The sequence below is a fragment of the Bufo gargarizans genome, chromosome 6, assembly GCF_014858855.1.
Source record: "Bufo gargarizans isolate SCDJY-AF-19 chromosome 6, ASM1485885v1, whole genome shotgun sequence".
NCBI classification, from domain to species: Eukaryota; Metazoa; Chordata; class Amphibia; order Anura; family Bufonidae; genus Bufo; species Bufo gargarizans.
Window position 1 is genome coordinate 242,355,823 of NC_058085.1, and position 120,729 is coordinate 242,476,551.

At 44.1% G+C, this 120,729-nt stretch overlaps 1 protein-coding gene across 3 annotated transcripts; it reads left to right on the top strand.

Moving 5' to 3' along the window:
• Positions 1–32,034: 32,034 nt before the first annotated feature.
• LOC122941323 (zinc finger protein 883-like) lies at positions 32,035–88,523 on the top strand. 3 transcript variants are annotated; one of them, XM_044298452.1, is made up of 5 exons: positions 32,035–32,164; positions 32,313–32,398; positions 35,830–36,003; positions 36,081–36,204; positions 86,484–88,523. In XM_044298452.1, exons 2-5 carry the CDS (start codon positions 32,321–32,323, stop codon positions 88,478–88,480), a joined length of 2,373 nt encoding a protein of 790 aa, XP_044154387.1. In that variant the 5' UTR covers positions 32,035–32,164; positions 32,313–32,320; the 3' UTR covers positions 88,481–88,523. The 3 variants fall into 3 exon arrangements, with proteins under 3 accessions (XP_044154387.1, XP_044154388.1, XP_044154386.1); XM_044298453.1 differs by having other exon boundaries at positions 32,137–32,164; positions 35,891–36,003; XM_044298451.1 differs by lacking the exon at positions 32,035–32,164 and having other exon boundaries at positions 32,176–32,398.
• The last annotated feature ends 32,206 nt before the right edge of the window (positions 88,524–120,729 follow it).

A 120,729-nucleotide genomic window follows, 5' to 3' on the forward strand; every position in this document is an offset into this window, starting at 1 on the left:
CACAGTTTTATTTTATATTTTTAAAGCATTCATTATGAGGCAAGATTTAAAGCGAACCTTTCACATCAATTTCACTTAATAAACTAGCAACAGTACCTTTATAGATCATCTTCAGTGTGTTCTTATACATCCTTGTGCCGCTTTCATGCGCTGTATATGCCTGAAAAAAAGTCTTATAAAGTAATCATTTCCTGCTCCAACAGTTACGCTAGAAGTCAAGGGGGTAGCCCTTCCATCACTTCAGGCTGTACCTCCCCTGCCCTAACCCCGCCTCTATGCACTGTAATTGACACCCGGCTCAGTCGCCGGGACTGCGCTTGTACAGACTGCGCATGCGCCGTCCTCCTCATTCGCCACACAATCCCGTCTATTGCGCGGACTCAAGCGCGATCCTGTAATTCAGGCATATACAGCAAATGAAAGCGGCACAAGGATGTATAAGAACACACTGAAGATGATCTATAAGGTACTGTTGCTAGTTTATTAAGGGAAATTGAGGTGAAAGGTTCGCTTTAATTGTGCTCTTAATGCTAGAGGTCTGTATGAATCCGACAATACCAATATGTATAGTTTTTTTTTGCGTTTTAATACTGAAAAAAACTAAACAAAAAAAAAAGGTGATTTTTTTTTTTTCTCTATTCAACGCCATAACTTTTTTTATATTTCTGTCTACAGAGATGCGTGGGGGCTCATTTTCTGTAGTTTTTGGTAATACCTATTTGGGGTGTCTGACTTTTTGAACCCCTTCTATTCGTGAAAAAACAACAAATCAGCCATTTTTTTTTTAATTCTTACGCCATTCACTGTTTGGGCAAATTTTTTTATATTTGAATAATATTGCCGTTTTTGCATGCGGCGATGCCCACAGTATTTTTTTGTTTATTTTGATTTTAGGGAAAGGGGAATGATTAGACTTTTTATTTTTTTCAAAACTTTTCACCTTTTCTTTTATACATTTTTTGTTAGGATCCCAAGTGGACCACAACTTGCAATCATCAGATTGCAACTTGTACAGAATAATGTAAAATGGTCCATTATTCTGTACTGAGCCTGGAAGCCTAGTACAGACTGCAACTCATTATTACAAGAGGGCACTTTCCTCAATCTTTGCCGGAGAAAGCATGCCTGAATCAGAAGCGCGCACTTCAGTTGTTTTTTTTTTATCACTCTCAGATGCCATGGAGACTTTTGACCACAGCATCTGTGGGGTTAAATGTCTGCATTACCGCTGATTGTGGGCATTAGCCACGGGTACCTCCTGTATGAAACAGCAGGCACTCAGTTGCTACGGCGCCATATTTAAAGACCCGACATGTGCCGTGCATGTATGGCAGATGTCAGGAAGGGGTTAAATTTGAACTATATACACTCGCATAGGTATATACCTGTTATTAAATGTGCATTATCATTAGTAGCAAAAAGAAAAGTGTTACACTTGAGCTATTTTCACACCTAACCCCCAGAATATTTCCAGATTATCAGGTCCAGAGATTTACTGCAGTTGGCCTTTCACGCATTTAGCCATCACCCTGGAGATGTTCCATATCGGGTGCATTTTCACTACAGAGGAAAGGTTCAAGGTGCGTAGGCAAGGGGCAAAAACTTTAGGCTTGAGCTACTGTGCTTTTGCCGAACATTTACTGCAGTTTTCAAACATGTGCTTCCACAGACAAAACATGGATTCAGTACTTGGGATCTGGAGAGAAAGTCTCGGACAGTTATTGCAGATAAGGTTGTTTCGGGTATCGAATTTCCAATACTTTTGTCCGGTATCGACCTCGATACCAGGATTTGACATTTTTCGATCCTAGGATGCGCTACTGCACAGCCTAGTATCACAGAGCATGGAGAGCGCTCCATGTTCCCTCAGCAGCACAGGGGAGAAGGAGTCACTCTCTCCCTCCACCTGTACCGCCGCTGCCACCAATGAGGAGAGAGAGGGGCGGAGGAGGGGATGGCGCACTGTGCCACCAATGAAAGTTAATGTTTAATACAAATACAGGAGGCTGGGTGCAGAATAATATAGCCGTCACCCAGCCTCTATGACCGGAAGCTGCAATCAGCGGCAGTTAACCCCAGGAGTTAACTGCCGCTGATCGCAGCTTCCTGTAATAGAGGCTGGGTGACGGCTATGTGATTCTGCTGCAGGCACCCAGGCTCCTGTAGTAAACGTTAATTATCATTGGTGGCGCAGTGCGCCCTCCCTAGTATTAAATCATTGGTGGCGCAGTGCGCCCCCCCAAGCCCCCAGTATTAAAGTCATTGGTGGGAGTGGCCACAGGGTCCCCTCCTCCTCATTGGTGGTGCAGTGGCAGCTTCTGATCGAAGCCCCAGCAGTGTAATCCTGGGGCTCCGATCGGTTACCATGGCAGCCAGGATGCTACTGAAGCCCTGGCTGCCCTGGTAATCTTCCTGCTGCTGTGGGTACTATGCATAGGGCAGCAGGGAGAGTGTGAAGGACTATTCACTCACCCTAATAGAGCTCTATCAGGGTGAATAGGACAAGTGATCAAAAGATCCCAGGCTCTAGCCCTTAAGAGGGGAAATAGTTATTAAATAAACAGTAAAAAAAATAATAAAGTAAAAAAAAAACATCAAAATATTAAGTATAAATCACTCCCTTTCCCAAATTTACATATAAAATATATAAACAATAAATAAACCTATTACATATTGCCACGGCCGAAAAGTCCAAACTATTAAAATATATTAAAAAAAACTGAAAAAAAAAAAAGCATGATTTGCCATTTTTTTTTGTCGTCTTTTCCCCCCAAAAAATAGGATAGGACTGTTCGATTATGGGTCGGACGTTCCATAAAATGCAGAACGCACACGTCCTTTTCTGGTGTTTTTATTTTATTTGCGTGGTGTCAAGTATCGCAATACTTTTTGATAGTATTGAAACCGAATCAAAATTTTGGTATCGAAACAACCCTAATTGCAGATGTTTTGCTTTCACACATACAGCCTCTTCGGAAAAACTATGAAAATGTCTGGATTCTGGCACGGGTATATTTATTCTATTTCATTTTATATTTCTGTGTGTTGTAAAAAGATATCGACAGTTTCCCCCATAACAGTGACCTCTACAATACCCGTCCCTTTACCAATGTCCTCCACAGTGACCGCCCCTTTAGCATTGACCACCTCTTTAACAGTGACTATCACAGTGACTGCCCCTTTAACAGTGACCGCCCCTTTAACCCCTTAGGGACCGGGCTCATTTTCACCTTAAGGACCAGGCCATTTTTTGCAAATCTGAACAGGGTCACTTTATGTGGCGATAACTTTAAAACGCTTTGACTTATCCAGGCCATTCTGAGATTGTTTTTTCGTCACGTATTGTACTCCATGACACTGGTAAAATGAAGTAAAAAAAAAAAATCATTTTTATTTATAGAAAAATTAGCAAATTTCCAAGTTTCAATTTCTCTACTTCTATAATATATAGTAATACCTACAAAAATAGTTATTACTTTACATTCCCCATATGTCTACTTCATGTTTGGATAATTTTGGGAATGACATTTTATTTTTGGGGGACGTTACAAGGCTTAGAAGTTTAGAAGAAAATCTTGAAATTTCTCCGAAATTTTCAAAAACCAACTTTATAAGGACCAGTTCAGGTCTGAAGTCACTTTGTGAGGCTTACATAATAGAAATAAAAACAAAAAAAAACATGTTTTAGCGTCTCCATATTCTGAGAGCCATAGTTTTTTCAGTTTTTGGGAGATTATCTTAGGTAGGGTCTCATTTTTTGCAGGTTGAGATGACGGTTGATTGGCACTATTTTAGGGTGCATGTGACTTTTTGATCGCTTGCTATTACACTTTTTGTGATGTAAGGTGACAAATAATGGAATTTTTTACACCGTTTTTATTTTTTTACGGTGTTTACCTGAGGGGAAAGGTCATGTGATATTTTTAAAGAGCAGGTTATTACGGATTCAGCGATACCTAATATGTATACTTTTTTTAAATTTACTTAAGTTTTACACAATAACAGCTTTTTTAAAACAAGAAGAAAGTTGTTTTAGTGTCTCCATATTCTGAGCCATAGTTTTTTTTATTTTTTGGGTGATTGTCTTAGGTAGGGGCTCATTATTTGCGGCATGAGGTGACGGTTAGATTGGTACTATTTTGGTGGCCCTTTTTGATCGCATGCTGTTGTACCTTTTGTGATGTAAGGTAATAAAAAAATTGTTTGGCACAGTTTTAATTTTTTTACGGTGTTCATCTGAGGGGTTAGGTCATGTGATATGTTTATAGAGCCGGTTGATACGGAAAATGATGTTTTTGTTTATTTTTACTTGAAACTTTTAATTTTGTGGGGGAAACTTTATTTTTCAACTTTTTTTCACATTTTTTGTCCCACTTTGGGACTTCAACTTTTGGGGGGCTAACCCCCTTTACAATGCATCGCGCTGCCTTCCATGCCATCGGGTGCCCCCTACAGCCGCACGGGGACCAGATTGCACCGCCACCCATCACAGGACCCCCCCCGTGCATTGTCCCCGGAGCAGGCACCTTGTTCCGATCACCGCCCGCCGGGCGGCGGTGATCGAAACTACACATGACGTTCCGGTACATCATGTGTCCGGACCAGTTTAACAGTGACTTTCACAGTGATCGCCCCTTTAACAGAGACGTTCACAGTGACTGGCCCTTTAACAGTGACCGCCCCTTTAACAGTAACTGCCCCTTTAACAGTGACTTTCATAGTGCCCGCCCCTTTTAACACAGACCTTCATAGCGCCCGCCCCTTTAATAACAGTGACCTCCACAGTGCCCGCCCCTTTAAACAGGAAAGAAAAATGGCTGGGTTGTTATGGAAACCTGGAGTAAAACTGTGTTTATGGCAGTTGGGATTTGAAAAGAAAGACTTGCAGGCTTATATTGGCTAATGGTTATTTTTGGGGAATATCTCAGGAACGGTACGTTCCCGGACACCTGATGTACCTGTGCGGCAAATTTGGTGAAGATCGGTCCAGTCGTTTGGTCGCGTATAAAGAACGTCTAGACAGACAAAAATTAATATATATATATATATATATATATATATATATAATGTGTTCCATTTTTCTGTAGAACGGCCATGTGTTCATACGGACACAGAATGCACACAAAGTCATTTCCGTTTTTTTGCGGCCCCATTTAGGATAATGATTCTGTATATGGGCCCCAGAAAGAACAGACACGGACAAAAAATGTGTTCATGTGCATGAGCCCTAAGTGTTATTGGGGCTCTTATCTGTATAACCATCAGTATTCTGGTGCATCTCAATAAATTAGAATATCATTAAAAAGTTCATTTATTTCAGTAATTCATTTAAAAAAGTGAAACTCATATATTATATAGATTCATTACACACAGAGTAATTTATTTCAAGCGTTTATTTATTTTAATGTTGATGATTACGGCTTACAACTAATTAAAACCCAAAAGTCAGCATCTTGAAAAATTTGATTATAAAAAGACCAATAATTTTTTTTTATTTTGAATACAGAAATTTTGGCCTACTGAAAAGTATGTACAATATATGTAATTGAATATGTGACGCACCGGAGTGGTGAAGCCTGGAGAAGGTGCTCTCAGTAAAGAGGATTCGCCCTTCCTCTAAACAAAAATACAATCAAATAAGAAAATACTGGGCACTCTAGTTCATGGAATACCATATTTTTTATTGAATAATTTAGGTATAATACCTTAAAATAATTAATAAAAAATAGTAATAAAAGGACAGTACACAGTTCTAAGATAAATGACCATATACAGTACTAAAACATCATGGTGTTAATCCTAACTAAAATCACTGGAAATCTCATGTATAATAAAAAGTAATAAAATAACACAAGTAAAATGCACAGTCTATATGTCCGTTGTTGTAGAGATAAATTAGATGATTCCTAAATACAGGGATAGTTGATCTTAAATAGTATTCCTTAGGTGAGTGTTAGTGCGGCTTCCCGCTTTACTCACTTAATTCAGCGCTGTCCCGTTGAGTCCTTGCAAGGTCAGCTTGTTTGCAGCTGCTTTTCCGGTGCAGTGTGTTGGTGCTGCTGCACAGTAGAAGAAAGTGACTCTGCCGTTCGTAATAGCCGCTCTGGACACCGCTCCGCTAAGTAATAAAGCCGGTATCCTACGAGCTTAGTGTACCTTCTCCCACGCTCATACAGCTAGACGCTTATGTGATCTCAGCTGTGTTTCTGTTGATTAGTTGTAATCAGCGTGTCAGGTCCTATATCTCCGGCATAATCGTCATCAGAGTCTTTTTCAATTACTATTTTTTATTAATTATTTTAAGGTATTATACCAAAATTATTCAATAAAACATATGGTATTCCATGAACTAGAGTGCCCAGTATTTTCTTATTTGATTGTATTTTTGTTTAGAGGAAGGGCGAATCCTCTTTACTGAGAGCACCTTCTCCAGGCTTCACCACTCCGGTGAGTCACATATTTAATTACATTAATTTCTTGAACTCGCCCTTGTGAGAGCACGGATGGTTGAAGCCATGGATATATGGAACCATATGGAAACTAAAAATTCGAAAGTAGCCAATTTCATGTTTGAGGATATAATAGATGGGGATAACACAGAAGAAATATGTATATATCAAGTATTCAGGGAGTTAGAGGGGTTATTGATCCAAGAATTAAAACAAGGATGGGAGATCAAAACCCTCAATAGATGTATAGAGATTGATCGGATCCCAAAGGGCCTAACACACAATAAAATCCCTGCTCAAGACTTGTGCAGTGCAGATTTTGATCAAGAATGGGCTAATCTATTACATGAACAATCCATAGCATTAACTAGCCTGATCATAAAGAGGCGCAGCACAATTCTAGAAGAAACCTCTAAGAAAATTGCAGAGATGAAAATAACTATAGATAAACTCCCAAAAAATGAAGAATTCAGTATACTCCAAACTAGGGTATGTAACAATATAGATAAAGCTGAACGGGAAATAATGGATAAAAAAATTAAAAAATTACTTTTTCATAGAAAAGAAAGAAAGGATAGGAGAGAACAAACTACACAGCGAGATAAGGTAGAGGGCATTAGTGAAGGGCAACAAGTTAATACTAATAGCAATGTAGTGGACAATCAGAGTAAGGACACGAATAGACACACTAGTTACAACATACCAATTCACAATAGGTTTGAGATTTTTGAAGAAAGAGAGTCTTTTTTAGACCGGACACCGCCTCATCACCGCATACGAACGAGGCAAACATCACCCATGAAGGAAGCACAAAGAGCATGTCACAATCAACCAGTAGATCACCATTACAATTTGAGAGACAGACCACAATCACACAGAGCACAACAGGATTTCAGAACACCGAGAACAGGGACATATCATCACCAATACAATCAACACAACCGCAACACACAACACAACAAAAGATTTCACGAAGAAAGGGGAAGACAAGAAGAGGAAGGAGGAAGGGAACGTCACTATCACAGATGACTGAATCACAAGTAACGAATGATTCAGTTATAAACCTGAGTTCAACCACATTGACAGAGACCCAAAATAAATTATTGAATAAAGGCTTGAAATTTGCCCCTACTGATAGGAGTTGAGAAATTTATACGAAGATTATGCCTTAAAAAATATTTTGCTAAAAATCCAATTATTAGAGAACTTGAAGGGGATACCCAAGTTGAGAAATATATACACACAAATGTAAAGAATCGTTAAAAAAAATATCCAAGAAACGAAATAAGTCAGGAGATGGCTACATTTAAAGAAAGTGTAGAGAATGACGTACGCAAGATAAAGGATACCAATAAATATAGACGCCAAAATTTAACTAAAAAAGAAATTGAGATTTTAAAACAATTACAACAAGATAACAGTATTATCATCCGCCCAGCAGACAAGGGAGGGTCGATAGTCATACAGGATGTAGAGAAATATAATCAGGAATATTATAGACAATTGACAGATGCAAATACATATCGGAAATTACTTAAAGACCCAACTGGGGATTTTTTTTCTGAATTAGTTAATCTTTGTGAAGAAGGTAAATTAAAAGGAATTTTAAAAGAGGATGAATATAATTTCATAATTAATAAATACCCTAGAATACCGGTATTCTATTGTGTACCGAAGGTTCACAAAGACAGCAAGACTCCACCAGGAAGACCTATTGTCTCTGGGATTGACTCATTGACCTGTAACCTGTCGAAATATATTGATTTATTATTACAACCAAGGGTAAAAGAGACGAAATCATACATAAAGGACTCCACACAGATAATAAAGAATATAGAAAATATGAAATTTGAGGAAGACTGGTGGATGGGTACGATAGACGTCCAATCTTTATATACCATTATCAACCATGAGCAAGGGAAACAGGCAGTGGAGGTCCAATTAAAACAAGAAGGCGTCTTAGCAAATGAACAGATAGAATTTTTAATTAAAAGTATAGATTTTATATTAACACATAACTATTTTAATTTTGAGGAGGAATTTTATGTACAGACCCAGGGCACGGTGATGGGCACCAGGTTCGCCCCCAGTTACGCCAATTTATTTATGGCTAATTGGGAAGAACAAACTATTGTCCCTCGACTGGGGGTGGACCTGATGCTCTGGAGGAGATATATAGATGACGTGTTTTTTATCTGGAAATCGGGTAGGGATAATTTGGATAACTTTTTACGAGACATTAATTTTAACAATTTTAATCTTAAATCTACCCACAATATTAGTAAAGAGCAAGTAGAATTTTTAGATTTACAAATTTATGTGGAAGAACAAATAATAAAAAGCCGAACATACATTAAACCCACTACGAGAAACAGTTATATTTTATATAATAGTTGTCACTTACCAAGTTGGCTGATAAATATTCCGCAAGGTCAATTCCAAAGATTAAAACGTAACTGTACAATTGAAGAGCGATTTGAAGAAGAAGCAAGTAGGATGAAGGAGGCTTTTTTAGAAAAAAACTACCCTAAAGAATTAATAGACGAATCCCTAAACAAAGTGAGAAGGATGAAAAGGGAGGAATTTTTTATAGATCGAACAAAGGATAGAGAAGGAGATAAAGAGGAGATAAGAATTATATTACCCTTTAATAATGAATACAGGAAGATCCAAAAAATAATACGCAATCATTGGCATCTTTTAAAAAAAGACAAAACTATAGGTCCTTTGATCACAATAATGCCTCGTATCACGTTCACCAAAGCACAATGGAAATACGCAAAGACAATGCGGGAACTCCAAGATCACTAAGTTCCCACGCAAGACAGTAGAAATTATATCAAAAACAAACCAATATAAACATAAGATTAGAGACTTTTTGTCATGTAACTCAGAAAATGTGATATATATAATAGAGTGCCCATGCGGCAAGCAATATGTAGGGAGAACAAAGAGGACCCTGAAAAAGCGCATTTCTGAACATGTGGCGAACATTAAAAAAGGTTTAGATACACATGCTCTCTCTAAACACTTCAAGACAACACACGATAAAAACCCAGTTGGTATGGTGTTTGCAGCAATTGATAAAGTGAATAAAGAATGGAGGGGGGGGGGGAACCACATAGGCAAAATGTCAAGGTTGGAGACTCAAAGGATTTATGAATTGAACACACTGGTTCCGGGTGGATTGAACACGGAATTCGAACTATTCGGATTCCTATAAGTAGGGGGACGCCCCCCACAGATGTCAAAACCCCGTCCAGGTTATTTACCACTGGCGGGGTTCGACCTTTTGTGGAGGGCCTCCCCCAGACCATCTTATCCACGGATCCTTTTTGTTCAATTTTTGGAATATATATCCACCATATAGAATCAAGGAAAAATGCCAATATATAAAAATACAGTGTGAAAGATTAATGGAAGGCCCTTGGAGTTATATAATTATACCAGAATGTAAAAAGTATAACTAATTATTAATAAATGATAGTTTGGGGATTTATGTATGAATACATAGTCATTAGACATCAGTGGGGTGTTGAAGATAATATGCAGGATTGCAAGTCACTTACGATATTTGTGTCATGTCTTGGATAGATGTTAAGATAGTAAATTTCGTTCCATCTCGGACGGCAGTAGAAAATAAAAAAATTATATTAAGATTGAAAAAAATCGCATGGATACCGCAGAGTGGTCATATGCGGTATATTGCCCTCTGGAATGAAACAAATGAAATATATGTAATTCTGTTTAGGAATTGAATAATATGGCTCTGTGGATGAAAATGCATGTGTCTATTATAAACAGAAAACAGTATCACTGCTAGCATACCAGGCAGTAAGGAAATCCATATCGGGTTTTGTGGGAAAAACAATAGCCCACACCTGATTTACGAATTTGGACCTGGAAGTGTTATATAAAGGGGGAACTTATGAGGGTTGGGGTACCACTGAGGCAGAGTCACTTTCTTCTACTGTGCAGCAGCACCAACACACTGCACTGGAAAAGCAGCTGCAAACAAGCTGATCTTGCAAGGACTCAACGGGACAGCGCTGAATTAAGTGAGTAAAGCGGGACGCCGCACTAACGCTCACCTAAGGAATACTATTTAAGATCAACTATCCCTGTATTTAGGAATCATCTAATTTATCTCTACAACAACGGACATATAGACTGTGCATTTTACTTGTGTTATTTTAATTACTTTTTATTATACATGAGATTTCCAGTGATTTTAGTTAGGATTAACACCATGATGTTTTAGTACTGTATATGGTCATTTATCTTAGAACTGTGTACTGTCCTTTTATTACTATTTTTTATTAATTATTTTAAGGTATTATACCAAAATGATTCAATAAAACATATGGTATTCCATGAACTAGAGTGCCCAGTATTTTCTTATTTGATATGTACAATATATGCATTCAATACTTGGTAGGCATGGCATAGAGACGATGAGCCTGTGGCACTGTTAAGGTGTTATGGAAGCTCAGGTTGCTGATAACGGCCTTCAGCTAGTCTGCATTGTTGGGTCTAGTGTCTTATCTTCTTGACAATACCCCATAGATTCTTTATGGGGTTTAGGTCTGGTGAGTTTGCTGGCCAATCAGTGATACTGTTGTTATTAAAGCAGGTATTGGTACCTTTGGTACTGTGGGCAGGTCCTGCTGGAAATTGAAATCAGCATCTCTATAAAGCTTGTCAGCAAGAGGGAGGCATAAAGTGACCTAGATTTTCTTGGTAGACAGCTGTGCTGACTTTGGACTTGATATAAGAAAAAGTGGACCAAAACCAGCAGATGTCATGGCTCCCAAACCATCACTGACTGTGGAAACTTCACACTGGACCTCAAGCAACTTGGATTGTGTGCCTCTCCACTCTTCCACCAGACTCTGGTATCTTGATTTCTAAATGAAATGCAAAATTGACTTTCATCTTGTAATACAATAGAGTGGTATTACCATTTCTTCATCCTGCTACTGTCTTTAACGGCTAACCACAATGTCATCTATGTACTTATTTCAGGTCCTGTCACTGTGCATTCCTAATGTTGTTATGAAACAGTTTTAGACATGTAATGTGCCTGGTTCACCAGCAGATGGCAGACATTCTTAGATAGAATGGAACTTACAATTCCATTCTCCCCCTTTTAGGCATAAGTGGGCCAGTCCTGTTTCCTACCAAAGGGAGGGGTTTCAGTTCTAGTTTATTCCAGTCTAGATAGTGGAGCAGAAAAGACGTGCCAAGATGTAGCAGCGAAGAGAAAGTTCCACCTCCTAATCAGAATATCATGTGAACTATCTTAAAACATAACTTTTACTATGTAGTTTTTAAAATGGGTTTTGAGTGAACCACATTGTGAGACAAGACACAAATAAATGAGAACGCCACCTACACATTCCATAAGATAAAATGGAGAAAAAGGGTGGATCTTACCAAATTCAGTAGAGAGATCCACACCTGATGGCATGGATGACAGAAGGACAGTTGTGACCAGCACTTAGGTGGTAAACGGCAGTGATTGAATCTCCTGTTATGCCCTGAAATAACGGCCCTACCTAGATGGAGGGTTAGATACTAAACAGTACACCTCCACTGTCTAGACCGGACTACCAAACACAGAGCACCCGCCCCGATAGGGGCAACCCCATACGGAACCTGTCATTGTATTGGGGCCTATCCCCTATCGTACAAAGCCGTACATGCCATGTTTTGTCCCGAATTACCAGAACTCATAAGGGGACTTCAATGAACTTAAGGGAATGCTAAAGAAATGGAAACAAAAAGTACACAAAACAATGGTCACTATTAGTCCTATGTGACGGACTATATATAGAACTAGCTAATAGATCATAAATGTCAGGATCTACTTACTATAAATCGACTAAGGCAGGTTCCCCGTCGTATTAGCTGTATGGACTTTTAATAGCAAACGTCCAAATGCAGGTGTAGGGAAGTGTCCCCTGTCCAGCTGTGTCTAACCTCAAATTGTGGTAGTTTGGGAAAGTGCTGGGTTGCACTAACTCCCCCATTTAAATGCACTAGGTGTCCGGCTAATCTAACCCCTAATTGCCCGCCTCACCTGGCTTTCAAAATGCAACACTTGCGTTCCACGGCACTGGAAGCAAGCATCACGTGATCGCGGGTTGAAGGAAATGGGGTGGGAGCCAGTGTGTGAGCGTCGCCCGCAGTTTAGCAACCAAGCGACGCACACATCACCCACAAGTGCTGCCAATGATGTATGACAACTGGCAAGCGCTAGCAGAATCGCCATTTCTTTTGTTATAATGCATTTAAAAGGCAGAATCGCTGAGTACATTACAAGATACCGGTATTACATATTACAAAAAGGGAGATGGTAACTTAGTGTCCTAAAATAAAGGACAAAAGGTACATGCAGTGCATTACAATGAAGCAGACGCACATGATCTTAGATGAAGCTACTGAAGTTTAACTGCTCATTGAGACCTAGGGGGTGGGTGGCCTTTAAGTAAAAGATCCATTTAGCCTCACACTGGAGGATTCTTTTCTCACATGGCGCGGGACAGAGGTGTCGGTGACGTGAAAAATGCCAGGGACACCTCTGTCTCGCGCCATGTAAGAACTGAGCATGGTGGGAGGACAGATTGCTGTCACACCGGTGACAGGTTTGAGAAGGTCTGAGAGATTATCTGCTCATTAGTGTTCTGACAGCATCTTTTGGTTTCACTTTGTCTGTGTGTTGCTGGTATGTCCACACCTCCTTTTCAGGTGTGGATCATGTGACCTTTACCTCCCCCTATTTAGTTTGACTTCACCCATCACTCCTTGCTCTGGATAGCTTAATTTGGTGTTGGAAGAGCTGGAGTGTGGTTCTAGTTGAAGTCCTCATCATCCATCATTCTTAGAAGTTAAGTGTTCCGCTTGTTGTGTTTTGTATTCCCCCCCTCCCCCCTCTGTTGTTTACTAGGCCTCAGTGAGATGCTGGTTCCTTCACCAGGGAAGAGGCGGGTTGTCTCTGCCCTGTCATTAAGTCTAGGGCATCTGAGGGCCATCAGGGTTTTCTAGGTTCCTGTGTATGGGCATCTCTACCATCAAGAGGCGCCCATACAGATAGGAGTTAGGGCCAGGAGCAGGGTTTCATAGGTTGAACCCTTTTCCTTCCCTAGCGGTGAGGCCTAGTGTCTTTTCCCTTCCGTCTTGTTGTCTTTTGGTGTTCTCCCCTACTACATCCGTGACATTATCCAGAGCCAATACATAGAAAAGGATTCTTTACGGTAAGAGCAGTGAGAATATGGAACTCTCTGCCTGAGGAGGTGGTGATGGTGAGTACAATAAAGGAATTCAAGAGGGGCCTGGACGTATTTCTGGAGCTTAATAATATTACAGGCTATAGCTACTAGAGAGGGGTCTTCCTCTGGATCAACTTGCGGGATAACAGGCCGAACTGGATGGACAAATGTCTTTTTTCGGCCTTATGTACTATGTTACTATGTTACTATGTTACAATACTGCAATTTTTTGTTCTGATCTGTGCAGCTATGGATGCTATGACTGCACTGGTCGAACAGATGCAGAATCTGACTTTGGAGGTAGCAGACCTCCGTGCGATGGTTTTGCAGATTCAGAGCCCACAGGCTGCTGGTTCTGTTGGTGGGTTTCAGGCCTGCCCTGAACCGAAGGTAGCTCTCACGGACAGGTTTTCCGGGGGTAGTTACAATTTCATCTGGTTCAGGGAGTCATGTAAATTATACTTTAGGCTTCGTCCATACTCTTTTGGTGATGAGTGTCAACGTGTGGGTATGATTATTTCATTACTTAACCACTTAGTGACCAGGCCCTTTTTTACAAATCTTCACAACTTCAACAGTTTATTGCTCGGTCATGCAACTTGGCACCCAAATGAATTTTACCTCCTTTTCTTCTCACAAATACAGCTTTCTTTTGGTGGTATTTGATTGCTGCTGAGATTTTTCATTTTTCTCAAAAAATTTTCTCAAACAAAGTGTATTTTTAACTTTCTCTGGTTAAATTGTTCAAACATAATTACATTTCTATACAAGTTTGTGTCAGAATTTATTGTGCTACGTCTTTGATTAAAAAAAATCCAATAAGTGTATATTTATTGGTTTGCGCAAAAGTTATAGCGTTTACAAACTATGGTACAAAAATGTGAATTTCCGCATTTTTAAGCAGCTCTGACTTTCTGTGCACCTGTCATGTTTCTTGAGGTGCTAGAATGCCAGGATAGTATAAATACCCCCCAAATGATCCCATTTTAGAAAGAAGACACCCCAAAGTATTCGCAGAGGGGCATGGTGAGTTTATGTAAGATTTAATATTTTTTCACAAGTTAGCGGAAAATGACACTTTCTGAGGAAAAAATAAAATAAAATATATATATAAAGTTTCCATTTCTGCTAACTTCTGGCAAAAAAACAAAAATCTCGCACAGACTCACTATGCCCCTCAGTAAATACCTTTGGGTGTCTACTTTCCAAAATGGGGTCATTTGTGGGGTGTGTTTACTGTTCTGGCATTTTGGGCGGGGCTAAATTGTGAGCAACCCTGTAAAGCCTAAAGGTACTCGTTGGACTTTCGGCCCCTTTACGCACCTAGGCTGCAAAAAAGTGTCACACATGTGGTATCGCCGTACTCAGAAGTAGGGCAATGTGTTTTGGGGTGTATTTTTACATATACCCATGCTGGGTGAAAGAAATGTCTCAGTAAATTGACAACTTTGTATAAAAAAAAAAAAAAATGTAAAAAGTTGTCATTTACAGAGATATTTCTCACACTAGTATGGGTATATGTAAAAATACACCCCAAAACACATTTCCCTACTTCTTCTGAGTACGGCCATACCACATGTGTGACACTTTTTTGCAGCCTAGGTGCACAAAGGGGCCCAAATTCCAATGAGTACCTTTTTAGGAGGGCATTTTTAGACATTTGGATTCCAGACTTCTCATGCTTTAGGGCCCCTAAAATGCCAGGGCAGTATAAATACCCCACATGTGACCCCATTTTGGAAAGAAGACACCCCAAGGTATTCCGTGAGGGGAATGGCGAGTTCATTTTAAGATTTATTTATTTTTTGGCACAAGTTAGCGGAAATTGATTTTTATTTTTTCTCACAAAGTCTCACTTTCCGCTAACTTGGGACAAAAAGTTAAATCTTTCATGGACTCAATATGCCCCTCAGCGAATACCTTGGGGTGTCCTCTTTCCAAAATGGGGTCATTTGTGGGGTGTTTGTGAAAAAATGAACGGCACAGATTTCTTCATTCACATCGATCAATGTGGATGAAAAAATCTCTGCCCAAAAAAAAAAAAGAGGGGAAAGGCGTCTGCCAGGACATAGGAGCTCCGCCCAACATCCAAACCCACTTCAGCTTGTATGCCTTGGCAAACCCGATTACTCCATTCAAATCAATTGTTTGCCAAAGCATATGAACACCGCCCCTCAGCTCATAAGCCTCGGCAAACGTATCTTTTTTTACTGCAGAGGAGAAATCTTGTCTTGCAGCGCCGCATACACCGACTGTGTAATCTGACAGCAGCGCAATGCTTCTGTCAGAATGCACATCAGTGCTGCAGCTGGTTGATCGCTTGGTCCAACTAGAAGCTAAAAAAAAAAAAAAAACACAGGCAGCAACGCAATAAATTTATTAACATCAACTTTTATAAACTTTAAATAACATTTGAAACAGAACATTTACTTTTTTGCTTACCTGTGATTTATTTTTATTTTTTACCTTTAGAGAACAAACCTCTCCTTCCCCATGGGACAATGTGCAAAGCGCAAATTGCCCAGAGATGTGGCGAAGTACATTATGCACTTTGACCCAGGTGAAAGGAGAGGTTTGTAGCAGCTCTGTGTGAAAGGGCCCTAAGACCCCTGTGTGCCTGTGTCATGCGATCCCTACACTAATAGTGTACCTGTGTGTGGTACTTGCGGAAACACTCCCCTATGCATAGGGCAGGCTGGTCAGGACAGTCCAAAAAAAACAAAACTGTGGTGTCACGCATCATTCCAGCCCTGCTACAGACACAACATCTTTTTCTTGGGGAACGCTGAGTTGGGGTACCAGGATAGACACTCGGGAAGTGTCTGTCATGGAGCCGGCTAACTACATCAGGGACTTAGGGCACGGATACAGGAGTTCCGAAATGATCTCTTCCTGGATTTTTAGGAAGGATCCTATTCTCCCAGCCTTACTGTAGAGAACAAAACTATTATAGACAGCCAATTGAATTAAATAAACAGAAACCTTCTTTCTTATACCAACGTCTGGTGCAGCGGGACACTAAATAGGGAGCCAACATCTGGTCATTGAAGTCCACCCCTCCCATGTGAAGGTTATAGTCGTGGACAGAGAGGGGTTTCTCAATGGCTCCAGTTGCCCTTTAAATTTGTACTGTCATGTCTGCGTGAATGGTGGACAGAAGGTAAACGTCCCTCTTGTCCCTCCATTTCACCACGAGCAGTTCTTGGTCACACAAGGCAGCCCTCTCCCCCTGTGCAAGTCGGGTATTAACGAGCCGTTGGGGGAAGCCCCGGCAACTAGGTCGCGCAGTGCCACAGCATTGAATTCCGACCTAGATTTAAGTGCGAAAGAGGGCCACACTTGTGTAAAAATTGTCCATGTATAAGTGGTATCCCTTGTGGAGTAAGGGTGACACCAAGTCCCAGACAACCTTGCCACTGCTCTCCAGGTAGTCAGGACATCCGACCCTAAAACGATATGTATAGCCTGTGGCCCTTTCACAGAGCTTATACAGTTTGACCCCATATGCTGGGTATGTACTGTTTGATGTCAAGGTCGCCCGGTAAAATGTACAAGGGACTCGTCTATACAGATGTTCTGATTGGGGCTATACACATCTGCAAACCTGGATGACAAACGGTCTATGAGGGGCCGAATTTTGTTGAGCCGGTCATGTGAAAGGAGTCTGCTTTTGTTGTGGCAAGAAGGGACATTTTGTGAATATTTGTCCGTACTTACAGCATCAAGGTGTAAACCAAAGGGGAAAAAAAAGTTGAATCCCCAAATTACTATTGGTAGTGTGGGTGGGCAGCAAGAAAACCTACTTTTGTCTTTTACTGGTAGTACCCGTTTTCTCCTGTCAGCCGAGGTGGTGCTAGAGTCCAAAACTGTGAAAATCAAAGCTTTTATCGACAGTGGGGCAGGAGTTAACTTGATTGATGGACAGTTTGTACGCATTTACGGGTTGACTACTAATGCATTAGAGAATAGTATTTCTGTCTTTGCAATTGACTCAGCACCTCTCGCCCAAAAATGCCTGTCGCAGGTAGTGAATGACATTAATTTAAGAGTGGGTGATTTGCATCAGGAATCGATCTCCTGTTATGTGTTGGAGGGTCTGACTGCTCAGTTGGTGTTGGGCTTACCATGGTTAAGCAAACATAACCCTAACATCGATTGGCAAGCGAGACAGATTCTCGAGTGGAGTGATTTTTGCATGGACAACTGTCTTAATGCATCGTTCTCTATGGTTACCACTAAAACTGTACCCTCGTTCATTTCTGAATTTTCTGATGTTTTCTGAGAGTGGTAATCAGGAGTTGCCTCCGCACCGGGAGTATAACTGTCCTGTCAACGTTATTCCCAGAGCTAAAGTGCCCATATCTCAGTTGTATAATCTTTCGGAACTCGAAAGAAAGGCTATGTGAGAGTATATCACCAAGAGTTTGGCAAGGGGACATATTAGACCATCCAAGTCCCCAGTGGCTGCTGGATTTTTCTTTGTAGAGAAAAAGGATGGTGCCCTGAGACCATGTCTGGACTTCCGTGAGCTCAATCGTATTACTGTCCGTGATCCTTACCCCCTTCCTTTGATTCCGGATTTGTTAAGTCAGATTGTTGGTGCCAAGGAGGTCTCTAAATAGGATCTGAGGGGGGCATATAATCTGGTAAGGATCAAGAAGGGGGATGAATGGAAGACCGCATTTAATAACCCTGAGGGTCATTTTGAAAACCTGATCATGCCCTTTGGGTTAACCAATGCTCCTGTGGTTTTTCAACACTTTGTCAATTACATCTTTCATCATCTGGTGGGGAGGTTTGTCGTGTTATACCTTGATGACATACTAATTTATTCGCCTAATATGGAGACTCATCAGGATCATGTGAAACAGTTGTTACAGATCCTAAGAGAGAATAAGTTGTATGCTAAGATGGAAAAGTGTGCATTTGCTGTACAGGAAGTGCAATTTCTGGGTTACCTGCTCTCATCCTCAGGTTTTTGTATGGATCCCGTGAAGGTCCGTGCCGTGTTGGACTGGGATCGACCCGAAAATCTGAATGTGGTTTTTGGGGTTTACCAACTACTACCGTAAATTTATCTTGAACTATTCATCGGTGGTTAAACCTTTACCAGACATGGCTAGGAAGGGTGCTGATATTTCTATCTGGTCTGATGCGGCATTACAGGCCTTTACTGCTGTGAAATAATGTTTTGCTTCGGCCCCTATTCCAGTGCAACTGGACGTGTCTCAGCCATTTATTGTTGAGGTTGACGCGTCAGAGGTTGGGGTAGGAGCAATATTGTCGCAGGGTCCTTCACCCAGTAAATGGCGTGCATGTGCATTTTCTCTAAAAAACTTTCGACTGCTGAAATGAATTATGTGCGGAATAGGGAATTGCTGGCCATTAAGTTGGCGTTGACGATTTAACTTCATCGTCAATTACCACTCTGGGGTTAAGAACGTCAAGGCGGATGCTTTCCTGGGGGGGGGGGGGGGGGTTGAGTCTAATGACCGTAGTCCCATTTTATCTGAAGGGGTAGTATATTGTCCTCAGGGGGAAATATTGTTTGTTCCCCCCGAATTACGTCACAAGGTGTTCGAGGAACATCACTGTACGGTGCTTGCTGGGCACCCTGGGAGCAGATCGACTATGGGGTTGCGTAAGTGTATTGAGGACTCTGCCTTCTGGATCTCTGCTTCTATTGCCCATCCCGTCCAGACCCTGGACCCATTTGTCCATGGATTTTATCACATATTTACCGAATTCTTCAGGAAAGACCCCGATTCTGGTGGTTGTCGATCGTTTTAGTAAAATGGCACACTTTATTGCATTACATAGTCTACCCAATGCTAAAACTCTTGCACAGGTGTTTGTCGACAACATTGTGAAACTACATGGCATTCCCTCTGATGTGGAGTCCGATAGAGGGACTCAGTTTGTTTCCATATTTGGCTTTTCATCCTCAGTCGAACGGACAGACGGAGCGCACTAATCAGAATCTGGAGACTTACTTGAGATGTTTTGTTTCAGAGAATCGGGAAGAGTGGTCTTAATTTTTGTCGTTATCTGAGTTTTCTATAAATAACCGTAGACAGGAATCCACTGATAAGTTGCCATTTTTGGGGGCATATGGGTTCCATCCACAGTTTGGTACATTTTCTGGTGCTCATAATTCTGGCATTCCTGAGGAGGAACGATTTTCCTCTTCTTTGTCTTCTATTTGGCGGAAAATCCTAAATAACCTGGAAAAGATGGGCAACAGGTATAAGCGTGCAGCTGACAGGAGACATATGAGTGGTCCGGACCTGAGAGTGGATGATTCTGTGTGGCTGTCTACAAGAAACTTTAAACTTAAGGTACCTTCTTGGAAGTTGGGACCAAGATTTATTGGTCCATATAAGATCACTGCCGTTGTTAACCCTGTAGCCTTCCGTCTTGAACTTCCTCAGGCAACATAAATCGTTGTTAAAGAAATGTGTTGAACCTGTTGAGTCGTCCTCCTTGCCTCCCGCTCCTGTCATGGTGGATGGCAATTTGGAATTTCAGATCAGCAGGATTGTGGACTCCCGAGTTCTCCGGAGATCCCTCCAGTATCTCATTCATTGGAGAGGGTACGGACCAGAGGAGAGGATGTGGGTTCCAGCGACCGATGTTAATGCTAATCGTCTGGTGAGGGTGAGAGCATTCCACAGAGCTCATCCTGATAAGGAGGTCACCTGTAGAGGGGGGGGGGGGGGGGGAGGGGGGTACTGTCACACCAGGTTTGAAAGATTATCTGCTCATTAGTGATCTGACAGCATCTTTTGGTTTCACTTTGTCTGTGTATTGCTGGTATGTCCACACCTCCTGTTCAGGTGTGGATCATGTGACCTTTACCTCCCGCTCTTTAGTTTGACTTCACCCATCACTCCTTGCTCTGGATAGCTTTATTTGGTGTTGAAAGAGCTGGAGTGTGGTTCTAGTTGAAGTCCTCATCATCCATCATCCTTAGAAGTTAAGTGTTCTGATGGTGTGTTTTGTATCCCCCCCCTCCCCCTGTTGTTTACTAGGCCTCAGTGAGATGCTGGTTCCTTCACCAGGGAAGGAGCGGGTTGTCTCTGCCCTGTCATTAAGTCTAGGGCATCTGAGGGCCACCAGGGTTTTCTAGGTTCCTGTGTATGGGCATCTCTACCATCGAGAGGTGCCCATACAGATAGGAGTTAGGGCCAGGAACAGGGTTTCATAGGTAAAATACAATTATATCGTGGCTCACCCGTGTCTGTTAATGTGGTCAAGGTGCTCTGTTTTTTGGATGTTTCACCTGTTCATCCAATGGAACAAATGTACCTCAATTGCGTGTAAAAGAATAAAAACAGGCACTCACCAGCTGGTACGTCTATAGTAGAATATTTATATAATAGAGTATATAAGAATATATAATAAAATCTCACATAAAATGTAAAATACAAAATAAAATACAATATATCATAAAAGTAATACACTGAGATTGGTCCATATGTGTCATGGTCTTACCTTCTTGCTGCTCTCCTTCGTTTGACATGTGCTGGCGGCCATCTTGGTTTCTGGGTTTCTTGTAGCCTTCCACCCTGCGGCTCCTCCTTCCCACTGGGAGGAGCTGGATGCCTAGCTCATATATATAGGAGGTCTGTGGCTTCAGTTCCTTGCTTGGTCCTCCTGTGTTCACATGCTTCTAAGACTGCTGCTGCTTCTGGTTCCTGATCCTGGCTTCGTCTGACTACCCTGCTGGTTCCTGATCCAGGCTTCGTCTGACTACCCTGCTGGTTCCTGATCCAGGCTTCGTCTGACTACCCTTCTGGTTCCTGACCTCTGGCTTCGCAAGACCCTGCTTCGGTTTAGCCATCCGTTTGGACTTTTGCCTTACAGCTTGATTTTCAATAAAGCCTTCTATTTCCACTTATCTCTTGTTGTACGTCTGGTTCATGGTTCCATGACAATATGTACTTCACTCCATCTATGGTTAACCAAATACATTATAGCGATATGGTTCAAGAAATAATTGCTTGCATCAATTAAACTGTGCAATATTAAATAAGGTGTCCTAAATACAAGATGATAATCTGTGAAAAAATATATACTATGAAAAGTTCATAAAAAGTGAAAAAAACTGTGAATAAAGTAAAGGAATCGATGTGACAAATGTGTCCATATGAGACTGATGTAGCAACTTAATAATTCTCCTGCATAGATGTTCTATCCAATATATTGTAGCGCTATTGTAGCAATGTGAAGCCGCAGATATTTATCAGCATGCAGAGTCTGCACTCCAGGTTCAAGGAAGCATATGTTAAAATGTAAGCGGTGATCGGATTTTAAGAATGGGGCGTCCCCCTATCTGTGAACCCTCTTACCTTGCCCTTTAGAATGCTTATCACTATTTCATTTCTGCTGCCGATGATAGTTGGGTCCTTTATAACACTCGATATGAGATCTGATGTTTTCGATTTCAAATTTCCCGCTTGTTGCTCTCCGGTCTCGGCGTTCCACGTGGTATCTGTGCGTGTCACCTTCCAGGAAGCAATATGCAGGGATCGCGTAATCTCGCGATAGGTCAAACCAGCTTCTCTTTCACTGGTATCCAGATACTTATGTTGACCGACAATGTATGGGTCTCTTTCCTCGGGTTAAGGTGGGTAGTATATCACTCGCAGGACCAGCCAGACGTGTTTCGAGGGGTCTCCCTCTTCCTCAGTGGCTATATTGCGAGTCCTGCTATCCTCTTCTTTATATACTCCAATTTCACAAAACCCCAGCAAATACCCGGCATGGATTGTTAATCTTCATATTTAGTATTTTGCCTTATCCTCAATGCATAATATTACATATATCTCTATAGAGAATTTTATCTTTATTAATAAAACTAACATTGATAAAAATTAAGATTAAGATACATTTAAATACATTTAAAACTCAAAAAATGTCTGTGGATTCCTTTTCCTTCTTTTAGATCTCTCTAGAATTCATTAGTAATATATTTTAGTCAATCCTTATTTTAACTTTTTCTTATTGATTTTCCCACTCCTAATATTAGATTTTTCAAATACATTATATAAATATAAATGTTCCAATATGTATCGAACAAAAAACGCATCGAACTTGAAAAAACGCATATGCGTTTTCGGTGCGTTTTTTTCGGTTTCTGCTTCCTTATGTTTTTTTTATATTGTCCCTTATCAATTGGAAGCAAAAACTGATAATTTTAGAGACAAAAACTGATAATTTCAAAAGAATCTTGTTGAATGTTTTACTCGGAATTCTGCAGAATGGATGTATGTGGGGAGGGGGCCCAACCCCGAGGGGAGATCCTGGTGCTGCTAAACAACCTGACTCAGGATGTCACCAACAGAGGAGGGCACCCATCCCCAATATCTACAGGAAACCGAACAACTCAAAGTCCGAGTTAAGCCCTCGTGGGAGGAGTGTTTCAAAATCGAAGATTCTTCTAGATTCCTGCCTTGACATCCTGGCGATATGGTCTCCTCCTCTCCAGTGCACATCCACTTTTTCGAAAGCCGCAAAGATCATACCCTCAGGATTTTTATTATGATATTCTTTATAATGTAATAAGAGAGAGTGCTTTTCATAGCCATTTCTTATATTTGTGATGTGTTCTGACAGTCTTTTTTTCAATGTACGTTTTGTCCTTCCAATGTATTGTTTTTTACACTGGCATTCTATCATGTACAAAATATTGGTTGAGCTACAGGTCAGAAATTCCTTTATTTTCCATGTAAAAGAGTTTACCCGTGATTGAATTTCAGTGGTCTTCTTAGGAAACAATGTTATTTAGCATATTCCACATTTCCCACATTTGTAGAAGCCACTCAAATTCAACCAACCCTGCATGGATAATTTATTCTTTTTATTTGAAACTGTTGGTGCTACCTTTAAGGATAAATTCTGAGCTCTTGTGTATGTTATTTGAGGACCATTACTAACCAAAGGGCCTATTAGTCTGTCACTCAATAGATAATGCCAATGTTTCCTCACAATTCCTTCTATTTGTCTATGTTGTTTATTAAAAGGTAGTATCATTCTCAAATGATCTTGTTCTTCTTTTTCTCTACCCTCTTTTATTTTTTCTATAAAGAAGGTCTCTCTGTGCATAGTTTTAACTTTTGTGAATGCCTTATCCAATACATTGCTCGGATAATTTCTCTCTAGAAAACGTTTCTTCATGGTTTCGGCCTCAATCTCAAAATCAGTTTCATCTGTACAGTTCCTTTTTATAAGTTTGAATTGACCTTTTGGTACTTCAAACAGCCATCTTGGTAGATGGCAGCTTGAAAACAATATGTAACTGTTTCGGGAGACCTCTTTTTGGTATGTACTGCAGATTAGCTGTTTATTCTGCACTCTGATTGATAGATCTAAAAATTAAATTCTCTCCATACTTATATTGGCAGAAAATTTTAGATTATATGCATTGGTGTCAATATTTGCAAGAAATGTATTAAGGTCATCTCTCGTACCTTTCCAGAAAAATAGGATATCATCGATGAACCTGTGCCAGAGTACCAGGTTTACCCCCAACATGGGCAGGATCTCCTCACATTCCCAATGTGCCATGAATAGATTTGCATAACTGGGGGCAAACCTGGTACCCATGGCGGTTCCCCTGGTCTGCAGATAATAATCCAGATTATAAGCAAAATAGTTATGGGTTAGAATGAATTTTACCCCCTCTGCTATAAAGTCTATTTGTTTCTCAGGGAGATCACTATGTATCTTTAATTGGCTCCTCAATGCTTGTATTCCCTGATTATGATTTATAACTGTATAGAGGGTGATATACTACCCACCTTAACCCAAGGAAAGAGACCCATACATTGTCGGTCAACATAAGTATCTGGATACCAGCGAAAGAGAAGCTGGTTTGACCTATCGCGAGATTACGCGATCCCTGCATATTGCTTCCTGGAAGGTGACACGCACAGATACCACGTGGAACGCCGAGACCGGAGAGCAACAAGCGGGAAATTTGAAATCGAAAACATCAGATCTCTTATTGAGTATTATAAAGGACCCAACTATCATCGGCAGCAGAAATTACATAGTGACAAGCATTCTAAAGGGCAAGGTAAGAGGGTTCACAGATAGGGGGACGCCCCATTCTTAAAACCCGATCACCGCTTACATTTTAACATATGCTTCCTTGAACCTGGACTCTGCATGCTGATAAATAGCTGCGGCTTCACATTGCTACAATAGCGCTACAATATATTGGATAGAACATCTATGCAGGAGAATTATTAAGTTGCTACATCAGACTCATATGGATACATTTGTCACATAAGAAGACAGTATTCATCGATTCCTTTACTTTATTCACAGTTTTTTTCACTTTTTATGAACTTTTCATAGGATATATTTTTTCACAGATTATCATCTTGTATTTAGGACACCTTATTTAATATTGCACAGTTTAATTGATGCAAGCAATTATTTCTTGAACCATATCGCTATAATGTATTTAGTTAACCATAGATGGAGTGAAGTACATATGGACCAATCTCAGTGTATTACTTTTATGATATATTGTATTTTATATTTTATGTGAGATTTTATTATATATTCTTATATACTCTATTATATAAATATTCTACTATAGACACACCAGCTGGTGAGTGCCTGTTTTTATTCCTTTACAGGGTTTCATAGGTGGTGACCCTTTTCCTTCTTAGCGGTGAGGCCTAGTGTCTTTTCCCTTCCGTCTTGTTGTCTTTTGGTGTTCTCCCCTACTACATCTGTGACAACTGCCTCTCATTTATGGGTATATAAAAAAATAATAATAATCTAACCAGGGGCAAGACGTGGCAACTTTGAGAAGAGAATCCTCTAGTGCCGTTAACCACCTGAGTGCCGGTCACAACTGTCCTTCTGTCATCCACGAAAGGACCATCATGCCATCAGGTGTGGTCACTCTACTGAATTTGGCATGGTCCATCCTTTTTCTCCTTTTCATCTTATGGAATGAGTAGGTGGCATTTTTATTTATTTGTGTCTTGTCTCACAATGTGGTTCACTCAAAACCTATTTTAAAAACTACATAGTAAAAGTTATGTTTTAAGATACCCAGTTCACATGATATTCTGATTATATGTTTGGGTTGTGATCATATACCTCTGCACGTCTATCTAGTGCAGAAGGTACCACTGACATAGTGTTCAAAAGTTCCACCTCCTACAGCAGAAGTCTCAAAAAGGAAGCAGCTCATGGAGCACCTTCTGACTCCTTTCAGTTTCACCTACAGGGGGTCAGCAGCCAAAAACAAAACATAAAACAGTCCTGAAGTCCAGCTACCAGACTAAAGCAGAGTTTAGCACGTCAGATAGAGAAAGCAGAGTTTATGCCAAAGCCTGCTGGAACCAAGAGAAAGCCTGAAGATTGTCTGGATGCAAGTTGAATTAAAGTAAAGCTGTTGAACTTTATAAAAGTCTAGCCTTGACTTATTCTCCACTACTACTTATCTCTTAAATTGCTTTGGAGCCAATCCCTGGGGAGCGACGGCGTCCAGGTAGGAGCACCGTGACACACATAGAGACTATTGGGGCCGCACCACATCACTCAGCATTCCTATTAACTTGGGACACGATCAGCCCTTTGGGAAAGAGGGAGGCACGTTGCAATCTGAAACAGGTTATTGGACCACTGAGCAACAGTCCAGTCCTTTCTCTCCATAGCCCAGGTAAGGCACTCCTGACATTGTCTCTGGGTCATAAGTGGCTTGACACAAGGAATGCGATAGTTATAGCCCATGTCCTGGATATGTCTGTGTGTGGTGGCTCTTGAAGCACTGACTCCAGCCACAGGCCACTCCTTGTGAATCGCCCTCCAATACTTGAATGTCCTTTTCTTGGCAATCTTTTTAAGGCTGCAGTTATCCCTGTTGCTTGTGCACCTTTTTCTACCACACTTTTTCCTTCCGCTCAACTCTCCATTTTTATGCTTGGATACAGCACTCTGAACATCCAGCTTATTTAGCAATGACATTGTGTCGCACACTCTTCTTAGGCGTCACTGACTGTCTTTTGAACAACTGTCAAGTCAACTATCTTCCCTATGATTGTGTAGTCTACTGAACCAGACAGAGGGACTATTTAACCCTTTCACTACCAGAGTTTTTTTTTCAGTTTTCATTTTTCCCCCCCCCCATTTTCCTTGAGCCATAACTTTTTTTTATATTTCAGTTCACATAGCTGTATGAGGGCTTATTTTTTTTGCGGGAAAAGTTGTACTTTCTAATGCCACCATTAATTATGGCATAAAATGTAACGGGAAGCGATAAAAAAATTCCAAATGGGGTGGAAGTGGAAACAATTTCTCAGTTTTACACATTTTGTTTGCGGCAAAACTGACCCATGCCCTTCATTCTCTGGGTCAGTACGATTACAACTATAGCCCATATGTATAGGTTTTTTATATCTAAATAGTGTACAAATAAATGTCAACTTTGATAAAAAATATTTTTTTACCATATTCTGACCCCCATAACTTTTTTTTATACTTATGTCTACTGAGCTGTTTAGGTCAATTTTTTGCGGGACAATGTTTTTATTGATACCATTTTGGAGTGTGCGTGACTTTTGATCACATTTTATTAAATTGGGTTAGAGAAGCATTGAAAAAATGGCAAATCGGGCAATTTGACCTTTTTATTGTTACACCATTCGCCATATTGGAATTTTTTATGTTTTAATAGTATGTCCGTTTTTGGTCGCGGTGATACCCGTAAAGGTTTATATTTATTTTTATTTAGGTATTTATTTTTTAATTATATGGAAAGGGGTGATTTAAACTTATTTCTTTTTTATATATTTAAAATTTGTGCAGATTTTGAAGCTCATATGAGCCTATACATTATGTTTTTACGTTTTCCGTTTAAAATGGGATTTGAAAAGAAGAATTTTGCTCATTTCTTATCCTGGCCTGCCATATGGTGGCCAAAATAATAATTGCAGCATGAACACCATCTGCCTCCTCAGTGAGGCCGATAGTGTCCAGCGCAACTAGCGTGCCCCCATTGGCCGCACAGGGCATCGGTAGGAAGCATGAGCTTCCGAGTTTTTGAGCATTTAGATGCAGTGATCTTACTTGATAACGGCATCTAAAGCCTTTAATTACCGCGATCGGCATTATTGCCGTTCACAGTAATTAGCCGTAGGTCTCTGCTGTTTGAAACAGCAGAGACTTGCCGGCCATGAAGCCCACTGCACGTGCGAGCGGGTGCCATGTTCGTATGGTGCTGGTAACGAAAGGGTTAAAGGCTTAGGAACCCTTTGAAAAGTGTTTTTTGATTAGAGCGTGACACCATTAGTCTACAATATTTCACAATATTCTAATTTTTTCAGCTATTGACTTTTGGGTTTTCATTAGCGGTAAGCCATAATTACCAACATTAAAATAAATAAAATGCTTAAAATATAATACTAACTTTTCAATGCCATTCTAATTTAGGCTAGGGCTACACTGTCGTACTGAGACATGCGGCGACTGCGAAACGACAGTAGCAAAAAATCCATTCATCGCAATGCGGCACCATAGACTTAATTATAAAAATTGTCGTGCGACATGTCGTCGTTGTGTAGCCCTAGCCTAATTGAGGTGCACTAGTATGTGGCTGGACAATCTTTTTAGTACACCTTTGGGGGCAATTTTTTTTTTATTATTGCCTTGTACTCATATTATTTAAAATTGGTAGTGAAGAGAACATGGCGCGTGCTGAGAGCGGCGCGTGCCATGTTCTCTGACACTAGGCTGCGCAGCCTAGTATCGGTAAATAATAAAAGGATGCCATGCAACCCTAACTGACAGACTCCTTATCTCTGCTCTCTGACTTCCTAAACACCGATAGTAACTCAGTTCTTATCTTACTGATAAGAATATGGCTTGAATAAGTGCTTGTGACCTCTCAGTAGTTCATAGATAAAGTTTATTAAAAGACAGGCACAAAGTAAAAGTACTAGTCACACAGCATTGTGCCCAATAAAGCCCCCACAGTACCTTCTAAATAAATAATGCCCCCATAGGGAATTAAGTCCACCCCTATAGTACCCCCAGCAGTAACAAGGCCCCCCTTCAGAGCCCTAAGAAGTAATTTAAAAAAATCCCCAGTGTCCCCAGAAGTTATGTCTCCTGTGATAGCCCTAGTATTTATAAAGACATGACTGTGTCCCTTTGGTTATAATGACCCCCTGTAGTGTACCCTGTATTATGCCCCCTGTAGTGCCAGTATATATAAGGCCCTTGTAGTGCTACGGCCTGTATTATAATGCCTCCCTGAAGTTCTGTCTGTATTATAATTATTCCTGTAGTTGTCTGTCCAGTATTACAATGCCTCCCCTACAGTGTAATGCCACTTCCTGTAGCGCTAGTATGTATAATGGTCTCACCCCCCCCCCCATATTCCCCTGCAGTAGTAGTATATAATGCTCTCCCTTTGTAGTATCATGCCCCTCTATATATAACGTTCCCTCTCTAGTATAATGATCTCCCCTGTAATGTAATGCTCCTGTATATATAATGTTGTCCCACAATAGTACAATGCGCTCCCCTCCATTATTATAATGGCCCGATTTAAAAAAAGCTCTTTATAAAATGCTCTCTAGTATAAGGGCCCAATATATAAAGCTCTCCCCCTCTAGTATAATGCCCCAATATATAAAGCTCTCCCCCTCTAGTATAATGCCCCAATATATAAAGCTCTCCCCCTCTAGTATAATGCCCCAATATATAAAGCTCTCCCCCTCTAGTATAATGCCCCAATATATAAAGCTCTCCCCCTCTAGTATAATGCCCCAATATATAAAGCTCTCCCCCTCTAGTATAATGCCCCAATATATAAAGCTCTCCCCCTCTAGTATAATGCCCCAATATATAAAGCTCTCCCCCTCTAGTATAATGCCCCAATATATAAAGCTCTCCCCCTCTAGTATAATGCCCCAATATATAAAGCTCTCCCCCTCTAGTATAATGCCCCAATATATAAAGCTCTCCCCCTCTAGTATAATGCCCCAATATATAAAGCTCTCCCCCTCTAGTATAATGCCCCAATATATAAAGCTCTCCCCCTCTAGTATAATGCCCCAATATATAAAGCTCTCCCCCTCTAGTATAATGCCCCAATATATAAAGCTCTCCCCCTCTAGTATAATGCCCCAATATATAAAGCTCTCCCCCTCTAGTATAATGCCCCAATATATAAAGCTCTCCCCCTCTAGTATAATGCCCCAATATATAAAGCTCTCCCCCTCTAGTACAATGCCCCAATATATAATGCTCTCCCCCTCTAGTACAATGCCCCAATATATAATGCTCTCCCCCTCTAGTACAATGCCCCAATATATAATGCTCTCCCCCTCTAGTACAATGCCCCAATATATAATGCTCTCCCCCTCTAGTACAATGCCCCAATATATAATGCTCTCCCCCTCTAGTACAATGCCCCAATATATAATGCTCTCCCCCTCTAGTACAATGCCCCAATATATAATGCTCTCCCCTCTAGTACAATGCCCCAATATATAATGCTCTCCCCCTCTAGTACAATGCCCCAATATATAATGCTCTCCCCCTCTAGTACAATGCCCCAATATATAATGCTCTCCCCCTCTAGTACAATGCCCCAATATATAATGCTCTCCCCCTCTAGTACAATGCCCCAATATATAATGCTCTCCCCCTCTAGTACAATGCCCCAATATATAATGCTCTCCCCCCTCTAGTACAATGCCCCAATATATAATGCTCTCCCCCTCTAGTACAATGCCCCAATATATAATGCTCTCCCCCTCTAGTATAATGCCCCATATACAATGCTCTCCCCTCTAGTATAATGCCCCAATATACAATGCTCTCCCCCTCTAGTATAATGCCCCAATATACAATGCTCTCCCCCTCTAGTACAATGCCCCAATATACAATGCTCTCCCCCTCTAGTATAATGCCCATATACAATGCTCTCCCCCTCTAGTATAATGCCCCATATACAATGCTCTCCCCCTCTAGTATAATGCCCCATATACAATGCTCTCCCCCTCTAGTACAATGCCCCATATACAATGCTCTCCCCCTCTAGTATAATGCCCCAATATACAATGCTCTCCCCCTCTAGTACAATGCCCCAATATACAATGCTCTCCCCCTCTAGTATAATGCCCCAATATACAATGCTCTCCCCCTCTAGTACAATGCCCAATATACAATGCTCTCCCCCTCTAGTACAATGCCCCATATACAATGCTCTCCCCCTCTAGTATAATGCCCCATATACAATGCTCTCCCCCTCTAGTACAATGCCCCATATACAATGCTCTCCCCCTCTAGTATAATGCCCCAATATACAATGCTCTCCCCCTCTAGTACAATGCCCCAATATACAATGCTCTCCCCCTCTAGTATAATGCCCCATATACAATGCTCTCCCCCTGTAGTATAATCCTCCACAGATATAATGCTCTCCCCCTCTAGTATAATGACCCCATATAATGATCTGCCCCTGTAGTATAATGCCCCCATAGATAATGCTATGCCCCTGTGGAGGAAGGCATAACAAAAACAAAAAAGTGAGGTTGGAGTCGGGAAGGGAAAAAAATTCCTTTCCGACTCCAGTCTGAATAACTCCCTGGATCAACGACCCCTCTCTAGTAGCTATAGCCTGTAATATTACTACACTCCAGAAATACATCCAGGCCCCTCTTGAGCTCTTTATTGCACTCACCATCACCACCTCCTCAGAGAGTTCCATAGTCTCCCTGCTCTTACCCATAGATAATGTTCCCTACACAAACATACTCACCTGTATCCGTCTGCGATGCAGGCGCTTCCTAGTGCAGGCGGTTGCAATGACATCACCCCAAGCTCCTGTGCCGGGTCACAGGCCGAGTATTGATGTATGCAAGCGACCGCGTTGTTCCACCGCCCATGACCTGGTGCAGGAGTTCATAATGATGTTATCACGACCACCAATGCATCATTTCCCCTGTCTTCAGTCCCTCCAACATACAGTCCCATGTAAAATACATAATTTCCCGTCTTCAGACCCTCCAACATACAGTCCCATGTAAAATACATCATTCTCCACTGTCTTCAGTCCCTCCAGCATACAGTAAAATGTTAATATCACCCCCTTCTTCTCAGACCCCTCGAACATACTCTCCAGTACAAAGATCATTCCTCCTCCTTTCAGCCACCGCTCCCATCCACACAGCGACCTGCAGCATCTGCTCCACTCTCCAACAACCCGCTCTGAAGATTCTCGGGCAAATCCTAAAGGCCCCGCCCCATGGATGACCAGACCCCGCCTCTTCCCATGACGTCACACCTACCAGGAGCGACTCCATTCTATTCGCTACAGTCCAGACTTGTTGGCCAGTTATACAGAACAGAAAGAAGAGAGAGGCTGGCGGGTTACAGCGGGAAAGACGCAAGCGGTTTGCTGATTTGGTGTGTACTGGAGCGGAGAAGTTTATGCATGTTATTAGGAAGCTATGAATTCTCAAGGAATGGCGGCGAATTTTTCAGTCTCAGTGAAAAGAATACAGCTGCAATATGTGTCCATATCCTGTACATATCGCCTATGTCTTCCCCATAGGTCTGAGCATGGCTGAAGACTGGAGACACATGACTAACCGAATGCTAAACCTTACCCTGGAAATTATCTACCTGCTGACTGGAGAGGTGAGAGATTCCTGGAATGATATCCCATGGGCTCAGTATACATGGCTGCAGAGATTCTGGGAATGATATCCCATGGGCTCAGTATACATGGCTGCAGAGATTCTGGGAATGATATCCCATGGGCTCAGTATACATGGCTGCAGAGATTCTGGGAATGATATCCCATGGGCTCAGTATACATGGCTGCAGAGATTCTGGGAATGATATCCCATGGGCTCAGTATACATGGATGCAGAGAGATTCTGGGAATGATGTCCCATGGGCTCAGTATACATGGCTGCAGAGATTCTGGGAATGATATCCCATGGGCTCAGTATACATGGCTGCAGAGATTCTGGGAATGATATCCCATGGGCTCAGTATACATGGATGCAGAGAGATTCTGGGAATGATGTCCCAATGGGCTCAGTATAATTGGCTGCAGAGAGATTCTGGGAATGATATCCCATGGGCTCAGTATACATGGCTGCAGAGAGATTCTGGGAATGATATCCAATGGGTTCAGTATACTACATGGCTGCAGAGAGATTCTGGAAATGATATCCAATGAGCCTTTTATACATGGCTGCAGAGAGATTCTGGGAATGATATCCCATGAGCCTCATATACATGGGTGCAGAGAGATTATGGGAATGATATCCCGTGAGCCTCATATACATGGCTGCAGAGAGATTATGGGAATGATATCCCATGAGCCTCATATACATGGCTGCAGAGAGATTATGGGAATGATATCCCATGAGCCTCATATACATGGCTGCAGAGAGATTATGGGAATGATATCCCATGAGCCTCATATACATGGGTGCAGAGAGATTATGGGAATGATATCCCATGAGCCTCATATACATGGCTGCAGAGAGATTCTGGGAATGATATCCCATGAGCCTCATATACATCGCTGCAGAGAGATTCTGGGAATGATATCCCATGAGCCTCATATACATCGCTGCAGAGAGATTCTGGGAATGATATCCCATGAGCCTCATATACATCGCTGCAGAGAGATTCTGGGAATGATATCCCATGAGCCTCATATACATGGCTGCAGAGAGATTATGGGAATGATATCCCATGAGCCTCATATACATGGCTGCAGAGAGATTATGGGAATGATATCCCATGGGCTCAGTATACATGGCTGCAGAGAGATTATGGGAATTATATCCCATGGGCTCAGTATACATGGCTGCAGAGAGATTCTGGGAATGATATCCCATGAGCCTCATATACAGGTCCTTCTAAAAAAATTAGCATATTGTGATAAAGTTCATTATTTTCTGTAATGTACTGATAAACATTAGACTTTCATATATTTTAGATTCATTACACACAACTGAAGTAGTTCAAGCCTTTTATTGTTTTAATATTGATGATTTTTGCATACAGCTCATGAAAACCCAAAATTCCTATCTAAAAAAATTAGCATATTTCATCCGACCAATAAAAGACAAGTGTTTTTAATACAAAAAAAGTCAACCTTCAAATAATTATGTTTAGTTATGCACTCAATACTCGGGAATCCTTTTGCAGAAATGACTGCTTCAATGCGGCGTGGCATGGAGGCAATCAGCCTGTGGCACTGCTGAGGTGTTATGGAGGCCCAGGATGCTTCGATAGCGGCCTTAAGCTCATCCAGAGTGTTGGGTCTTGCGTCTCTCAACTTTCTCTTCCCAATATCCCACAGATTCTCTATGGGGTTCAGGTCAGGAGAGTTGGCAGGCCAATTGAGCACAGTAATACCATAGGTCAGTAAACCATTTACCAGTGGTTTTGGCACTGTGAGCAGGTGCCAGGTCGTGCTGAAAAATGAAATCTTCATCTCCATAAAGCTTTTCAGCAGATGGAAGCATGAAGTGCTCCAAAATCTCCTGATAGCTAGCTGCATTGACCCTGCCCTTGATAAAACACAGTGGACCAACACCAGCAGCTGACATGGCACCCCAGACCATCACTGACTGTGGGTACTTGACACTGGACTTCAGGCATTTTGGCATTTCCCTCTCCCCAGTCTTCCTCCAGACTCTGGCACCTTGATTTCCGAATGACATGCAAAATTTGCTTTCATCCGAAAAAAGTACTTTGGACCACTGAGCAACAGTCCAGTGCTGCTTCTCTGTAGCCCAGGTCAGGCGCTTCTGCCGCTGTTTCTGGTTCAAAAGTGGCTTGACCTGGGGAATGCGGCACCTGTAGCCCATTTCCTGCACACGCCTGTACACGGTGGCTCTGGATGTTTCTACTCCAGACTCAGTCCACTGCTTCCGCAGGTCCCCCAGGGTCTGGAATCGGTCCTTCTCCACAATCTTCCTCAGGGTCCGGTCACCTCTTCTCGTTGTGCAGCGTTTTCTGCCACACTTTTTCCTTCCCACAGACTTCCCACTTAGGTGCCTTGATACAGCACTCTGGGAACAGCCTATTCGTTCAGAAATTTCTTTCTGTGTCTTACCCTCTTGCTTGAGGGTGTCAAGGATGGCCTTCTGGACAGCAGTCAGGTCGGCAGTCTTACCCATGATTGCGGTTTTGAGTAATGAACCAGGCTGGGAGTTTTTAAAAGCCTCAGGAATCTTTTGCAGGTGTTTAGAGTTATTTGTTGATTCAGATGATTAGGTTAATAGCTCGTTTAGAGAACCTTTTCATGATATGCAAATTTTTTTAGATAGGAATTTGGGGTTTTCATGAGCTGTATGCCAAAATCATCAATATTAAAACAATAAAAGGCTTGAACTACTTCAGTTGGTGTGTAATGAATCTAAAATATATGAAAGTCTAATGTTTATCAGTACATTACAGAAAATAATGAACTTTATCACAATATGCTAATTTTTTTTTTGAAGGACCTGTAGATGGCTGCAGAGAGATTCTGGGAATAAAGCAGGCTTCAGTGCATGTCAGATCTCCCAGGTGCCCTGTCCGTACAGCTGGTCCTTTCTCCACTCCCAGGTGCTACCACAAACAATGGTCTGATTCCAGTTATCACTGGGAGCAGAGGGGTGAGCTGGGATGGGCATAGCTGAGTTGCCAAATTTATGGAATAATGGTCTTGTTTGCTGTCTGTACAGGGGGATAGTGTAGCATGAGGGCTGTACGAAGGGCTGGGCGTATGTACTTGTATAAAGGGGTCTACTCTGTGGTCTGTATTTTTAGTTTGATGGCCTGGTATATGAATTGTTTTTGCCTAGGGAGCCTGGTTTTGTTTATCCATTTTGGGATGTCTGAAAAGGGATCATATGTACAGCTTGTGATTTACATGCCACCGGTCTGGGGCATGTTCTATATAAGGGGGTAGGGGGTGGGTATAGGTAAAAGAAAAATATGCACATTAGAGTTTCTTTGTTCCAGTATACTGGATGTCCTTTTCTAAAAGTTACCAAGTATGGAATTAAGTCACCCAGCATCTGGTATCATAAACCTTAGTCTTTCGTCTATTTTAGGAATATGGCCCTAAGTGTAGTGATCCTGTGAATCACAACAGGCTGCCTTGTTTATCAGAAGGTTGGAGCACTGAGACCCCCATTATAAATCCTCACTCCCAGATCCATGGGAGGAACAGTGGGCAGAAGATCCTTGAACTCGCCAAGAAGATCATTGAGCTGCTGACTGGAGAGGTGAGGAATTGATGGACATTATATGGCAACACCAAGAGTCAGTGTCTGGATAGTGATTATATGATTATCTTTGTCAGGTTTCTGTAAGGTGTCAGGATGTTACGGTCTATTTTTCCAAGGAGGAGTGGGAGTATGTAGAAGGTCACAAGGATCTATACAAGGATGCCATGAAGGATAACCACAAGCACTGCCTGTTATCAGGTGAGAGGTTTAAACAGCCATGTTTATGTAAAGTATTCTTTATTGTATATTTCCCTTTTTCATCTTCTATCTGAAGCCATATGGGATTGTAGATGTAGAGTCCATCAAATACACTTTACTTTCAGCAAAGATGGGTGGTTTGGCACTGCCAAATGACTAAAGACAAAAAGTTGTGTCCAAAAAATTGAGTCTCTAGGTAACTGAAATTATATAGCAGGTGACTATACCAGCAGGAAACCTCTAGTGAAGTGTTAACATGAATCCATGCATTCTTAGAGAAATCTAAGGAACAATAAAAAGAGATATGATAGCTATAAGTAATTAAAGAGGTTCTGAGGATTTTAATATTGATGACCTATACTCAGGAAAGGTCATCAATATCAGATCGGCGGGAGTCCGACACCCCGCTGATCAGCTGTATGAGGAGAGCGAAGTGCGCATGTGCCATCTATCTTGCTGCTGATGTCTATGGCAAAGCAGCAGCAAGCAGGAAGAGAGAAGGGAGACGGCTATGGTTGAGCAATATACCGGTGGCAACGATATACAGCAGTATTAACCACCTCAGCTCCCCTAGCTTAAACACCCTTAATGACCAGACCACTTTTTACAATTCTGCACTACACTACTTTCATGGTTTATTGCTCGTTCATGCAGTTTACCACCCAAATTAATTTTACCTCCCTTTTCTTCTCACTAATAGAGCTTTCATTTGGTGGTATTTCATTGCTGCTGACATTTTTACTTTTTTTGTTATTAATCGAAATTTACGTTTGTTTTTTTTTTTGTTTGTTTGTTTTGTGCAAAAAAATTGCATCTTTCAGTTGTAACATTTTTCAAATAAAACTACATTTCTATATAAATTTTTATCTAAATGTATTGTTCTACATGTCTTTGTTTGGATAAAAGTTATAGCGTTTACAAACTATGGTACAAAAATGTGAATTTCCGCATTTTTAAGCAGCTCTGACTTTCTGAGCACCTGTCATGTTTCCTGAGGTTCTACAATGCCCAGACAGTAGAAAAACCCCACAAATGACCCTATTTCGCAAAGTAGACCCCCTAAGGTATTCACTCATGGGCATAGTGAGTTCATAGAACTTTTTATTTTTTGTCACAAGTTAGCGGAAAATGATGATTTTTTATTTTTTTTCTTACCAAGTCTCATATTCCACTAACTTGTGACAAAAAATAAAAACTTCCATGAACTCACTATGCCCATCACAAAATACCTTGGGGTGTCTTCTTTCTAAAATGGGGTCACTTGTTGGGTAGTTATACTGCCCTGGCATTTTAGGGGCCCTAATGCGTGAGAAGTAGTTTGAACTCAAAATGTGTACAAAATGCCCTGTGAAATCCTAAAGGTGCTCTTTGGAATTTGTGACCCTTTGCCCACCTAGGCGGCAAAAAAGTGTCACACATGTGGTATCGCCGTACTCAGGAGAAGTTGGGCAATGTGTTTTGGGGTGTCTTTTTACATATACCCCTGCTGGGTGAGAGAAATCTCTCTCTAAAAGACAACTTTTCCATTTTTTTTTTTTTATACAAAGTTGGCATTTGACAGAGATATTTATCTCACCCAGCATGGGTATATATAAAAAGACACCCCAAAACACATTGCCCAACTTCTCCTGAGTAAGGCGATACCACATGTGTGACACTTTTTTGCACCCTAGGGGCGCAAATTCCTTTTAGGAGGGCATTTTTAGACATTTGGTTTCCAGACTTCTTCTCGCGCTTTAGGGCCCCTAAAATGCCAGGGCAGTATAAATACTATAAATGACATTTTGGAAAGAAGACACCCCCAAGGTATTCCATGAGGGGCATGGCGAGTTCATAGAAGATTTTTCTTTTTTTTGGCTCAAGTTAGCGGAAATTTATATATTTTATTTATTATTTTTTTTCTCACAAAGTCTCCCTTTCCGTTAACTTGGGACAAAAATTTCAATCTTTCATGGACTCAATATGCCCCTCAGTGAATACCTTGGGGTGTCTTCTTTCCAAAATGGGGTCATTTGTGGGGTGTTTGTACTGCCCTGGCATTTGGGGGTCTCCGCAATCATTACATGTATGGCCAGCATTAGGAGTTTCTGCTATTCTCCTTATATTGAGCATACGGGTAATGATATATATATTTTTTTCCGTTCAGCCTCTGGGTTGAAAGAAAAAAATGAACGGCACAGATTTCTTCATTCGCATCGATCAATGTGGATGAAAAAATCTCTGCCAAAAAAAAAGAGGGGAAAGGCGTCTGCCAGGACATAAGAGCTCCGCCCAACATCCAAACCCACTTAGCTCGTATGCCCTGGCAAACCCGATTTTCTCCATCGATGTGGATGAATAAATCATTGCCGAGATTTATAAAAAAAATTGATATACAAAGTGTTTGCCAAAGCATATGAACACCGCGCCTCAGCTCATAAGCCTTGGCAAACGTATCTTTTACTGCAGAGGAAAAATCTCGTCTTGCAGCGCCGCATACACCGACTTTTGTGTAATCTGACAGCAGCGCAATGCGTTTGTCAGAATGCACATCAGTGCTGCAGCTGGTTCATCGGTTGGTCCACCTAGAAGGTAAAAAAAAAAAAAAAAAAAACAGGCCGCAACGCATTAAATTTATTAACATTATAATAACATTTGAACGGAACATTAACTTTTATAAACTTTATTTAACTTTTTGAATAGAACATTAACTTTTTTGCTTACCGGTGTTTTTTTTTTTTTTTTACCTTTTTTTTTTTTTTACACCTTTTTTATAGGACAAACCTCTCCTTCCCCATGGGACAATGTGCAAATCGCCCAGAGATGTGGCAAAGTACATTATGCACTTTGTCCCATGTGAAAGGAGAGGTTTGCAGCAGCTCTGTGTGAAAGGGCCCTAATAGCCCTGTGTGCCTGTCCTGTGAGATGCAATCCCTATGCTAATAGTGTACCTGTGAGTGGTACTTCCGGAAACACTCCCCTAAGCATAGGGCAGAGTGGTCAGGGCAGAAATAGCGGGTGTCACGCCTTATTCCACTCCTGCTACAGACACAACATCTTTTTTGGGGTGACGCTTGGGTTGAGGTACCAGAAACGACATTGGGAAAATGTCGCTCGTGTAGACGGCTCACTACACTGGTGGATGGGGCCACGGAACCTCCTGGATACAGAAGGTTCTCGATGATCTCTTCCTGAAATTTGAGGAAGGATCTTGTTCTCCCAGCCTTACTGTAGAGAACAAAACTATTTTATATACAGCCAATTGAATCAAATATACAGACACCTTCTTATACCAGCGTCTGGTGCAGCGGGACACTAAATAAGGAGCCAACATCTGGTCATTGAAGTCCACCCCTCCCATGAGCGAATTTTAGTCGTGGACCGAGAGGGGCTTTTCAATGACTCTGGTTGCTGTTTCAATTTGTATTGTCGTGTCTGCGTGAATGGAGGAGAGCATGTAAACGTCACGATTGTCTCTCCATTTCACCGCAAGCAGTTCTTTGTTACACAAGGCAACCCTCTCCCCCCTTGCAAGACGGGTGGTAACGAGCTGTTGGGGGAAGCCCCGGCGATTGGCTGCTGTGGCACCGCTCAACCTAATCTGTTCTAGGAACAAATGCCCGAAGAGGGGCACACTTGTGTAAAAATTGTCCACATAAAGATGGTACCCTTTGCCAATTAAGGGTGACACCAAGTCCTAGACTGTCTTCCCACTGCTCCCCAGGTAGTCAGGGCAACCGACCGGCTCCAGGGTCTGATCTTTACCCTCATAGACTCTAAATTTGTGGGTATAGCCTGTGGCCCTTTCACAGAGCTTATACAATTTGACCCCATACCGGGCTCGCTTGCTTGGGATGTATTGTTTGAAGCCAAGGCGCCCGGTAAAATGTATAAGGGACTCATCTACGCAGATGTTTTGCTCAGGGTTATACAAATCTGCAAATTTGGTGTTAAGGTGGTCTATGAGGGGCCGAATTTTGTGGAGCCAGTCAAAAGCTGGGTGGCCTCTGGAACGGGAGGTGCTGTTGTCGCTAAAGTGCAGGAAACGCAGGGTGGCCTCAAATCGTGCCCTGGACATGGCAGCAGAGAACATGGGCATGTGATGAATTGGGTTCGTGGACCAATATGACCGCAATTCATGCTTTTTGGTTAGGTCCATGTTGAGGAGAAGGCCCAGAAAAGTTTTAATTTCGGAAACTTGGACGGGTTTCCACCGGAAAGACTGGGCATAAAAGCTTCCCGGATTGGCGGCTATAAATTGAGTGGCATACCGATTTGTTTCTGCCACGACTAAGTCCAAGAGCTCCGCAGTCAAGAACAGCTCAAAAAATCCCAGTGCCGAACCGATCTGAGCTGTCTCAACCCGAACTCCAGACTGGGCGGTGAAAGGGGGAACTACTGGTGCGGCTGAAGTTGGGGGCTGCCAATCAGGGTTTGCCAGCACCTCAGGGACTCTACGGGCCTGTCTGTGCGGTGGCTGCAACGGGGGAACTACTGCACGTGCCACCGTACCAGCTTCAACTGCCCTTCTGGTGCTCGCCACTTCACCATGTTCTACAGCAGTGCTGGTACTAGGTCCAGGATGGGCTGCGCTTCTGGTGTATGCCTCACCACGTAATCCGACAGCGCCAGCCCCACTCTGCTGCCCTTGAAGTGGATCCTGCGCAACCTGTGGTCTAGCAACATGGGCCGGGTACGCCTGGTGGTATCAGGGACCTCAACCTCCTCGTCCGAACTTTGGGTCAGACTGCCACTGCTTTCTACAGGTTCATATTCTGACCCGCTAGATTCGTCAGATGAGGGTTCCCATTCCTCATCCGACTGGGTCAGAAGCCTGTAGGCCTCTTCAGAAGAATACCCCTAATTTGCCATTTGGACTACTAAATTTAGGGGGTATTCCCTGAGACTACCCAAGAATAAAAGCAAGCCTATCTTTTTTTTTTTTTTTTTTTTTTTTTTTAATAATTCTCTTTTTATTAATACATTATCCACAAAATAAATCATACATTACAAATATTTAAGTACTTTTGAGAAAGAGGCGTACCAGACCAACTGGTCAGCAAAGTATTACATCGCATGTCACACATATAACCTGTCTCTTATTTAAGCAATGGTCTTCCAACCTGACTTATCACGTATTGTGAGACATACGGTACACATACACTGTTGATTCAAAAGTTCTGTAGTGGAAGTCTTTTCACGAGTAAGAAAACATAGAACACATAGAACACTGAATCGATGTATAAAAAATAAAATACATTGAAATGTTGAGTAGGTTCACTCTAATAGAAGCTATATCTTTATAGCTTTTGGACAAGAGCACTATATTATACTTTAGTCTGGATACCCAAACCTTTCACACAAACTTATATTTATCCCTTTAGATGATATGTTGTTTGACTTTCAACTCCACCCTCCCTTGTTAACCCCTAGAAGGTCTCCTAATTCCACCCCCCTAACCCCCTCACAAGGAGGGAAGAAGAGCAGTGGAAGAACGAGAGCCCAGTACACACAACCAGATTGTGTTCACTCACGTTGTTGAGCTTCCATGTGCAACTTCCATGGGCCCCAAGTGTCCAGAAAACCTTGTCTATTATGGTTTTCCCAGCTCGCTAGCTCCTCCATTCTACATATGTGATTCATTTTATCGTACCACATTGTTATACTAGGTGGATCAGGGTTTCTCCATAATGATGGAATGAGTAATTTGGCCGCTGCAATCATATGTGTCTGAAGGTTATTTTTATGGGGAATAAATTTGCCTTCTGGTTTCCATAGTAAAACTAGAGAAGCAGAGAGTGATAAATGTCCTGGGCAGATCTTATTGATGGTGTCCTCCACTAATTACCAGAATTGCTTAATTTTCGGGCAATACCACCATATGTGGGAAAGGCTACCCAGACCTTCTAAGCATCTCCAGCATTCACCCGAGTTACTGATGTGGATTTTATATAGAAATTCAGGTGTACGATACCATCTAGCGAGGGTTTTAAGTGAGTTCTCTTGCACTTTGACACATCTAGAGAATCCGTGCGAATGTGACATAATAAAGGATCTGCTCGAGTTATCTAAACTGATACCTAATTCTTTTTTAAGAAGGGGCCAGATCTCCTTTTTTTTCTAAAATCTGTCGGTAAATTAGTGATAGGCCCTTAGTTGGTGATTTTGGGAGCAGTACCATGGTCTCCAGCCAAGAGGGGTCAACCTTCTGCAGTCGATTAGAAGAAAGAAACTTCCTACATGTAACTTCAAAATCCCATCTCTGTATATCTGAACCAACACTCGGCGGTTCACCCCTGAGAGATTTATAGAAATCAGAGGTGGGAGTTAATTTCAATAGATCCCCCAATCTGAACTCAGACACTGAGTCCCAAACTGGGCTAGCTTCCATCACCTTGTCCGAGAGAGTATAGGGTAGTACATCAAGAGGCATAACCGGGGACAATCCCCCTCTACTAAGATTCAGTGCAGGTGACTTCTGGCATTCCTTAATAGTGCCTTTGGTAATGGCACTTATGAGTCCCAGTGTACCCAAAGAAGGAGCTTTGTGCCATAGCAGACATGCACCTTGTTTCCCTAGTATTTCTCTTTCCATACGCACATGCAGGGGAGGTTCTTTCTGTCTAGCTAAAGCTAACCATCTCTCTAGATGAATTGCCTGCACGTACGCATACATGTCAGGTAATGAGATCCCTCCATGTTTCTTTTTCCTGGTGAGCAGGGAGAATGGCAACCTAGCTTTCTTATTAGCCCATAAAAATTTACTAACGATAGACCTTATTTTGTCCAGAAAGGATCGAGGTATCTCTATTGGGAGGGAGCGTAACAGGTATAGCATTTGTGGCAGAACATATGTAGTTATAACATTTTTCCTGCCTATCCAGGAAATCCTGGGTTTCAAGGGTTTATTTAGAAACACTTGGATTTTAGCTAATGGTGGTGAGTAGTTCAGGTGAAACAGATGGGTAGGATTGGCTGGTATCATCACTCCCAAATACTTTAACGCTGTGGATGGCCACTTAAAAGGGGACATATCCTTCAACTTTCTCATTTGTGTGGGAGTCAAAGAAACCCCAATGGCTTCAGATTTTTCTAAATTAATTTTAAAATTAGAGATTTCCCCAAAGATACGGAAGGTCTCTAGTATATGTTTCATCGCCTCAATAGGATTGGTGACCATTAATAATAAGTCGTCAGCAAATGCTGCCATCTTATGTGAGTCACCTTTCAGTTGCATTCCCCTGATATCGGGGTTCTGCCTAAATTTCAATAGTAATGTTTCTAGGACTAATATAAACAAGGATGGTGACAGGGGGCATCCCTGTCTAGTACCGTTCCTGATAGCAAAGGGATCTGACATGGTGCCATTTACTAAAATACGGGCCGTGGGAGCTGAATATAGGGAGAAAATAGCATTGACAAATATCTCTGGGAAACCAAACGCTAATAATGCACTGCGCATGTATAGCCATCCAACTCTATCGAATGCCTTTTCGGCATCTGTCCCCAATAAGACCAGAGGCATATTTTTCTTTCTGGCATAACAAACAGCATTCACCACTCGGCTAACGTTGTGCCTACCTTCTCTGCCCTGTACAAATCCTACCTGTTCCTCCCCCACAAGCCCAGGCAGCAAACCAGCTACTCGATGGCTCAGCAGTTTAGCCCACCATTTCAAATCCGTATTAAGTAGCGAGATCGGGCGATAGCTACCACATGCTTCAGGATCCTTTCCTTCTTTGGGCATAATAGTGATGGTTGCCGCCTGGGCCTGCGGAGGAAGGACAGAACCACTGAGGAGAGAATTACACAGTTTAGTAAAGTGCGGAATCAGCACATCAGCAAATTTCTTGTAATATACGATGGGGAAGCCGTCCGGGCCTGGGCTTTTCCCGATAGGGATGCTTTGAAGGACTTTAGTCACTTCCTCCTCTGTAAAAGGTCTCAATAGGTCCGTCTTTTCATTGTCAGACAAGGTAGGCATCTTAATAGAAACCAAAAAATCATCAATTCTATTCTGCAGAGAGATATTATCGCTAGTTTCTGTCCTGTCTTCGCTCTCAATATTATATAGAGAAGTATAGAACCTGCAGAATTCCTTTGCTATTGCTGGGGTAGTAGTTAATCTATGCCCCTCTTTGGATTTGACTACTTGGATAAAGGACTTCTGCCTCTGGGATTTTAGCAGGTTTGTCATTAATTTGGATCCTTTGTCACCATGCGAGTAGTATTTGAAAGGCAGAGCTTGAAGTGTTTTTGCCGATTTTATGTTCAGTCTAGCTTTAAGTTGTGACCTTAAGGATTTCAGTTGTTTCAGCACATCCTCCGTCTGATCCGTTTTATGAATCTTTTCTAGTGTGGAAATCTGCAAGAGCAGGGAATTTATTATCTGTGTCCTCTGTTTTTTAACTCTGGCTCCTATGCTAATAAATTCCCCCCTTACTACAGTCTTATGGGCTTCCCATAAGATCGGGCACGTTATCTGCGGGGACTCATTTAGGCTAAAATAATCTATGAGTGTTTTATTGATCCTTTCCTTGTGTTCTTTTTCTTCTAACAAAGTTGAGTTAAGCCTCCATGTCCAGGTCTTTCCTGGCATATCTTTAATTTGCAGCTTCAACAGCACAGGGGCATGATCCGAAATCGTGATAGATCCTATGGAAGTCCCTTTAATTGCGGGTATAGCAATATTGGACAAAAATATGTAGTCCAGGCGCTGATAAGAGCCATGGACCTTAGAAAAGAATGTGTAGTCCCTGACTTCTGGGTGAAGCAATCTCCATGCGTCGGATAAATTCCCCTCCTTCAAAGCAATTTGTAATCTACGTTTTTGTTTTTCTGAAATATGGGGTGTGGCAGATGTGGAGTCCATCTCATGATCCAGTGTAAGATTAAAATCTCCACCCAATATCAAGAGCCCTTCTGTGAAGGTTTTCAAAGATTCTAGCATCTGAATAATCCATTTAACTTGCCCCTTATTAGGAGCATATATAGCAGCTATAGTGATCATTGAGTTAAGGACTTTCCCTTTTATAAATAGAAATCTTCCATTAGGATCTATCAACTTTGACACTTTAAATGGTAGGTTTTTGCCGAGGAGTGGGTGGCATGATGCCAATCTGGGAAGAGTCTACTGGACATATTGGGGACGTGGCCGTGTCTATAATGTGTTTCCTGTAAAAGCACGATATCAGGGTTTTCTTTCCTAAGGGTGTGGTAAACCTGACTGCGTTTCTGCGGGATGTTCATTCCATTCACATTTAGTGAGTAAATTGTGACGTGTGCCATATCAATGGGTTATAAGGCTTGCGTTACTGTTAAGACTGGTGCTCGTGAACCTTGAAGCTCGATTCAGAAAAAATAAAATAAAAGCAATAAAACAAATATCAACATAATAGAAGGGCTTAGGAGCCCCATAGGTGCTACAATGCGCAATTTATCAGTGACACAGTTAAGGTAAGAGAGTGGGGGAGGGGACATAGGTAGAAACTGCTAGAAAAATCTAGATGTACCACTCACCCGACCACTTAATTATTAGCAATCAAACTGACCGATAACTGAGACCTGGTAACCTTTGATTCCGACAGGCAGTTTAAAGAGATAGGGAAGATGTCATCACCCATCTCCTCAATATCCGCAATAAGCTCAAACAGCAAAACCACCCTTTCGGTCTCAAAGTAACATCAGATAGAATATATAAGTAGTGTGCTTGTAATAGCAATTATCAACACTATTAAACCTCAGAAACAACGAGTTTCAAGCACTATAGTGCCTACTTATAAAATAGGGAGAAAAAATGGCGCTCACTGAAACAACAACAGCGAGAGATAATAAACCTGAGTTCTTTAACAACAACGAGAAGCAGATCAGTCCCCTGTCAGTGTCTTCTTCTTGGTGTACTTTTGTTTGGACGTCGCTTGCCAGGGCGATGGTGCTACAAGCTTGGGCAACTTTTCCATGTTGGCAGACGGGAGCCAGGACGGTATGTCCAGAGGCGAAATCTCCAAAGCTTCCCATATCTTGGAGAGATCATCAGGATGACGGATTATTATCTGTCTGCCATTGATTGTGGTGCGAAGTCCAAAGGGGAAAAGCCACCTCATAGGCAGCTTCCTCTCCCTCAATGTAGCTGTGAGGGGCTTCAACGCCTTGCGTTTTGCTAGGGTGCTAGCTGCTAAGTCTTGAAACAACAGGATTTTGTTCCCCTCATAGATTATTTCTTCTCTCTCCCTTGCCGCTTTGAGAACTGCCGCTGTGTCAAGATAATTCAAGAGGGCACAAACTGTATCTCTTGGCGGGTCGCTTGCAGCAGGTTTAGGCCTAAGCGCCCTGTGCGCCCTTTCGATGGTGATAGTCTCAGCCCGCTCTTCTCCTACAAGCATGGCAAATATCTGTTTGACACTGTCCAATAGTGCTTCTGCCGCCACTGATTCGGGGATGCCCCTTAGTCTCACATTCTTCCTTCTCCCCCTATTCTCTTGGTCCTCTAAGTGGAGGTATACGTTATCCACCTGGGAGCTGAGAGACTTCATTTGATTTTGGAGGCCTTTGCTATGGTGTACTACCGCTATCTGGAAATCTTCCAGCGCTTCCACTCTTTGCCCCACGTGTGTTACCTCCATTCTAATGGCCGCCAGCTCCGTCAGCACTGGTGACAGCGCCTGAGCCAAAGATTGTTGTAGGGAGTGCTGTAAGAAGGCTCTGGTAATCGGAGCAGGATCCGAATCTTCCGGCAGGTCCGACGGGGCACATGAGCTAGCGTCATCCGACTCCATGTCCAGAGCCGCGGCAGCTTCCTCAGCCGCCGCCATCTTTCCCCGCACTGCTGGAGACGCAGTCTTCTTGTAGATATATTTATTCAAGTCTCCATGCGACTTTTTCACCTTGGTCGACTGGGTGACCTCCCCACCTCTCTCCTTGTTGAGTTTGCCCATTATCGATTCGGTCAGAGCTGTGAAAAAGGCTGTTGGTCGGGTGCTATGGAGAGGAGCTCAGAGCTCACAAGTCTTCCACCATGCTCAGTTGGCTCCGCCCCAAAAAAAGCAAGCCTATCTTACGAATGGGAGGCTAGCAAAGTATCGGAGGCCGCTGCGATTGATAAAAATATCAAAACTGATTTTCTATAGCATCATCACAACGGCATACAAGGAGATTGACCCCTACCTCTGTAGGGGCAGGAACAGAGAAAGGTTAAATACCCTCCTCCCACCACCAACACCAGTGTTTCCTGTCCCTACAGAGGACAGGGCAGAGAAAGGTCTCCCTGTATGCAGGGAGATGAAGCTAAGGAAATTGAATCTTTCTTTTTTTGTTTGTTTCACCTTGAAAAATCGCCGGCATCCTGCTTGGCGTCTCCTTGCCTTCCCGCGGTCCAGTACGAACGCTGGGCAGGGGGTGCGGGGTTCTATCTCGTCCCGGTAATTCTGGGGCCTGTTCCCTGGTGCAGACTCCCTCCTGGCCTACTGAGGCGGTAGCTGGGTTGCGCGCCGGCGCATGGGGCGCTTGCTTATGACGTCACGGCCGGCGACCTGGAAGTGACGTGGCGGCGGTCAGCGTGGGGCCTGGCTTAAAGCCGAGCCCTGATCTCTAGCAAAACGCTCCCAGGATCGGTCCCCACTGTTGCGGAACCCTTGCCTACAGAAGAGGACGACTATGTCGGCATCAGAGCGGTCCCCTAGAGCTGAACCTCCGGCGCTGCTTCCAACCGTGAGTCCCCTTCGGGGGTATTATATGAGTGGGTCAGGGAGTCTGCTTGATCCCCCTCTCCTGCTGTAGTAAGGTGGAAGGGGGGGGGAGAGTGAGGACACTTATTTCCCATGCTGTGAGCTGTCTGCTGAGGGGAGCTTGCTTCACTCCCCTCCATCTCTCTTGCTCTCGCTCTCCCTCTAGTAGCCATACCTTTATAGCTGCATTCTCCTTTCTTTTAGGTATTTAAAGAAGCCCCGAAAAAGATCAGGAAATCAAATGTATCTTTTGTAATAGCAGACTTCCTGACAACTACCCTAAAAAATTGTGCAGCTTTGTATATCAAATATTGTACGGGATGAAGCACCCTCTCTAAAAGAGGAATTAAAATCTATGATTCAGGAAGAGATTCTCTCGTCCCTGGCCCACCTGTCCACTAATCCCCCGATTTGCTGCAACCTAAGAGAAAGCGGGCTAGATCTCCATCCCCTTCTGACCTAGAAGTTATTGCGGATGAAAGTGCCCACTCCGTCAGGTCATGGGAAGAGGGGGAAAGAGTCTCTGACTCAGACTCAGTGGACGATGGTCGTAGATATTACTTTTCTACTGAAGAAATGTCCGACCTATTGAAGGCAGTGAGGTCAACCATGGGTGTGGAGGAGCTGCAACGTACCCACTCGGTACAAGAAGAAATGTTTGGGGGCCTGAGAGTTTAAAAAAAAAACTTGTGTGTTTCCCATCAATGAGAGTATTAGGGATATGGTCCTTGATGAGTGGGCAGACCCAGAAAGACGACTGGGAGTCTCGGCTGCGTTCAAAAATAGATTGCTATTTGATCCGGAGGAGTAAAAAAAATTTCAAAGAAATTCCCCAAATCAACGTACAGGTTGCTAAAGTGAACAAGAAAACATCCCTTCCATTTGAGGATGCCTCCCAACTTAAAGATTCGATGGATCGTAAAGCGGACAGTCTTCTCGGGAAATCCTGGGAGGCGTCCATGTTTAATATTAAAACCAGTATTGCGGCTACCTCAGTCGCCAGATCCATGTATCTTTGGTTGGGAGAATTAGAATATCATATTAAAGCATCTAGGGAGAAAATTCTTAATTCTCTCCCTCTTTTAAAATCCGCCACGGCCTTCCTGGCGGATGCCTCTGCCGAGTCAGTCCGATTCTCCGCCAGAGATGCGGCGCTTTCCAACGCAGCCAGAAGAGCCCTCTGGATGAAGTGCTGGTCGGGGGGACAAGACGTCTAAACTAAAACTCTGTTCTATACCCTTTTCTGGAGAATGTGTTTGGCCCGGTTCTAGATAAAATTCTAGAGAAGGCCACGGACAAGAAGAAGGGGTTTCCAGAAGATCGCCCCTCCAGACGCCGGTATCCTTTTCGCTCCTCCTCGAGTCAAGAGAAAAGCTACAGTGGGAAAGGGAAATCAGGGAGTTGGAGCTATCCAAGAGGGGGAAGAGGAAGAGGCCAATCCTCCTCTCAGTGGGGGGAAGACTCTCAAAATTCCTGGTCATGGGAATCTATCTCCCAGAACCCCTGGATTTCCAAGGTAGTCGGCGCAGGCTATCAAATAGAGTGGTCTTCAAGACCCCCAAACAAATTTTCACTGACACGGTTCCAAACAAACCTTTGGCAAGGAGTCCAGAAACCTAATCAAATGAATGTAATCTCACCAGTCCCGCCTCCAAAAAGAGGCAGGGGTTACTATTCAACTCTATTTCTAATCGGGGAAAAAAGAAGGCACTTTTCGGACTATCCATAAACCTGAAACCACTAAACAGGTTTATTCGTTATCAGAAATTCAGGATGGAGACCCTAGCATCTACAATTCCTCTGCTAAGCAAAGACGTCTTCATGTGCACAATAGACCTGCGAGATGCTTATTACCACATTCCCATTCACACCAACTCAGTTTTCTCCGATTTGCAATCCAGGATATATCAGGGAACGTCCATCACTACCAGTTCAGAGCCCTTCCCTTCGGGATTTCATCAGCCCCAAGAATATTTACCAAGGTAGTGGTAGAGATGGTCGCCTTCGCCCGGTGGAAGGGATGATGATCCCTTATTTGGACGATTTCCTTCTGATCAGCGAAAGTCTCAGCCAAATCAATTCAAATCTGAGGTTCTTTCTCTCCATCCTAGACGACCTGGGGTGGATCATGAACAAAGAAAAGTCCGTCCTTACCCCCTCAAGGGAAGTTCGATTCTTAGGTATGATTCTAGACTCCCGAAAGCAAGCGGTATTCCTACCTCGAGACAAAATATCGGTTCTCCAACAAAAGATCAGATCCTTTCAGAAAAGAGGGTCTTGCTCTATCAGAGAGGCGATGAGTATGCTAAGTCTGATAACACCTTGTATTCTGCCAGTTCCCTGGTGTCAAATACACTTCAGACCCCTTCAGTCCTGGATCCTGAGTGTCTGGAACAGGTGCCAATCCTCTGTAGATCATCAAGTAAGTCCACCAACTCGGATTCTGCAGTCCCTAAATTGGTGGAAAAACCACGGGAACTTATCCCGGGGAAATCCCTGGCAGAAGACTCGCCAGATTCAGGTAATAACAGACGCAAGTCTGTCCGGCTGGGGCGCAAAGGTGGGGGATCGTATGTTCCAGGGCACTTGGCCAAATTCAATCAGATCCCAGTCATCAAATTTCAGGGAACTGAGAGCAGTCTGGGAAGCGTTGAAGGTAGCAGAAAACGTTGTGTCATCATCACATAAAAGTGCTATCAGACAACACTACGGCCATTGCCTACCTTTCCCATCAAGGGGGAACACGGTCAGTAACCCTCCAAGCACTGACAACAAAAATCTTTGCATGGGCAGAACAGAAGGTGGCCTCTATATCGGCAGTTCATCTGAAAGGGATACTAAATCGGGAAGCGTATTTTCTCAGCCGCCACAGGATCGATCATACAGAATGGTCTCTAAGTCCAGAAATATTCAGGCTAGTGGTAAGGAAATGGGGGATGCCCGACGTGGATCTGTTTGCCACCAGGGCAAACTCAAAGGTGGAAATATTCTGTTCCCTAAACCCCAGGGACAGACCTCATGCCTTAGACGCCTTCGCCATCCGTTGGCATTGGAATCTGTGCTATGCCTTCCCTCCACTTCCTCTAATTCCGAAGGTGGTACAAAAAATTCTCCAGGACAAGGCCACAGTGATTGTGATCGCTCCTCTATGGCCAAAGAGAAGTTGGTTCTCATCTCTCCAGAAATTTTCCCTCCAGGATCCATGGCCCCTTCCTGTGCGGGGGGATCTACTCCAGCAGGGTCCAGTTCTGCACCCAAACCCGCAGTTTTTGAAATTGGCAGCTTGGATCCTGAGTCCCAAACCTTGAAAATTCAGGGCCTGTCAGACGAAGTTATTACTACTTTGAAAGCCTCCAGAAAGAATGTAACGTCAGCAATCTACCTTAAGATCTGGAAACGTTTTTGTTCCTGGAGTGGGGACGAATCGCCACATTTGCATAAACCCAACATCCAAAGAATACTGGATTTCCTACAGCAGGGTCTGGACCTGGGACTTAGACCCTCTACCTTGAAGGTCCAGAGCTCAGCCCTAGGTTGTTTCTTTGACCAAGATATAGCCAGCCATCGTTGGATCAAAAGATTCATTAGGGCAGCGACGAGGCTCCGCCCAACGATCACTGCCCGTGTCCCTTCCTGGGATTTGAACATCGTTCTTACAGGCCTTACTTTACCACCCTTTGAACCCATGTCTGACTGTCCAATAAAATTATGGTCCTTGAAGACGGCCTTCTTAATTGCAATAACTTCGGCCCGCAGAGTAGGAGAGTTACAAGCCCTATCAATCAGGAAACCCTACCTCCGTATTCTAGATGATAGAATTATTCTCCGTCTGGATCCTGGATTTCTCCCCAAAGTTGTATCCAATTTTCATCGGAGCCAGGAAGTTACCCTACCTTCTTTTTGCCAACACCCCTCTAATGACACAGAATCCGCATTTCACTCTCTGGACGTTAGACGGGCAGTCCTAAACTGTATCGCTGTGACAGAAAAGTTTAGAAAATCGGACAACTTACTAGTTCTTTTTGGAGGAAGATTTAAGGGCCAAAAAGCCTCCCGGTCCTCTATAGCTAGATGGCTCAAAGAAGCTATTAGTCTTTGTTACCAAATACAAAATCTTACATGTCCAGTCCACATTAGGGCCCATTCCACTCGGGCCATGTCTTCCTCTCAGGCAGAGAGAGCTGGGGCTTCTCTGGAGGAAATCTGTCGTGCTGCCACTTGGTCCAGCATTCATACCTTTTTATAAAGCACTATCGCCTGGATCTTTCCAGATCATCTGATCTGTCCTTCGGGCGGAAAGTCCTCCAGGCTGTAGCCCCCCCTTAACTGATATATTTTTTATATCTCCTTGTATGCCGTCGTGATGATGCTATGGAAAAACCGGAATTAGTCTTACCGGTAATTCTGTTTCCATGAGATCATCACGACAGCACGTTATTCCCTCCCTATGATTTAAAACGTTGACCTAGTGGGTCTCTAGAAGGTATGAAGTAATGCCTTTTTTCACTGTTTGCCACCACCGGGTTGCTCTGTGTGATTTTGGAAACGCTGGTGTTGGTGGTGGGAGGAGGGTATTTAACCTTTCTCTGTTCCTGCCCCTACAGAGGTCAGGGGTCCATCTCCTTGTTTGCCGTCGTGATGATCTCATGGAAACAGAATTACCGGTAAGACTAATTCCGTTTTTTTTTTTTTCATCGCCGCAGCGCTTGTAAAGTGATTGTGCAGTGATAAAAAAAAAGTACTTTTTTTTTTGTCACTGCGGGGCGGGCGTGGGTGAACGCACGTGTGGGCGACCGATCAGGCCTGATTGGGCAAACACTGCGTTTTGGGTGGAGGGCGAGCTAAGGTGACACTAATACTATTATAGATCTGACTGTGATCAGTTCTGATCACTTACAGATACTATAACAGTACAAATAACTGTTAAACGATCGCTTACTACCTAATTAAGGGGCCTAAACTATCCTAAAACCTAACAGTCAATACCAGTCAAAAAAAAGTGACAGTTTACACTGATCACTTTTTTCCCTTTCACTAGGTGATTGACAGGGGCGATCAAGGGGTGATCAAGGGGTTAATTGGGGTGATGGAGGGTGATCTGGGGGCTAAGTGTTGTGTTGGGTGTACTCACTGTGAACTGTGCTCCTCTGCTGGAACCAACCGACGAAAAGGACCAGCAGAGGAGCACAGCAGCCATTTAGCACATTATATTTATAAATATAATGTGTTAGATGGCTTCTGATTCGTTTTTTTGAAAATCATCAGCCTGCCAGCGACGATCATTGGCTGGCAGGCTGATGACGAACTTGTCCTGAAACTGCGCATGTGCGGGCCGGCTGTGAGCGACATCTCGCGAGATGGCGCATAGATGCGTGACTGTGCCTGAGTGAGCCGCCTCCGGAACGCGATCCTGTTAGGCGGTTAAGAAATAGCGATATGACGATATTTGATAGTCATAGGAGCGGTCACATGTGCATTGACCGCCTCTAAATCTGGGTCTGGCTGTCTGCATCGTGCATATGCATATCGTGCATAACCTATTACTTCCTGCAGCCGCTGCCCCTGGCTCCTCCTCAATCCTATATTCAAGTCTCCGCCCACCGACGTCTGATGTCTAAATCAGAAATTGGCCGAGCAACGGAGCGAGGCGGGCAAAGTCATTCAGCAGTTGGTGTCCAAGCCAAGGTGGGAGAAGAGGAGTGAGAGACCCTAACGGTCTGGGTGTCATAAATAAAGGTTGTACTGTCTGTCTGTCTTCTGCGGCCCTGGCCCTGCCTGCAAGCTGCACTGCACATGGTGATCTCTCATAGCAGGCATTAGGAAATAATATACAGGTCATCATGAGCCCCATCAGTATAATAGCCTCATACAATACAATGTCTCCCTGTTGCCCAAACAAGAGCAACAAGAAGTCTTTACTATACTGGCCAAAATACATTATTATACTGATGAGGAGGGGGGGGGGGGGGGGGCCCCCCCTTTACAAATTGTTGTCCCATAAAGTATGGGCAGTATAGTTCCTGAGTCCAGACTGTATGTATCCTGCTGGCCACATGCGGTATAGTGACTTTTGTGGCCCAGTGCCTGTCCAGCGGCCAGCCGATAAAGTATATTATGTAGGGGTGCACCGAAATTCCGGCGGCCGAAAATGGGCCTGATCCATTTCGGCCGATATTGGTACATAACGGCAGAAAATATGGTTGGCAGTGGCGTAACTACCAGGGAAGCAGGGGAAGCGGCTGCTTCGGGGCCCGGGCCCCGACAGCGTGCCCTGTCTATCCCTGCAGAGCTAAACATATGGGGATCCCTCAGCTCTGCACCCCCATTTCCCAGACATAGGGGCTCTGCGCCCTGCAGCTCAGTGTAGATGCCAGATCCTTCTAAGCTACAGGACCTTTGATGATGTCATGACCATGTGACCGGTCATGTGGGTGGCAGGAGCCAGGCTGTGGACTGGTAGCGCCTTTATGATCGTCATCTGCTCCTGACTTTGGCTTGAACTGTTGAACATATGAGGTTAGCACCCTAGCACTTACAATTCCGGGTACTTAGGGGTTAATGCAGGGATGATGTGTATGGCCTCATTCACACATTGCAGATTTAGTCAAATCTGCAAACAAGATGTACAGCGAGCTTGTAGCATAGCTGTGTGTGTCTGCCTACCCAGAGCAGCTGTGTGTGGGGTGCATGTAGCAGAGCTGAGGGTGCTTCATGTGTATAATGCAGCAAAGATAGGTGTATAGTGTGAATCCAGAACAGTAGTGTGTGTGGTGTATGTAGCAGAGCTGTGTGTGTCTGCCTTATATAATATGATTTATTAAATTCATGAAAAAGAATTATTAATAAAATCATTAAAAAAAAAGTATTTTAAAAGTATTTGGGCAAAAAGGCAGTTTCGGTTTTCGGTCAAGGGCATCCTGAAGTTTCGGTTTCGGACCAGAATTTTCATTTCGGTGCACCCCTAATATTATGTCTCCTTGTTCCCTGCCCATACAGTATATGATGTCTCCTGGTGGCCCGCTGTCTTAACCTGCTGGCGGTCGTGCTCTTCTGGGTGGACGCGCCAGTGCGTCCTCTCGTGAGACGCGAGATTTCCAGCGAAGCCGGCCCGCGCATGCGCATCGCGGGCCGGCAAAATTCAAAGGACAAGTTCGTCATCAACCTGCCAGCCACGATCATTGGCTGGCAGGTTGATGATTTAAAAAAAAACGAATCAGCAGCCAGATACCACATCATATTAGTAAATATGATGTGGTTATATGGCTGCTGTGCTCCTCTGCTCCTTCTTTTGGTCGGTTGGTTCCAGCAGAGGAGCACACATCACTGTGAGTACCCACCAACACCACACTTAGCCCCCAGATCACCTCCCAGCACCCAATTAACCCTTTGATCACCCCTTCTTGCCCCTGTCAATCACTAGTGAAAGGAAAAAAGTGATCAGTGCAAACTGTCACTTTTTTTCTTTTTCACTGGTATTGACCTTTTGGTTTTATAGTTTATATAGTTTAGGCCCCTTGGTTAGGTAGTTTAGCGATCAGTTAGCGCCCAGCCCACCGGACCGCAGTCCCTTATTCGCTGATTAGCGTATCGCTAATCAGCATTTGTACGTTTATAGTATCTGAAAGTGATCAAAACTGATCACGGTGAGATCTATAATTGTATTAGTGTCACTTTAGTTCACCCTCCACCCAAAACGCAGTGTTTGCCCGATCAGGCTTGATCGGTCGCCCACACGTGCGTTCGCCCACGCCCGCCCCACCGCAGTGACAAAAAAAAAATATGTTTTTTTGATCACTGCACATTCACTTTACACGCACTGCGGCGATAAAAAAAATCAGTTTTGATATTTATCAACCGCAGCGGCCTCCGGTACTTCGCTAGCCTCCCCTTTGTAAGACAGGCTTGCTTTTTTTTCTTGGGTAGTCTCAGGGAATACCTCTAGATTTAGTTGCCCAAATGTCCAACAGGGGGTATTCTTCTGAAGAGGCCTACAGGCTTCTGACCCAGTCTGATGAGGAATGGGAACCCTCATCTGACGAATCTAGCGGGTCAGAATACGAACCTGTAGAAAGCAGTGGCTCTCTGACCCAAAGTTCGGACGAGGAGGCTGAGGTCCCTGATAGCACTAGGCGTACCCGGCCCCGTGTCGCTAGACCGCAGGTTGCGCAGGATCTGCTTCAAGAGCAGCAGAGTGGGGCTGGTGCTGTCGGATTACGTGGTGAGGCATACACCAGCAGCCCAGCCCTTCCTGGACCTAGTACCAGCACTTTCGTACAACCTGGTGAAGTGGCGAGCACCAGAAGGGCAGTTGAAGCTGGTACGATGGCACGAGCAGTAGTGACCCCGTCGCAGCCACCGCAAAGACGTGCCCGTAGAGCCCCTAGAATCCATGAGGTGCTGGCAAACCCTGATTGGCAGTCCCCAACTTCAGCCGCACCTGTAGTTTTCCCTTTCACTGCCCAGTCTGGAGTTCGGGTTGAGACAGCTCAGATCGGTTCGGCCCTGGGATTTTTTGAGCTGTTCTTGACTGCGGAGCTCTTGGACTTCGTCGTGGCCGAAACAAATCGGTATGCCACACAATTTATATCCGCCAACCCGGGAAGCTCTTATGCCCAGTCTTTCCGGTGGAAACCAGTCCAAGTTTCCGAAATTAAAACTTTTCTGGGCCTCCTCCTCAACATGGGTCTAACTAAAAAGCATGAATTGCGGTCATATTGGTCCACGAACCCAATTCATCACATGCCCATGTTCTCTGCTGCTATGTCCAGGACACGATTTGAGACCATCCTGCGTTTCCTGCACTTTAGTGATAACAGCACCTCCCGTCCCAGAGGCCACCCTGCTTTTGACCGGCTCCACAAAATTCGGCCCCTCATAGACCATTTCAACCTGACATTTGCAGATTTGTATACCCCTGAGCAAAACATCTGCGTAGACGAGTCCCTGATACATTTTACCGGGCGCCTTGGCTTCAAACAATACATCCCAAGCAAGCGCGCCCGGTATGGGGTCAAATTGTATAAGCTCTGTGAAAGGGCCACAGGCTATACCCACAAATTTCGGATCTATGAGGGAAAAGATCAGACCTTGGAGCCGGTCGGTTGCCCTGACTACCTGGGGAGCAGTGGGAAGACAGTTTGGGACTTGGTGTCACCCTTATTCGGCAAGGTACCATCTTTATGTGGACAATTTTTACACAAGTGTGGCCCTCTTTAGGCATTTGTTTCTAGAACGGATTGGCGCCTGTGGCACCGCGTGAACTAGTCGCGCGGGCTTCCCCCAACGGCTCGTTACCACCCGTCTTGCAAGGGGGCAGAGGGCCGCACTGTGTAACGAAGAACTGCTCGCGGTGAAATGGAGAGACAAGCGTGACGTTTACATGCTCTCCTCCATTCACACAGACACGACAATCCAAATTGAGCGAGCAACCCGTGTCATTGAAAAGCCCCTCTCAGTCCACGACTATAACCTTCACATGGGAGGGGTGGACTTCAATGACCAGATGTTGGCTCCGTATTTAGTGTCCCGCAGAACCAGACGCTGGTATAAGAAGGTGTCTGTATATTTAATTCAATTGGCTCTGTATAATAGTTTTGTTCTCTACAGTAAGGCTGGGAGAACTGGATCCTTCCTCAAATTTCAGGAAGAGATCATCGCGAACCTCCTGTACCCAGGAGGTTCCGTGGCCCCATCCACCAGTGTAGTTAGCCGTCTACACAAGCGACATTTCCCCAGTGTCGTTCCTGGTACCTCAACCCAACCGTCACCCCGAAAAAGATGTCGTGTCTGTAGCAGGAGTGGAATAAGGCGTGACACCCGCTATTTCTGTCCTGACTGTCCTGACCACCCTGCCCTATGCTTTGGAGAGTGTTTCCGGAAGTACCACTCACAGGTACACTATTAGTATAGGGATCATCTCACCAGGACAGGCACACAGGGCTATTAGGGCCCATTCACTCACACAGCTGCTGCAAACGTCTCCTTTCACCTGGGACAAAGTGCATAACGCACTTCGCCACATCTTTGGGCGATTTGCGCTTTGCACATTGACCCATGGGGAAGGAGAGGTTTGTTCTAAAAAGGTTAATGTTTAGTTCAAAAAGTTAAAGTTTATGTATTCTGTTCCAAAGTTAATAAAATTATTGCGTTGTGGTCTGGTTTTTTCTTTTTTTTACCTTCCAGGTGGACCAACCGATCGACTAGCTGCAGCACTGATGTGCATTCTGACAGAAGCATTGCGCTGCTGTCAGATTACACACAAGTCAGTGTATGCAGCACTGCAAGACGAGATTTCTCCTCTGCAGTAACAGATACGTTTGCCGAGGCATACGAGCTGAGGAGGAGGCGGCGTTCCTATGCTTTGGCAAACACTTTGTATATAAAAAAATTTAAAAAAAATCCCGGCAATGATTTATTCATCCACATCGATTGATGTGAATGGAGAAATCTGGTTTGCCAGGGCATACGAGCTAAGTGGGTATGGATGTTGGGCGGAGCTCCTATGTCCTGGCAGACGCCTTTCCCCTCCTTTTTTTTTTTTGGTAGAGATTTTTTCATCCACATTGATCGATGCGAATGAAGAAATCTGTGCCGTTCATTTTTTTCTTTCAGCCCAGAGGCTGAACGGAAAAAAAAATCTCATTACCTGTATGCTCAATATAAGGAGAATAGCAGAAACTCCTAATGCTGGCCATACATGTAATGATTGCGGAGACCCTCAAATGCCAGGGCAGTACAAACACCCCACAACTGACCACATTTTGGAAAGAAGACACCCCAAGGTATTCGCTGAGGGGCATATTGAGTCCATGAAAGATTTAAATTTTTGTCCTAAGTTAGCAGAAAGTGAGACTTTGTGAGAAAAAACATAAAAAAAATCAATTTCCGCTAACTTATGCCAAAAAAATACATTTCTATGAACTCGCCATGCCCCTCATTGAATACCTTGGGGTGTCTTCTTTCCAAAGTGGGGTCACATGTGGGGTATTTATACTGCCCTGGCTTTTTAGGGGCCCTAAAGCGTGAGAAGAAGTCTGGGATCCAAATGTCTAAAAATGCCCTCCTAAAAGGAATTTGGGCACTTTTGCAGCCTAGATGCGCAAAAGTGTCACACATCTGGTATCGCCGTACTCAGGAGAAGCTGGGGAATGTGTTTTGGGGTGTCATTTTACATATACCCATGCTGGGTGAGAGAAATATCTTGGTCAAATGCCAACTATGTATAAAGAAAATCGAAAAGTTGTCTTTTGCCAAGATATTTCTCTCACCCAGCATGGTTATATGTAAAATGACACCCCAAAACACATTGCCCAACTTCTCCTGAGTACGGCGATACCAGATGTGTGACACTTTTTTGCAGCCTATGTGGGCAAAGGGACCCACATTCCAAAGTGCACCTTTCGGATTTCACCGGTCATTTTTTACAGATTTTGATTGCAAAGTACTTCTCACACATATGGGCCCCTAAATTGCCAGGGCAGTATAACTACGCCACAAGTGACCCCATTTTGGAAAGAAGACACCCCAAGGTATTCTGTGAGGAGCATGGCGAGTTCCTAGAATTTTTTATTTTTTGTCGCAAGTTAGTGGAATATGAGACTTTGTAAGGAAAAAAAAAAAAAAAGAAATCATCATTTTCCGCTAACAAAAAATAAAAAGTTCTATGAACTCACTTTCAGCGAATACCTTAGGGTGTCTACTTTCCGAAATGGGGTCATTTGTGGGGTGTTTGTACTGTCTGGGCATTGTAGAACCTTAGGAAACATGACAGGTGCTCAGAAAGTCAGAGCGGCTTCAAAAAGCGGAAATTCACATTTTTGTACCATAGTGTGTAAACGCTATACCTTTTACCCAAACCATTTTTTTTTTTTTTGCCCAAACATTTTTTTTATCAAAGAGATGTAGAACAATAAATTTGGTGAAAAATTTATATATGGATGTCGTTTTTTTTGCAAAATTTTACAGCTGAAAGTGAAAAATGTCATTTTTTTGCAAAAAAATCGGTACATTTTGATTAATAACAACAAAAGTAAAAATGTCAGCAGCAATAAAATACCACCAAATGAAAGCTCTATTAGTGAGAAGAAAAGGAGGTAAAATTCATTTGGGTGGTAAGTTGCATGACCGAGCAATAAACGGTGAAAGTAGTGTAGTGCAGAAGTGTAAAAAGTGGCCTAGTCATGAAGGGGGTTTCAGCTAGCGGGGTTGAAGTGGTTAATATCGTTATCGAATATTTTTGATATCGCCCAACCCTACAGACGGCGCAGTGCGCATGCCGTCTCCTTATACAGCTGATCGGCGGAGTTGGACCCCCCCACCAATCTGATATTGACAACCCCTTTAAATGTTTCAGTCCAATCTAAACCTTGCTCAGAGGTTAATCTATAATATAAAAAGTATATGTCAGTATCAAATATATAGTAGCTGGATAGGATAACCCAGAGTTTAACCCCTTCAGTCACAATGGCTGAATGCTTGTATGCAGGGGTGGACTGGGAACTTAAAGTGGCCCTGGAAAGAAACCTAAAAGTGGCCCCTTGTTGTAGGCAAGTCCAAATTGACAGAAGGTGGGCCAACAGAAGTATGTGGGGCCAGCAATACCGTAGTGCAGAACAAAATACTGTCCCAGCAGAACCAAATACCACAGTGCAGCACAAAATACTACCGCCTGCGCCATGGTATGAAACTGTATAGTCGCCCTGAGAATGGCAGTACAGTTGAATTCAGGAAGTCGGCTGCTGGTCAGGTGCATAAATACCTAATGCTCGTTCATTAGTTAATGCTGAAAGCATCAGATCGCTATGTACCTGGCTGGTGGCTGTGAGGAGGGCTTGGATGACCCACTGGGCATTGGCCCACTAGAAAATTTCCCTTAGGGCTCTTTCACACTTGCGTTCTTTTCTTCCGGCATATAGAGTTCCGTCGTCGGGGCTCTATGCCGGAAGAATCCTGATCAGTTTTATCCTAATGCATTCTGAATGGAGAGAAATCCGTTCAGGATGCATCAGGATGTCTTCAGTTCAGGACCGGAACGTTTTTTGGGCCGGAGAAAATACCGCAGCATGCTGCGCTTTTTGCTCCGGCCAAAAATCCTGAACACTTGCCGCAAGGCCGGATCCGGAATTAATGCCCATTGAGAGGCATTAATCCGGATCCGGCCTTAAGCTAAACGTCGTTTCGGCGCATAGCCGGATCCGACGTTTAGCTTTTTCTGAATGGTTACCATGGCTGCCAAGACGCTAAAGTCCTGGCAGCCATGGTAAAGTGTAGTGGGGAGCGGGGGAACAGTATACTTGCCGTCCGTGCGGCTCCCCGGGCGCTCCAGAGTGACGTCAGGGCGCCCTACGCGCATGGATGACGTGATCGCATGGCACGTCATCCATAAGCATGGGGCGCTCTGATGTCATTCTGGAGCGCCCCGGCAGCCGCATGGACTGCAAGTATACGGCTCCCCCCCCCCCCCCTCCTACTATGGCAACCAGGACTTTAATAGCGTCCTGGCTGCCATAGTAACACTGAACGCATTTTAAAGACGGATCCGTCTTCTTCAAATGCTTTCAGTTCACTTGCGTTTTTCCGGATCCGGCATGTAATTCCGGCAAATGGAGTACACGCCGGATCCGGACAACGCAAGTGTGAAAGAGCCCTAATCCTGAAAAAAAAAAATCCCCATATGGCTATACAAACAGAAAATAAAAAACTAGCTAATGGAACGTGGGGTGGAAAAAACAAAAATGCAGAAACGAAAAGGGGCCCAGTACTTAAGGGGTTAAATATGAGAGAAGTACATAATAGTTGATATTTATCTGACAGGTATGTGTACAGATTGGGGTGAAATGGTTGTTAAAGATAATAATGATCAATATTCCTAATATGCTAATTGATAGTACATTTTGCCTATCCACACAGTGTAGCTGTAAAGTATCTGAACTGAAGGGAATGGAATGCATCAGAATGCATTCTGTTCTGTTTAATTGCGTTCCCATACCGGACAGAAAACCACTGCAAGCATCATTTTTCTATTCGGCATGGTATGTGGAGCAAAACGAATCCAGTATGACACACAATGCAAGTCAATGGTGCCAGACAAAATTAAAAATGCAGCCGCTTATATTATCAATAACTGAAGCGTTTTTCCTGATCCCTGCCGGATCAAGCAAAAACGGATATGTGAAAGTAGCCTTAGCTTGGTAAGTAATAGACAGGGGTCAGATAACAACACAGATGTTTTGCAGCCTGCAGACCGGCATATTGCTAAAGTGACATATTTTGGTATACAGACAATTCCATACAGTTAGGCCTCATGCACATGACAGTGAATAATGGCCGTGTGACGGCCGTTTAACCACTTCAACCCCCCTAGCTGAAACCCCCTTAATGACCAGGCCACTTTTTACACTTCTGCACTACACTACTTTCACCGTTTATTGCTCGGTCATGCAACTTACCACCCAAATGAATTTTACCTCCTTTTCTTCTCACTAATAGAGCTTTCATTTGGAGGTATTTCATTGCTGCTGACATTTTTACTTTTTTTTGTTATTAATCGAAATTTAACGATTTTTTTGCAAAAAAATGACATTTTTCACTTTCAGTTGTAAAATTTTGCAAAAAAAAGACCTCCATATATAATTTTTTTGCAAAATGTATTGTTCTACATGTCTTTGATTTAAAAAAAAAAAAAATGTTTGGGTAAAAAAAAAAAAAAAATGGCTTGGGTAAAAGTTATAGCGTTTACAAACTATGGTACAAAAATGTGAATTTCCGCTTTTTGAAGCAGCTCTGACTTTCTGAGCACCTGTCATGATTCCTGAGGTTCTACAATGCCCAGACAGTACAAACACCCCACAAATGACCCCATTTCGGAAAGTAGACACCCTAAGGTATTCACTGATGGGCATAGTGAGTTCATAGAACTTTTTATTTTTTGTCACAAGTTAGCGGAAAATGATGATTTATTTATTTTTTTTCTTACAAAGTCTCATATTCCACTAACTTGTGACAAAAAATAAAAACTTCCATGAACTCACTATGCCCATCACAGAATACCTTGGGAAGTCTTCTTTCCAAAATGGGGTCACTTGTGGGGTAGTTATACTGCCCTGGCATTTTAGGGGCCCAGATGCGTAAGAAGTAGTTTGAAATCAAAATCTGTAAAAAAAGTTGGCATTTGACCAAGATATATAAAATGGGAAAAGTTGTCTTTTGCCGAGATATTTATCTCACCCAGCATGGGTATATGTAAAATGACACCCCAAAACACGTAGGTGGGCAAAGGGGCACACATTCCAAAGAGCACCTTTAGGATTTCACGGGCCATTCTTTACAGATTTTGATTTCAAACTACTTCGCACACATTAGGGCCCCTAAATTGCCAGGGCAGTATAACTACGCCACAAGTGACCCCATTTTGGAAAGAAGACACCCCAAGGTATTCCGTGAGGGGCATGGCGAGTTCCTAGAATTCTTTTATTTTTTGTCACAAGTTAGTGGAATATGAGACTTTGTAAGAAAAAAAAAATAAATCATCATTTTCCGCTAACTTGTGACAAAAAATAAAAAATTCTAGGAACTCCCCAACTTCTCCTGAGTACGGCGATACCACATGTGTGACACTTTTTTGCAGCCTAGATGCGCAAAGCGGCCCAAATTCCTTTTAGGAGGGCATTTTTAGATATTTGGATCCCAGACTTCTTACACTTTTGGGCCCCTAAAATGCCAGGGCAGTATAAATACCCCACATGTGACCCCATTTTGGAAAGAAGACACCCCAAGGTATTCAATGAGGGGCATGGCGAGTTCATAGAATTATTTTTTTTTTGGCGCAAGTTAGCGGAAATTGATTTTTTTTATTTTTTTTGTATTTTCTCAGTGTCCCTTTCCGCTAACTTGGGACAAAAATTTCAATCTTTCATTGACTCAATATGCCCCTCACGGAATACCTTGGGTGTCTTCTTTCCGAAATGGGGTCACATGTGGGGTATTTATACTGCCCTGGCATTTTAGGGGCCTTAAAGCGTGAGAAGAAGTCTGGAATATAAATGTCTAAAAAAATTTACGCATTTGGATTCCGTGAGGGGTATGGTGAGTTCATGTGAGATTTCATTTTTTTACACAAGTTAGTGGAATATGAGACTTTGTAAGAAAAAACAAAACAAAAAAAAAAACAATTTCCGCTAACTTGTGCCCAAAAAATGTCTGAATGGAGCCTTACAGGGGGGTGATCACCCATATAGACTCCCTGATCACCCACCTGTAAGGCTCCATTCAGACGTCCGTATGGTTTTTTACGGATCCACGGATACATGGAGCCTTACAGGGGGGTGATTAATGACAGGGGGTGATCAGGGAGTGTATATGAGGTGATCACCCCCCTGTCATTGATCACCCCCCTGTAAGGCTCCATGCAGACGTCCGCATGTGTTTTGCGGATCCGATCCATGTATCTGAATGGAGCCTTACAGGGGGGTGATCAGGGAGTCTATATGGGGTGATCAGGGGTTAATAAGTGACGGGGGGGGGGGGGTGTAGTGTAGTGGTGTTTGGTGCTACTTTACACAGCTACCTGTGTCCTCTGGTGGTCGATCCAAACAAAAGGGACCACCAGAGGACCAGGTAGCAGGTATATTAGACGCTGGTATCAAAACAGCGTCTAATATACCTGTTAGGGGTTAAAAAAATCGTATCTCCAGCCTGCCAGCGAACGATCGCCGCTGGCAGGCTGGAGATCCACTCGCTTACCTTCCGATCCTGTGAACGCGCGCGCCTGTGTGGGCGCGTTCACAGGAAATCTCGGCTCGCGCGAGATGACACATATATGCGTCACTCTGCGCAGGGCTGCCGCCTCCGGAATGCGAATCTGCGTTAGGTGGTCCGGAGGCGTTTAAGTAACGGCCATCACACGGCCATTTTTAACACCAATGAAAGTCTATGGGGCTATTCACATGGCTGTTCTTTTAACGGCCAGTGAATAGGGTCCGTCCAAAAATAGGACATGTCCTATTTTTGTCTGTTTCCACGGTATGGGGATTTGCTCTAGCAGACAGGGTGTGTGGATTCAGTACAGAGGCAAATTACCAGTTCTTAACTCCTTAAGGACACAGCCTTATTTCACCTTAAGGACCAGGCCATTTTTTGCAAATCTGACCAGTGTCACTTTAAAGGATATTCTCATCTTGCTATTTCAGCCTCACCTGCAGCAGCTCTGCATTTCAAGCTTTTCAGACTGGGCGGGCTTAGGCAGTTCAAGTGAAGGCCGGCCAGGCCTCCTTATTACATCACACTGAGAGCTCAGTCCTTGCGTGCTGTTCATGAGGACTGTATGACTCCTCACTCTGGCAGCCTGCCGTCTATGTGAAGCAGCTTCTGCTGTTCAATCCTCACTCAGAGCAATGCTAAGTTTTTCTTACACAGTAAAAGGTCACTGTCCTCCCCCACAAGCAAAGGTTTCAGCTCTGCTACATCTGTCTATTCCCCTCTCCCAGCCAGCAATATGGCTTTGTACATATAGTTCTACTGCCCTGCTGTATGTCATAGATTGAAACCTACCCACTTATAATAGTATAGTAAGCTGCTACATCAGCATACACATTAGGGTACTTTCACACTTGCGGCACGCTGGATCACACAGGCTGTTTAGCTGTTTGACTATAATGGGGATGGGGTCGGAGCTCCGGCGCTGCACAGCAGTATGTGGCGAAAGGCCACCGGACTAAAAGTACTGCATGTCCGACTTGTTAGTCCAGCGGCTTTCGCCGTGCAGCGCCGGAGCTCCGACCCCATCCCTATTATAGTCAATTGGGACGGAGCGGCGTCCGGCAGGCACGGTGAAATAGCGCACGACGGATCCGAAAGAATCCGGCATGCCACAAGTGTGAAAGTACCCTAACTGCAGCATTTTCACAGCCACCAGCCACATTGCTGGTGGGGGAGGGGAATAGACCGATGTAGTAGTGCAGTATATCAAGCGGTTCAGTCGCATTGACTCCGTCAGCCCCTATATGTGTCCAGCAGCCCCCAATATGCCTCCATCATCACCAGTGGTGGACTCCTTAGTTATCATCTGTACATATCACCAGCGGTGGACTATTTACATATCATACATACATGTTATCAGTGGTTGAATACTGACAGATGAACCATACATATCACATGCACAAATCGCCTCTGGTGGGACTACTGATATATCATTCAAACATGTCTTCAGTGTCGTATGAATGACACATCATCTGTATATGTACTACATATGTTAGTTGTCTCACCACTGGCAATATTAGCGGTACATATAACCAGTGCTGGAGCCTGGTAAAGAGAACTGTCCAAAGATCTTTACTTATAGCTATAAAGGGAGGGATTTCAACCTTTTGGAATGGCATCGTACTGGGGGCAATTGGCATACAGGAGCATAATGAACAAATGGCTAACCAGCACCAAAAGTGGGCACAATTGACAGCTAGTTGCTGGCACCATGAAGGAAGTGCCCTAGACAAGTGCAGCCTCCATCAGCCACCCCCAGTGCCTTCAATACCCATGCAACAAGTCGAGCCCCGCAACAAGCCCCACCCCCGCAACGAGCCCCGTTCCCCCGCCGAGCCCAGCGATCGGAGAGCATATGGCAGCAGGCACTTGTTTCTTTGCTCTGCCATCACGTCTCTTGTCCCGGCAGCTCTGATCCTCTCCCTAGCTGATGCGGCGTGAATGTTCTAATGTGCATGCATGGCAGCCGGCGTGTGCGCTCCCGAGCATCAGACCGGCCGCCTGGGTGAAACAAAGGTCCTCTCTGCGCAGCCGCGGCCCAGAGATGCGGCAGAGGAGCGGCCCGTATCCTTTGGATACAGGATACAACTGTGGCACTACATAAACAGAATAATTAGAACATGGGTGAGTTTTTTTAAGTTTTTTTTTTTATGACATTAAATTAGAAAAATGACGGAGGGCATCAGTTGGATCATATGAGATATGATCTTAAAGATGAGAATACCCCTTTAAGTGGTGATAACTTTAAAACGCTTTGACTTATCCAGGCCATTCTGAGATTTTCTTCGTCACATGTTGGACTTCATGACACTGGTAAAATGAAGTAAAAAAAAAAAAAAAAGTTTATTTATAAAAAAAATACCAAATTTGCCAAAAATTTTGAAAAATTTGCAAATTTCCAAGTTTCAATTTCTCTACTTCTATAATACATAGTAATATCTACAAAATAGTTATTACTTTACATTCCCCATATGTCTACTTCATGTTAGGATCATTTGGGGAATTACATTTTATTTTGGGGGATGTTACAAGGCTTAAGAGTTTAGAAGTAAATCTTGAAATTTCTCAGAAATTTTCTAAAAACCAACTTTTTAACCTCTTCAGGACACATGGCGTACCGGTACGTCATGATGTCCTGGTACTTAAGGACACATGACGTACCGGTACGTCATGTATTGTTCCGATCACTTCTGCCCGGCGGGCGGTGATCGGAACAAGGTGCCTGCTCAAATCATTGGGCAGGCACCTAGGCTAAATGCGCGGTGGGGTCCCGTGACCCCCCCCCCCCCCCCCCCCATGTCGGCAATTGCAACAAACCGCAGGTCAATTCAGACCTGCGGTTTGATGCGCTTTTTGCAGTTTCAGAAACTTTATAATGCCCAAAATATGTGTTTTTCCTCCCCCTGCACCCCTGAATGATATTATGTGGGCGGGTGGTGCAGGGGAAAGGTTGCGGCAGGCGGGATCGCGATCCCCCGCCCGCCTCCCCTTGAATAATCGTTGGCGTCTAGTGGGTATACCAGGGTGCCAGCACATTGCTGGCACCCTGGTATAAACGGCTGACATCGGTGATGCGATGTCAGCCGTTTAACCCTTTCCATACCGCGGTCCGTACGGGCCGCTGTATGGAAAAGGTTAACAGCGCAGGGAGCTCCCTCCCTCTCCGATCGGGGGGCTGCTGTGCCTTTGCAGCCCCCCGATGGGAGAGGGAGAGAGCCCCCCCGAAGCCCTGTCCTCACCCTTCCCCATCTGCAAAGTTGTGGCAGACGGGAAAGGTTCCCATGGCAACAGGACGCCTTCTCAGGCGTCCTGCTGTCAATGGTGCTGAACAGATCTGTGCTGAAGGCATAGATCTGTTCAGTGTAAGTAAAATACAGTACAATATATATTGTACTGTACTGTATTATACAGACATCAGACCCACTGGATCTTTAAGAACCAAGTGGGTCTGGGTCAGAAAAAAGTAAAAAAAAGTGAAAAAAAAGTAAAAATCAAAAAACACATTTATCACTGATTTAAAAATGAAAAAATAATAATTCCCTACACATGTTTGGTATCGCCGCGTCCGTAACGACCTGATCTATAAAATGGTCATGTTACTTTACCCGAACGGTGAACGCCATTAAAAAAAAAAACTATGATGAAATTGAAATTTTGCCCACCTTACTTCCCCAAAAAAAGTAATAAGTGATCCAAAAAGTTGCATGTATCGACCGGCTCTATAAAAATATCACATGACCTAACCCCTCAGGTGACCACCGTAAAAAAATAAAAACGGTGTAAAAAAAGCAATTTTTTGTCATCTTGCGTCACAAAAAGTGTAATAGCAAGCGATTAAAAAGTCATATGCACCCCAAGTGCCAATCAAACCGTCATCTCATCCCGCAAAAAATGAGACCCTACTTAAGATAATCGCCCAAAAACTGAAAAAACTATGGCTCTTAGACTATGGAGACACTAAAACTTTTTTGTTTTAAAAATGAAATCATTGTGTAAAACTTACATAAATAAAAAAAATTGTATACATATTAGGTATCGCCGCGTCCGTGACAACCTGCTCTATAAAATTACCACATGATCTAACCTGTCAGATGAATGTTGTAAATAACAAAAAAAAAATCTGTGCCAAAAAGGTATTTCTTGTTACCTTGCCGCACAAAAAGTGTAATATAGAGCAACCAAAAATCATATTTACCCTAAACTAGTACCAACAAAACTGCCACCCTATCCCGTAGTTTCTAAAATGGGGTCACTTTTTTTAGAGTTTCTACTCTAGGGGTGCATCAGGGGGGCTTCAAATGGGACATGGTGTCAAAAAAAACAGTCCAGCAAAATCTGCCTTCCAAAAACCGTATGGCATTCCTTTACTTCTGCGCCCTGCCGTGTGCCCGTACAGCAGTTTACGACCACATATGGGATGTTTCTGTAAACTACAGAATTGGGGCCATAAATAATGAGTTTTGTTTGGCTGTTAACTCTTGCTTTGTAACTGGAAAAAAATATTAAAATTGAAAATCTGCCAAAAAAGTGAAATTTGGAAATTGTATTTCTAATTTCCATTAAATCTTGTGCAACACCTAAAGGGTTAACGACGTATGTAAAATCAGTTTTGAATACCTTGAGAGGTGTAGTTTCTTAGATGGGGTCACTTTTAAGGAGTTTCTACTCTAGTGGTGCATCAGGGGGCTTCAAATGGTACATGGTGTAAAAAATAAACCAGTCCAGCAAAATCTGCCTTCCAAAAACAAAACGGCGCACCTTTAACTCTACTCCCCACTGTGTGGCCGTACAGTAGTTTACGGCCACATATGGGGTGTTTCTTTAAACGGCAGTCAGGGCAATAAAGATACAGTCTTGTTTGGCTGTTAACCCTTGCTTTGTTAGTGGAAAAAATTGGTTAAAATGGAAAATTAGGCAAAAAAATTAAATTCTCAAATTTCATCCCCATTTGCCAATAACTCTTGTGCAACACCTAAAGGGTTAACGAAGTTTGCAAAATCAGTTTTGAATACCTTGAGGGGTGTAATTTATAGAATGGGGTCATTTTTGGGTGGTTTCTATTATGTAAGCCTTGCAAAGTGACTTCAGACTTGTAGTGGTCCCTAAAAATTGGATTTTGGAGCCCAGATAAGTGGTTGAGCAGTGCGACATCTATAGATAGACAGTGCACATTCATTATCCAGGAGCTCCTCATGATGTCAGCGGGACATCACAACCATGGTGCGAAGAACATCACCGTGTGAGTGCTTGGGTAGATTACAAAAGTGGGTGAACCTGGCAAGTGGGGTATAACTCAAAGTAGTAAAGAGTAGGGGGGCGAAGCCTGACCGCTAATGGAGGAAGACGCGTGAGAGACGAGCTCCTCCACAGCAGTCCCTACAAGCAGCCTAAAGACGGTGCACCTTTTACGGCCACCTCATTAATCGAGGCCTCTGCTTCTTCCATGCCTAGGCCGCATTCTCTCTCGCCCCCTTCCCTCGCTTCCTGGGCTTTTGCTTGGCCCCTCCTCCTATGCCAGCCAAGCACAGGCTTTAACTCTGTGGGTGCTGGTTTTCACCTAACTTCTGTTTCTAGAAAAAAGAGCCTCCAGACTTCTCAGTCCTGTTATGCACCAGACAACCAAACTCCCTCCACCATGGGCAGGTTGTTGGCTGTCATGCTAAGTTCGTTCTTTGTCAACCCTATAAAGTGCCACTGGATTCCGCACAGCCGCATTACTCCATTTGTTGTTACTGCCTCTCTGCTTTATTTTCACAGAGTTACATAGCCCAGTCCTGGCAGAGTACCTGGATCACCACTGGATGTTCTGTCCTGCAGGGGTACGAAGCAATGCGAGCACCAGCCGCTACTGCAGATTACGGGGGCATCGCTGCACGTCCTCTCTGATATGGCTCTGACAGGACTAGTAAGCTCCACACACCTACCTGGTGGGTGGAATTTTCTGCTGCTCGCTCTGGTATCGGATGTGGTCCCGTGGTTCTCCCATGGTCCGGGCGTTCCGGTACGCCCTTATGCTCTCTGATTAGTGGTGCTACATGACAGAAGTGCCGTTTCCTTGGGCCTTGCCGTTGTCTGCACCTGTCAGTTTCTTCCCCCTTCCTTAAGGGTTTCATTGTGCTCTGTTGGTAGCTGGTTTCTACATGTCAGTGTAGTCTCTCCCGGCTTCCCCTGGCGACTTCTGTATACTTTCTGAGATATGGATTTCTGGTGATTCTTTAACAAAATCCAGGGTGCTGTACTTGCCCCTTCTGGGACAGTGTTATACAGATTGCTAGTCACTGCACTTAGGAGGGTGTTGGGTATCCATTACCATGGCCAATGTTTTTTCCCCTAGGGTGGATACATTTCTTTTTCCTTCTTGAGCCTCTGACTGGGTATTCCTACTTGGAGTCCCTGCCCCAATGATTCTTTCACCATCTAGCTGGCCGATTCCCTCTGGGGAAGCTACTCACGGTATCTCTGACCGCACATCCTTTTTTGGGCCTGTTTTTTTTTTTTTTTTTTCTAGTGGGTCCCCATAGGCTTGTTGCCTTCTTGAGATTCTATCCTCTTCCCGTTGTCACGAAACGGCCCTGAGCGTGCCGTCCAGCGGGCCACGTGACTAATAGCTCAGACAATTTGAAAGACCATTTTCCTTCCTTTTATATTTCGGTTGTGCGTTTAAGTGTATGGACATCTTATTTCGTGCTAGATTTGGTTACTGGTGTTGTGCTTTTAAATGTATTATTTTTTCCCTTTGTTGTAAGAATTAGAATGGCCTGGTTGAAATGCAATTGTATGCTAATTACTGTGTACCTCACCTCTCCAGGGGTGTGTAATCTGAGGTTGTAAGAAGGCCATCTGTATGCAAATCCGATGGTCTGATTCAAGCCTGGACATGTCTAGGGTTACAGAAGGCTTGCAGTGTGTGTATAAATGCATGTGTCCAAGACCCTAAATAAATCAGTCAGTCCCTGTTTCAAGTCATACAGCAACGTCTGGTGAGTGATTCCAGGGCGCAACACATTGTGAGACACTGTAAACGAGACACTCTGCGAGATCTGCTGGAGAACCGTGGAGGGACTGCGGGCTCAAAAACCAAGGATGCTCTGGTCGAAGAGCTAATGGACATGGATCAGCGGGAGAGGGCCGCGCCCGTACCCCCACCACCGACCCCCTCCCAGGCACCCATCTCTGAAAATTCCTTCCAGAAAAAGGTACAGCAGCGGGCAGCGGCTTACGGAGAAGCCCCGACGGAAGCCACCTTCCACAAGATTGTCCAAGAAATCGCTCAAGAGGAAGAGCGGGAGAGGGTGCGCCAGCATGAGCTACGGCTGGCAGAAATCCAGTACCAGAGAGTGGAGAGCCCCAACCCCGAGAGACCAGCGGCCCGGAAAGTACCCTTCCAGGTCTTCAAGACTTTTAACGAGGCGGAGGAAGAGATCGAGAGCTTCCTCCATGACTTTGAGCGGTCGTGCCAAATACACGAGGTTCAACGTTCTGCTTGGGTCGGGATTCTCGCCTGTAAGTTGACCGAACTCACAGAATTAGTTCAGGGGAACATGCAGGCAGCTCAGGCCCAGCAGAAGGCATGGTACGACCGCTCTGCCCGCAGCCGCTCGTTCCTCGTGGGGCAGAAAGTCCTGGTGTTAAAGCCACAGCGGCAGAATAAGCTGCAGGCGTCCTGGCAGGGCCCTTATTGGGTGGTAACCCAAGTGGGAGAAACCACCTATGTGGTTGTCAGCTGTACCGACACCAGGATTCAGCAGACGTTCCATGTCAACATGCTCAAGGCCTACCACGAGCGCCCGGAGACGGTGTCGGCCATCTGCGCTCCAGCCACCGAGGAGGCAGAACAGTTTCCCCTGATAGAGCTTCCCGGGTTAGATAGTCAGCCCTCAGGGGTAGCGCAGGTGCAGCTGGGGGAGGAGTTGGGACCCCATAAACAGGCACAGGTTAGGCAGCTGCTCCAAGACCGCCAAGAGATCTTTTCTGCCCTCCCCGACTATACCAGCCGGACCGTGCACCAAGTAGAAACCTCCGGCCAGAGACCCCTCCGGCAACCAGCATACAGACTCCCGGAGGCAGTACGCGAACCCATGCGGGCTGAAATGCTGGAGCTGGGGGTGATCGAGCCTTCGGCCAGTCCCTGGGCATCGCCCGTAGTCCTGGTCCCCAAAAAGGACGGTACCACTCGGTTTTGCGTCGACTACCGGAGGTTAAACGACTGCACCATCACTGATGCTTACCCCATGCCCCGAGTCGACGAGCTGTTAGACAAGATCTCCCAGGGCCATTTCTTGACCACCGTCGATCTGTGCAAGGGGTACTGGCAGATTCCCCTTGCAGAGGAGGCGACCCCGAAGTCGGCCTTCATCACCCCGTTCGGCCTGTACCAATTCCGGGTCATGCCGTTCGGGATGAAGAACGCTCCAGGCCACCTTTCAGCGGTTAATCGATCGCCTCCTCGATGGCCTACAGGAGTTCGCTTACGCGTACCTGGACGACATAGCCATATACAGCCAGACCTGGGAGGAACACCTCCACCATCTGGGGGTGGTATTAGATCGAATCAGGGACGCCAACCTGACCCTTAAACCGGAAAAATGTAAAATAGGGATGTCCGAGGTGCAGTACCTCGGCCACCGGGTGGGCTGTGGGACCCAGCGACCAGAACCCGCCAAGGTAGAAGCCATTCTAGAATGGCCCACCCCCGTGACCAAGAATCCAGGTCCTCGCCTTCTTGGGCACCGCGGGGTACTACAGGAAGTTTGCCCCCCACTACAGCGACCTCGCCAAACCCCTGACAGACCTGACCAAGAAATCCCTACCCCGCCAAGTCCTGTGGTCCCCGGAGTGTGAAGCAGCCTTCCAGAAGCTGAAAACCGCCCTAACCCAAGCCCCCCTCTTAGCAGCTCCGAATTATAACAAACGTTTTATCGTCCATACAGACGCCTCAATGTTCGGACTGGGAGCCGTGCTAAGCCAAGTGGGGGACGACGGGGGGGATCATCCGGTGGCGTACATCAGCCGCAAACTCTTACCCCGGGAGGTGGGATACGCCGCGATGGAGAAGGAGTGTTTGGCCTTGGTCTGGGCCCTGAGGAAATTTCAGCCATATGTTTATGGGCGGTCCTTCACCGTTATGACCGACCACAATCCACTGGTGTGGCTCAACCGGCTGGCGGGGGAAAACGGACGCCTGTTGCGGTGGAGCCTGGCCCTCCAACCATTTAATTTTACGGTCCAGTACCGGCCCGGGTCTCAGAATGGGAATGCTGATGGACTATCGCGGCAATCTGCCCGGGAACCCGGAGACCCGAGCTCACCGACTCCCCCTATTCGACCCGTTGGGGTCCAACCGTGTCCGTCGGACTTTATTGGGGGGGAGAAATGTCACGAAACGGCCCTGAGCGTGCCGTCCAGCGGGCCACGTGACTAATAACTCAGACAATTTGAAAGACCATTTTCCTTCCTTTTATATTTCGGTTGTGCGTTTAAGTGTATGGACATCTTATTTCGTGCTAGATTTGGTTACTGGTGTTGTGCTTTTAAATGTATTATTTTTTCCCTTTGTTGTAAGGATTGGAATGGCCTGGTTGAAATGCAATTGTATGCTAATTACTGTGTACCTCACCTCTCCAGGGGTGTGTAATCTGAGATTGTAAGAAGGCCATCTGTATGCAAATCCGATGGTCTGATTCAAGCCTGGACATGTCTAGGGTTACAGAAGGCTTGCAGTGTGTGTATAAATGCATGTGTCCAAGACCCTAAATAAATCAGTCAGTCCCTGTTTCAAGTCATACAGCAACGTCTGGTGAGTGATTCCAGGGCGCAACAGATTGTACCAAGAAGGCCGGGCCACTCGGCAGTCGGGCTGATCTCCAACGTGGGTGCCCCATCCCCTCCGCAGACGTCCGAGACATCACCAACCAGGGGGTCAGATAGGAGCAGGACCGCAGGCGGACACACCATTCCGTCACACCCGTTTCCCCAGGTCAAGTACCTGGTATCTGGGCGTTTATTGCTACGGTTTTCAATTTACATCGTATTGGTCACTTTTGAGATGGAGCTTTCCCTCATTTTGAGAACTTTTCCTCCTGTGTGGAGTCCTCACCCTTTTACTCCAATATCTCTCAGACGAGTGTGTCTCTGCTTCTATTACCAGCGCCTGCTACTGGTTTTCTTTTCCCTGAGACTTCATGTGGCCAGGGATAGCTCTGGTCTTACATATCACAGCAATATTTTGTTAGTTTTTCAGAGGCTTGATCCTCACTTCCTTTTTATGGGAAGCAGGTCTTTACGTTCTCTTCTCCTGGCCATTACCTAGGACCTTTCCTCCCCCAGGGGTTGGCTGCTTTCTCTAGCAGGATGGAGTTTCCACCTTCTCATAAGGTGCTTCTCTTTTCCCACCTGCCTTGCTGTGGAAGGAGGCTTGCTCCCTTCCCATGGTGGTGAGTCCTTGCTATGATTTCTCTCAATCGTTTAGGCTCCAGTGCTTCCTTGTAGGGGTGGGTGATGTAGACGATATGCAATATAATAGATATAAATCTGGCCAACGATAGAGATTTCGTTTATATCGCCAGATCGCAATAGAACATGGCATGCGCTACTCTCGGCACTCACCATGTTCTTGTGAGACGGCACAGTGGAGATGGAGGGAGTCCCTCCCTTCCCACTGTGTGCAACTGCCGCTGACCACCAATGAGAACAGACTAGGAGGAGGATGGGAGGGACTGTGGCCACTGTGCAGCCAATGAGAACAGAGGGGAGGGGAGGGACTGAATACAATGAATATAGTTAATATGCCCGAACATAAACGTAGCCTACATGTGCCGGCTATATCCAATACCCAGCCTCTATTACTGCGCACCGTGATCTGCCGCAATTAAACCCTCAGGTCCTGAGGGGTTAATTGCGGCGGATCACGGTGCACAGTAATAGAGGCCAGGTATGGGATATGGCCGGCACATGCAGGCTACGTTTGTATTCGGGCATTTTAACTATATTCATTGGTGGCGCAGTGGCCACAGCCCCTCCCTTCTACTCCCCCTCTTCGAAGTATTATATGACTATGAAAATTGTAAATTCACACTGAAGGCATCAAAACTATGAATTAACACATGTAGAATTATATACATAAAAAAAAGTGTGAAACAACTGAAAATATGTCATATTCTAGGTTCTTTAAAGTAGCCACCTTTTGCTTTGATTACTGCTTTGCACACTCTTGGCATTCTCTCGATGAGCTTCAAGAGGTAGTCACCTCAAATGGTCTTCCAACAGTCTTGAAGGTGTTCCCAGAGATGCTTAGCACTTGTTGGCTCTTTTGCCTTCACTCTGCGGTCCAGCTCACCCCAAACCATCTCGATTGGGTTCAGGTCCGGTGACTGTGGAGGCCAGGTCATCTGGCGCAGCACCCCATCACTCTCCTTCATAGTCAAATAGCCCTTACACAGTCTGGAGGTGTGTTTGGGGTCATTGTCCTGCTGAAAAATAAATGATGGTCCAACTAAACGCAAACTGGATGGAATAGCATGCCGCTGCAAGATGCTGTGGTAGCCATGCTGGTTCCGTATGCCTTCAATTTTGAATAAATCCCCAACAGTGTCACCAGCAAAGCACCCCCACACCATCACACCTCCTCCTCCATGCTTCACGGTGGGAACCAGGCATGTAGAGTCCATCCGTTCACCTTTTCTGCGTCGCACAAAGACACGGTGGTTGGAACCAAAGGTCTCAAATTTTGACTCATTAGACCAAAGCACAGATTTCCACTGGTCTAATGTCAATTCCTTGTGTTCTTTAGCCCAAACAAGTCTCTTCTGCTTGTTGCCTGTCCTTAGCAGTGGTTTCCTAGCAGATATTCTACCATGAAGGCCTGATTCACAAAACCTCCTCTTAACAGTTGTTCTAGAGATGTGTCTGCTGCTAGAACTCTGTGTGGCATTGACCTGGTCTCTAATCTGAGCTGCTGTTAACCTGCGATTTCTGAGGCTGGTGACTCGGATGAACTTATCCTCCGCAGCAGAGGTGACTCTTGGTCTTCCTTTCCTGGGGCAGTCCGCATCTGAGCTAGTTTCTTTGTAGAGCTTGATGGTTTTTGTGATTGCACTTGGGGACACTTTCAAAGTTTTCCCAATTTTTGGGACTGACTGACCTTCATTTCTTAAAGTAATGATCGCCACTAGTTTTTCTTTACTTGGCTGCTTTTTTCTTGCCATAATACAAATTCTAACAGTCTATTTAGTAGGACCATCAGCTGTGTATCCACTTGACTTCTCCACAACGCAACTGATGGTCCCAACCCCATTTATAAGGCAAGAAATCCCACTTATTAAACCTGACAGGGCACACCTGTGAAGTGAAAACCATTTCAGGTGACTACCTCTTGAAGCTCATCAAGAGAATACCAAGAATGTGCAAAGCAGTAATCAAAGCAAATGGTGACTACTTATAAGAACCTAGAATATGACATATTTTCAATTGTTTCACACTTTTTTGTTATGTATATAATTTCACATGTGTTAATTCATAGTTTTGATGCCTTCAGTGTGAATCTACAATTTTCCTAGTCATATAAATAAAGAAAACTCTTTGAATGAGAAGTTGTGTCCAAACCTTTGGTCTGTACTGTATATTGCGATATATATCGCACATGCTTAAAATTATATCACAATATAGATTTTAGGCCATATCGCCCACCCCTACTTCCTTGTTACCGCTCTACCCTGGCCTTTACATGGGTTGGCCACGGACATGCCGTGTTTTTGGTCTGAGACCATTTAGAGTTTTTCCTCGCTGGGTCCTCTTACTGGTCTGGTCCCTTTGCTTCCAGGCCTTCTGAATTGCCTTCCTTTTGCTGAGGGGTGGTACACAGGGTCTTTCATCCTGTTTCCAGGAAGTTTTTTCCTTGGTTAAGGACTGCTTCTGTTCTTTTTTCAGACATTTTCTCTCCTGCCAGGCACCCTCATAGTCTATTTTTTCTTTTTGAGTATGTCCTCTTATGGATTCTCCTCCTGGAGCATCCTTCTATATGTAAAGCACTAGATCTTTAACAACAGAGGTTGCTGTGCTGCTCTCCTGTTTCTTCAGGGAGAGCCCTGGTTCGTCCGGATCCTTCCTTGGGCTCTCTAGTGCACACTTGTTCAGTCCTTGGTCCTAGTGCAGGACATTCAGCCCTGCTCCCTATCCTCTAGCGCTTTATTTTTTCCACCTTGGGTGGAACTGGGTGTTTACCTTGTTCCTTGTTGCAGGCTTTGTTTCCCAGGCACTTGTCCTTGGGATCCTGAGGGTCTCCCATATTTTTCTTTGGAACCATTTCATGCTTTCTTTGGATCCATTTCATGCTGTGGCCTCTCTTGGTCTGGTTGGGGCACAGGTTTCTCCAGCACCTGTGCGTCCAACTTTTTGCATGAGATTTCCTTCCACCCTCGGGGACTGCTTTGGGATGTGCCATGATGCTGTGTCCCCCAATGACATTAACGAGAAAATTCAATATTTTTGCTTACCGTAAATTCTCTTTCTCGTTCAATTCATTGGGGGACACAGATCCCACCCCTTGTTTTAATTTCTCTTCCTGTCACCGGGCTGCTGTTTTCGTTTTATCCCCAGTCCAGGACATGTTGGTTCTAAGCTTTTGTTTCTCTCTACTATTGCTATTGGTACAAACTGATTAGCCTAGTGGCTGTGGAGAGGGTATAGCCCACCTGGGCGGAGCCAACCTTTTTGTTTAACTCAGGGCTCCAGATGGCGACCAAAACGGTCGCCAATGCGACTTAGAATTTACAAATGGCGACAAGACTTTTTAGTCTTGTCGCCATTTGCGACACCAATGAACATAACTGACCTGTTAATACAAATTCAGGAGGCGGGTGCTGGAATCAAATAGCCGTCACCCGACCTTTATGACAGGGAGCTGCGATCCGCTGCAGTTAACCCCTTAAGGTGCGGTACCTGAGGGGTTAATTGCAGCGGATCGCAGCTCCCTGTCATAGAGGTCGGGTGCCGGCTATTTGATTCCGGCACACGCCTCCTGTATTTGTATTAACAGGTCAGTTATCTTCTTTGGTGGCGCAGTGCCCCCCCCCCCCCCCCACACCCCAGTATAATAAACTTCGGTGGCTCAGTGCCAATGAGGGTTAAAAAAAAATTAACCTCCCCTCCTCCAATTGATTGCGTAGCTGCCGGTCTCCTGTTCTTTCTTCAGGACCTGTCTAAGGACCTGTGGTGATGTCACTGAGCTCATCACATGGTCCATTGCCATGGTGATGGGATCATGTGATGAACCATGTGATGAGCGCAGTGCCGTCACCACAGGTCCTTTTCTGAACAACGGAACGCAATCGCAGTCAAAACTGACTGAAATAGCGTACCTACCCGCGTGAGTTTGCCACAATGCACCGGGGACGCATCCGGAGCCAAAACGTGACGCCCGTCTGAAAGAGGCCTAAGGCTACTTTCACGCTTGTGATCCGGCAAGCAGTTCCGTCGTCGGAACTTCCCACCGGGTCCGCCGATCTGCATGTGACTGAAAGCATTTGTGAGACGCATCCGGATGCGGATCCATTTCACAAATGCATTGCAAGAACGAATCCATCTCTCTGCTTGTCATGCAGACAGACGGATCCGTCTTGTATCTTTTTATATGCGCAGACCGGAAGGACGGATCCGGCATTCCGGTATTTTGAATGCCAGATCCGGCACTAATACATTCCAATGGGGGAAAAAAGGCATTCCGGCAGGTCCTTCAGTTTTTTTGGCCAGAGATAAATACTTAACATGCCTGATTAGTCAAAATGACTGAACTTAAGACAACCTGATGGATCCTGAACGGATTACTCTCCATTCAGAATGCATAGGGATATGCCTGGTCAGTTCTTTTCCAGTATAGAACCCCTGTGATGGAACTTTATGCCGGAAAAGAAAAACGCTAGTGTGAAAGTACCCTAAAATATTACGTTTGAATCCCCCCTTTCCCAATTTTACATATAAAATATATAAACAATAAATAAATAAACATATTACATAGCGCTGCGTCCGTAAAGTCCAAATTATTAAATTATTAAGTAAGTCTCCTATGCGGTGAGCGCCGTAACAGAAATAAATAAAAAACATGCGATTCGCCATTTTATAGTCACCTTGTCACCCCAAAAAATAGGATAGGACATAGGAGTGTTCTATTATGGGCCGAACGTTTCATAAAATGCGAAATGCACACAACTTTTTTTGGTGTTTGTTTTTTTTTGTTTTTTTTTTCTGTTTCGATTTGGCAACTAAAATTTTTTTGGGCTCCTTAATTTAGGTATTTTTTCTTTTTTTGTCTGAAGCACTGTAACTAGTGTCGCTTCCTAGTGGTAGCTGGGCATATACTCTTTTCGGTTTGGTACTGGCTCCCCACATCAGGGGCTTTTCTTCTTCCTAAATGACTGAAAATGGTGCACTACAATGGTAAAAGCAATTGACAACATATGGGTAAACTCTCACACTGATATTAAAATTAGACTTTTGATAATATATTCTTATATCAAGAACATACCGGAGCCTACGCACCCCGTCAAGATCTCAATGTGGCACGGGACCTAATGATAACCTACCTATCCCGTATGGGTAGTTACTGATAGGAGCATAAGGTCTGACACACAGCCAGCAGCTCCCAGTTACCTCTAGCATGAAATCACACATACAATGGGAGGAGGCTGTGAGTCCCACCTATGACTGGCTCATGTGACGCAGGCTACCCAGGTGCACCTGACTGTTACCCATAGATCAAAATCAAGGCACATTCAAACCTGAGGTTGCCCCACATCTTGACATACATATGCAAACAAAATCACAGAATAAAGTGGTCTTTGATGGCAGAAAATGCTCAAGACCCCAAATGCTGTTGCGCATTTGTAACCGGGGAAGCAAATCCGGCACATGTGATACGTTGCTAACCGCAATCCCCAGCAAAATTGCATACAATGAAGGATGCCGGCAGCGGACCACACGTACCACAAAAACATCCTACACAGAATAGCCAAATGTGCAGATAAAGCTATAAGAAATACTAAATCACTGAAAATGGTGCATTGTAGAATGGTTAATGCATTTGACAATATATGACTAAACCGTCACATTGATATTAAAATGAGACTTTCCATAGCATCACCACGACGGCCATACAAGGAGATTGACCCCTGACCTCTGTAGGGGCAGGAAGCAGAGAAAGGTTTATATACCCCCCTCCCACCACCAAACACCAGTGTTTCCTGTCCCTACAGAGGACAGGGGCGGAGAAAGGTCTCCATGTGCAGCCGCCATGGAGATGAAGGTCCTGAAGTGGATATGGAATCGCGTACCTGCTTCCGCGGGACCCCCCCTGTCAGCCCTCGGTCTCGTACTAACGCCGGGCAGGGGGGAAAGGGAGAGACTCGCCTCCGGTTGATCTGGGGCCTGCTCCCGGAGCACAGAACCCCCGCTGGTTTACCTAAGCCATGCCGGGTTGTGCGTCCAGCGCCATGCGGCGCTATACAAATTTGTCACTTCCAGTTAGCTGTAACGTTTCCGGAAGTGACGCGGCCGGCTTCGGGAGGCGGGAGAATTCAAATGGATCCTCCTGCTGCAGCGTCCTGCGGTGAGTGCTTACCCTCTCTGGCTATCCTTCAGGATGTCTGCGTCCGAACACGCTGAGGCCTCTACCCTGCCGTCCGTAAGTTCCCCATAGGGGAGAGTTTTCTTCCTCTCTCACCTGGGCACACTATTGTGGGTATTTTTCCCTGGATTTAATGGGGGTTTTTCTTGGCTGTTTCAGACTGCTAAGGATTCTCTGAGAAAGCCCAAGAAGCCCTCAAAGTGTATTTCATGCCTTAAACAATTACCTGATGACCACCCTAAGAAGTTGTGCGGGGACTACATTTTTAAAATTGTCCGTGAGGAACAGCAGTCCCTCATGGACGAAATTAAATCTATGATGCATGAAGAGATTAAATCCTCCTTTGCTGCCCTTTCTACACTTCAAACAGAGAAACTCATTGTTACGGAGCGCCCCGCCAAATGCTACAGATCAGACGATTATATTTGATTAAATCCTCCTTTGCAGCCCTTTCTACACTTCAAACAGAGAAACCCGTTGTTACGGAGCCCCCCACCAAACGCTACAGATCAGACGATTATATTTCATCGGATTCTGAAGTTTATGGTGGTTCGGCTTCCTCTTCTAGATATATGGAGGATGAAGATTTTCAGAGAACAGAAGGACATTTTATTTCTCTTCTGAGGATATGCCCGAGCTTTTAAAAGCCGTCAGGGCTACTATGGGGGTAGAAGAGGTGCCTTCTACTCCATCAGTACAAGAAGAGATGTTCGGAGGTCTCAGGGTGAAGAAGTCCAAAGTCTTCCCTATTAACGATAACATCAAGGGGATGATTTTGGATGAATGGGCAGATCCGGAGAAACGGCTAGGAGTTGCCAGATCCTTCCAAAACCGGCTTCTTTTTGATCAGGAAGAAGCTAGGACCTTTAATACCATCCCTAAAATTGACGCCCAGGTAGCTAGGGTCAATAAAAAAAACAGCCTACCATTTGAAGATGCCTCTCAGCTCAAAGATCCGTTGGATAGGAAGGCTGACGGCCTATTGAAAAGGTCCTGGGAGGCGGCCATGTTCACGCTTAAATCAAACATAGCAGCCACATCAGTTGCCAGATCTATGTTTGTCTGGCTCTCAGAGTTAGAAAATAGGGCTTCCAGCGATTCCTCAACAAATGAGATTTTGAGTGCTATTCCCCTCTTAAAATCTGCTACAGCTTTTTTAGCGGACGCCTCCGCGGAGTCGGTACGTTTTGCAGCAAGGGATGCGGGTCTGTCCAATGCATCTCGCCGTGCCTTGTGGGTTAAATGCTGGTCGGGTGATAAAGTGTCAAAATCCAGACTATGTGGCATTCCCTTTTCTGGGGAGTATGTCTTCGGCCCAGAATTAGAAAAAATCTTACAAAAGGCCTCCAATAAAAAGAAGGGGTTCCCGGAGGAAAAAGTCTATAGGAAGAAGTATCCCTTTCGTGCCCCTTCCAACCAAAGTAATCAATACCATGCTAAGGGCAAGTCAGGCCGTTTCAGTTATCCCAAAGGGGGGAGGGGTAAGGCTCCCGCCTCTGCCCCCCAAAAAATGAAAACCAGTGACATCAGGGTAGGGGGGAGATTGAAGATGTTTTTTCCCCGTTGGGAGGAAATATCCTCAAACTACTGGGCTCTGAGGATTGTAGAGTCAGGATACAGAATACAGTTCTCGGATTCTCCCCCAAAAAGATTTATAGTCACCAAGGTTGCGGTCCCAGACCCCAATCATCCTATTCACTTGGGCATTCGAGAACTACTCGCAAAAGGGGTAGTGGCGGAAGTACCACGATCCGAACAGGGAAAGGGGTTCTATTCAAACCTCTTCCTAGTGAAAAAGAAGGAGGGATCCTATTGCACAATAATAAACTTAAAACGCCTGAACAAGTACATTACCTATCAAAAATTCAGGATGGAGACCCTAAGATCCATAGTTCCTCTGCTCCAGAACAATTCAGTAATGTGCTTGGTCGATCTGACCGACGCCTACTATCACGTCCCGATACATCCCAGCTCTCAACGGTTCCTAAGGTTCGCGGTCAGAGACCATCTGGGCAGAATTCTCCATTATCAATTCACCTCTCTCCCCTTCGGCATATCCTCTGCCCCTCAAGTTTTCACAAAACTAATGATCGAGGTAGTTGCCTATCTAAGGAAGGAAGGTCTGACAGTTTTTCCGTACTTATATGATTTTCTGATCTCAAACAGTTCTGCTCTTCTCCTGCAGAGAGATCTGAATTTTTTCCGTCAGACCCTAGAGGGATTGGGTTGGTTGATCAACATGGGAAAATCACAGTTAGAACCGACAACAAAGATCCAGTTCCTGGGGGTTATTCTGGATTCCCAGAGACAGATAACCTGTTTACCTCTAAGCAAGATACAGGACATCCAAAAGAGAATCTCTATCTTCAACTCAAAGATGTTCTACTCCATCAGAGACTCAATAAGTCTCTTGGGGATCCTCACATCCTGCATACCATCCGTTCAGTGGTGTCAGATCCATTTCCGAACCCTGCAGATGTGGATCCTCAGGGTCTGGGACAGAAGGGAATCTTCCCTAGACCAAAGGGTGATCATCCCTCAAAGGATAAAAACCTCCCTCCTTTGGTGGAAAAACAGGCTCAATATCTCCAAGGGGGTGATGTGGTCAAAGAATCCCTATGCCCAGATCACCAAGGATGCAAGCCAGTATGGCTGGGGAGCAAAGGTCGGAGATGTTTACTACCAAGGAGTCTGGCCAAAATCATTCAGTCTCCAGTCGTCAAATTTTCGAGAATTGATGGCAGTCTGGGAAACTCTAAAGCAAGCCAAGATTCATCTTCAAGGCCATCACGTAAGAGTCCTGTCAGACAATACGACAGTGATAAGATATTTAAATCATCAGGGAGGCACAGGATCGAGCAGCCTGCTGGATTTGTCTGCAAGGATATTCACCTGGGCAGAAGCGAATGTTCATTCAGTGTCTGCAGTCCACCTAAAGGGGTCCCTAAATGTGGAAGCAGACTACCTCAGCCGGGCAAAGATAGACCACTCAGAATGGTCCTTAAACAAGGAAGTCTTCCTGATGATATCGGACAAGTGGGGGAGACCAGCTATAGATCTCTTAGCCACTGGGGTAAACTCAAAATTGCCAGTTTTTTTGTTCCCTAGATCCCAGAGACAGCCCGAGATTTCTGGATGCTTTCTCTTTCAGATGGAATCGAGGTCTTCATTATGCGTTCCCTCCTCTTCTGCTAATACCGAGGGTGGTACAGAAAATCATACAGGACAGTACTTCAGTCATACTAGTAACACCCTACTGGCCAAAGAGCTGGTTCCCAATCTTGTGGAACCTTGCCAGCGAGGATCCTTGGATTCTACCAAAGAGACGAGAGATCCTTCACCAAGGTCCGATTCTACACCCAGACCCGGACTTCCTCAACCTAGCAGCCTGGATCCTGAGACCCAAATTCTAAAGCATCAGGGACTATCGGATGCAGTAATTTCAACCCTAAAAGCTTCCAGAAAGAAAGTCACCTTTTCAATATACCTGAAGATTTGGAAACTGTTCTGCTCGTGGTCTGGTTCGCCCTCGCCAAATACCTCAGCTCCAAACATCCAAATGATTCTGGACTTTTTACAAAAAGGATTTGACATGGGATTGAGACCATCCACACTCAAGGTACAGGTATCAGCCCTCAGTTGCTTTTACAACACCGAACTGGCGAACCATAGGTAGATAAGGCGATTCATGAAGGCGATAACGAGGTTACGTCCGACTCTAAGGTCTCAGGTCCCTACCTGGGATTTGAATATTGTCCTTAGGGGACTATCACATCCTCCATTTGAGCCTCTGAGTGACTGCTCTTTGAAACTAAAATCCTAGAAAACTGCATTCCTAGTTGCCATCACCTCAGCCAGAAGAATCAGTGAGCTACAAGCACTATTAATTAGAGAACCCTACCTACAGGTCCTGGACGATAGGATAATTCTAAAACTAGATCCGTGTTTTCTACCGAAAGTAGTCTCGAAGTTTCATAAAGACCAGGAGATCACTCTACCTTCATTGTTTAACAACCCATCTAATGATTGGGAATCTACCCTTCATTCGCTTGATGTTAGACGGGCAGTCCTTGATTACTTAGAGACCACAAAAGACTTTAGGAAGTCAGACTGCCTCTTTTATCCAGTTTGGAGGAAGAAACAAGGGTCAGAAAGTTTCCAAGTCCTCCATTGCCAGATAGATTAAAGCTACCATTGCTTCTTGTTATTCCTTACAGAATCTTTCTTGCCCTGATAATATCAGAGCTCACTGTACTATGGCAATGTCGTCTTCTCAAGCAGAAAGAGCGGGTGTCTCCCTTGAGGAGATCTGTAAGGCAGCCACTTGGTCCAGCATCCATACCTTCGCCAAGCATTATAGATTTGACCTTTTCAAAAAGACTGATATGTCTTTTGGACAAAAAGTCCTTCAGTCTCTGTCCCCCCCCTTAAATTCATATTTGATATACCTCCTTGTGTGGCCATCGTGGTGATGCTATGGAAAGCTGGAATTAGTACTTACCGGTAATTCATTTTCCATGAGATCACCACGACGGCCCGTATTTCCCTCCCTGTTCGTTACTTGGGGGCTGATATGAAGAAATATCTTCTCCTATTTATTTATTTTTTTCACGTGTGTATCCACCACCCTTTACTCTGGTATTTTGGAAGCACTGGTGTTTGGTGGTGGGAGGGGGGTATTTAAACCTTTCTCCGCGCACCCCGTCAAGGTTTCTCAATGTAGCACGGGACTTAACGCTAACCTACCTATCCCATATGGGTAGGTACTGATAGGAGCATAAGGTCCGACACAGCCAGCACACATACAATGGGATTAGGGGGGAGGCTGTGAGTCCCACCTATGACTATGTGATTTTGCTATTCTTCTTCCTGCCACACGCTGCTCTGTGACCCAACGCACAGAGCGTGAGGTCACAACACACCAACGTCATCACGCTGTTCACAGCACTGTGAGCATTCAAGGACTAGGAAGCGGTGAGTACAGAGCCCAGGGAGCGCTCCATTCACCAGTTCCAGTTCCTCCTGTACTAATTAGCGCTTCCATAAACAACTCTTTCTTTAAGCTCTATATGATTATTGCAGTCTACCAATTATTCCAGATATTTTGTACTGATATATGAAAAAAGCCATAATCTGTAATTACTTGGTCCAGTAAGAACTTTGTAGCATTGGAATTACACAATAATACTTTCATTTGTTTCCTACAGGAGGAATAGTTGAGGAAGATGCATCCGAATATCCATCCACTCATACTAAAGAAGAATCATTTTCATGTAATGAAGAAAATCTCTTGGACTCTCTTACATATAACCCTTATGCTCATATTAAGGCTGGATCATGTAGTGGAGAAAATCTTCCAGGTTGCACCTATAGAGATTGTTTGCCACATCAATATTGTAATGAAGAATCCCCCCCATTTGAAAAAAACTTTTCTAAAAATGACAACTTTAGATCCACAGATCATGTACAATGTAACAGTTTTCAAATCAAGGAGGAACCTTTCATATTGTTAGAAGAAACCTGTACTGATATAACTATACCTATAGATCATGCCGAGCAAGATTCAGAATCTCCACATTCGGAGCTGTCAGCCTCATGCATAAGTGTCAAAGATGGTGCTCAACACTATTACTCTGCTTATCTTAAGGAGGAATCCCTCTCACATGGTGAAGGTGATACAGGAGACAATGGCATTTCTCAGCCCACAGGTCACACATGGGAAGATAAATTTAAATTAAAGGAAGAATCAATGTCATGTAGTGAAGGCATTATAGCAGACAATGGTATTTGTAAACCTACAGATCAAATGCAAGAAGATCCATCTTGTATTAAGGAGGTTTTGAATGGAGCCCTGCAAGGTGGTAAACCTTATATATGTTCAGAATGTGGCAAATGTTTTTCTATGGAATGTCGCTTACTTACCCATCAAAAAATCCACAAAACTGTGAGAATGCATTCATGTAATCGATGTGAGAAATCTTTTAAAAGAAGGTCACATCTTATTCAGCATGAAGATATGCATTCGGGAGACAAGCCATATTGCTGCTCTGAATGTGGAAAATGCTTTGTGTATAACTCCAATCTGCTTAGACATAAGAGAATTCACATTGGGGAGAAGCCATATTCATGCCTTGTCTGTGGAAAGTCTTTTGTCAGAAACGCAAGTCTTCTTGAACATCAGAAAATTCATACTGGAGAGAGGCCGTACTCCTGCCAGGAATGTGGGAAAAGTTTTCTTACCAATGCCCATCTGATACAGCACCAGATGACACACACAGGAGAGAAACCGTATTCATGTTTGGACTGTGGGAAAAGTTTTATTAAGAGCTCCAATCTTATTGTGCATCGCAGGGTTCACACAGGAGAAAAACCTTATTTCTGTTCAGTATGCGGGAAGTGTTTTGCCAGCAGCTCCCATCTCGTTGAACATCAGAGGACTCATACAGGGGAGAAACCATATTGTTGTTCAGACTGTGGGAAATACTTTGCATTCCGCTCAAGTCTTGTTCAGCATCAGAGAACCCACACAGGAGAAAAACCATATACCTGTTCATACTGTGGGAAATGTTTTTCACAAAGCTCGCAATTTGTCATTCACCTGAAGACTCACACAGGAGACAGGCCATTCTCCTGCTCAGAATGTGGAAAGCGCTTTATCACTAACACAAGTCTTGCCCAACACCAGAGAAACCACACAGGGGACAAACCGTTTTCTTGCTCAGAATGTGGGAAATGTTTTCTTTGTAATTCAAGCCTGGTCATTCACCAGAGAACCCACACAGGGGAGAAACCATATTCCTGTCCAGAGTGTAATAAAAGTTTTTGCAGTAATTCACAACTTGTCAAGCACCAGAAAACTCACACAGGAGAGAGACCATATACCTGCCCAGAGTGTGAGAAGTGTTTTATGAGAAACTCTGATCTTTCTGTTCACATGAGAAGTCATACAGGAGAGAGGCCATATTCTTGTTCTCATTGTGGGAAACGATTTGCAAATAGTTCTGTGTTTGCCATACATCAAAGGATTCATACAGGAGAGAAGCCGTTCTCCTGTTCTGACTGTGGAAAATGTTTTATTAGAAATTCAGATCTTGTAATACATAGACGACGACACACTGGAGAGAAGCCTTATTTGTGCACACAGTGTGGCAGTAGCTTTGTGAGCAAAAGTGCTTTATCATCACATGATAAGACTCATAAATGACTCCTACCATTTCTGAGTATAAATGTGACAGTTGAAAATAAACGTATCTAAACATAATGGGGCCTGGCTTGAAAAGAATCCTTTCAGAGTTTTGACTGTACTTCCCACTTCCATCATTTTAAAACGACAAACCTAGATAACTATAAACAAAGGCATATATCATGTGTGGAACCATAATCAAAAATGTAAAAATCAGCGGCTCACCCTAATACTGAATGGACAGGGTGCACACCTCTCGGTCCACCCAGACCGCACAGGAAAAGAGTATATGGTAAAAGAATGAGGGGCACTCCGTATAAGGGAACAGGAGACAGTGGTTCACAATAAAATTTATTATACTACCACATATATTCACTATATATAAAAACAATAAAATGAATGATATAGCAAATTAGATCAGGATCCTTATCAATACTAAAATGTCCAGAAAGTCCATAGGACAACACACATCCGGTGTAAAATCGCCACAGATGGTATGGGCAGACTATCGTATCAAGGAATCTTTTTCAAATATATCACTTGGGGATATCAAGCTTCCACAAAGTCCCATATATAACGTCCGATTACGGACAGATCAGGTCAGGCATAAAACACAAGAGTTCTCTTTTCTGATGAGACAGCCAGAATATCTTACCCTCTGTATGTCCGCACCACCGGTATGGGGACTCGAAGTAATGGCTGGATGATGTAAACGCGGCGTCCCACGTGGTACGAGTCTGACGTGAGACGTCACGTCAGACTCGTACCACGTGGGACGCCGCGTTTACATCATCCAGCCATTACCTCGAGTCCCCATACCGGTGGTGCGGACATACAGAGGGTAAGATATTCTGGCTGTGAATATATGTGGTAGTATAATAAATTTTATTGTGAACCACTGTCTCCTGTTCCCTTATACGGAGTGCCCCTCATTCTTTTACCATGTGTGGAACCATGCCAACTAACTAAACCCACTAAATAGAACCACACATGTAATGTAGAAAAATATCTTTATTACACATAATTATTTAAAAAAATATATTGCACAGAAAATATGCAATGTAAAATCAGCGGGTAAGAGCTATAGAACAAGTGTTTAAACTATAAGATATAGTGCAATCAGTGATTGGAGAGAACTAATTACTGTTGAGTGATCCCAGCTGGGTAATGGGTTTATACTGTTGGTAGCAACTCGGTGATCTCATTCTCTTGGATAAAGCTAAGGCGAAACGTACGTCAGGGAGTCGTCCCCCTTCTCCCTCCCACGGATACCAGGGTCAGTATATTGTCAGTCTGTGTTGGCTAGTGTTTGTCCATTTCACTCTGACTGCTGTTAGTTACACTTACCAGGATTCCCCTTAGTTGGAGCCACAGAGTTTGGACCATATTTATGGGGGAACCTGGGTGTGCTCTGGCCATGTGAGATGAGTATTGGACTCTCTCTTTCTGAACCGGCCATAGATGATTGCACTATATCTTATAGTTTAAGCACTTTATTATGTGTTATTCATTGATGTGCATGTATCATCTGTATATGTATAATAGACCTATCATTTGTGGGGGATTCTTGCTCTATAGCTCTATTGTATATTTTCTGTGCTATATTTAGTTGATATTATTATGTGTAATAGATATTGTTCTAAATTACATGTGTGATTCCATCATTTTAACCTGTATATGAAACATTGTTTAAAGGGAACATGTTATTTACACATGCTGTTGAGCTGAGCAGATTGATATATAAATTAGTATTGATTGATATTTAAATTAATGAAATACAATTTGCCATATTTTCGGACTATAGGAGGAACTTTTCCCTCCAAAAGTGAGGGAAAAGTGGCAATGCGTCTTATAGTCTGAATGCTGATGACTGCTTCCATTATGGAAGTGGGCATCAGCATGCTGTAGGTGTGGGGAGGGAAACACTGCACTGGCTCTACTCGCCCTCCCTGATCTTCTTCAGGGCCCCGTTCTTCAGTGTGTCCTGACTGTATACATCGTCCGTGCGTAGTGCACATGAAGTTTGGGGGTCTGACGAAAACAATTTATTTTCCTATTTTCCTCCTCCAAATTTTAGGTGCGTGTTAGTCTGAAAAATGCTATATATATTTTTGGCATCTGAATCCGTATATAAATCTGCTCAGCTCCTCATGCTGCCTGCAGATTACTTTGCATTTCTATGGTGCCGGTCTCCTTTTAAAAAGTAACCATTTCATTTTTTCCATAAATCAATAATATAAGTGAGCTTCTGCTGCTTTTAGTCCAGCAAAACTTCTTTATTGCTGCCCTCCATGCCGCTGGAATGGACCCTGTTATTACTCATGTAAACAGAATGCCTGACTGAAAAATCAACTGGATGATAAATGTTGTGCAAGGATAGACAGTTGTCTGTCTAACTCTATACCAATTATTGGTTGACTTACACTGAGAGAAATTTTCACATCTGAATCGTGCTCACATCTTAGGCATCGGCCCTTTTCAATCATGTCAGAAAGTGTTGAAACCATAGATACATTAGTACATTTTGGCCTCTGTGTCTAAAATAGGCCACATCCTCTTTTGGCCACAATTTATTTTATTTTTTTCCCGCATTCCAAGAGCGATAACCTCTTTAACCAGTTCCCGACTGCACATAGACTATAAATGTCCTTGCAGTTGGGACTGATCTCTGAATGGATGTACTGAAATGTCTATTCACAAATTGTAGCTGCACGTCAGTCATGGAGCAGGGCACCCCAAAGAGAAGGCAGGGATGGCTCCACACTGTCTGTCTTCTGGATCGCTGTATGCTCAGAGCTGAACGAGCACTGTGTATATAGATCAGGAAGCGCTGTTCCAACACCAGCTGTCTGCCTCAAGACCTCAGGAGCTGCAGGGTCTTCCTGTACAGCCTCCCTGTGGGCTGTATTCCCCCTGTATCTGATGCTAACATGTCAGCCCTAGTTACAGGAAAAATCTGAAATAGAAAAAATAAAGGAATCTTAAATGTCCTCCAAAGGTCTTGTGTGACCTTATGAAGGACACAAAGTGTAAAATAAAAAAAGTACCCCAAAATGGTAACAATGAAAACCATGACTAGAAAAATAAAAATAAAATAGTATTGAAAGGGAATGGCCACACAAAACATGATTTAAAAAAGAAATTCTCTATAACTATAACATGATCTACCCTATTAGGTAAATGCCATAAAAAACTTTTTTAGGTGTAACATATTTATAAATTTTTGATCATTTTCATGTCACTTTTTATATTTAAACTAAAACCCAAAATCCTGCAGTTTTTGCACTGGCCACTGTGTCTAATAATTGACGCTCCTGTACAGATCACTTTACTGCAGTTGATATGTTATTCTAATCCTGCCTGTAATGATATCAACTCTGTGTATAGATAAGCCAGGATCCACTATTCATAATAGGTGATTTGTCAAATGTTATCTATTCTTTCCTTGTACAATGACCTCAGCACAGGTCACAGAGCATGCCTAGAAAACTGTCCCATAGAAGTCAATAGGACCCTATTGACTTGCATAAGAAAATTGCTTTACGGCCATAGACACAATGGACAGGCTTTTTAGCCATAAAGCAATTTTTTTTAATGCTGTGTAAATGCTGTTAAAAACAGCTTAGGCAAGATGGCTGCGCCATAAAAATGTTCATGAAATAAAATTAAATAAATCTACAATTGAAAAATAAAAACAGATTAGAATAAAATATGTGCTACTATCTGATTTTTAACTGCCAGATAAAATGTTTGGTGACACATTTCTTTTTAACATCACCTCCTAAAATACATAATACCAGGTCAAAAAGTCTTATGTACCCCAAAATGGTATTGATTAAAAAGTACAGTCTGTCCTGCAAAAGACATGCCCTCAGACATCTACACTGGTAGAAAAATAAAAAAAAGGTCATCTGTGTTAGTATATGGCAATGCAAAATATAATAGATTTTTAATTTAAAAAAAGTGATTTTATTATGCAAAAGTAATAAAACATGAACAAAACGATATACATTTGGTATCGCCATAATCATATTAATCTGCAGAATAAAGTTATCATACCATATATAGCACATGGTGGACTCCATAAATAGAAAACACTGACAGAATTCTAATTTTTGTCCACCACATGTCCCCCAAAGTATTAAAAGTAATCAGATAGACAAATGCATCTCAAAATGGTGCCAATAAAAACTTGAGCCCTCACACAACTCAGTGAACAAAAAAAATAAGGTTATGGTCCTTAAAATTAATTTAAGCAAATTCCATGCTAGAAAATCCAGATGCTGCTACTTCCCTTCTGAGCCCCGGCGTATCCCCAAACACCAGTTTACAACCACCACTGGGGTGTTTCTGCAATCAGGAGAAAATGGGTAAGAAATTGTGGGGTGATATTCTCCTTTTATCGCTTGTGAAAATAGCTGGGATCCCCACTAATCATGATGACGGGGGGGGGGGCGGGCCGGCCGTACCGTACCCCCTGCAGGACCCTTGCTGCTCCACTGAAATGACCAGAGCGGCTGGTTGCACATGTGCCTGGCTGCTCCATTCATTTCTATGGGAGTTCTGGAGATAGCCGAGGAGAGAGCTCTGGAAAAATCCAATTACCGGTAAGTGTAATGGTAATTTTTCTCTTCCCCCACGACAGCACCACAGAGAGATTACATGGAACACCTTCCTAAGGGTGGGTAACCACTTCCAAGAACTTTTTCCCAAAAAGAAGATCAGACACCGAATTAAGCTGTAATCTATAGTAAAGGTAAAAAGTAGATGGAGAGGACCATGTAGCCGCTCTACAAATCTGCTCAATGGACACATTAGCCCTCTCTGCCCAAGAAGTAGAGATTGCCCGAGTGGAATGGGCTTTTAGAGATGTAGAGAGAAAGTGCATCCCGAAAGGGAATATGCCAGAGAGATCACTGTTTTAATCCATCTTCCAATGGAGCTCTTAAATGCAGTCTTGCTTTTATTGCCACCTGAGAAGGGGACAAATAAGGCTGAGGATTTCCTCCATTCTTTTGTTACCTCAAGATAACGTATTAAAATCCTCCTTACATAAAGTTTTCTCTCTATCACTTCTGGGTTCATCAAAAAAGGACAGAAGGATAATTTCCTGAAGCCTATTGGACCTAGATGGAACCTTTTGGCAAACATTTTTAATCTGGGTTAATTATCACTCTATCGCCCAGGATAGTCATAAAGGGAGGTATGATCGAGAGAGCCTGCATCTCACCAACCCTTCTAGCCGATGTCAAAGCTGCTAATAGGACTAACTTTAATGTAAGCATCTTAATAGAACAAGACGGGGGCGCATGCGCGGGTCTCGCGAGGAGGACATGCTTCCGTGAGCTCCGCTCCACTTATCGTTTTCTCCCTAATCTAAGCGCCTTTTACTGGGCTCCAATCAGCCTCAAAACCGATGCAGGGATCCCCGAAGATGACCCGCACTAAAGGGAGATCGAAAATTCCGGGCACTCCGGTCCCGTCGCAAACTTTACCGGAGTTATTCAGACAGACCAGGCAAACTGTCATGGCGGACACTCCATCTGAGCCTGCTAGCCCGACCTCATCGGACGGTGGCGGACCCGCTCCGGACACAGCTGCTCCTAATACAGGTCAGAACGATCTATACAAGAACATCGCAGCCCTGTTTAAAACGGAGCTATCTCAGGCGGTTTCTGAGTTTTCCCGCCAAATCCAAGATTTGGGAAATAGAGTCTCTGACTTGGAGACACGAATGGATGATATGTCCGATGCATTGGACCGTGATAAAGAGGATATTACCGCCCATGATGCTCACTTGATAGAGTTAGAGCTCAAACTTGAAGACCTCGAGAATCGGTCTCGGCGGGGAAACCTGAGGGTCAGGGGCCTTCCTGAATCCTTCACTGATCTACAGGATACCCTCACCACACTGTTTGCGGCCTTGCTACCACAGACAGAACTTAATCTCCTGAAAATGGACAGAGTCCACAGGGCTTTGGGGAAGCCTCGCAGTCCGGATCTCCCTAGAGATGTCATACTCAAGTTCCATCATCCGGAATCAAGAGATAAAATCCTGGCTGCAGCAAGGGACCTCCCTGAGTTACCTGGTCTCCCAGCTTCGGTCCATCTCTATGCAGACTTGGCTCCTTCTACGCTTCGCAGACGCCGTGAGATGAGACCAGTCACACAGTCCCTGCAGAAAGCCCACATTCGATACAGGTGGGGGTTCCCCTTTAACCTATCGTTCCAGCTAAATTCCCGGCTTCACACTGTCCATTCACCGGCCGAGGGACTGGAAGTCCTGCAACGAGCAGGGATCCCCTGCGAACCTCAAGCTCATCGTCCTTCGTCCCCGAAACCTCAGAGGCCGGCAAGGGTCTGGACCAAAGTCCCTGCTACACCGAATGGATCCAGCAGATCAAGAAATACCTGAACTCTTCATATCGGGACAGTAGCAGGTTCCTGTTCCTTGGTTTGAGATATTATGGGGTTTCTCTGTTGTTACCTGCCTCTATGTTATGCGAGGCCAACCCTTCTAATTCAGGGGTTCGATAAGGTGGATTTTCATGTTGCCCCTGTTTATGGGTTATTGTGAGAGAGTACTGCTGGTCGGAATCGGGCTAGCCCTCTACTCGCTTTTCCCACTTATGATTACTTTTAATTATGAGCTTACCAGCTCTCAATTTTGTTATGATAAGTTAATGTTTAACTGTTTATTTCTTTGTTTCTTGGAGACATGGCATAAGGATTTGTATTGTAAGGCTCGAGGGGGAGGTGCTGCTGGGATGATGTTGGCCCTGGAGGCGGTTGGCGTCTGGTTTTCTCCCCAAACTAATAGCAAGATTCTGAACCACCATCATGTGTAAGGTACTCACGCATAATGTGAGGGGTCTAAACTCCCCCCGAAAGAGAAGGACAGCTTTCTCCGTTTATATTAAACACAAGCCCGACGTCATCTGCCTTCAGGAGACTCATTTCACCACCACATCCCATCCTAAGTACTTTCACTCGCAATATTCCACTTTCCACTCTTCCGCATTCACCTCAAAATGTAGAGGAGTAGTGACACTACTGAGGAACTCCTTCCCGTTTACAGTATCCCAGACGTGCGTTGACCCAGAGGGGAGATACGTGATCATATTGGGGACTTACAGGGATGAGTCTCTTTGTTTAGTTAACTCATATGCTCCTAACGAGGATCCCATTTCCTTTTTTGAGAAGGTTGGAGAAGTCATTGATTCTCTTACATTCCATAAATTGGTGTGGTGTGGGGACTTTAATTTTACTATACATCCTGTGCTAGATCGCTCCTCCCCCCCCTCTACTCCACGGTCAGCGTCATTGACAAATAGGATCCAGCGAGTACTCCAGTCCTTATCTATAGCTGACACCTGGAGAGAGCATAATGGGTCCCAGAGAAGTTATACCTTCTATTCATCGGCCCACAGAGTGTATTCCCGCTTAGACATGATTTTGTCTTCCGCTTCTCTCCTCCCACATTTATCATACTCCCGACATGTGGTCTCTTCCTGGTCGGACCATGACATGGTAATCTCGGATTTTGCGGCCCCACAGATTGGTCCTAACCCGTTTCACTGGAGGCTAAACGAATCTCTCCTGACTCATACGGCTCAATTTACTCAATTGCAGGATGAGCTCACACAGTTCTTAGCTGAGAACGTCTCACCTGATATCAACCCTATGACACTTTGGCTAACGCATAAAGCCTTTATGAGGGGTAGGTTGATAAGTTTGGCCTCCAGGAGAAAGAGAGAACGTACCCAAGCTCAAGCTGGGCTGGAAGCCAAATTGAACAGACTGGTCTGGGCTCATCAGAGATCACCGTCTCTTTATTTGCTTAAGGCAATTAAAGACGCTAAGCTACAACTTAACATGATACTCACAAATAATACAGAAAAAGCCCTTAGATGGACGAACTCTTTCTACTATAGGTACGCCAATAAGCCGGATAAACTATTAGCTAGCCAACTTAAAAGTAAACAGAGGATCAATCACGTTTTTAAAATTAGGACGAGATCAGGCCACACCTCCTCCAATCCTGACACTATCTATGCTGCTTTTCAGGAATTTTATGCACTCCTCTACTCGGCTCCCCTAGGAGACGCTACCCCCCAGATACATGAGTTCCTGTCATCGGCTCAACTCCCTGTCTTATCCCCAGAGTCCCAAACAGAACTCAATAAACAGGTTTCGGCGGAAGAAGTGGAATACGTTATTAACTCCTTAAAGTTAGGGAAAGCCCCAGGCCCTGATGGCTACTCAGCCTTATATTATAAAAAATTCGCCCCTCTGCTTATCCCACATATAACCAATTATTGTAACTACTTGATGCAAGGTTCTGTCCCTCCTGAAGAATTTTTGAAGGCCTCTATCACAGTGATCCCTAAGCCCAACAAGGACCCCTTGCTCACATCCAACTACAGGCCGATTTCTTTGTTGAACATCGACAACAAACTTTTTACCGCTATATTGGCTGGGAGACTTAATAGACTCCTTCCAAGTCTCATCCATAGAGACCAAGTCGGGTTCATACCTGGCAGGGAAGCTCCTGATAACATAAGGAAACTATTTAATATAATCCATGACTCGAATAAATCTAAAACCCCGCTAGCTTTACTGGCTCTAGATATTGAAAAGGCTTTCGATTCTGTCACATGGACGTACCTTTACAGTGCCCTATCGAAAATGGGTATTAAGGGTCCATTTCTAGCTGCAGTCCGAGCTCTCTATTCTAAACCGGAGGCTTACCTTAAATTACCCTCTACTAGGGCGTCCTGTATCCCTATCAGACGAGGCACGCGGCAGGGATGCCCGTTGTCCCCAGCCCTATTCGCCCTGGCTATCGAGCCCCTAGCTGCTCAAATACGATCTCACCCTGATATTAAAGGGCTGACGATTGGGGGGGCAGAGTACAAACTCAACCTCTTTGCGGATGATCTCCTGTTAACCATAACCAACCCCATTATCTCCTTCCCTTCCCTAATGAAACTCCTGGAGTCCTTCACCAAAGCATCTGGTCTATCCATAAACCATGCCAAGTCTGAAATGCTTCTCTGTAACACTTCCTCCTCTATCAGGTCATTACTTACTCAAAAGTTCCCATTCCAACTTAGGCCCCAATATATCCCCTATCTGGGGGTACTGTTACCTAAGACACTGGACACAACCTACAGGGTTAACTATTTACCCATGTATAAAAAGATACGACAGGACCTGGTGACTTGGCAATCCTTACCGGTGTCATGGGTGGGCAGGATCAACATTGTCAGGATGGTTGTTCTCCCGAGACTCCTGTATTTATTTAGGGCCCTGCCTATCCCAGTACAAGTGCGGGACCTGAGAGCAGTCCAGAAGGACATAATGAAGTTTATATGGGCTAACAAACGTCCCCGTATATCTAAGTCGGTAATGTGCAGACATAGGTCCCAAGGGGGTCTCTCAGTACCGGACCTGGTTAAATATTATCAAGCCGCTAGACTGGCTCAAATGTTTTTGACCCATTTAAATCCCCAGGACCACCCTTTATGGATTCCACTTGAGAGCTCTTTCCTATCTCCCTATACATGGAAAGCCTTGATCTGGAGCTTGGCACCTGTTCCTCAAGTGGTCCGTAATAAATCCCCTCTGACATACTATGCACTGATTCTTTGGAGGTCAGTTAGGTTTAAATTTGGTTTGCAATCCAAGCCCTCACCCTTATTATGTGTTGCAGGTAATCCTGCCTTCCTCCCAGGTCTACAAGGACACAAACTCAAATGGTGGTCAGATAACAATCTGTGTACTCTCCATAGGTTTCTTGTGGGTGGTAAATTGATATCCCTTTCAGACTTCAAAGAAAAATACTCACCTCCGGTGGGAGAATATTTCCTCATGAACCAGGTATTTTCTTTCCTCAGGTCTACTCAGATACCCGACCGCAAAGTAGAATTCTCCCCTTTTGAGCGTTCTATTAATTTCTCGCTATATAGGCAAGGTCTCCTGTCGAGAATGTATGAAGCTCTGAATTCTGTCCCCGGAGACCACAAATTGGCATATATGAGAGCTTGGGAGGGAGATTTGCAGCAAGAATTTTCTCCTTCTAGATGGTCCCAGCGCTTGTTAACCCTTACGAAGGGATCCTGGCAGGCTACTTTGGCAGAAACCTCCATAAAAGTTCTACACAGAACCTATTTGGTCCCTACGAGGCTGCATGCCATATATCCCGAAATATCCCCTATGTGTTTCAGGGGCTGTAATGAGGACGGGACCATGCTACACACATGGTGGACATGCCCGGTAGTTAAACGGTTCTGGACCCGAATAACAAACCTGATCTCTGAGGTCCTAAATTGCAACTATCCCCTTACATTGCCATTTTGCATTTTGGGAGATAAGCCTCATTGGCTAACCTTTGTCAGATTTAAGCTGTCTCAATATATACTGTTAGCGGCCAGAATTCATATAGCCTACAAATGGCGATCTGACTCATTGTCCTTCCAAGTTGTTATTGAGAGGATTAATAAAATCATGGTATCTGAAAAGCTGTCGGCTGTCTGTTCCGACACTTTCCTGAGGTTCGAAAGGGTCTGGGATCCATGGTTGTCTTCCTCACATGCTCCTGATTTAAGGTATAGTGTCTCTCTCTGATGCGGTCTATTTTGCATGATAGTATTATGTCACTCATTCGCTCCACTCCCTCCTTATGTCCTGGATCTACTCAATCCCTATTGCCATGCCAAAGCAATGTATTTTTTTATTTATTTTTTTCTTTATTATTGATATGCTTCTCCCCAAGTATTGTTAGTATTTTTGTATAACATATTCTTTGCCGATTAATGTATATGCATACCTATCTATGCTAACATTGTCTCTACAGATTAATGTATATGCATACCTATCTGTGCTAAAAAACCAATAAACACCTTTTGAAACGTAATAGAACAAGACTGCATAGGCTCAAAGGGATCCCTAGTCAAAGCATTCAAAACCAGGTTCAGATTCCAAGGGGGAAATTTTGGATCCCTAACCGGGACAATCCTATTAACCGCCATAAAAAATCTTATAACCTAGGGATCGGCAGCTAAATTTTTCCCCCACAGGGCAGAAAGGGCTGACACCTGAACTTTGAGGTACTTTTAGCCAACCCCATCACTAATCCTTTCTGAAGAAACTCTAAAACCTGAATAATAGACAGTTTCCCTAATTCTGAACCTAACTTCATGCCAGTAAAGGAAAAAAATTGTTTCCATATTCTAGCGTAAATCGACTTCTAACTGCTTTTAAGTAAGGCTACTTTCACACCTGAGTTAGGTGCGGATCCATCTGGTATCTGCACAGACGGATCCGCACCTATAATGCAAACGATTATATCCGTTCAGAACGAATCAGTTTGCATTATGAAGAACAAAGTAAAAACTGATCCGTCCTGACTTACATTGAAAGTCAATGGGGGACGGATCCGTTTTCAATTGTACCATATTGTGTCAGTGAAGACGGATCTGCTCCCATTGACTGACATTGTAAGTCAGGATGTATCTGTTTGGCTCCGCATCCAGAGCTGCAAGCAGCATTTTGGTGTCCACATCCAGAGCGAATTGAGGCGGAACGGAGCCAAACTGATGCATTCTGAACGGATCGTTATCCATTCAGAATGCATTGGGGCTGAACTCATCCGTTTTGAACCGTTTGTGAGATCCCTGAAACGGATCTCGCAAACGGAATTCAAAGCGCCAGTGTGAAAGTAGCCTAAAGTAGCTATTACATCGTCAGAGAACCCTTGACTATCTAGAATCAATCTCTCAAGTTCCAAGCCATGAGATGCAGGGAACCCACCTCTGGATGACATATCGGGCCCTGCATCAGAAAGTCTGGAACTTCCGTAAGGATCCAACACTGACATGGCTCTCAGTAGAAAAAAAACACGCTCGCTTTGGCCAAAACGACGCAATCATGATCATCCTTACTCCCTCCATTCTGACCTTCTTGAGAACCAGAGGAATTAATTGTAGAGGGGGAAAGGCATAAACCAGCGGGAAGTCCCAACATTGTAAAAACGCATCTACCCCATCTGGGAACTCCCAGGGACTGAGCGAGTAAAATCTTTTAACTTTTCTTTTGTCGCAAACAAATCTATTGAAGGACACCCCCAAAGAATTGCTATCTCTGCAAAAATCATCAGGTTCAGAGACCACTTCCCCTCTCTCAAACGGTGGCGACTCAAAAAATCTGCTCTGCTATTTTCTTGCCCTTTTATGTGTAGGTCCAATAGCTGAGTTATCGTTTCCTTCTACCTCCCGGAATAGCCTTTCTGCCTCTGTCATGAGGGCCACAGATCTGGTCCCCCCCCCCTGCCGGTTTAGATGCGCTATCGTAGCACGATTGTCCCTCCCCCCCCCCCCCCAACCACACCACTTTCGTGAAGATTCTCGGTGCCATAGAAAGACCGAATGGCAGAGCCTGAAATTGAAAGTGACATACTTCCCCTTTTGACATCACTGCCACTCTGAGGAATCATTGATCTGGATGCATCCGTATGTGATGATGGGCATCCTTCAAATCTATGACTGCCATAAAACATTCTGGAAACAAGATGAATCGCTGATTTTATAGTCTTCAATTTTCTGAAAAGTAGGAATCTGTTTAGATATTTTAGATTTATAATCATACGGAACGATCTGGCCTTTTTTTTTTTACTAAAAATAGAGTCGAATAATATCCTTCTCCTCTTTCTGATTCCGGAACCGTATTTTCCGGCATATAAGACTACTTTCTTACACGAGAAATTATTTTTGAAAGTCGGGGGTCATCTTATATGCCGGGTATACTCAGATCCGATGGTATATTCTAACCCGCAGGCGTTCCCATGGTGACGGGGACGCTTGCCTGGGGGGAGAATATACAGGGCCCAGCCGCTCACAGGAGTATACATTTATAAACTGTAATCCGTAACTTTTTAACTTTATATCAGCGCTCATCTCTTTACTACCTTACTCTCAGCTCCGGTAACAGGCAGGGCGGGCGGCGCTCACTCACTGACATCACACGCCTGCTCCTCCCACTAGGCGGCGCAGGCGCATGACATAAGTGAGTGAGCGCCGCCAGAACTGCCTGTTACCAGAGCTGAGAGTAAGGTAGTAAAGAGATGAGCGCTGATTTAAAAGTTAGTTACGGATTACAGTTTATAAATGTATATACCTGTGAGCGGCAGGGTGGGGGATCTGTGGATGATACTGTTATAGGGAGGGGGATCTATGGATGACACTGTCATGGGGTGAATCTGTGGATGACACATATAGCATAAGATGTAGTGTCATCCACTGATCCCCCTTCCCATAGCAGTGTCATCCACTGATCGCCCTCCCTATAACGGTGCCATCCACAGATCCCCCCTCCCTATAACGGTGCCATCCACAGATCCCCCCTCCCTATAACGGTGCCATCCACAGATCCCCCTCCCCATAACGGTGCCATCCACAGATCCCCCTCCCCATAACGGTGCCATCCACAGATCCCCCTCCCCATAACGGTGCCATCCACAGATCCCCCCCCCCAATAACTGTGCAATCCACAGATTCCCCCCCCCCCCCCCATAACGGTGCCAGCCACAGATTCCCCATGGACCCACCATCTTTTCCCAGCCCCTAGTAGTTCCTATGTGGAAAACTAGGAATGTGAAAAGAAAAAGATAGGTTACCATGGCAGCCAGGACGCTACTGAAGCCCTGGCTGCCATGGTCATTTTCCTGGACTGGAGAAGATCGTCTTGGAGACAGGGAGGGCTGGGCAGGCAGGGGTAGTCTTATACGGCGAGTTTAGCCCAAACCCTATATTTTAAATGGAAAAGTTGAGGGTCGTGTTATACACCGGAAAATATGGTACCTCTTTCTTTAACAACTTATCTCTGCCTCCATTTCTGGAGAGCCTTTTGTGACCACAAATCTCTGGGGGGTATTTCCCTGAAATTCTAACTTTAGACCCCCTTTTAAAATCTTTTTTACCCAAGAACGTGCCACCTTTTCCCAAGCGGGAAGGAAAAATGTTAACCTTCCCCCCACTGAGCTTCTGGCATCATTGTGTGGACTGTTTTCCTGGTTGGGAGGAAGCACTATGGAACATGAATCCCTTTCTCCCTGTCCCCCTAGATCTGTGATTTTGTTCCCTATCACCTGAACGCTTTCTATTGTGATATCTGAGGAAGTCTGAAAGGGACGTCTATAAAAAAGGTAAGAGTTTTGAAGAGTTGAGTCCTGAGGGAACCCCGGAAATCTCTTTCCTATCCGCTGCCTTTTACAACAGAGCGCCCAATTCTGGATCAAAAAGAAATTGACCCTGACAGGGGATACTACAGAGTTTCTGTTTAGAGGCCAAGTCGTCCCCCCCCCCCCCCCCCCCTCCAATTCTTAAGCCATAAAGCATGGCGGGCAGAATTAGAGATGGAAGAAGCCCTAGCCGACAGCTTAACTGCATCCATCGATGCATCAGCAATGAATTCAACTGCTTTATGAAGGGTGGGCAAAGATACTGTTCTCGGACACTTCTCCTTGATCTACCATAGGGTAATAACGTAGAGATTATAGATAAAAAGGTATCTCCACTGGGGAGGCTCACCTGATGGAGTTGTGCTACTTTAGGCACAACTCTAATGTGGACGTGTATCAAATTGCCATGAACTCCTCACAACGGATGGTTTGCAGCCCGGGATGGATACTTCTGTTCAAGGATGCCTGGAATCCCGCAGAAAGCCAGTGGTTCAGATAAAAGAAAAGGTGTCCCACGGCGCAAAAACCACCCAAGAGTTGGAGTGATATAGGTTGATCATTTATTTGAGCAAGTGGTACAACGCGTTTCGGGGTTTAACCCCTTCTTCAGGTACAATAGGCTTGCATACATACAGAAAGAATTGCATACATATAAATACAGTAAAAAAACGCCAAATTCACACTGGGGGCGGGTCAGTGGGCGGTACTGGACAGGCTCTCAGAGTTTTGTGAGCAAAAGAGTTAAAATGCTTTAATATCTATCAAACTTAATTTTGATACATGTGTTTGGTGTCCCTGTTCAAGGGCAGATCAGTCTTAGTATTACGATTTCCACATATTTATTCCAATGTAGAGGAATTTGTGAGAAAGTTAGAGGTGATGCAGGACCTTGTATTGTCATGTGATATGGTCACATGACCGCCGTCAGGATAGGATCGTGGGCGTTCCTGCAGCCCTGGTGATGTGGTGCAGTGCGGTCACATGACTATACCATGTGACCGCCGTCTGAGGGAGATAGTGAGCTTGAGGGGGAAGCGGCTGCTGGGAGCGATGGGCGGTCACATAAAGCTGCGGCCGGTCACATGCTGGGAGACGTCACACTTCTGTCTCTTAGCAACCAGACGCTGCTGTTGCATCAGAGAGGGGGAGTGTCAGATCGAGCAGACTGGTGAGCAGTTTGTTCGTATTGTGCAGACTGGGAGCGATCGGACCTTGGTAAAAACCTGGTTCTGGGCTAAAATAAGATAAAAGGACACAGATATAAAGAAGGCAGATATAAATAAATAAATAGCAATATAAAACTAATGTCTGGATAGCAATTGGAACTAATGGACCTTGTATAGGGCTATATTATGGAAATAAATTGTGGGTCAAAAGGTGCATGCCCAAGGGTACAAATAAGATAAGATAAATAAATAAATAAATAAATGACAGCCCTCTTGAGCCTCTCTGGGATTTCCAGGCCATAGCCCGACCTCAAGGATAAAACTGCAGGTCTCCCGCCCCAGGGACAGGAAACCTCACTGAGGTGAGAGAGTGGCTCCACCTTTTTTATGCTGCAGGTTTCCTGTCCTGGGAGGCGGAGCCATCTCTCTGTAGTGCTGTCGTGGGGGAAGTGAAAGAAAATATTAAAATTGAAAATCTGCCAAAAAAATGAAATTCTGAAATGTCATCTTTATTTCCATTAATTCTTGTGGAACACCTAAAGGGTTAGCACAGTTTGTAAAATCAGTTTTGTATACCTTGAGAGATGTAGTTTCTAAAATGGGGTCACTTTTTTGGAGTTTCCACTCTAGAGGTGCATCAGGGGGTCTTCAAATATGAGATGGCAGGTTAAAATGTGAAAATCTGCTTTCCAAAAACCATATGGCGTTCCTTTCCTTCTGCACAATACTGTGTGCCCGTACAGCAGTTTACAACCACAGATGGGGTGTTTCTGTAAACTACAGAATCAGGGCCATAAATATTGAGTTTTATTTGGCTGTTAACCTTTGCTTTGTAACTGGAAAAAATTGATTCAAATAGAAAATCTGCCAAAAAAGTGAAATTTAGAAATGTTATCTCTATTTTCCATTAATTCTGTTCTGTTCTGTGTTGTTTGTAAAATAGGGTCATTTTTGGGTGGTTTCTATTATGTAAGCCTCACAAAGTGACTTCAGACCTGAACTGGTCCTTAAAAAGTGGGTTTTGGAAAATTTCTGAAAAATTTCAAGATTTGCTTCTAAACTTCTAAGCCTTCTAATGTCCCCAAAAAATAAAATGGCATTCCCAAAATGATCCAAACATGAAGTAGACATATAGGGAATGTAAAGTAATAACTATTTTTGGAGGTATTACTATCTATTATAAAAGTTTTTAAGTTAAAATTTGCTAATTTTTTTCAAATTTTTGGTAAATTTTGCTTTTTTTTATATAGAAAAATGTTGTACTCAATTTTACTACTGTCATGAAGTACAATATGTGACGAGTAAACAGTCTCAGAATGTCCTGGATAAGTAAAAGCGTTTTAAATAGGGTTGAGCGAACCCAAACTGTAAAGTAACCCGAACATTTCAGTAAAAGTTTGGGTTTGGTGTTCAGTGATTTCTTAGCGCTTTTTGAAAGGCTGCAGAGCACCCAATCAATATGCGTTTAACTGTCTGACCTTAGAAGCCTTCACAGCCATGCCTACTAATGGCATGGCTGTGATTGGCCAGTGCAGCATGTGACCCAGCCTCTATATAAGCTTCAGTCACGTAGTGCTGCACGTCACTCTGCTGTTACTAGTGTAGGGAGAGGAGGATGCTGGTGATTTCAGGGAGAGAATAGGAGAGAATCTGTGATCAGAACTCGAATATAGCTCAGCGATCTACATACTTTTAGTTGTGTGGGTGCAGTGCACAATCTTTTTACCCTGCCCTGAGCCCAATGACAGAAAAAAATAACTTTTATCCGTTAGTTAGGTGGGCGGTGGCGGCGGCCATTTTATGCAAGCTCAGTGCACCAGCACTGCATCTGAGCTTTTGTGACATTCAAATCCAAGCTTGAAATACTGCACTAATGATCTGATTTTAAAAAAATCACCCTTTTTTGGCAATATACAACATCTGGTGCATTTGCAGGATTAGTCGGAGTGCAATTTAAGCTAGAAAAACAGCCATGATTTTCAGGGTTTTTAAAAATATACTTGTATGCCAAAATACACAATTTTACAGCCCTTGCAGCATCAGCACGTGTGAAATTCAAAGGTTATATACACCTTTCATATTCTTTTAGTAAAAAAACACACTTTTTTTGTGTGCAATATCCAACATTTGGATTGGTCAGTGTGCAATTAAGCTAGAACTACAGCCATAATTTGCAGGGGTTTTTAACCGCCTCCGGACCACCTAACGCAGGATCGCGGTCCGGAAGCGGCAGCTCCAGGCAGAGTCACGCAGCGGTGCGTCATCTCGCGAGACGCGAGATGGCATCGCGGGCCGGCATTTGTTCGAGGGGGGTCACGTCATCAGCTTGCCAGCCAATGATCGTGGCTGGCAAGCTGATGATTTTTAAAAAATCCAATCACAAGCCATCTAACACATTATATTTGTTAATATAATGTGTTAAATGGCTTCCCTGCTTCTCTGCTGGTCCTTTTGATCGGTTGGTCTCAGCAGAGGAGCAGGAATCACAGTGAGTAGCACCAAACACCACACACTTAGCCCCAGATAACCCCCCTGCACCCCAATTAATCCCTTGATCACCCCTGTCAATCACCTAGTGAAAGGAAAAAAGTGATCAGTGTAAACTGTCACTTTTTTTTTCCACTGGTATTGACTATTAGGTTTTAGGGATAGTTTAGGCCCCTTGGTTAGGTAGTTAGCGATCGTTTAGCGCCCACCGCACCGCACCGCAATCACTTATTCACTGATTAGCGTATCGCTAATCAGCATTTGTACTTTTATAGTATCTGTAAGTGATCAGAACTGATCACAGTCAGATCTATAATAGTATTAGTGTCACCTTAGTTCGCCCTCCACCCAAAACGCAAGGTTTGCCCGATCAGGCCTGATCGGTCGCCCACATGTGCGTTCACCCACGTCCGCCCCGCCGCAGTGACAAAAAAAAATATATTTTTTTGATCACTGCACAATCACTTTACAAGCGCTGCGGCGATAAAAAAAAATCAGTTTTGATATTTTTTATCAACCGCAGCGGCCTCCGGTACTTCGCTAGCCTTCCATTTGTAAGACAGGCTTGCTTTTTTTCTTGGGTAGTCTCAGGGAATACCCCTAAATTTAGTAGCCCAAATGTCAAACAGGGGGTATTCTTCTGAAGAGGCCTACAGGCTTCTGACCCAGTCGGATGAGGAATGGGAACCCTCATCTGATGAATCTAGCGGGTCAGAATATGAACCTGTAGAAAGCAGTGGCAGTCTGACTCAAAGTTCGGACGAGGAGGTTGAGGTCCCTGATAGCACCAGGCGTACCCGGCCCCGTGTCGCTAGACCACAGGTTGCGCAGGATCCGCATCAAGGGCAGCAGAGTGGGGCTGGCGCTGTCGGATTACGTAGTGAGGCATACACCAGCAGCGCAGCCTGGACCTAGTACCAGCACTGCCGTACAACCTGGTGAAGTGGCGAGCACCAGAAGGGCAGTTGAAGCTGCTACGGTGGCACGTGCAGTAGTTACCCAGTCGCAGCCACCGCACAGACAGGCCCGTAGAGCCCCTAGAATCCCTGAGGTGCTGGCAAATCCTGATTGGCAGTCCCCAACTTCAGCCGCACCATTAGTTCCCCCTTTCACCGCCCAGTCTGGAGTTCGGGTTGAGACAGCTCAGATCGGTTCGGCCCTGGGATTTTTTTAGCTGTTCTTGACTGCAGAGCTCTTGGACATAGTCGTGGCAGAAACAAACCCGTAGGCCACACAATTTATAACCGCCAACCCGGGAAGCTATTATGCCCAGCCTTTCCGGTGGAAACCAGTCCAAGTTTCCGAAATTAAAACTTTTCTGGGCCTTCTCCTCAACATGGGTCTAACCAAAAAGCATGAATTGCGGTCATATTGGTCCACGAACCCAATTCATCACATGCCCATGTTCTCTGCTGCCATGTCCAGGGCACGATTTGAGGCCATCCTGCGTTTCCTGCACTTTAGCGACAACACCACCTCCCGTCCCAGAGGCCATCCAGCTTTTGACCGGCTCCACAAAATTCGGCCCCTCATAGACCACTTCAACCAGAAATTTGCAGATTTGTATACCCCTGAGCAAAACATCTGCGTAGACGAGTCCCTAATACATTTTACCGGGCGCCTTGGCTTCAAACAATACATCCCAAGCAAGCACGCCCGGTATGGGGTCAAATTGTATAAGCTCTGTGAAAGGGCCACAGGCTATACCCACAAATTTTGGATATATGAGGGAAAAGATCAGACCCTGGAGCCGGTCGGTTGCCCTGACTACCTGGGGAGCAGTGGGAAGACAGTCTGGGACTTGGTGTCACCCTTATTTGGCAAGGGGTACCATCTTTATGTGGACAATTTCTACACAAGTGTGGCCCTCTTCAGGCATTTGTTTCTAGAACAGATTGGCTGCTGTGGCACCGCGCAAACTAGTCGCGCGGGCTTCCCCCAACAGCTCGTTACCACCCGTCTTGCAAGGGGGGAGAGGGCTGCCTTGTGTAACGAAGAACTGCTCGCGGTGAAATGGAGAGACAAGCGTGACGTTTACATGCTCTCCTCCATTCACGCAGACACGACAATCCAAATTGAGCGAGCAACCAGTGTCATTGAAAAGCCCCTCTCAGTCCACGACTATAACCTTCACATGGGAGGGGTGGACTTCAATGACCAGATGTTGTCTCCGTATTTAGTTTCCCGACGCACCAGACGCTGGTATAAGAAGGTGTCTGTATATTTAATTCAATTGGCTGCATATAATAGTTTTGTTCTCTACAGTAAGGCTGGGAGAACAGGATCCTTCCCCAAATTTCAGGAAGAGATCATCGAGAACCTCCTGTATCCAGGAGGTTCCGTGGCCCCATCCACCAGTGTAGTTAGCCGTCTACACGAGCGACATTTCCCCAATGTCGTTGCTGGTACCTCAACCCAACCGTCACCCCGAAAAAGATGTTGTGTCTGTAGCAGGAGTGGAATAAGGCGTGACACCCGCTATTTCTGTCCTGACTGCCCTGACCACCCTGTCCTATGCTTAGGGGAGTGTTTACGGAAGTACCACACACAGGTACACTTAGCATAGGGATCACATCTCACAGGACAGGTACACAGGGCTATTAGGGCCCATTCACACACAGCTGCTGCAAACCTCTCCTTTCACCTGGGACAAAGTGCATAATGCACTTCGCCACATCTTTGGGCGATTTGCGCTTTGCACATTGTCCCATGGGGAAGGAGAGGTTTGTCCTATAAAGGTAAAAAAAAAAACACCAGTAAGCAAAAAAGTTGACGTTCAGTTCCAAAAGTTAAATAAAGTTTATATGTTCTGTTCAAAGGTTATTATAAAGTTAATAAAATTATTGCGTTGCGGCCTGTTTTTTTCTTTTTTTTTACCTTCCAGGTGGACCAACCGATCAACTAGCTGCAGCACTGATGTGCATTCTGACAGAAGCATTGCGCTGCTGTCAGATTACACACAAGTCGGTGTATGCGGCGCTGCAAGACGAGATTTCTCCTCTGCAGTAAAAGATACGTTTGCCGAGGCATATGAGCTGAGGAGGTGGCGGTGTTCATATGCTTTGGCAAACACTTTGTGTGTGTGTATATATATATATATATATATATATATATATATATATATATATATATATATATATATATATATATATATAAAAAATCCCGGCAATTATTTATTCATCCACATCGATTGATGTGAATGGAGAAATCGGGTTTGCCAGGGCATAGGAGCTAAGTGGGTATGGATGTTGGGCGGAGCTCCTATGTCCTGGCAGATGCCTTTCCCCTCCTATTTTTTTTTTTTGGGCAGAGATTTTTTCATCCACATTGATCGATGCGAATGAAGAAATCTATATTGAACTCGCCAGGCCCCTCATTGAATACCTTGGGTGTCTTCTTTCCAAAATGGGGTCACATGTGGGGTATTTATACTGCCCTGGCTTTTTAGGGGCCCTAAAGCGTGAGAAGAAGTCTGGGATCCAAATGTCTAAAAATGCCCTCCTAAAAGGAATTTGGGCCCCTTTGCGCATCTAGGCTGCAAAAAAGTGTCACACATGTGGTATCACCGTACTCAGGAGAAGTTGGGGAATGTGTTTTGGGGTGTCATTTTACATATACCCATGCTGGGTGAGATAAATATCTTGGTCAAATGCCACCTTTGTATAAAAAAATGGGAAAAGTTGCCTTTTGCCGAGATATTTATCTCACCCAGCATGGGTATATGTAAAATGACACCCCAAAACACATTACCCAACTTCTCCTGAGTACGGCGATACCACATGTGTGACACTTTTTTGCTGCCTAGGTGGGAAAATGGGCTCACATTCCAAAGAGCACCTTTCGGATTTCACAGGGCATTTTTTACAGATCTTGATTTCAAACTACTTCTCACGCATATGGGCCCCTAAAATGCCAGGGCAGTATAACTACCCCACAAGTGTCCCCATTTTGGAAAGAATACACCCCAAGGTATTCCGTGAGGGGCATGGCGAGTTCCCAGAATTTTTACAATTTTTGTCACAAGTTAGCGGAAAATTATGATTTTTTTATTACAAAGTCTCATATTCCACTAACCTTGCGACAAAAAATAAAAAATTCTAGGAACTCGCCATGCCCCTCACGGAATACCTTGGAGTGTCTTCTTTCCAAAATGGGGTCACTTGTGGGGTAGTTATATTGCCCTGGCATTTTAGGGGCCCAAATGCGTGCAAAGTAGTTTGCAATCAAAATGTGTAAAAAATGGCCTGTGAAATCCGAAAGGTGCTCTTTGGAATGTGGGCCCCTTTGCCCACCTAGACTGCAAAAAAGTGTCACACATGTGGTATCGCCGTACTCAGGAGAAGTTGGGGAATGTGTTTTGGGGTGTCTTTTTACATATACCCATGCTGGGTGAGATAAATATCTTGGTCAAATGCCAACTTTGTATAAAAAAAATGGGAAAAGTTGTCTTTTGCCGAAATATTTCTCTCACCCAGCATGGGTATATGTAAAAAGACACCCCAAAACACATTGCCCTACTTCTTCTGAGTACGGCGATACCAGATGTGTGACACTTTTTTGCAGCCTAGGTGGGCAAAGGGGCCACATTCCAAAGAGCACCTTTTGGATTTCACAGGCCATTTTTTACAGATTTTGATTTCAAACTACTTCTCACGCATATGGGCCCCTAAAATGCCAGGGCAGTATAACTACCCCACAAGTGACCCCATTTTGGAAAGAAGACACACCAAGGTATTTCATGATGACCATAGTGAGTTCATGGAAGTTTTTATTTTTTGTCACAAGTTAGTGGAATATGAGACTTTGTAAGGAAAAAATAAAAAAATTAAAAATCATCATTTTCTGCTAACGTGACAAAATATAAAAAGTTCTATGAACTCACTATGCCCATCAGCGAATACCTTAGGGTGTCTACTTTCTGAAATGTGGTCATTTGTGGGTTTTTTTTCTACTGTCTGGGCAATGTAGAACCTCAGGAAACACGACAGGTGCTCAGAAAGTCAGAGCTGCTTCAAAAAGCGGAAATTCACATTTTTGTACCATAGTTTGTAAATGCTATAACTTTTACCCAAACTTTTTTTTTTTTTGCCCAAACATTTTTTTTTTATCAATGACATGTAGAACAATAAATTTAGCGAAAAATGTATATATGGATGTCGTTTTAAAAAAAAAAAATTTACAACTGAAAGTGAAAAATGTCATTTTTTTGCAAAAATGTCGTTAAATTTCAATTAATAACAAAAAAAGCAAAAATGTCAGCAGCAATGAAATACCACCAAATAAAAGCTCTATTAGTGAGAAGAAAAGGAGGTAAAATTCATTAGGGTGGTAAGTTGCATGACAGAGCAATAAACGGTGAAAGTAGTGTAGTGCAGAAGTGTAAAAAGTGGCCTGGTCATTAAGGGCGTTTCAGCTAGGGGGGTTGAATTGGTTAAAAAACACCCTTTTTTTGTTTGTTTTTTGGCCAAAATCCTCAATTTTACAGATCTGCATGTGTGAAATTCAAGTTTAATATATACAGCTTTCATATTCTGTTAATAAAAAAAAATAGAAACATTTGGGCAATATCCAACATCTGGATTAGTCAGTTATTTAGGCTAGAAATACAGCCATAATTTTCTGGGTTTTTAAAAACACACTTTTTTGCTAAAATACACAAGTTTACAGTCCTTGCAGCATTAGCACGAGTGAAATTCGAGGGTTATATACTGCTGTCATATTCAGTTATTAAACAAACATCCAGTTTGGGCAAAAAACTTAAATTGCTGCCTAGTCTGGATCAGTACATGTGAGATGCACCCTTTTAGAGACTGTGGTTCTATAAAGTTATTTGAAATGCAGCCATTTTGGGCAAATAAATTTAATTGCGGCCTAGTCTAGATCAGTCTGTGTGAGATGCACCATTTAGATACTGTGGTTATATTCTTCTATTAATTAAACACCCTTTTTTTGGGCAAAATACACAATTTTACAGCCCTTGCAGCATCAGCACGTGTGAAATTCAAGGGTTATATACTGCTGTCCTATTCAGTTATTAAACAAACACCTGTTTTGAGCAAAAAATTTTATTTTGCTGCCTTTGCTGCATATGTCAATGTGATATACACCCTTTACATACTGTGTTTCTATTCAGTTATTTGAAATACAGCCATTTTGGGCACAAATTTTTAATTGCGGCCTAGTCTGGATCAGGGCGTGCGAGATACACCCTTTACATAATGTCGTTCTATCCTGCTATAAATTAAACACCCATTTAGGGCAAGATCCTAAATTTGAGAAATATGAGGAGAGCGTCAAATTAGGGACGTGGCCCAGGTCGTGGTGCTGCTGGTGAAGCTCCTGTTGCAGGGAGAGGACGTGGTCGATCTGTGCCAGCTACATGCATAAGTGAAACCCCTTCCTCAGGTGCGATTAGGCAACAGAACCTGCAGCGGTATTTGGTCGGGCCTAATGCGGCTCTACGAATGGTGAGGCCTGAACAAGTACAGGCGATGGTAGATTGGGTTGCTGACAGTGCCTCTAGTTCCTTCACATTGTCTCACACCCAGTCTCCTGCTGAAAGATCAGAGTTGTCACCTGCAATCGATGTCCATCAGTCTTTCACCTCACGCCCTTGCAAATAAGCCAAGCAGTATGAGCCCCAAGTCATGCCGCAGTCTCTTCTGCTTTTTGATGACTCTGTTAGCAGGGTTACCCAGGGCCATCCACCTATCCCTGTCCCAGAAGTGGAAGAGATTGAGTGCACCGATGCCCAACCACTTATGTTTCAAGATGAGTACGTGGGAGGACCATCGCAGCACGTCTCGGATGATGTCGAAACACAGGTGCCAACTGCTGGGGCTTTCGAAAGTGTGCAGACTGATAAGGAAGGCAGGGGTGAAGACTGGGTGTAAGATGATGTGGAGGACGATGAGGTCCTCGACCCCCACTTGGAATCAAGGTCATGCGAGTGACCTATGTAGTTCGGAGGAAGAGGCGGTGGTCACACAGAGCCACCAGCACAGCAGAAGAGGGAGCAGGGTGCAAAAGCGGAGCGGCCATCCTCTAGACAGTACACCTGCTACTGCCCACTGCAGCAAGGGACCGAGCACTTGCCAGTTCCAAGGAGTTCCCTGGAGTGGCAGTTCTTCAGACAATGTGCTGACAAGACACAAGTGGTTTGCACGCTGTGCAATCAGAGCCTGAAGTGAGGCATAAACGTTCTCAACCTGAGCACAACCTGCATGACCAGGCATTTAAGTGCAAAGCACGAGCTGCAGTGGAGTAGACACCTAAAAAACCAAGAAAGGTCTCTGGCTCCTCCTGCTTCCTCTTCTGCTGAAGTCTCGGCCTCTTCATCCACCTCTGGAGTGACAGTGCCACCTGCCACCCCGCAAACAGAGGATCTGCAGCAACACCACCACCTGGGTCACCAAACATCTCCACAATGTCCCACGGAAGCGTTCAGCTCTCCATCCCCCAAACACTGAAGAGGAAAAGGAAGTACCCCCACACACCCGTGATCCCTAGCCCTGAATGCCAGCATTTCTAAATTACTGGCCTTTGAAATGCTGTCATTCCATCTGGTGGAGACGGATAGTTTTAAAGGCCTTATGGCGGTGGTTGTCCCACAGTACATCGTGCCCAGCCGCCACTACTTTTCCAGGCCGAGCCATCCCTTCCCTGCACAACCAAGTAGGGGACAAAATCTGGTGTGCACTGCGCAACGCCATCTGTGGCAAGATGCACCTCACTACGGATACGTGGACCAGTAAGCACGGTCAGGGATGTTATATGTCCATAACAGCACACTGGGTAAATGCAGTGGCAGCTGGGTCTGAGGCGGATAGCAGTTTGGCGCATGTCCTTCCACCACCGAGGATTGCAGGGTGCTTCAGTTTGCTTCCTGTTGCTTCCTCCTCCTCTTCGTCATCATCTGGTCAGCGTAACACCTTCACCACCAACTTCAGCACAGCCTGGGGTAAACGACAGCAGGCAGTTTTAAAACGTATCTGTTTGGGGGACAAACCCCACACTACGCAGGAGTTTTGGACGGGCCTTGAACAACAGACCGATGAGCGGTTGGTGCCAGTGAGCCTCAAGCCCAGCCTGGTGGTGTGCGATAATGGGCGAAATCTTGTAGCAGCTCTGGATCCCCGTTACAAGGACAACGTACCATCCTTAATTCCCTCACTGGAGCGTGATCGTAAGATGCGCGAGTAAAAGCGCACGCTGGTAGACGCGCTGCTGGTGGCCTTCCCACCTGACGGGGGGGGGGGCAGTGGAAGCACAAGGCGAAGGCAGAGGATGAGGAAGAGGTAGCCAATGCAGCTGGGGCACCACCAGCACCTCAGAAGGCAGGGTTAGCATGGCCGAAATGTGGAAAAGCTTTGTCAGGACGCTACAACAACCAGCACCTCCAGCTGATATGGAACGTCTTAGCAGGAGGCAGCATTTCACCAACATGGTGGAGCAGTATGTGTGCACATACTGGTCTGCTCCCTTCAACTTCTGGGTCTCCAAATTGGGCACATGGCCTGGGCTTGCCCATTACGCCTTGGAGGTGCTGGCCGGCCCTGCAGCCAGTGTATTATCTGAATGTGTGTTTAGCACGGCAGGGTGCGTCATCACAGACAAGCGCAGCCGCCTGTCCACAGCCAATGTGGACAAGCTCACGTTCATTAAAATGAACCAGGCATGGATCCCACAGGACTTGTCCGTACCTTGTCCAGAATAGACATGTATACCGGCCTTAACCAGCCATTGTTATACTGCAGCGCAATTGCTCATTCTTATATTTTGGATATTTCACTCTCTTTTGGAGTGTACCCTAATGAAAAAAAATATTAAAACCAAAAACCAGTGTTGGCTACCTCGTCGTCCTCTACCGCTGCTTCAACCTACACCGCTACGTCCATCGCCTCCTCAAACTCTTACTCCATATGGAACTCCACCTCATAACTCAATATATTTTTTTTTTATTTGTACAAAGTTTATTTTATTTCATGTCATTTCACTACTTTTTCTGTTACATTTTCGGGTGAAATTCAACTATTTTTGGGTGTGATGTACCACTGCTATACCAAGTAGACAGGTTAAAAAAAAGAAAAAAATTTGTCAGTTACATTTTCGGGTGAAATTCACCAATTTGTGGGTGTGATGTATCACTGCTATACCTAGTAGACAGGTAAAAAAATTAAAATAAATTGTCAGTTACATTTTCGGGTAAAATTCAACTATTTTTGGGTGTGATGTACCACTGCTATACCTAGTAGACAGGTAACATAGTACATAAGGCCGAAAAAAGACATTTGTCCATCCAGTTCGGCCTGTTATGCTGCAAGTTGATCCAAAGGAAGGCAAAAAAAAAAACTGTAGAAGCCAATTTTCCCCACTTTAGGGTAATAAAAAATTCCTTCCTGACTCCAATCGGGCAATCAGAATAACTCCCTGGATCAATGACCCCTCTCTAGTAGCTATAGCCTGTAATATTAATAAATCCCGGCCCCTCTTGAATTCCTTTATTGTACTCACCATCACCACCTCCTCAGGCAGAGAGTTCCATAGTCTCACTGCTCTTACCGTAAATAACCCTTTTCTATGTTTGTGTACAAACATTCTTTCCTCCAGACGCAGAGGATGTCCCCTCGTCACAGTCACAGTCCTGGGGATAAATAGATGATGGGATAGATCTCTATACTGACCCCTGATATATTTAATTTATACATATTAATTAGAATTCCCCTCAGTCGTCTTTTTTCTAAAGTGAATAACCCTAATTTTGATAATCTTTCAGAGTACTGTAGTTGCCCCATTCCAGTTATTACTTTAGTTGCCCTCCTCTGGACCTTCTCCAGCTCTGCTATGTCTGCCTTGTTTACAGGAGCCCAGAACTGTACACAGTACTCCATATGTGGTCTGACTAGCGATTTGTAAAGTGGTAGGACTATGTTCTTATCACGGGCATCTATGCCCCTTCTGACGCAACCCATTATCTTATTGGCCTTGGCAGCAGCTGTCTGACACTGGTCTTAGTTTGCTGTTTAATAAAATTCCTAGATCCTTTTCCATGTCAGTGTTACCGAGTGTTTTGAGAGGTTTATGTATATTTTTTACCCTACACCTTTCCTTCTGAACTGTTCTAGTCCCTCCTTCCATTCCTCCCCCAGTCCCACTACATTGCCCCTGGTCTCTATCTGCCCTATCTTCCCCTCCTATAATGTAATTTCCCTCCCCCCAGTCCCTAGTTTAAACACTCCTCCAACCTTCTAGCCATCTTTCTCCCCAGCACAGCTGCCCCTTCCCCATTGAGGTGCAGCCCGTCCCTACAATAGAGCCTGTAGCCGATAGAAAAGTCGGCCCAGTTCTCCAGGAACCCAAACCCCTCCTTCCTACACCAGTTCTTGAGCCACTTGTTAATCTCCCTAATCTCCTGCTGCCTTTCTTGTGTGGCTTGTGGTACAGGCAGTATTTGGGAAAATACTACCTTTTGAGGTCCTTGCCCTAAGCCTTTAACCTAAATCCCTGAAATAATTTTTAAGGACTCTCCACCTACCTCTAACTTTGTCATTGGTTCCAATATGGACCATGACCGCTGGATCTTCTCCATCCCCTCCCAGTAATCTGTCAACCCGATCCGCGATGTGTTAAACTCTAGCGCCAGGAAGACAGCACACTGTTCGGCGATCACGGTCTTTGTGACAGATTTCCTTATCTGTTCCCCTAATAATGGAGTCTCCCACTACCAGCACCTGTCTGGCCTGCCCTGCTCTCCTGGTTCCCTGCTTACTGCAGCCGACATTCCCCTGACTGGCAGAGGAAGTGTCCGGCTGCAGCAGTGCCGTCCCTGGACTGACATCCCCCTCATCTGCGAAACGTGCAAACTTGTTGGGGTGTGTCAGATCAGGGCTAGCCTCCCTGGCACTCTTCCCTCTACCCTGCTTTCTAACTGTTACCCAGCTAGCTACCTAATTTTCCTCAGCCTCCTCTCTGTCACCCTCCCCCTCATCTACTCCAAAGAGTGCTTGCTCGGTAAAAAAAGGAAAAATTTATTTGTCTGTTACATTTTAAGGTGAAATTCACAAATTTTTCGGTGTAATATACCTCTCCTCTACCTAGTTGACAGCTTAATAAATTTCAATAATTTTTCTTTTACATTTTCGGGTGACAATAAAAAAAAAATTCTGTCATAGACCCCTGCTCTACCATGTAGACAGGTTAATAAATTTCTGTAATTTTTCAGTTATTCTGACATTTTACAATTTTGGACGTGAATAAACCCCTGCTCTGCATAGATGACGGGGAATAAAATTTCAGAAATTCTTCTTTAATTGATGCGCGCCGCCTCCTTTCATTCAATGCTTAAACTAAGTTGTCCCACATTCACGCTTTACTAATTTGTCCCACATTTGCGGTTCAATAATTTTTCCCACATTTGTGATTTACAAATTTTTCCCACATTTGCGCTTCAATAATTTTTCCCCCATTTGCGCATTAATAATTTGTCCCACATTTGCGCTTAAATAATTTGTTCAACATTTGCGCTTTAACAGCTTTTCCGACATTTTCGCTAGATCCCCCCAAAAATTAATCCATTTATCTCCCTTGAATGTGGTCTCTCTTTCTCACGCTCCCTCTCCGGAACCCTGATTCGCCAATAACCGTGATCAACATGGTAGGCTCAGAAAAGAACATAGAAAGTTGATAGAGAAGATATCCAAATGGATGGTGGATGTCACGGGGGCACCTCTGCATAGGCAACAGGAACATACATTTTTAAAAATTGTCTGTTACATTGTCAGGTGACATTTTTCTAATTTTGCCGGATAGAAACCCCTGCTCTGCATAGGTGACAGGGAATAAAATGTAAGAAATTCTTCTTTAATTGATGCGCGCCACCTCCTTTCTTTCAATGCTTAAACTTTAACAAGTTGTCCCACATTTGCGCTTCAATAACTTTTCCCACATTTGCACTTCAGTAATTTGTCCCACATTTGCGCCTCAATAACTTTTGTTTCCGCTCGATAAAAAAAAAATGTAATACATTTATCTCCCTTGGATGTGGTCTCTCTTTCTCACGCTCCCACTCCGGCGTGGAACCCTTATTCGCCAATAACCGTGATCAACATGGTAGGCTCAGAAAAGAACATCGAAAGTTGATAGAGAAGATATCCAAATGGATGGTGGACGTCACAGAGACGTGCGATCAGGCAGAAGTTAGCTAGATTATTACACAACAAGGTCTATGGTTAGACGATTCTAACGTTACCGGAATACTCTGCAATGCTATTCAACAACAACAACAAAAAAAGAGTATATAATTGCTTGAATAAAAATATCTATTTATTGAAATTCATAAACAAAGTGTACAAGACACAAATTCAGACTGTTAATATGATGAGAATATCCAAAGTTATCCACATCTATGACACCAAATGGCTATGCAATAATAAACTGTAACTGCCATGAGTTAATATAATGGAGACATACTATGTGCCTGACTGTATGGAGTGGTGGGGTGAAAATCCCAACTAAGTTCGACCGCACTGATGTCTATCAATATAACTATGGATAATAAAGTGGCTAGTGCATATAGAAGAACCTCATCTGAAGTTCGTCCTTATGTCACGACCCTTGGTCATGGTCGTGACTCCTTGGGAGCCGCATGCAGTTACCCGCGGTTTTGGTGTTGTGTCAACCGCAGCTGGGGGCACTTAGTGGTTTGCCTCAGGTGCGGTTGCCGCGGATAACAGGCATGCGTGCGGTTGCCCTTGGCAACGTGTTTTATGTGCACTCCCTTTGTCTGTTTGTGGTGCACTAGGTCATGTGTTGTATGCACGGAGACACCTTCCTTCACCTGCGGTTGTCCGCGGCAACGCTGTTGCTGTGTGCATGTGGTGGCAGGGTCTCGGCCTGCTGGCTGTTCCCCAGAACATGGTTGCCACGCATGCCGTTGCTGGCGGTAACAGGTGAGTGTGTTGGTGTGTGTTATGTATTGTATGTACTTCCCCTTTAAGTTGGTGTTTTCCCTTTCCTGTGGTGCTGGAAGGGTTAATTCTCTTCCCAGTGTGTGTTGTGATGTCACTGGGTGTGTTTTGACCGGTGGGTGTGGCCACTTAGGCCTATAAAGCCTCGTTCTCTGGCTTGGCTCAGTAGCTTGCTTTCAGCCAGGCATAGCTGGAGCAGCCTCCTGTATATTACCATCTACCAGTGGGGGCCTCCCTTCTAGTCATAAAACTATGTTTCACGGTGTTATGAAGGTGTGTGTGGGGTTTACTTATTATTGCAGCTTATGGTCCTGGGTTCCTGTGTGATGTCTGGTGTGTGCTGTGTCCGTTGGTGTTCAGAACTGAAGCACCTGCACATGGGTTCCAGGGTTTGTTGTCTGTGGCTACATACACAGGTGAATCCAATTATGATAAAGAGTATTTAAGGGGATCAATTGTAAATTTCCCTCTTCTTTTAATTTTCTCTGAAGAGTAGCAACATGGGGGTCTCAAAACAACTCTTAAATGACCTGAAGACAAAGATTGTTCACCATCAGGGTTTAAGGGAAGGATACAGAAAGCTGTCTCAGAGATTTCAGCTCTCTTTTTTCACAGTTAGGAACATATTGAGGAAATGGAAGACCACAGGCTCAGTTCAAGTTAAGGCTCGAAGTGGCAGACCAAGAAAAATCTCGGATAGACAGAAGCGACGAATGGTGAGAACAGTCAGAGTCAACCCACAGACCAGCACCAAAGACCTACAACATCATCTTGCTGCAGATGGAGACACTGTGCATCGTTCAACCATTCGGCACACTTTACACAAGGAGATGCTGTATGCGAGAGTGATACAGAGAAAGCCCTTTCTCCGCCCACAGCACAAAAAGTGCCGCTTGAGGTGGGCTAAAGCACATTTGGACAAGCCAGCTTCATTTTGGAATAAGGTGCTGTGGACTGATGAAACTAAAATTGAGTTATTTGGCCATAACAAGGGGCGTTATGCATGGAGGAAAAAGAACACAGCATTCCAAGAAAAACACCTGCTACCTACAGTAAAATATGGTGGTGGTTCCATCATGCTGTGGGGCTGTGTGGCCAGTGCAGGGACTGGGAAATTTGGTCAAAGTGGAGGGACGCATGGATTCCACTCAGTATCAGCAAATTTTGGAGACCAATGTCCAGGAATCAGTGACAAAGCTGAAGCTGAGCCGGGGCTGGATCTTTCAACAAGACAACGACCCTAAACACGGCTCAAAATCCAATAAGGCATTTATGCAGAGGACCAAGTACAACATTCTGGAATGGCCATCTCAGTCCCCAGACCTGAATATAATTGAAAATCTGTGGTGTGACTTAAAGAGAGCTGTCCATGCTCGGAAGCCATCAAACCTGAATGAACTAAAGATGTTATGT

Coding starts and splice junctions, on each gene's coding strand:
- LOC122941323 (XM_044298451.1), top strand. CDS start 32,270: ATGTGTCCATATCCTGTACATATCGCCTATGTCTTCCCCATAGGTCTG. Junction 32,399..35,829: donor TCTACCTGCTGACTGGAGAG/GTGAGAGATTCC, acceptor CGTCTATTTTAG/GAATATGGCCCTAAGTGTAG. Junction 36,205..86,483: donor CAAGCACTGCCTGTTATCAG/GTGAGAGGTTTA, acceptor TGTTTCCTACAG/GAGGAATAGTTGAGGAAGAT.